Genomic DNA, 137929 nt, shown 5'->3' on the forward strand with positions numbered 1-137929 from the left:
TTAAAAAAATTAGATGTGTGCTTTCGGGTCGGAAAACTTTGTATAATAGCAAAAACAGATGCATAGTAGCAACTGGCAGTAAAGCAGGATTCCATTATGTATATAACAAAGATTTAATGCATTTATAATGGGTTGTGTAGTTCATTTGCTCTTCCTTCTCCACACTATACTATGTGTTTTTAAGTGTCAGTGCCATCAGATTTCTATTTGATTCAATTTCAAATCAAAAAAGTGTAATTGATCCACAGGAAAAAATCATAATTTCTACAATATATATACAACCATACTATAACGAAAACTGGACAAAGAAATATCTAGGTCATATATGTATCATTGCAGGGCTTTAAGCATGCAAATAATAAGGATTCTAAATATTTTGTATTTTAAAACAAAGTTGAGTTGATAACCTTGTGTGTTTAAAAGTCTTATGTTCCCAATTTCAAGAAAAAAAACTATAACACTTGAGTGTTTCGGGGATGGTAAAACACAATGGACATCTTGTGAGAAGGAAATTAATTGCAAAGGCACAAAATGTGAATTCTGCAAGAAAGCTATACAGTCACTTTTCATTGTAGTTCTGGTGGACTAGATAAGGCCTCATTGATTATGCTATAATTTGCTCTCCTAAACACAAAGGCTTTTTAAACCATATTTATATAAGTGGATTTTTTTTTATAACAAAGCTGTCGCGCTTGTATAATAAGTACATAAGTGTATAGGAGACGTGTAAACAGTTAATGACTTTAACAGTGGGGCTGGAAAAAGAACCATTAAAATCTGTGTTCAGCAAATAGAGAAAAGTTATTAGTTGTACTACCATGGATTCCGTTTCGAGACGTATGTCACACTACTTCTGTACTTAGCATTTTGGGTCTTTACATTGGACATGTTTCACAAACTGTACTGTTTTCTTCTATGTGCAGTTTGCATGAGTAAATCATCAAAGAGAATAAAATCTATCTTTAAGTTATGTTCCTATTTTAATGAAATTATAATTGTTCTAAAAGGCAGCACTGTCTTCAGACTTCTTTGTTCATCATTGCAATTACCAGCATTTTTCTGGAAGTCATTACTATAATGTAAAAAATGACATGATGTGTGTAAAAACACGTATGATTCTTTAGAAATTGAGCCAAATTCCATTGCTCTGCAGTTGAGATCCAGCAGCTTCTGAGGAGTTAGCCGTGTATCTTCAGGTCCGGGAGCCTAAGGTAATCTACAGAAGGAGTTCACAAACAGCTTGGTGATCACAGGCTTTGCTCAGCCATTTCTGATTGCAATGAGTGCCACAGCAAAAGTGTTGTGTGTAATCAACTTTTCCAGCTAACTTTCAAAGTATCTTAACCTCGTATGAATGTAGATGAAACTAGGAAATTACAGATGCAGTCAGATGAACTGCTTGTATTTTTGTTGTGAAAGGTTGAGAAGAAATAGTTCCCTTGTGTTTGTTAGAATATTAAAAAGTAGTTTGGTCTTATTTGTGAATGTAGGAAGCATGATCTATGGGGCGCTGCATCCTGTTATCATTTGAAAAGCTCTAGACTGGACTCTGATGTGGAGGATTTGGGGTTAAAAAAAAAAAAAAAAAAAAAAAAAAGGTAAAGTTGTGTACTTGCAAATTATTGCATGTGTTGACCAAAGGAAATTAAATTTAAACTTCACACAACTTTAAGGCCAATACAAGAAGGTCCAAGCCCCTCTTCCTTCATTATTTTCTTTTCCTAACTATATTCCATTTTGAGGAAAAAAGCTTGAAGGCTATATAACAGGGCAGCAGGGGAAGAAAACAACCTACCATCTCCACTGTGTAAAAAACAAAACAAACAACAACAACAACAACAAACTCATTTTATATGTAAATATCCGATCCAAGTAAGCTTTTTCTCTTTAAAATGCTAATATAGGCTGGGCAAATAAAGATATGAAGATGGAACTGATGGAACTAGATGACAAGTGTTGGATGAGTGGTGATTTCAGCTACTGGAATTACAGAAGTAATTTGCTTAGAGACAGACACAAACATTTTAATTGGTCATCATAAATGATAATGAGGGGAAAACATAGTGAAATTAAGTGCATCCTAATAAAGTAAGGTATGTTAAATTATGCTGAAGGAAACTCCAGCAATGCTTCTTGACATGATTAATATACTCATGACAATGTGTCTAATGAAGGTTGTTTGCATTTATGTGCTGCCTGTTGCCTCCCTCAGTGGAGAAATAATTTGAACTGCACTCATTTACATTGCAGAGCAGTAAGCATAAGATACCTTGGAGTAGTATTTTCTTTACATTTATTTTTAACCACTGTGTCAACAGTGGTACGGGTATGATTTATTTAACCTGTCTTATATAACACTGTGTAGGGATAGGTCTAGATGATACCATCATGAAAAAAATTGGATTTACATTAATCATTGATTTTATTAGTTTTTAAATTAAATTAAAAAAAAAAAAAAAAGGTTCTTGTCCTTTCAACTCCAACTTTTAATGTGACTTTTTTTCTCCCAAAATTTAAGATCATGACCTTTCTTGTTCTTTGTTTGCTTCCTCTCCAAAATATTGTTCTGTTTGGTGAACTCAGGAAAGTGTGTGTGTATATATATGTATATATATACACACACACATACATACATATATATATATATATAAAATATATATTTAGTGTGGAATGTCATGGTTTTGCATGTTGCTTTCTTCCTGGTTATGTTTGCTTTCTATGGCAACCTTTATTTCCAGAAGTTAGTAGTCAGGAAAGCAGTTTCTGCATGCTGTGTATCACATCTTCAGCTAAAAAGATTATGAAATCTTGACATCTTCCTAGAATTAAGTATATTACAAAACCCGTATTTAGATTTGGAAGGACTTCCTGAATTTCCAGCAATGTGGAATGTTTGGTGTTGCCCAAGTCATCACTAGAGATGCTCTGCAGAAGTCAGGAGCGCTACTGGGGAGCACAGGGTGTATGCTGATGGTTTCATAATTGTGCAAAATGCAACTGCCTTCAGAGCTTCCCAGTTCCTAGGCAGGGGGTTAGTTACAATCTGATTGCAGGGCTGTCAGTAGAATAACAAGACAGGTAAACTTGATACAGTTTAAACCTTACTCAAAGTCTCTGTCTATCTACTGTTAATCATTTTTATAATGATGCATGTTTCTCCAAGCACTTTTTTTTCCTATTCATTTTTGGGGAAGAGGAGAGGGAAGGTTCTTAAGTTTTACAGTGAACTACATATAGCAGAATTTAATCTAGGAATTAATCATAAAAGTCTTGTGATTATGGAAGTATATTTGTTACTTTTTTTTTTTTTCCTGATGTGTGCACCTATCAGATAAGGGTGCACACACCCACAGAACAGAAATGGCTGTTAAAATATGCCAAGCACCAAGAGCTCAAGATACCAAGGATCTTGTCTGCCTAAGAAAGCGTCACTACTTTGACATGGTTAAACTGGCATAAACACACAGCTTTAGAGAACGTAAACTTTTGTTTTGATGTCTACTGGTTTATTTCAGTCCAGCTCATGTTTCCTGAGAATGACAGTATTAAGCTACATTTAAAAATAAACAAATAAATACATCATTATCTTACAATATTTAACTTAAACTAAAGCACCTTCTGTAATCAGGCTTTCCCAAATAAGAGAACAGAATCTGCTTTAGCTGGCTGCTAATCACCATCTATGCCTCTGTCTTGCTGGTAAACAATAATTTAGTCAAAGAAAATGTGAGTGTAAATGACTTTCTGTGTATCGTGACCTACTGATCATATGTATTTTTTTTGTTGTTGTTTTTTTTTTTTTGTTGTTGTTGTTTTGTTTTGTTTTGTTTTTCTTGTAACCCAATATTGCATCTTTCCAAGGCTGAAGTTGTTCCTCTGAAGTCATTGTCAAACCTAGCACCTTGCAGTAGCTTAGACTAACAGGGAAGCTTTTTCCTGAATATTTTCTCAATTTAGATCTTCAGCTGCTCAAAAATCTATGCTGTTAGTGTTCGTGGGTTCTCTGAATGCTGCCATAAGGCTCCGCCCTGAAATGTATGGAGAACTTGCCTAATTTAGCTACAGCCATTCAGACCCTTCCTTGTCTGTGGCAAGCAGCGATTACCGTGGCTGTTGCCAGTGGAGCTTAATAGCTGTTAACAGCAAGACACTTTGGTGTGAGATGTATACTTGAGATACATTGAGCATATATCAAAAAAACACCTGAGACTTAAGTGTTCCTGAAGCATGTTGGTATGCAATTTTACATTACACAGGAACCTCACTTGTTTTACACACACAATGTGTGGAATATCTTTCGGGTTTTGTCTGGGGATTTTTGGGGCTGGCTTTTCTTTCAGAATGCCAATGGAAAATGGCATTAACTACAGAAATAGGACTAGGAACTGTGCTGACCAGGAGGCAATTCTATGGGGCTGATGCACAGCCTTGGGGAGGGACAATGGGCATAAGAAGGATGTAAAACGTGCCTAGGCAGGTCTTTACGGTGTGGAGAACCTGGGCTTTGGTCTTCACCATGCTTATGTAGTAGATAGTTTGGCTTGGGGATTGCTTTATGCTCAAAATGCTTTGTATCCAGAAAATGATTTTTTAATTTTTTTTTCTCCTAATTTTGCCTGGTAACTTATTGCAGCCTAGCTAGTTCTGGGCTTCCAGCGGCAGCCCTCCTGTTCCTGTCCTGTGCTGCATTTCTTTCCTTTGCGGGTTCTGCATCATCAAATGGCTCTCCTCCAGCAGTGCTTGTGCTACACTGCAGAGGTAGGGGCAAAGACTTCCTGAGAATCTTTTCCAAAGTTTCTCTGACCTTCCTAAAGCTCTGTCAGTGTGCTGGCCTTCATACTGAATCCTCTTGTTTGGTTTCACAACGATCAGAATCCAGGTGCTTGGGAAAACACTAGCTTGAAAATAACTTCTTAAAAAATAAACAAACAAACAAACAAAAAAAATACCTACAATTTCAGTTGTCCATCTCACAACATGTATCAAGAAAAATCTTGTAGTTCAATCTAAGTACTGTGCACTGATCACTGCACAAGTATTTCACGGAAGTGTAAAAAGCTGGCACATGGCAGTAAACCATAAACAAAGAAGCTTAAATAGGATGCAAATACATTTTCTAGTCTTGTCATCTCTGTAATTGTGCAAGAGCACATTTCAAAACAGCTTCTCTAGACATGCAAGTCTCCAGTCTCTTCAGCATTTAGCTGCAAGTTGCACAGGCTGTGCCTCTTGTATGCAAACATGCTAATGCAGATCACCCTGTCAGTGTGCAATCCCATTTTTGACCCTGCAGTACTCCTTAGAAAATTGAAATAATGATGTTTTTTATTGTTCTTACATGGATGGTTTTCACACATTTTCTCATAGAAGTGCTGGGTGTTACGTTGCTATTCAGATTGTGAATTTTGCTCTGATGAACTGTTGAACAGGTTCCTATGTACTCAGAGCAGTGGTACTTAAGATCATCTAATGAGAAAAAAAACATCCACATATATAGATTTGTATAAATGCAAAATTAAGTAAGTATGTTTATTGGAGCTGTTTTGACTCCATGAGTAAAAATTAACTGTGCTCTAGTCTCTTACTCCTTAGAAGTTAATGGTTCACCTCTCAGCCTTCCGTTTTGCTGCACAGTAAGGGAAATCCTCCTGCTTGTTTTGTTCTCATCCAGCACCAAGCAGCTTGCGGATGCTAAACAAGACACCTCTGTACAACTCCAGGGTGTGCACAGTAGAACTCGATTGCACCTTGGAGTATGGTGTGACAAAGAATGGAAATGTCATCGTGTACATCACGGCTTGCCTGTACATGTTGAAATTAAAATGTCCCAGCACAAAGTATAATATCCATAACTGGGGCTTCTAACAGCTAGTCCTGATTGGGAATTATTTTTTTCTACTGCAGCCTGTATTGAGGGTTTATCCAAAAATAGCACAGGAAATACAGTGCACAGTTACTGGAGCAAAGCATTTGTGGCAGTTGTCCATGGCACGCTCCAAGTCTGTGAACTGCCTCACATTTGTCTTTCATTTAAAAATGTGAAGACGACTTTGGTAAGTGCTGACTGCAGCTCAGCTCCCTGCCTACCAAGCAGGGGGCTGGAGAGAGGAGTTGCAATCTATAGTTAAACAAGGAGGATTTATAAATTGGCAAGTAAAATTATCCTGTGTTAGTGATGTCTTGCTTATACAAGACAATGGATAATAAATTATTAACGGAGTGAGGTAATTCCATTTTATGCTATTTCCTGCTGTCTGTAACGAATAATTCAAAATCTGGGGGTTTCCAGTTTCTCAGGAACGAAATGCCATCTAGTGGTAACTGCTAAATGTTTTGAGCAAGTACATTCTTTACATTATCATAAAACGTGTAGGTATTTGTGCTGATATCCTGCATTTTACAGCACATTGAGCTGTAAAAGCGCTTGAGAGAGGAAGATCGAGAGGCTGGGGAAAGGCGCAGCTCCCATGAGTCTGCTCCTCCATCCCCCGTTGTGCAGCGCTGCTGAAAACTCCCTTCTTTCCTCTGCTCCTGGTGCAGGCAGCCGGGCTTTCCCCTGCTAGGGGCTGGACAAACTTTCAGACGAGCTGGCAGGCGGCTGCGTCTCGCCGTTAGCTAGTAGTAGCAGACAAAAACATTAATTTGGCTGATGTTGTATGAAGGGAAGCTGAAAGCTGCCTTCGCCGACTCCATGCTCACCTGTCCCTCTCCTGGTAGGGGGCTTTTCCCTCTGGTTCTTCATTCCCAAAGGAGGTAAGGGGAAACTGTTCCCTCTTAGTTGCACAAGCCCCTTCATAGCACAATTTGTTTATATTCTCCTTAGAGAATATACATGTAAGCTTTAAAACACATCAAAATTGAATTTGGCCTCTCAAATACACTCCTGGAAGAAGTTGCTGCCATGAACTAGCTGCTGTGCTTTGCTTCCACAGCAAAAAAAAAAAAAAAAAAAAAAAAAAAAATTCCCCTGAAATTATATTTAAATGTGAATGTGAGCTGGGGGTTGGGCCCAGCAGTCACACCCTGCTTGTGATTTGAGCCCCCTGGTGGGCTCTGCTTCTGTTAGAAGCAGAGCTGACTGAAGGCAGAGCTGCACTCTCATCTGCCTGTGGTTTTGTGCTTCATTGTGATTGGGGCAAGTTCTGCTTTTGTTGATGCATCTGCTTTTTTCCACAGTTTGAATAGCTCTATCTACTGCTTCATGCTACCCTGTCTCAACACAAGATGATCACAGCATCTGCCTCACCAACCGTACTTTGCCCAAACTTTCTGTTAGCGGTGCGTCCTGGATGTAGCCACAGGCCTGAGGTTGGTGCAGCGATTTGCAGATCGCAAGACCAGCTGTGCAAGCTGATCGCTGACTTGGCTTCAATTAAAACTGCCACATGCACAGCTGTAAAGAGGATCCAGCTGCATCTCATCCTGTCCACCCGCAGTGTGAGGAGCTCTGTCCTGCATGGAGTTAACTCAGCTGCACTTTAGGAATTCCCTGACAAAGGAGCAAAACTTGGTGACTTTGGTGGCAGGGCTGCCTTTGCAAGGAGCCTGCAGACACACGGTGACCTCTTGCTGTCAGCATCCCAGCCCAGCAGTATGCCAAACGGCTGCCAAATTCAGGGAAAACCTCAGACTTCACCTCATGAGCCACGTGAACGGCAAAGTGGGTTCAGAACAAAAAACAGCCCCAACAGTGCTGAAGGCACAGAGTAAGGTGGGAGATGAGCTTCTTTAGGCCTGCCACCAGAAGAGCTAGTGCCTGCTCTGTGTTTTAGTTCTCCCTGCCAATCAACACGACCATCACCCAGGTATGGGGTCCAATTTCCTGGCATGCCAGAGGGGAGTTCAGGTCAGAGGAGCAGTGCCTGGTGATGACAGAGCTGGAGAGAGCTGAGGGCTCAGGATCTCTGTGTGGGAGATGGAAGGTCATTTATAGGCAACGGGGTTTCAGGCAACCAGGATTTCAGCTTAAGGGGTGGGGGGAATTCTACCTTTCCCTCCCTATTTTCTGCTTGTATGGACTCATTTCTTACCTCTGTTTCCTCCTTCTCTGGTGATTTTTCAGGTAGAAAGCAAGCTGTGTTAGAAAAAGCAGGCACATGGCATTTTCTTGGCTCCTGGCAGTAATGGCTGATGAGAGTCAAAGTACTCAGCTCTAAGGGGTCTGTCCCAGCCCCATACCACACCTTCTCTTCCACCCACACGAGCTTTGTAATCACAGTGCAAAGGTCCAGTGAGCTTCAGCTGCAGAGCTGAACTTGATTCAGCTGCCACCTGCAGTGCTGGGGTGGGCATTACTTGGTTGCATGGGTCCCCACGTGTCGTACCTTGGATAAAAGGACCAGGCTTCTAGCACAACTCCACCTCTTTTGAAAGAGCAAGGTTGATCAGTTTATAGGGACGGATGCTAGTTACAAGGCTTGCTTGTAGCATAGCACATTGCTTTGACACCTTGGAACAGAAACCCACAGGTTCTTTAGCAATTCTGGTGACTCACAGACCGTCACAGCAATAGCCAGCTGTTCTTGCACCTTACAACAAGCTTGCTTTCCTTACTGTGTATAGAGCTGTCCAAGTAACTGATACATTTTATAGTCCTATAAAGAGAATCAATAACACACCAAGTCTTAGTAATTGTCTCTGGCACTGCCAATTTAGGACCTGGATATCTGTTAATTTAGTTCTGCTTTGCGAGGAGCTTTTCACATGTCTTAGTTGACAATAAGCAAAACATTCACAGTCAAGGGATGCAAGTGTTTTATTGTTAAAGGAAGGGGAAATAACACTCTTTTCTCCCCTTTCTCTGCCCTCCTCTCCCCAGCAAAATGGTGGCATCAGTTACAGCAAAATTTCTCTCTATGGAAAGCACATAATAAGTCATGCCTTTTGGCACAGATAAAAGGGCTTAGAAGGGATCAGGTAATTCTGTCCTTTCATAAGGAATCATTGCTGTAAACTCACCTTCACTAGAACTATTTTGAGACTGGCAGATCAATTAATGAATAGTGAAAATCTCAAATCCTAATTAAATCCCACTATTACTTCCAAGGGTGGTTTGTCTCCTCTCCAGGAATACTTGATTTAAACAGCTTGTTTGTTTAACAGGAAAAGCTATTGATCCCTTCAATAACACTTTAAAATCATTAAGAGAAAAACTTTAATCTATTTCAGCTCTTTGAAGTTGCTTTGGTTAATGTCATCTCCCTGTGATCCTGAAGAGCTAATGCTGGTCTTGAAAGCTATTTCCAGTGTTACTCCGTGCTTCTCTTTGTGCTCTGCTGCTGTTACCTGAGTGCTTGCAGAGCTGGCTGTGATAAGTGCAGTAAAGCTGAATGGTACCAGCAGTGCGTATGTTTGCTCGCTCAGTTTGAAAGGTTTTATGTTCTCCTTCGGAAGTCTTCCTGGCAGAAGGCATGGGAAACATGGCTGAGCTGCAAAGCAGTTACCTAAGGCTTTTGTTATCTAAACACTCTGAGATTTGAACTTGGGAGCATCTTCAGCCCATCAAAGTTCATTCTACAAGGGCAGTTGCACGTTTCCACTTGACAACTAGGTTGCATATGTCAATAGAGTAGGAAATTCTCAGAACATTACTAAAGTTCAATTCTTACTCATATAGCCTACTTCCTAAATTTTTGCAAAAACTGCATTAGATCAGGAGCTGAATTTTGCCTTACCGGTGCCTATCCACCCTTATTCATACAAAGCAAGTTACTGAGCTTTAAAATACCCTTACAAATTTCATGTGCTTTTAAGCTTGAACATTTTTCAAAGAACCCTAAGTAGCCTAGACGATGCAGCTCTGAGAAGCAAGATGCGTGAGAACTGCCAGATAACTAACTCCCTGATTAAAAACATTCTGTTTTTATTTTTGAATGGCTTCGGTAATATTGGATTATCTAAGAATGTAGAAATAATTTAGAGGGCTCTGGTATTAGAAAATCAAATAATTGCACTAAGAGAGAAGTATTTTAAAGAATGTGGTCTTAAAGTAGTTAGAGAGTAAACAGAATTTTTCATTATTTATTGGGAATAAAAGCTGCAAGTTGAAGATCTGGTACATAATAATTCTCACTTGTGGATGTTCTACGCAGCAGCTCTTTAGAACTGCAGGTCTGGGTTGCTTATGAGAAAGTTTAATATCTTTAGCAATTCTTCAAAGCCATGCAGTGGATCTAGAAGCCTTGATTTACTGCACTGAGACCACCGCTGATTCTGTGGCATAGTTTATGGCGTCGAGTAGGAGCTCATCTGCTTGGGGTTAAAGATGTTCTGAAAATCAAGACTAGAAATATCTCGAAGATTTTTTGATGGCTTGCTTGTTCTTGGTTTCCAGTGTTTATGGATAAAATTATATTCATAACAGTTTATTCCCAAGACTGTTTGGCAAATGGCTTGCCTTATGCTTTTTCAATTGTAATTACCAGATTTTTTCAAATACATACAAGCTCTATTTCAACTAATGCCTTAATATGTATTTTTAAACATGGTGTAAAAAGGAAATATTATGAAAGTTAAATAGAAGCTACAAGCTGCATTTTAGAGGCAATATAAACACACTTGGGTGTTTTACAGCCAACAGTATTATCTCCTTTGACACTTGAGGCTTGTCCCTAGGAGACAGAAAGCAGAAACTTCCTGGAATTTCTTTAATTACCCTGTTCATTTCACTTAATAAAACAAGCAATCAAAAACATATTGTGGGTTTTGTATGCAGAACTCTTAAAAACGTAACTTGGAGTGCATGCCAGTGTACATACAACTGAGCAAAAGTGCAAGCAATTTTGAAATTTCCTAATATTTTATTAACTTCATGAATAATTGATCATGCATTAGAGGTAGCTGATGATAGAACACGCTAGTAAGAGTACACACAAGCAATAAGAAAGCTTGCTGCAAGTCTAGCATTAAAGAACATTTAGACCACAAATAAAAATACTATTTAGCAGTTCTAAGTGGTTTGGTCACTTGCCTGTTCACATACCGCTTGCTCTCAGTGTCACCTGGAAACTGGTGTGGGAGGGAAGCTCCGAGTGCCACCGTCGGTCCTTCAGGGCTCCAAGGACCAACACGCTGCGTGACCGTAATCCCCAGTGGGAGCTCTGGCACCTCGTTTGTGTGCTCACACCCGCAGGAACATCACACCCTACTGGGAGGTAAGTCTCACTTAGTTTTGGTCACATCTAGCACTCTATGCAATAGCAACTATAAAAGAAATTTGGGTAGCTCGGGGTAGCTCATATAGCACACTTTGTTTTCCAATGCTTTTCCAGCTCCTGCTCTTAGAAAGAGCCATCTTTCCTTTGCAGGGCTGTAGTATTGGAAGTACTTTTACATTCACGTTTGAAAGTATTTGAGGAGTTTGGGTGAGGTTTATTGAATAAAGAGACCAAAAACGCTTAGACCATTTTAGGATTCTGCCTCATTAATTCATTTGCATGACAATCACCTTTAATTTCACCCCTACAGCACTCTTAAAATCAAATGGACTAAAGGTGTGAAATCTTGGGGAAAAAATGGGAATGAGGCTGTTCTTGATATGAAAACGACCTTTGAACTGGACAACAGGGAAGAATTACCTATCTGAGAAGCTTCAGGTAGCCACATAATTCAGAGCAAAAAAAAGGAATACTTCGGATGTAGCCAGCCCAGCATCTTCAGTGCTCCAGTGTCAGCGGTGTTAGAGCAAAGAGGGGGCAAAGGTGGTTATTCTTGTAAGGTGTTGCATGGGAAAAGCTGGCTATGAAGAGTAATTTGGGTGCAGCTTTTCTTTTTAAAGGAAATTACATCAAAGATTAAGATCATAGGATTTTCTCAAGATCCATAGATCATATCTACTATCAGTATTATCTGTTCATGTTGTATTTCTCATCACATTTGTGTAGATGCCTTGGAAATCCCATTTAGTGGGAGCCGTAATGTGAAAGTCTTTAAGAATTATTTTGAAAAGGGTTTTGCTCCAGCAGCATAGAGAAGAGTGAGCTTTTTTCTTTTGATGCTGTCAAAGTCAGTCAAAAACGGCATGATGTCTCATAGCAGCAATCTAAACACAGCAAATAGTTTTGATGTTAAGCAAACAGCTTTCGTTGAGTCTTGAAATTAGGATCATGTTCCTGTGCTGCTTCCCCTTAGATCTTGGGACATTCACTTCTAGGGTAACCAGAAAAAAAAACTCGTTCTAAAGGTTGCTGGTGTCACTTTGTCTGTTAAACATTTCTCATGACCCAGAGAGCCAAAAGCAGTCCTGTTAAGCTCATTTTTCACTTCCCTGATGTACATCACCCACTGTAAAGTTGTTAGGAGATACAGTGCAATGCCTACTGATCAGGACAGGACGCCAAATGTGATCTTATAATGTTGTGGTTGTGATTTAAAACAGAAAGAATGGTGGATATGGTGCACGTATCTTGCTTTCCTTGGCAATGATCATCAAAATCAACGAGCAGGTTTCTCCCTGTAGCTGCTACTTTGCTCATCTGCACCCTGCAGATAAAAGAAAAAATATCTTGACAGCTTAAAAAGGAAAAAAGATTTTATTGCCGCAGAAATCTACAGACTGGTGCAAATCTGAGCAGGGTGCTGAATACGTCTGGTTTGCAAAGGTTGCTCGTGGCTACTGTGCTTGGCGCAGGGATTCTGGCTCCCTCTGTGCCTGTACAGCGTTGGACAATGCTAGGTTTAAATGACTTCGCCATTAGTAATGAACACCAGTGGCATCAAAAGGCTGGTGACATGCAATGCCAGTTCTCTACTTGGTGATGGGCTTGATGTTACATCGAAGTAGCTGCCGCTTACAGAAACATTAATTTCAACCAGAAAGCTTAAAAAAGCTTGGTAGTCAGTCTTCCAACTTTTTATTGATGACTTCTAAATTAGATAGAACAATTGAATTTATCTTACTGAGCAAGTGGTAGAAATCTGCCTCACCGTTTTCCAGGGAGTAAATGTTGCGTTGCAAATAAGAGGAACTGGGAGGGTGCTCAGTAGCACAGCCGCTGGCTGCTCCCCGCCCGCTCCAGGCACTCCCAGCAATTACACATTAGAAACTAAATTAAATTCTGCACATGACAAGGCTTCTACGGAGCTGTTTTCCTGCTGTCAAGGGGGTCTGTTGCATGAAGACAGTAACTGTGATGAGATGCTACCCCTATTCAGGTAACATTTCACCATGTCTTCATTTTTACTATTTCCCATTAATGCTGGACAGCTTTAATTTATGTGCTTTCTTTTTTTTTTTCCTTCGCACAATATTATATTTACAAACTGGAAACCTTTCTTTACAGTTGTGTATAAATCTTTATAAATGTCAGTAATTAATTTTAAAATCTCATTTATCAACATATGATTAGTGAATTAGTTAAGGTTTGAAGAATAAATGTCTGGTAATTAGAAGCAATTTTGTACCAGACCCTCAGACAAGGTGATGGATCAAAGGAAGACCACAGTGGGTAGCGGGCCACTGCGCTCTGCGCTCAGCAGCAAAAGTGAGGGGGCACAAGGACAGGGGCCAAAATGAAGACCTAAACACTGGAAAGCAGCCCTAAATCCCAGGAAGGAAATTTAACACAGGGAGTGAAGCAGTAGAAACTGCCTGTGGGATTTAAAGAGCCATGAGGCTTAGGGGACAAGGCAAGAAACCAACTGAAAGACAACGAGCAGACCAGAGAATAGCATCTTACATCTCTATTACTCTTCTGCAGACCTTCTTCTTAGGTACAATCTCAGTAAATGCACCCCCAGAACATTCCTACCAGGTGGCAAGTGTAATGCTTTTCCCAGAGGATGTGATGCTTACAAACCGATTTTTAAAAGGAGGGCTCTTCAAGGGCTACAGATCGAGGGGAACAGAACACCAACGTTGTCCTTGCTTCTATTTAAATCAGTGGCAAACTACTCGGTAGTGCCAACCTGGATCCTCTTCTGCATGAGGGAGCAGCAGGCGGGGGCCTTGTGCTGGTCGCTCCAGCGTTTCCTCCCTCCTCACCCCAGCAGCAGACGGCAAGTGAGTTGAGCTCCAGCTCTCTAATGAAATTCCCAGGCTTGTTGAAACGTTATTACGGGTGCACTATGATGTGCTGGCCTGGAGAGGCACAATGTAGTTTTAGGACAGTGTTATGTGCATGCTGCCTGTGCCACCACCTACCAGGGCAGGTGGGGAGCTCTGGGTACGAGGCTGACCACAAAGTCCCTTCCAAAGCCGCTGCTGTTCTTCACACGCCAAAGCACACTCCTGAGCCATGCAAATAATTTAATAAGAAATAATGATCCAGCTCAGTTTGTTTTGAAAACTCAGATCAGCTGCAGAACTCTTCCTGGCAGAGTAAAATATGATGATAGCAACTAAGTGTGGAATGACCAACACACTTCCTTAAATCTTAGCCATAACTGCATTAATACCAAAGACTTGATTAGACAATTGAAATGACTGTTAAGGTCAGCCTGAGTAATTTGATCAACTGCAGTATTGATAATGCTTATTATGAAAAACAGTATTACTTTCTCTGGAAAAGAAAACATTTCTAATGTAAACAAGTAGTTTGCGAGATAGTGATAAAGATTTTGGAGTAGTAGAAGAATAAGAGCTGGTTATCTAATTCAGGGACATTAAAGGGAAAGGTTGCTATTTAATTCCAGGAAATGGGGGGGGGGGGGGGGGGGGGGAGTATGAAAGTTTAATCCCTTTCAAAAATAAGGGAAGCAAAACACTCTGTGCATGCAAAGATTAAATTGTGGAGGCAGAATGGCAAAGATTATTTGTGTTGCTTCTTCCAAACCATTTTCCATCTATTTTAATCTCCTTATTTCTCAGTAGCCCAGCTGCTCAGCAAACTTTCACACGTTATACTTGCAAAATTAAAAAGTTTTGTGAAAGCTACTATTCATTTGGGAGGAAATGACTGTGTTGAGACGAAGTGTTCCTTTAAAAAAAAAAAAAAAAAAAAAAAAAAAAAAAGCTTTGCACACCCCCTTGAAAGAAAACGCGTTGCAGGTACTGGCTGAGCCTGAGCACAGGTCCCGCTGCTCCTCAGTGCCCTCACCGATGCCTCTACCCTTCCCCTGGAGGCTGCGGGGTCTGCAGGGCTGTAATTAACTGGATTTGAGTGAACTTTTCGTGCTGCCCGTGCTGGAGTTGCACTCTGCCTGCGTGGCGGGGCGATGCTGCCGGGCTGGGAGCCATCGCGGCTCGCGCGGATGCTGGGGGAGGTGGCCGAGTGCTGTCTAACTGCTGGGGTTGGGGGTTTGGTTTGGGGTTAAAGTCGCAAACTGCGGCACAGAGGCACACCGGGCGCGATGCTCGTTTCGCTCAGATGGTTCCGCTCCTAGGATGCACGGTGCCGGGCAGCTGATGGCAGCCGGGCTGGTCGGAACTTCTCGCGCCCCAACAGCTCTGAGAGGGGCTGCACAGCGCCCTGCGGGACGTGCCCGCTGTCCTTCCGCCCTGCCCCAAAAAGTTGTTTGGTTTTTCACAGGGAAGGGGTGTTTGTTGACAAGACCGCTCTTTCTTTTGTACCAGCTGCGCGCAGCTCCGAGGCGGTGCCTCAGGAGGGCTGCGGGGACGCGGGCAGACCGTCGCCCTCCGGCCGGCAGCTCCCCTCGCCTCGGGGGCACGGGGGTCGCTCCCCCGCCCCACAGCCGCCCGGGGGGGGGCCGCGGGCTCCGCTCCCGGCTCCTTCCCTTTGTGCCCCGGCGGCGGCCGCGTTGTCACGGCAACCGTCCCGCGGGCGGCGGCGGCGCAGGCCGGGCGGGCGGCAGGAGGCGGGCCGAGCGGCGGCGCAAGATGGCTCCCCGAGGCGGCGGGCCGCACTGAGCGCGGGCAGGCAGCGAGCAGCGACACCGGGGCCGCGCCCGGCCCCGCCGCGGCCCCCTCGGCTCCGCGCGTCCCCCCCCGCCCCAGCCCCGGGGCGGCCCCAGCGGCGTCAGCCCCAACGGCCTCGCCTCGCCTCGCCCCGCGGGCGCGTCCCGCCGCCGTGCCGTGAGCGCCGCCGCGCCAATGCCAGCCCCGCGCCGCCCGGCCAGCCCCCGCCGGTGCCATGGCTCTGACCTTGTTCGGTGAGTAGCGGCCGCGACGCCCTTTGTCTGCCGCGGGGCGCGGTCCGCGGGCGGCGGCCGGGGGGGGCCGGCGGGAGCTGCCCCGGGGCGGCCGGGCAGCGGCGGAGGGCTCGGGGCGGTCCCCGCCCGGCAGCGGCAGCGGCTCGCGGGGGCCGGGCGGGGGCTGGCGGGGCCCCTGCGCCCATCGCGGTGCCCCAGTGGAAGCGGTGCGGCTCCGTCCTGCTCCCCGTAGAAGTTGCCACCTGTTCTGCCGGGGCTGGGCTGGGCGCCGCTCCTCAGCCCGGGCAGCGCCGCGCCGCGGGGTCGGGGTCCCGCAGCCCCGGGTGCCGGGCGGGGGCGGAGAGCGCTCAGCCCACAGGTGTGGGTGTCCCGCAGCCTGCCCTGCCTATCGTGCCGTGTCACGACAGCGGGAGCGTGTTCGGGAAACCACGGCTCGTTACACGGGGCAAGCGTTGTAGTTTTGTTAACAAAAACCCCAATCCTGGACTGTTGGACATACACACTTCTGTTGTGCGTAGCTAACGTGTCACTGCGACCTTTGGCTGCAAAACCGAGGCTATTCTAACGTCAGCTTCTGAATAACGCAGCGTTTGTAAGTCAGGTGCCTGTTTTCTAAGCTTACCTGATTAGTTTTTAACTCATGCGCATTTTATCTACTTAATGACGTTTTTCTATTAATATAAATTTGCATTACAAAGGAAATTGAATCAGATGCTTGTGTGCTATTGCATCTGCTGTTAGAGTAAATGACATTGATGCATGTAAAAGCTAATGAGCAAACAGAAGATGGAGTGGGGTGCCCTGCTGTGCCTGGTTTCTAAATAAAGTCTTGCCAAGGGTAAAAAACTCAGGACTTCATCCTTAAAAAAAAAAAAAAAAAAAAAAAAAAAAAAAAAGTTACAGTAAAATGGTGTAGCAAATAAGATTACCGTGTGCTGATAAATTAATATGAAACCCTTCATAAATGTAAGAGCTTTGGAGTACACCTTAACACCATCAGTGCAAGAGCCTGAGCAGGATTTGCATGAAGGCAGAAAGCACGCAGGGTGTTTGCAGATGAAGTTGTGATTAACTTACCATTTAGTTATCGTGGCTTCCTGTGTTGCTCTGTGTCCGCTGAGCTGATTTAGCTTGCCACACTTGGTCTCTTAGCGCACAACTAAGACAGACCAAACATGCTTTAGACTTAAAGAACAGCCTTCAGCTTTTATCCTGAATTTTGGCTGGCTGCGGGTGGGCACATTTCCAGTCACCAAGCCACAGCTGACCTGTAGTAACTCATTGCACATGGAAGCCATGGAAGAATATTTTTGATTAGTGTTAACATGAGCCTCTTTCCTCCAAACCAACATCAGCAAATGTGGGAAAAGGTGGGGGGGGAAAAAAGTACCTGAATGAATGTATCTGTTTGAGGGATTAAACAGCTGTAATTGTGCTCTTTTAAGGTCACACCTCTCTGATACCAGTAGAACTGTCCTGGGCAGACACCTCCCTCAGGACCTGTTCGCTTTGGTTCTATGCATTCACACAAATTCTAGGCTCGATATGGCACCTTTTTTTTTCTCTAACCCATAATGGTGTATTTGAAACTTCAGATGTTCTATGTCTGCTTGTAATAGGATGTGCTACAAAGCGTTAAGACTTGAGATAAATGACATTGTCAGCTTGGGGAGGAAAATCCACCAACTTTGCAGGGATCCTCTCAATTAATGTGTGAGCACAGCAAGAGGAAGAGGAGAGGGATGGGAAATGTCTTAACGTGCTTTCATCCATGCTCCCGATGCCTTATGGCTGTTTCAGTGCATAATCAAAGCCTGTGCCGAGAGGGGACAGGGCGAGAGCAGGGTGATGTTGTCGGGGCTCCAGATTAAGACAGAAGCCTGGTTATCCAACAGCTGGGAGGCCAGGTATGCCACATTGTTTCTCCTCGGCAGAGAGGTTGGGAGCTCTCTGTTTGCAGGAGATCGCCCTTTACCACTGGCTACTGGCCATGGTTCACACCTTCAAGGTGTCACCGTGTGGCTTTCGGAAAGCTGGTTGGTGAGAGAGGAGCTCCTGGTGTGTCAGCAGTGCTTTTCCTCCCCAGGAAGAGGCTGTTTCCCTTGTCCTGACTGCTTCTTCCTTTGCAGTCACAGCTAATTGTCACATTTTCTTCCTATGTTGCATAATAATCTGGACAACTCGTCACTTTCTCAGCCTTAGTTACTTTAAAGTTCTCTGCATCCTGTCCTGTCTACCTGGTCGTGACCTTCCAGGGTGTCCTGCGCTCGCTGCTGCTTGTGTGGGTGTTGGTGGGGTGCTGCCCACGGTCCCTTGACACGGGGTACAGCAGCCTCAGCCCTCAGCACCTTGTAAGGGAGAGGAGAAAGAGCAGCCCCTGCTGGAAGCAGTCGGAGAGGGGAAGGCATGGAAGCTCCTGGTGGAGCAGGTGTGCAGGTGTAGCGCTGTTTTTCGTCCTGCAGCAGGTTCACCACACGCTCAGGTTGTGGTCACTGAACGTGTAGCCCCTTTTCTCTCCTGTAGCCACTTCTTCCTGCCTGCTGCAGCAGGTGGAACAGAGTTCAAGCTGTGTCCATCCCTGTCCCCTTGCAGCCCACCATCAGTGGCTTTGTGTCCTGTCTGCTGTCGTTCCACTGGGATAACTCGAGTGCGGGAAGGATGACAATGTCAAGGAAAAAGGGGGAAGTTGTCCCATTGCTACAGCTGTTTGCTAAGGGTGGTTTTGTTTCTGGCTGTCCTGAGAAGTGTTTAAAGCAAGTCAACATCGAACTTTGAAAGGAAAATGTTTTTTCATTGTGTTTCAGTGCTTATCAGTTCACTTTCTGTTCGTTTGTTTGCTCATCAACTGTCTTGTGTGAACAAAGGAAGACATTTCAAGATGGCCAGGAGAGCTCTTCGTGACCATATGTATCATTAGTTATTCATGCTACTGCCTCCTTGCTCAGAGCACACCCGTGGCTGAAAACTCCCCTCCTGCATACTGGTGGGAAGAAACGAGAAGTGAAATGATTCCCATTGAATATGCGGAAAGCCTGATCCCTGATGAGTGGCTGCAGGTGAATGGGATTAGAGACAGAGCTGTAGTCAGAGTGACAGATACGGTTAGTTAAGGAGATGGTGAATAAGGACAGTTTAAAGAGAAGTTTATAGGCAAAAAAGCAGAAGAAAAGAAAAAAAGCAATGCGGTCAGGAAGGGTAGGGACAATGCAGCTGATTATGCCTTCATTTCGGGTGTGCATAGGTTGTTGAAAAGGCACCCAAGTATTAATTTGCCTGCTTAACAGAATTCTTTTCCACAACTATGAGCTCTGGTGTATTGCTGCACAGAAGTAATTTTCTATTAATCTGGCTATTGCCGTGGGTATGAGGCAATCCTCTGAAATAGGCTCTGCCATACTTGAAATGCTAATTAACAACTGGCTGTGTTCAGCTCTGTGCATTGTGGTTACTGTTCTCCACCGAACTGCACTGTCTCACTGCCGCTTCGAAAAGCAGGCTGTGCTCAGGCTGCCACAAGCACATAGATGTATTTCCTGATGGGACAGCCTTGAAGTAAAGGTGTCATATAGAAGTGAAATCAGCCCTTGTTCTCTACATGCTTGTTTTGCCTGTGTGGGGAAGACCTGTAAATTTTTCTGTGCTTGGTTGGCTTAGTCAAAGGAACGTGGCCAAAGTTCCTCTAAAAGCAGCTCACCAACGTGTCATCCAATGTATGGAGTCGCTGAAGTAGGAAATACGCAGGACTGGATCTGCTTACTTCTTGCTGTCTGTACAGAACAGGAGGTAAACAGATGGCATGCAATTCAAGTTGTTCACCTCTGTGTTCTTAGATGTAGCCCTGAACTTCTCTTAAAACTTGTGGCTAGCTGTGATGGCAAAAGTTTACCAACAGAGCAACTTAACCAAAGGGACAGTTTGTCCCAGAAGAGTGGGTTTTGAACCTGTTCCTTCATGGGAATAGGAGAGGTAAGTTTTTCACAGCATTGGTGCATTTATGACGGGGCTTTTGGCACTATAAGAAATGTAAGTGTGGTGTGCTATAGGAATGGTAGACATAGACTAATTTTAAGGAAGATTTTGGCAAGTTAGCATTTAGTTGTGATAGGAACTTGAAATTCTTTAATTAGACAAAACAATAGGCAAGGGCAGTGGTTTTTGTCTTTTTTTTTTTTTTTTTTTTTTTTTTTTTAAGCAAGATTTAAAGATTTAAAAGTGAAGGTGGTTTAAGCACGGGTGGAAACCATGTTAGAGGTGAACTTGATCTTCCAACTCCCATTCATGTATCTGGGATGGAAAGTTGCCAAGTGCTGAGAATCATAAGATTATTTTCTCCTAGTTGCTGTCCTAACCTTACCTAATTTGCAGAACCTAATGAAGCAAATAAGGAGAGCAACCTTGAAAAGCTTTTGCTGGCAATGCAGTCTCAAGAAAAAATCGAAAGGGAAACCTGCTTAGGAACTAGGAAAAGAAGATGGATCTATTAACTGGCAAATTGGTATCAATTGATCAAAATATCACAGAAGTGACACTAACACTTATAAATGAGGTTGAAAAATGTCAGTCATGGCTTCTCAGCTCAGTGCTTGAGGCAATGGCTAGAATAAAATTGTATTTTCCATGAATTGTGAATATTGTACAATAATCTTGAGAAAGCAGAGGTGTGGGGATTATTTCTGAAGCTGGAAAGCTTGTGGGCATGAGTAATTAATATGGGGTTTGGGAATTTCCTCCAAAGAGAGAGATTTCTAGTAACCAGTAGAAGATATTATTGGTTTGCCTTGGGCTCTCCAGGAATCTATCTGTTCTTACTGGAATATGTCAAAACACCTGCCCAGGAACTGTAGGCTAGAATTAAGTCAAGAATTGTGTGTAATAAACAATTTCCCTTCTCTTAACTAAAGGGAAGTAAACAAGGAAGAGAGGAAAATGTACACGGGTAACTAAAACGGAGCACGGAAAGGTTTAAAATCCTGCCAGCATCAGCACGAGCCCTCTGAACTTGTCCCCTCCTAACGATTGTCTGCAGCCAGCCTTTCATCTGATAGAAACCCTCTCGTGATGCAGCCAGCTCAGGCACAGCACAGGACAAATTCACCCCTTCCTCCTTGCCGTCAGATGATGACCTGCTCGGACCTGGAGACATTTGCGTAGCACAGGATCTCACCAAGCAGGGTCAGCGTAAAATGTCCTTGGGATCAGAGGATCAAGGAGGAGCTCCCAGGCTTCACTGATGTGGAGTCCAGCTCAGCTGAGGACTGATGTACCTGTAGGTTTTCTTCTGTTTGTTTTGGACTCCCTTTATCTTTCTGCCTTGTTGGGTGTGGGGACTTTATTTTCTCACTGCTTCTCTCCAGGAGATCTTAGCTGCTTCTTTGAGATGTATTAAAAGATTTCCATATAATGGAAAGCATGTCTCAGTGTCAAGAATGTGTTTACATAATAATGGCAGTACCCTAGTTAAATACTGTGTTAATCAGCAAACTCAAGGCATAAATGCAGTACAAACCTTTTGGCAGACCCTATTATTTGTGCAAAATACAAGCACATTAACCGGAATCCTTCCAGAGTACAGGCACAGGTAATTAAAAAAAAGCGCCATTCCTTGTCAGATGATTTTCTTTCTTGTGAATTTGGGGCGTAGCGTGTGCATCTCGAGCTGTTTAGCTGCTCCACCTTGTGGGCAGATCGCGCAGCTCTGCAGGAGCGTGTTTGTGGATGAAGCAGAACAAGACAAACCCAAGAACTGGCCAAAGGGCTGTTTTGTAATTATTTAACAAATATAATCATAAACTGGCTTGATGTCACATGAAAAATCGAAGGTCTCCATGTGAGACTTTTGCAGATATTCAGAATCTGTCATTTCAGTCTGATAGATTCTGCATTGCACATCTTCGTAAATGATGGCAGAAAATTAGCCCTCTAGATTTTGCCTTTTAATTCTGTCATGAAACTAAGAAAAGCATAATATAAAATCACAAAAATGTTTGTTAAAGCATTTAACAGTCCTAGTGGGACCTTGTAGTTGTCTGACATCTGGGACTGGAGCATTTGCTCTGGCCAGATGCAGGAAGGTGCTGGGAGGAGTTCCCGTCCTGTGCTGGTCCCAAGGATTTAAATGGAAGGTGGAGCCGTGGTCAGTGTCTCAGTGTGAGGAGAGCTGGGGACACCCAGCTGGCCAGCCTGCAGTGCTTACTGGATGTGTGACAGCCTCTGCGGCTGTGAAAGAGCTGACTGATGTTTGACATTTCCAGCACTCAAAATATTTGTCCATCCTATATCTGAATTTAAAAAAAAAAAAAAAAAAAAAAAAGCAAAAGCAAAATTTCTGAAGTGACTGCAGCATTTCTGGAAAACGTGCTCACAAAATCCTACTTATTCCTATGGGAATCTGTTTTCCATGATTTATTTTGATTCCTTGGTCCCCCAATCTATTTTTGTGTCTTGGCTAGCAGCTCTGTGACAAGCATTGCAGGGAGATCTGAGGCTGCTGTGACAGGCAGGGCTGGTCAGAGCTTTTGGTTGCAATTGTGTTTAATGCTGATAGGATGTGGTGCTGTGGTCTGTTTTTTTGCATGCCCCTGCATTCTCTTGGTCCCCTGGGAGAATGTGTTAGGAGAACTGCAGCCTCTGCTCATGCCCCCCTGGCTGGGCTGCAGGCGAGACCTTGCTGCTGATGGTGAGCAGGCACTTGGAGTCCCTGGTGTCACTGTGGGGAGCCCACGGTCACGTTCATCTGTGGTGCAGGTGGCAGGAGTGGGCTCTGCCCAAGGCATCGCATGATTGGGGCTGGCTGCAAAAGTAAAGGTAAAAGACTGCTTCCTAAATACAGGAGGTGGTTGGCTGCATACTGCTTAGTGTGTGCTGCAGTGGCCAGCAGAGTTACAATTGCAGCAATTTAAGTTGGATGGCAAATGCAATAAGGCATCATGTAGCAAAGTCTTAGAGAACTTCTGCAGCCGTGGAAAAAGTTATCAAGTTATTCTGAGAGCAGAGCAGTTGGGGGACTGTGAAAAATGGAGTAATGGTAGAGGTCTGAAAAGCAAACCCAGTTTTAGCGCAGTACCTGACAGCTCCTAGCTCTCACATTGGCAAGGTCCAACTCGGTCTCCTCAACACTGAGTTAGTATCTGATAAGTATACAGTCCAGAGCAGCCTATAAAAGTTGCTGATAATTATTTGGTAGGGGCAATCTTCCATACGTTTTCATCTGCACTTTATGGCTTCCATATGAATCTGGACGCAATACTTCAGTGCAATGTTGGATCATTTTTCATTGGGGGGAAAAAAACACAACAGGATGTAGCTCTTCCTTGCCTCTGCCTTATGAACTGAACATGCACACAATAAAGGAAGCATGATTTTGACACAGCAATTAATTTTGCCGATTTCCTTTTCGGGTTTTCCAAAGAGTATGTTCAGAAACGTGACTTGAAGGTGTTGAAACAACCTTCAGCATTTTAACAGAAGCAGGGAAATATTTCAAAATAAAGCAGAGATTTTTCTTTCTGTTGAGAAAATACTTGGAAATTTTGTGCTAAGTATTACTTCAATGCCAAAATCTACATGGTAGAGGAATTACATCAGGTACTGGTTATCTGAGAAATAACATTTGTACCATAAGAACGGCTGCAAGTATGTAAGGAAGAATTACTGGCCTGAAAAACAGAGGAAGGAGAGGGAATTAATGAGGGCTTTTCCCGTTGTGTGATCCTGTGCTGGTGGCACCACCTATCTGCCCACTGCTGGTGTTGTCGGTGCCGGCTGTGGTCACAGCCCCGTCCCTCCCCAGTGGCAGAGCAGCAAGCTGTCCATAACCCGGTGCAGCATCTCTTGTTCCTTGGCTTTTGCTGAAACTGCCCTGTACAAGAGGACACCTCTTCCACAGGCCACCTCCAACCCAGCAGCAGCCCAGGATGGTCGCCTTGCCCTAACTCACTCCTCTGCAGCTTCAGACGTGGGTCCATGTTTGGGTATCCCTGGATTGTTTTGGGTGTCCCTGCCCCGCTGTGGCATGGCAGGCACTGGGACAGGGGCAGGGGACACAGCAATGCTGTGATGTGGCACGGGTGGATCTGCCAGAGCAGGCTTTGGGGTGGTGGGTTGCAAGCTGCTTGAATGGAGAGCGCACACATGAGGAGCTGCTGAGCTTGATGGCATCTCTTCCACCTCCTGCAAAGGACCATGAGGAGCAGGAAGGGCTTTTCTCTGTTTGTTTGTTTGTTTATTTATTTATTTTTAACATTTTTTTTTTTTTTGCTGGGTTAGCCCTGCTATTATTTGTCATTCTGAAACATAAAAATGTAAACATTTTTTTTTGGAAGGTTTCCTCCTTCTGCTGTGCAAAAGCAAGCATGGAAGATCCAGGCAGGACTTGCCGTGTCGCAGAGCTGTGTTGCATCTGCACTTGTCCCTGTACGGAAATCCTGTAGATCCCAATCTCTGACAATTGCACGAACACTCTGCCTCGCAGCTGTCCCCATCTAGTCACGTAGGTAGGCCAAAATCATTTTTTAAACTATAAACTGGAGTCTTGATCAGTCCTACAGCTTTCCAAGTGTCTGGTTTTTGAGTTTTCCCAGGTCGCAAGTGGCCACAATAGAGCTCTCTCTATAAAGTCAAAGTAGAGCTAGATACACCAAAAGAGCTGTTACCCAGAGAGGCAGTGCTGCCTAGGGGATTGTTGGGTTGGCAAGATCGGAGAACAGAGATACCGATCTACAGGGTGACTTCGTCTCTGTGGGCCTCTGCTGCTGTTGCCAGCAGCTGTTCGTATCTTTTGTAGGACACAGTCTGCTTTTTGCTTGTGGACACTGCCATGGGCTCTCATTTCCACTGAGGATGGGCCAATATAACAGAAATGCATCTGGTAATTGCTGAAGACCTTCTGCTTAACGTGGTGCTGGGGTAAATGAGAGGTAATAAACCCAAGCTCCCATTCTTTGGTGACCCATTTCTTGTTCTTGTAGTTTAGTGGAAAAAGGGAGAAAGAGGGTCAAAACAGAGTTAAGAAAGCCCTGGAAATTAAGTACTTGGAGAGGAAAAAAATACAGAGTTACCCAGGAAATGACTTGAGGGTCAGCTTCAAGCATTGCTCATACAGAGCTTTCCCGACAGCTCTCCTGTTCCCAGTGGGCAGTGGCAGAGCTCTGTGCCGAGCTCCTCTGCCCACAGCCTACTCCCTGCTCACAGAGCTCAGCCTTCATCCTTGGGAGCGCAGCCAGAGCCAAGGACAAATGGAGAGTCCACGCAGGCTCATGCTTCGCAGGCTTGCAGAGCAGCGGGTATATCTACGGAGGAGGGAAAGATTTATGAGAAATAAGTATTTAGTGCTATAAACAGGGAGAGGCTGATGGGTAAATGTTTTTTGCCTTAGTTCTTTGACTATAGTTATATTGGTGAGACATGGAATCGCCCAAAAGGAATGTGAGATTTTTATCTGTTCTACCTGGAACATCCTATTTGGCGTCACTGGAGGCCTCTTGAAGTTTTTATATGAGAACAGAGGTAAGGAGTGACACCTCCAGCTTTTGGATTGGGGAATAGCTTGCAGCAACCGGATAATGAAATTTGGAATAAAAACCTAATTCCAATTCAAGAAAAGGCATCCCACCACACTGCGTCCATTTCCCTTCCTCCAACCCTGCCAATAATGTGTTTTAGGAGTTTCCTTCATAATACTGTAAAACAATGCTGGTTCCAGGCAAGGGTACTTTACTTGGTAGTCTGTCCTCCTCCTTCCAGCTGTGAGTGTTGATGTATTGCATCTGTTCTGGAAATAAGGACGTAAATGCAAGCCATATTTTTGCATGAGCAATGGCTCATATTATTGACGACTGTTTTAGAAAATGAAAAATCTGTTTGTAATAAGAATCATAATTGGTTTGTTATAACTCTGATGGTCTAAGAATGTAAATGGGTCAAGTTTGGGAAAGGAGAGGCAACAGCGTCTATTAGACCATGACAAAGAGAGAGAGAGAGAGATGCTTTGGAGCACTGAGTCCGTCTTGAGACTGCTTGTAATAGCAGTCAGAAATCAGATCTGCTCTTAATTTTCTCTGGGGTGATTCTGGTTTTGCCTGGGCTGCTAATGGGTGGTTTTGTTTTGTTTGTTTTTTCCCACAGGAGGCTAATGAATTCACAGCAGCTATCTTGGTCTGAAATGCAAGGGAGGACAAGTTCTCAGCAGATTTTTACCAATGCATGGGGAGACAGGGTCAGCATTGTGCTCTTTTGTTGTGGTTCAGCTTTTAGTAAAACCACAAGACTGTATTTAAAAATGCTTTTTAGAGCAGGAAAGTGAATGTATGTTCATTATCTCAGTGCTGGATGTGAAAAACATTCAAAGCATCCAAGCGAATAGTGATAAAACATGCCTCCCCATTCAGTAAATTAGGGCATTATGCAATGGATGGAGGGGTTGTATTTCAGAAGTGCCTGAAAGCTCTTCCTTTATTTAGGGTCTCCTCTGCTCAACCTTGACTGGACAGATTTCTTATTCAGGGGAAGGGATTAATTTACGGCTAGAAGACACTTTTATAACATATCATATTGTTCTTTTTCATTATTAGGGTGACCGGTCAGAATATTTGTGTAATCGAGCTCCACTCAAAATTCCCTCTTGGAGGATATGTTAGAGAAATGGAGACAAAAAGGTATTTTTGTGAATGCCTCTAGGCTGCGATTACAGAAGTTGTCACTGGCTGGAAGTTAGGGTAAAACTGATGTGCCATTGCTGGTGCCATTAATGCTTGGAAGAGCTAAAACAAGTGATGGGAAATGAGCTTGGTCTCTGTGCAGGAACGTTTTTAAAATGGGACAAAGAAGGATTTGTGGAAACAAAGAATAGGAAAGGAAATGTAGAAGGGCAAATATTTTCTCCTACATTATGACTCGCTCTGGTGGGAATGAAAACTGAGTAAGAGTGATAGCTTTGACAGGTATTGGTGCTCACTTCCATGCAAACTTACCTGACCATGATCAAAACAGTGTCTCTAATAAAAGCCAGCCTGGATTTACAGTAGGGAAGCTTGACTACAGCGTTTAAGTTTGTGTTACCAGGCATTAATCTGAACTGCTCTGAGACTTTACTGTCCTAACACAGAAGTTATTTGAACAAAGCATCTGTCAAATCTAAAGAGGTGATTTATCCAATAAAGGCTATTTTGTCAATTTCAAACGTGCAAAATTTTTTTGCAGATGACCTTTCCTGTACCCCTCGGGAATGACAGGGAACTGCCCAACTCATTTTCCCAGTGCCTTGGGGCTGCAGACACTGCATTCAGCTTTACTGCAGTGGGTTAAATAAATAATTGACAACTGTTTTTTTCTCTGAAATGGAGAAATTAAAGAGGCAAATTTGATTTTGATAACATTACCAATTGGGAGCTGTCTACCATGTAAACCAGGCATTTCAGGATACCTATGGGTCTGTAGAGCTATCATCAACCTTATGGTGATACACATCAGAGGGTCAGAGACAACTGGTGGTCAGGCTCCCCTGTCAGCACCCACAGCCACGTTAAGTAGTTATTCCCACTATATGGCTTTTTTTTTTTTTAATTACTATTATTGAGAAGAGAAGATGGTGTTTCCAGAAATGCTGGAAATTCCCTTCAGCCTGTTGTCTGAAGGCAGAGAGACTGCTGTAAACTGAAAGCAGAATTAAATTCTGTGTTTGTTAAATGTCCACAAGGTGGCACTTGGCATCTTTTTACTTCTCTGAAATCTATTTTTTTTTTTAATGCTCACAGCAACGCTAAGAAATAATTTTAGAGGTTATGGAACTTTTCTTAAACAGTCAGCTAACCGTGCTTTCATGGGAAGTGTATTTTTTCCCTTATCAAACTGCAGTCAAGAAAAGGAAAGCAGCAACTGCATACTTTGCTCGTTATTGCAGACATGAAAATTTCAGCTGTTAAAAACATCTAAGTAATTTTTTTTGTTATTTTTCTTTTTTTTTTGATTGTCGTATTTCATTCTTCTAGTCAGATGTGACTGTTTGTCTGGCAAAAAGGAAGAAAAACAAGTTCTTGCTTCCCTGGCTTCAGTTCAGTGAAGATCTAGAAACAGATCAGCTGCAGCCTGTTCTAATCACACAGCAGATGAATTCATTTAACAGCAGCAGTGCCTGTGATAGGCAAAATATTACTCATTAAAGTTTTCCCATTATTCATAAAGAGGCAGTAATAGGAGACCTGATAATAAAATGCGCTGAACTCTAGCTGTGTTCAGTGGATGCCTCGTTCAACCCCATTAGAAGCATTTCCACTGGATTTATCATCTTCAGAAAAGGCACCAGGATGGCAGTGTGATTCCCTGCCCACTCACCCACCATCAAGAATGATGCCATTTTCAGAGCATGGCCTTCTTTTAGCTCCTTCATTTTCATTGAGAGTGCTTAATTAGTTATGCTTGTTTGGAGTGGTGTAAGCACAAACACGTGAAGACAGAAGGGCAGAGGAAAATAACTCTGTTTTGTTGCATTAAAACATTCCCAAGGCACAGCCTGTGCAACTTGTGCCATGCTGCAGCCAAAGGGAGGCTTTATTCTGAGTTCCCATTTTCACTTGTTTGTAACTTTCCCACAAATTGTTTTGTACTGTTACATTCCTCCCAGATGGGAATGCCTTTGGGAAATATGAAGAAAATGCGTTCAGCTGTTTCCGTTCTCTTGCTTATGTAACTCAAGCACAGCTTAGAAGTCTGGATCTGCCCACGTGTGTGGGGTTTGATGGGCTGGAGATCAAGGCAAAGGCTTTGAAGATGGAGGATTGTTGCTGGTGCCCCTGCCCGCTGCCCCATGGCCTGGGGCACATGCAGGCCTGGGACCGCTTCGCTGTGGCTGGGCCTTTGTCCCACGGGAGGAGAGCTGTGTGAGACGCAAGCAGCTCCTCCTCAGACCGGGCGTGCAGGCTGAAGCCCAGCTTCCCGCTGTGGGGTGTTGTGCTGCCTGGCCTCCAAAATGTGTTGGAAGGGAGAAAAACGACGGTGGTTTATGTGGGAGCTTTTGTGCTGCAGCTGCTTTCAGCACGTCACGGTGCCTTGCCTGAGGAAGAGCAAGACGCGTCTGCAAGTTTTCTAAGCTTTTCTTTTTTTCTTAATTCAAAAGAATTAGTCTGCCAAGAATAACATTAAAATAGCTTCAAAGAGTTGGTAACAGTCTAGAAGCGTCAGTCATCGCGGCTGAGTGTCAAACAGTGTATTGGATATTCTGGAGAGATGAGAAGATGCCAGGAATAGCCTCAGCCCTGCAGGGATCTTCCTGTCCCCTTGGCAGATCCTGTAATGCCCTGCTGCAGCAGTCATGAAACCCATTGTTTGCCAGATGGGTACGGGTTATCTGTACCCCAAGGTACTTGTTCTTGTCTCTGCTTTTAGGAACGAATAGAGCAGCATTTTTTTTAGATTAACATTTTTGTTGTTGTTTTATTGAGTCACTTTTAAGCCCCAAATAAAATGAGAGCATTTCTTGTAACATGGTAATACAGTAGTTTTGAAGAGAAAGGGAACATACCAAAAGTTGCTTGAGGTCTCTTAAAAAACAGGAGGAGCCGCATGCTAAAGAAGTCCCTGTCTGTAGGAAAAGACTTGGCATGAGGCACAAGGCCTGACCACGAGGCACAGCAACCACCCCCAAAGCCTTTGGCCACGGCTGGCTCCTAGCACCATTGCTCTGCCCCTGGTTACACTGATCGGCTGTGGGCAGCAGGGGGATAGTGGAGGGATGGCGTCCTTGGAGAAAAAGCTGTGGGACCCCAGGTCTCATCTGGCAGTGGCAAAAGACCCATGATGTGTTCCCTCCTTACCACAGCACGTGTGTGAGGACTTGTACAAAACGCTGTCTGTGCCAGAGACCTGCGTCTCCTATCTACCCTGAAACCGTGGTGTAGTAGTCCATCTGTTTTACTGCTGCTGCCTCGGGCGGTGGCTGCATTCATCCTTTAATTACCTTGATGCTATTTGAGTTTTATTTTAGTTGGAACGCATAAAAGCCCTAACTGCTGGGGCCTGTTTGGCTGCCGCTTGAAACGTTTCGTGATGGCTTGAGTTTAGTTTCTGAAATGTTGTTGGCACTTGCTCTCTGAAAACAGAGATGAAATGACATTTTGTGTTCAACTTTGATGTTTTTGTGGCTCGAGAATCTCACCAGCTATATAAATTATAGCTTTGTTTCTGTAAGTCAAGTGCTCTTATGTGAGCCCTTTGGGCATATAGAAGGTGCTAATAAGCAACATTTTGAGCCTGGGGAGGGATTTTCCAGAAGTTGTTTTTTGGGCACAAGAAGGAGTCTGTTGTATGGGTCAGCAAATGGCCATGGCTGCTTGTCATCCGTCTCTCCGGGAGTTCAAATTTGATGCATGCTGCTGCCAAATAAAGCAAGATACATCATCTAAAAACACATGCTAATACTTATTAGGCCGTAGCATACAGAAGAAGGTTTTATACTTGCATCTTTTCCTATTTATCACTTACACCATTCTTTGGTCCTATAGCTGTTCAGAAAACGTGAAATTAGATTTACTTCTCCTGATCGTGCTGAGGTTTGGTCCCCATAGCTAAGGATCGCCCTCTTCCACAAGGTTTGCCATTTGAGGGAGGCCTCACCAGTGTCTGACAGGGATATTGCTGAATACAACCCGCGTTTGGGTCAAGAGCTGCTGTGCCAGCAGAGAGCTGGTTATTTCCTTCCAGACAGCATTAAACTAATTTCCAGCATGATGTTACGGATCACCATGCTGCAGGGAATGACATGCGGTAAAAGAAAAACAAAACCAAGTTCCCTATAGCAAACCTCACGGTAAGCCCTCAGCTGCTTCATGGGGTTACCATGCATGGTTACGCTGCTGCTGCTCTGCCCTAGAGCTGGCTGCTCTGCAGTGGGGAGGCAGCAAGAACCATTTCAAGCAGAGGTAAACACTTTTATTCTGTCTATAAAAGGAATACACAGAGACAAGCAGTCTAAACAGTTTGAGGCAATAGTAACAGTTTTCATTTCTACAGTTAAAACGTGCACTTGGAAAGTACTAAAGTTGTCCAGATTATATAAATGGATAAAATGGCAGTGGGTAGGAAAGAGCAAAATAATGAAGCGAAATGCTACGTAGTAGTGTTGCAATTAGTCATATCTGTGTTTATGGAAAAATCAAGAGAAGCTTACAGGGCATTGGTGTCTGTATATGAACTTCTCCTAAGTTGCTGCATGTTATTCTGTTGGCAGAAACACTTTTCTAGTGCAAGCACAGATTTCTGACAGTCATCTTGTGCTTTTCACTTCTGAATTGCAGGTGTGCCATGCATGAGTTTGGGTAGTTCCCTTTTTCTGTCATTAGTGGGTGTGCTTCAGGGAGGGTAAGCCGGGCCCACACAGCAATGCTTCTGTCCCACTGAGACATTTCTGCCTGTGAAGGGTCTGCTGCCTGGGCTGCTCTGGCTTCTTCTGCCTCCCTTCTCTTTGCCTGACTTTAGGCAAATTTCAGGGAAGCCTTCAGTAGAGGTGAGACAAGATGCTGAGCAGGCAGAGTGGGCTGGCTAGGTGAGTCGTAACAGGGCAGCAGAAATAGGCAGTGATCTCTGCTGTCCTTCTCCACTGGAGAGAGGGTGGGGGGCCAGCAACCCATGCACAGAAGCGGAGACAGCATGACACAGTTGCACAGGGGTGTAGGTCCTTGCCCAAACCAGAGGCACTGCAGTGAGCTTCTGCTGTCCGGACTCGCCAGCTGTTACAGGTCTGCGATGAGGTGCTCGCTTTGCAGAGTAGTGTGATTTTGCTGTTGACTCAAGAGTAAAAATCAATCTACAGGGTAAAGGACTGTGCATTTACTTTCACATGTCCTGCAGCATTATTTCCCTGTACCCTTTTACCTTGCCTATTGCTTTAGGATTTAAACTGCTTTATCAATTTAACATATTCTTACTCTATTCTGTACATATACATATACATTTATTCTCTGATGGTCCTCTGAGGAACTTAAAAGTACAGGTTTGGAGCAGGCAGCTGTTTCTTTTCTGATCTATTCTAGGCTGGAAAATTATTAAAGATCAGTATGGATTCAGGGTAGAGAACTTGAAGAAGTCCTATTATATAAAACTAAAATCTTGCACCCTTCTAAAAGAAGCAAAGTTCTGAAGAATCCAAGAGCTGTCATTGCTTGGGATGGCAGGAAATTATCAAACATTTTCATTTTTAAAGCTTGGGAAGACTGTTCAGCTCCGGCACCTGCCACCTTAAGTTTGAAACTGCCATTTCTGTACACAGACAATGTGCCTGATCTGAAAATGTCCTCGCTGGTGAGAGCGGCCCTCGTGCTGGCAGAATTCTCACCAATACTGGTAGGATCACATCTGGGCAGAGCTGGTAGCATCGGTTTATGCATTTATGTCTTCTGCAGTGCTCCAGACTGCTGGAGAAGAGCAGCTTTAAGTTGAATCGCATCTCATTTAAGGCAGAAAGCATGGTTAAGATAAAATGCTATGCACATTTCAAAGAAAATTATTCAATTTTATCATGGAAATATTAGCAGAGCTGAGATACTGTGCTGATGGGAGCTGTATAAAAATTTGAGAAATGTCAGTGTGGGGTTTATTGTGTTAATTAGGAGGTGGTGCAGTATTAGTGAGAAAACGTATTTTGGGTTCAGTGTCTTTTTTTTTTTTTTAATCATGCCTTAAAGTGCTTTTCGGGTACTTCGGACGCCTAATTGGAGATACTGTACACAGAAGCCTGTACTGTCTGAAAATCATAATAATGCATTTCCAAATGCTGATGACTTGGCAGACGGGACCATATCAATTAGTCTTTAAAAACAGGTAGTTAACAGACCAATCCAGTGCATATACTCGTTTTATTTTATCGTCGTGTAGCAGAGCGATTCGGGTGCTAGAAACATCCTTGCTCAGAAAGGAGCACTGCAAACCCTTCCTTTGCCGTTGTTGCTGCACCCTGTACTTGCTGCTACAGTGTTTGTATCAGATAACATTTTTTTAAAATCACAATAGAAATGACCTTTTGTATTTTCATTAGCTCATGTGGGATGGCCTGGGGGTATTCTAACACTGGTAAAGCAGTAAAGCTTACAGACAGATTTTCTAACAAAATACTGGTGCACAGCTGCATAACATAAATCATTCCTTCCCATTTCTGAATGTTACATGTTAGTTATGTGGAAGTTACTGCTGTTCTTGTCTGACTTTAACAAGGTTTGGGTTTTGTTTTTTGATTTTTGTTTTTGTTTGGCACAAATATTGTTGCTTCTCAGTTTTATAATCATGCTGCCTTTAGCCGTAACAGTTATATGGCTTGAGTGCAAGCAAATACGGGTTAGACTGCCAATATATTTGTATTTTCATAGCAGTCAGCTCATACTTTGCAAATATGGTGCATGTTGTCCTTCACTTAAGTTATTTATTTGTAAATCCAATCAGTGCCTACGTTGCCAAAAATAAGCCATAGCAAAAGGGAATTCAGCTGGTGGGGTAAGAATCCTCTTCTGGGACTAAACCCATTACTTTTACTTTCAAGTTTTGCCATTTTTCCATGTGACACTACAGTGCAAAGGGATTACATTGTAATGCTTCTGAAATGAATCCACTTGCTCTGCTTTAATTAAAAATATCCAAGTAGGAGTGAGTAACCACTGCTGCATCTGTTGCTGCTGATTTTCTGCCACTGACCTAGCATAGTGTGGGCAGCTGAAGATCTCTGTGTGTGGCAGGTCCCCAGGACACGGCGGCACATCTGCAGGGCCTTCCAAAGGTCAAAAAATAATGTTCTGGGCAATGGCAGTTTGACCAAGTGCTGCCTTAATGCTAAAGTAATAGTGAATTGTATTTATAAACCCTGCTAACACCAAGACAGTCCGCAAGGACTGCACCTTCTCCATTCACCACTGAAATAACAGGGTAAAAAGTCAAGCAAAATGCTAGCTCAGACAGGTTAGCGAGCATGCTGGGGTGGGCCTGGGGAGGGTCTGTGCCAATTAAACTGGAAAATATCTCCTTCCTCTGAGCTCTGATTTAGAGAGATTTGGGCATGACTGTAGGTGGGAGAGATGGGCTAAGGCAAGAACTTGAGGGCAGATTGCTTTACCCCGAGGGGTGGCAGAGTAAAAGCCTTTCCCAGCTTCAGGCTTGGTTTTGGAGGCATTAGGGATGCTGGAATGGAGATGTCACAGAGGCTGAAATTAAAGAACAGGTCCCCAGATTGCTAGATATTTATATAACCTCACAGCAAAAAGTACAAATCGGTGTTGTTTGGAGGCAGCAGGCGGTTGCAGGGAGAGCTCAGAACTGAAGACCTCGGTGAGAAGAGATTTCCTATAGCCAGGCTGGTGCCTGGCTGCCAGGCCGCTGCAGCTCTGGGCTTTTTCTTACAGGGAGAGCTGAGTAACTCTGTCTGCTTCAGGGCAGGTAACAGATAAGCTCAGCACCCTGCAGAAAGCCTCAGTACCTTGCAGAATCAGACCTGAAGCTGATCGAAGTCAAATAGCGGATCAGAGATTGAGTTTGTGACAGAGCCCTGAGCAAATATGTCAGATCACTTGTCAGCAATTCATAAGGGAGACAGAAAACACTGTTGGCTCTTTATTATTTATTTTTTGAGTAGTAAAACTATGGATTAGAAATATACTGTTACTTTTAATACCCACTGACCACTTCCAGGCAGAGTGTATATTCAGTGTGAAAAGCTCTCTCCTTTTTTGCAAAACATTGCATAGTATTTCCATGCTTGGGTTTTGTTTTTAGGGGTTGTTAATTGCTATCCAGAATAGGAAAAAGCTAATGGCGGGAGTTGGATGAAGACTGATTTATTAGAGTGTAAACTGAGATTTAAAAATCTTTCTAGTGTAACTTAAAAAGAATCTGAAAATATGTACGTAATAAAATAATACGCATTACCTGCCTCCTCCAATCATTTGGCTTCTCATCTGCATGCTTGTCATTTTGCAAATGGTTTTCTAAGAAAATATGTTTTCATGTATTCTGTTTAAGTAAGGAAGGGGAACTTTTAATAGGTTGCTCTGTACTTCATTAGTAAAAATGGTTATACAATTTAGGGGCAATATTTATCATAATAAATCTGCAAGGGCTTCTGGAGGGTTGTGTCTATGTTAAAATGTTTCTAATGCAACACTGAAAATTGACATTGTCCTTTCAGATACTGATGAATACAGACCACCGGTTTGGAAATCTTACTGTAAGTATCTCAAGCAAATTTTTGTTTGTTTGTTTTTTTCTTCTCTAAGTCAGAGCTAAAAAAAGTTTCAGTGGGATGCTTTAAAAAAAAAAAAAAAAAGAAAAAAAAAAAGACATTTTTATTTTCTTTAAAATGTGGTTTTACAAGCATCAAAAGTGAAAGCATTCATTGCTATTAGAGAGAGATGCAGCTGTTTATCCTCAAGGCTAACAAATGCAGGTTATTCAATGGGGGCAGGTTCCCTGCACCTCACTGACACAACAGATCATGCTCCTGTTTGGGGCTGGCCAGTGTTGGTGGGGCTGCCTAGGCTGGGGCTTGAATAACCTCTGTTCCTGCCTTAAGGTTACACTGGTAAACTTTTAGGGCTCCTCTACGTTAGTAACTTGCATCGCTAGAGTTGAGACTGGAACTGGTTAGGAGAACTCAGAAATGATTTTTCCTCAGAACTTGCTGATGCAGTAAAATGAGAGCATTTGCATGGCCCAGAGTGACCGTGAAACCAAAATTAGGTTTTCTGAAGGCCTGACGAGAAGGACCTGGTTTCCTACCAACTGTCATGTAACAGAGATAGCTGGGGCCTGAATCCATGAAATCTAGTGGCAAGGCCTGTCTGTGCCTTTTGAATCACCATGTGTAGCGCCAGCAGCTTGTCATGTGCCACATCAGCCGCTTAGCAGTAAAGAATTTGACTTGAGCAAGTTCTTTTCTTGCAGTGGATGGCTAAAAGATAAAATTGAGACACTTTGCTCCCTGGCATTAAACGTCATCACTCATGACTGCAACACGTTTTTCTGCTTGTTACCGAGTTCTGTGTGTTTCGCTTTTGGATATGAGTCACAGTTCTGTACCTTGCCTGAGCTCAGGGAATGCTGCCTGCTTGGGCAGTTTGTTCCGTGCCATGATCAGGAGTAGGAGAGCCCAGATTTGTTAATACCAGAACTTCACTGGTAGCTTGCAAAGAGCTGAAGGCTTGGGTGCATGCAACATGTGTGTACCAACTCTCCTCCACAGTCATGGTTCACCACGGTGAGCCTTTCCTCAGCTCAGAATGAAGCGTGTGGTCATGGGGTTTGCTCGTATTTCTGTCTCCTGACTGCTCAAGAGGAATGGCTTGTCTGACTTCCCTGGTAATAAGTGCAGCAAAGGAACTGGTGTTGAACAGATTGAAGTGCACACACCAATTAGAGGAGGAGGAATAGGCATCCTGTTTTGTCACTTAACGGGTCTACCTGCTGTGCTTCTGACTGGAAGAGGACAAAAGGTACTGTCTTCTGAAAAGAGGAATTTCCTTCCAGAAAAATCTTTTCAACCTTGCTTGAAGTAAGGTGGGAAACAATTCTCAATTTCTAGCCAATTTCTACAGAGCATGCTGATTGAGTTTCACAGAAGAGCACTGGAGAATCACAGAGAGATCCATGTACGCTTTGTGAATTTCTTTTTTCATTTGAACTTGACTCTCCAGTTCTCAGAATTGGACATGGACAAGGGCCAGCGCCATCAAATAGGGCTTTTACAATGGAAGCTAAAGGATCTGTGCGCTAGGCAAATAAATGGTCATGCTATGCTTGAAATGAAGATTGCTATTTTATATGTGTATGCTGTTTTTCATCACTTGCAAAAATCATTTTTGTAATACCAATAGAGAATGGTCAGGATTGATTTTAGTAACATCAGGAAAAAACATTGTCTTTTTTATTTGGAACAAAGGGAGTAAATTTTTCCAGTCGATCTTGTGATTGCCATATCATTGGGCATTTTGCCATTTTTTCCATTCTCATGTAATTTAGCACATAAATAATGTATTTCTCCATGGAGAAGACTCATCGTCAAATGAGAAGTGTAACGAAGTCAAATCTTACTGGGTAAGTTAATGTGTGGTTTTATTACCTGAAGAAGGTGACAGCACACGTTGTTAGACCTTGGTGTTAGTACTAATGTTTGAAAGACAATTGAATTTTAAAAGATTACAGTTCCAAATGTCTGTTTTATTTGTTCTAGAGTACTATTCAATTACTAATTTGGTGTTGATAACCTTGTTTTATAGGTGACTTGTCAAACTCTTGTTTGCTCTTTTTGTTTTGGGAGTCAGAAGTCACTCCATCTGCTTACTAAACAAGAAAGTCCATACATTAATACCATTAAATTTACAGCTAGCTCCTATGAATTATACTGGTTTAATAAGGCTTATATTAAAGGAAAAAAGAAAGTTTGGAAGATAGTGATAAGTTTAGGTCATAATTTGGACCTTAACTGCTGCTGGACTCCTGATGTTGTTAGATCTGTAAATGCAAAGGTCTTTTTGTTGTTGTTGTTGTTTTTCAGCAAGGTCATCACTGAGTAGTGAGAAAAGCAGAGGGTTTGTGCAAAGTTCTGAATGACTCCTGTAAGCTCTCATATTTTGGGTCACCAAAAGTGTGCCCAGCATAGTAAGATGGGACTCCATCCGCTTACTGAAAAAAATCTGCTATCTGCCTGATTTGACATATAGTAAATTTTAATTTGCATTTATCCTAATTCCTTTTCTGATCTGCTTGATGGAAGGTTGGACAGAGACTCCCTAGTGCTTGAGCAGTTAATCGTAAAAATAATCAATAATCCTGATTTGGCTGGGAACATTCTCTTTTCTGACATCTTGTAAGTAATTTTTGAGACCTTGATATATGTACATTCGCATTTAAATCTTGCAGCAAGTCTTCCTTTTCTTAACCAGAAAAATGTAATGTTAAAATGCCTAATTGATGTAGTGATTCTGTATTAATCAAAATTTAACTTTTTTCTTTTCTTAGTGTATCAGTTGCAACAGGAAGCTCCCCATCCTAGAAGGATTACCTGCACTTGCGAGGTAGGTATTATAAAACATTTTGTTTTATAGAGCCCAGTAATTCCAAATCTCTTCTCAGTGTTGTGCAACCCAAACAGTGCTTCCATGGCGCTGTATGGCGCTGTGATTGGAGTAAGTAGCCTTGGGGTCAGTGGTGCATGGAAAGCCACTTGATCTAAAAATAGAATTAAAATACATTTTGAGTTTGCTGTATATACCTGAGAATCATTTGCCAGTTTTTAACTTATTCCTACATAAATGGAAACATGCCTTTCCTCTTCCTTTTGGGGACAGAAATTCCCAGAAGAAAGAACAGAGCTGTAGAGGGGGAACACGCACCTGTTGTTACACACATTGCTGCAAGATGCCTGCAATAAATCAGCAGACAGAAGACTGAAACCTCCTCTCACTCTTATTTGAGTCTTAGTACTAAGAACTCATTAATTCTAGTAGCTAAACTATGCCCAGCCACAGCTTTTAAGGATCCACACAGAAACAATGGAACCCTGTTGAGATGCAGCGATACAAATCACTGTGATTTGTAAAAATGAGATGCTCACAGGGCCAGGTGCTGAGGCAGACCCTGAATGGCCAGCGTGCCATGCACGGTGTTGCAGCAGACCCACACCTTTTTGGGGTTGTCGTGCTGGTAGGTGCCATCGGTATCAAATACCCCTGCCAGCAAATATTTGCTCAGAACTGCATCTCTCATGCAGCTTCAGTTACGAACCTGGAGAATATTAATTTCAGTTACAAAAATGCCAAAACATTAGGTTCAACATGTCAAACAGCATTACGAACCACATCTTCATAACCACTGGAAGTTATTACATCGCTGCAATAAAACTTGAGCATTTTTATCATGTGCCAAGAGAAGGGGAATTAATCCTTGAAATATGTTAGTCATTTTGACATAGTATTAAATACAGAGGGACATAGCACTGTCAGGAACACTAATAGCTTACAGTTTAGATCAAAAAAAGAATTACTATACACAATTAAATAGGTGTTTTGCTGTCATCTTTCTAAATGCCCAATTGTGATTCTATGAAGTAGTCTGTCAATTTTTAAGATAAGAGGTAGAGATTTAACAGAAATTAAATTTTTCATTTAGAGGAAGCACTCCTGTCTTCTCTTAATTTGATGGATTTGTATTTTTATAAAAGTTGTAATAACAGCTGGTTGCACTTAAGCAAGGCATAGCTGTAGGAAAGAACAATACATTAATTTTACAAGAAGCATTGTAGCAAAAAGTTTCCCTTTAACCTATGTTTCCATTGCTAATGAGTGTCCAAACAGGGAAAATCCTGCTAAGGTTGTTGAGCAGATATCTTTTGTACATCAAATAAGGTGGGAGGGAGGTTTGAAGAAGAGATCTGTAGAAGACTTGAGCTGTGAAAGAAGTTTTGTTTACTCTCATTGCGATGTTATTAGGAAGGTTCTTTTCTATTTTGTGTGTTCTTTCTGTTAGGGTTTTCCATTACATTACTATACAAAATACTTGAAGTCTTGTAATAACAGGCTTGTAATTCTAAGGGGGCTGAATGTCCACTTTTAGCAGCAGGACTATTTCCAGTTTGAGAGTAATAACTTGGCACGAATGGAGATTTTCCCATTGACTTCAGTGGGACTATTCATGGCCAATCTGTTCGCAAGCTTTGTTGTATCTTATCGTGTCCAGGCCAACCGCTGGGCAAAATAGACGTGGACCCCATGCCAGCTGGAACCTCACACACTGTTGAGGGGGGCATCATTTTCTGTTTCTCTCTTTTTTTCTTCTTTTCCTGTACTATGACCCATGTTGTCATTCTTCACCCACTTTTCCCTCTTGCACTTTTTCTCAAAAAGCAGAAGGATGTTTCAGAGGACAATTACAAAAATGTTGACAGAAAATAGAGTGCTGAGAGCCCTACCAGCCTGTTGTGGCTCAATTGGATGACAACCTACCTTTGTATTCCATCGTGCCTGTGCTCACCTGGCTAGGATGAAGTTCTTAACTCCCTGCCTCCCATGTGTTTAGTGTTGTTAAGTGTTGTCGAATAGCTGCTTTTTCTTTCCTCTCTCCGAAAGTATTTCACTGGTGGAAGACATGCTAGTATGTGTGTAGGCACATGTATGTATGCACATACATACAATGTGTGAAGGATTTTTGGTAGTCTTCTCATGCTGTTCCTTGTGAGGTGCTGATGCTATGCCTTTGCAATCACTGCAGTCTTTTGTTTGCTGAGTCTTATCTCAAAGCTCTGCTGTTATTTACTCATGTAACAACAGCCTTATAATGTATGCTCATAAAGTTGCCTGGGCCCTCTGCTGGGCCCTCTGCCCAGCAGCTATTCTTCAGTTTCTTCAGTTAGATGCTTTGAGAGCTGCAGGTGTGATGGTTTTAATGCTTACAGAATTAGAATCTTCATATTTTCTATATTCTTTTTGGCTTCTTAAAAAAAATAACAGAAAGAAATATAAGGGGTGGGAAAATATCAGTAGTTTTGTACTAAGGAAATCTCAGCAGATAACATCATGATTGTAATTATTGCCTAGCACAATGCATATGTCCCTGACATTCAGGGAGAAACTGTAAAATGATAGAAGCATCCAGCATATCTAATAAGATCTCTTGCCATTTTATCCCAGACTAGTTTAACTGCAGAGAGTTGTTCTGAGGTCTTTTTGCCCTGGGCAATACGAAATCACAAGCAGATTTTATACTGAGTTCTCCATCATAGTATTCTTAGAATACTATTAGCCTATCCAGGCAAATAAGCAGAGATATAAATGTGTATATATAGTATTGGCATATTAAAAATGTTTCCTCCCTCTGGACTGATGGAGATCCTTCAGCTGTTCATCAGATCCAGGTTGCCCTCCTTTTAGAATCAAACAAGAGACCCATTCATGTCAGGCAAATACAAAAACATCTGTATAAAGCTGCTTCACATACAAGTTACACTGACCGCTGTAATTCTCTCATCTTAATTTCAATATTGATAATTATAAAAAATAAAATTTGTTAGGTATGATAGAGGTGGTTTACAGGATTTAGAAATTAGTAAGAATTGGACTAAGTAAAAGAGCTGTGGAAAAAATCAGTCAGTTGCAGATAGCTACAGAACATTTTGCTGCAGAACAAAACATATTAAGTACATGTTTTCTCATTAAAGTATCCCTTTATATAAAAAGCCTTTGAAGCTTATTTTTACCTAATAAAGGTAAAATTGAAATAATACATTACAATGCAGATAAGTGTTTTTCGTTATAAATACTGAACAATTAATGCAGCTGCTTCAGATTTGATGTGAAAATATATTCAGTGAGCAGTAACATGTTTAACCTTTCTCTGTGGTCTCAGCCTCTCCTGCTAGTGCTGAGCTTTGTGACCTGCTCTTTCTCAGCTGGGTTTCTATTAGCAGCCATGCATGAGTCAGTGGGGAGCAGAGTCTTTTCCTAAGTGGTTGAATTATCCAGCTGTATAAACAAATTCATAAATATTAGGACGAGAATTTTGGCCCAGAGAACATCAAAGAGGTCAGTGGGAGGGAGCAACATGTAATTTGGTAAGATATTAGCACCTAAATTGCTCCCCTTGCGTTATTGTATTCTAGTTATTGAAATAAGCAAGAGTGAGAGTGATGATTAGAGGAAAAAGCACTTGTTAAAGAATAGTTGGAAGTTACAATGTAAAAAACAACAGCAAAAAAGAAAAAACACACAGTCTTTTATTTTAGGTGCAAAGGCACGTGGTGTATGAGTGCTGATACTGGGAGGTGTATTCAGCAGAATGACCTACTTAACATGAAATGCTCAAATACAGAGGATTTGAGTTTCTGCTCTGCTACACCAGTTTTGTATCAGAGCAACATGCAGTTCAGAGGAGGTACACTGAGCTAGGAAGAACAGTGCATCCACTGGGAATTTTTTATTGTGAACACACAGTGGAGCCAAGGCTTTTAACACTACATAATGCTCATTTGTAAACTTAAAATATTATGGAATCATCAACTTTGAAGAGCATTGGATTTCTGTGTGAGACTTGCATCAATATTGTGATGCCATTTGTCCAGTTAATCTTGTATTGCCTCCCTGGGATTTCTGTTTGTTGTACATACAATCTTTTATATACACACACCTGTGCACATGCAGGCACATTGAGGGTATCCTTGCCCGTCTTCTGAAGGCATTCCATGATAAATTTTAAATAATTATGCGTGGAAAAAATATCAAACAGTCCAATGATGGAGGCAATCACTGCCCTTTCCTGCCCTGTAACGAGGCTTCATCATGATCCAGTGCAAGCAGTTAACAAGCTGTTAAACGGCATCTCTGCGTAGCCTCATGAAAATGGCCTCTGTGAACGGTCAAGAAGCATGGCAGAGCTTGGGCATATATAATGCACATCGTTGTTAGAGCTGTTTGCAGAGATGGCTTAATCTATGTCACATTCATCCAGAACAGCGTCCCAGCCTTCATGGTAAGGAGACCCTTTTCCAAAGGAATGGTTACTGTAAGGTGCTTGCCAAGTCTCACCCATTTGTCTGTTTATTCACTTGGTTTTCTTGGCTTTACCTCAGTTGGCAAGGGAAAAAAAAATCAGAAATAAAGCAATGGTGGATAACTTCATTCACCTTTGTGTTTCTTGCAGGTATCACAGTGAGGTCTGAAACTTCTCTGTGGCCTCAGTGCATGTACAACACAAATAACAAATTGAAAGCCAGTATCTCACAATTAATGCAGCTACTTCCCATCCGACTTGCAGATGAAATTTCCAATAACTCTGTGAGGCCCTGTGAATAAGGGCTTTTTTTTTTCTTCTAAGTAAGAAGCAATATTAAAACTGTGCCAAACATAGGGTAAGCAAACAGCAATAGGACTGTTTTCCCATAAATAAAGATTTCTGAGAAGTCCAAGGACATAGCATTCAGCCAGTCTTTGCTGCACACAAAGCAAATGAAGTAGCTAAGGCTGCTTTTACTCATACTCAACAACACTTTGGTCCAAACGCACTGCCAAATCAGACAAACTGCAGAGGACATTGGGCTGTATTTTCAGCTAACAGCTTTAATTAAAATGACCACTTTCTTGCTACTTCTTTGTGTTTTTGTTTGTTTGTTTGTTTGTTTTGTTTTGCTTTGTTTTTTTGTCAGAACATATTTCCTTCCTAAGGTGGGTTTTAGTTCCAGTCCAGCTGGCTGTTTTGGTTTTTGAATCCTGAGCTTGAGGCTGACCCAGTGTGAAAGTCAGGAGCTAACAAAGCTTCAGCGCTGGCTTCTTTTGGTTTTTGGTGTTCATGTGTAACTGGAAGATATGCAGGTACCTGCAGCTGTAATTTACAGAAATACGATGTGGCAGGAAGTCCAAACAGACATGAAAAATCAGGAACGTTGCATAGTGTTAACTTAGAGCAAATGGCACGCTTTCTTTCATGCCTAAGTTGGTATGAGTAAAGCTGGTGTAATGATACTCATAGGAACTGTTGTAGAAAGCTGAAGCACAGTGTTTACTGTCTTACATGATAAATCTGGCCTACAGGATCTCTGTTTTTGTAAGGTCATGTGGACAGCACTAAATGTGTAGCCCAGCTAGTGCTGAGTGAATGAGAAGGCCCCTGCTGAGTTCAGATGGAGTTGCCTTCGAATCTAAATGCATACATTCAATCTAGGTGACAAAAAGCTAATATTATGAAAAGTAAAAAAAAGTTATGGAAAAATAAAATACAGAAAACCAGGCTATAAAACTAAGTGAATTCTGTTTAGCCACAGTCTGAAATGGGTTCCTGTTGCGCTGGGGTTTATACAAACTAACCATGTTGCACATCAACATTTATACAGACATTTTTGCACAGTTTGTAGAACTGATCAGGAGAGAGTCGATGTTAACAAAAGCAGTTATTTTGCTCTTTAACTCATCATCCACCAAGATGGACTGCAAACCATGCTAAAATCACCTCTGAGCCCATTGGAGTTTTGCTCTGCTGCTTTGCCCCAGTCTTCTGCCAATTCACATTTTCAAGTCTTTTGCACAGAGGGCAGTGCTACAACTTGTCGTGTGATTTGCAGGTATTCTGAGGGGGACTTGTCACATTACTAATCCACTGCTGAAATGTAATGATTTTGCCTATTTTCTGGTTCTATCATATACATTCACTGTATTGCTGAGATGAATATAAAATCACAACAGACAGACAACAAAATCTTATTCATAACACAAGTCTCAGGGAGTTTTTAAAAAATAATGTCTTTTCTTGAGAGTTTTAAAGGTATCTGTGCAAAGATAGGAACTGTTGCAAGCTTATATCATAATAATAATAAAATACTTTCACTTTTTCTGTTTTCATATTGTTTTCTTGCTGTTAATTAACTAGTCTGATTTTAACAGAAATATGTAAGAGGTTTTTTTTTTTTCTTTCTTTTTTTGAAATGATCTAGTCTCCTTAGGACCTTTAAAAATAGTTCACGTTGGTTAACCCTTGTTTGTTTTCATGTGGGAAAGGGAAATATTTTAGAATATGATTAATCTTTCCAGTGATTGAATGTTTTTTTCAAAAATGATGAACCATCAAAACAACTTTTTGTTTGCTGGGAGTATGGAAGAGTTGTCATTAGACCGTAGATCGGGTAATATTTTTTGACGTTTTGGACATCTGAAATCTTTATTTATACTCTACTGAGATAACTGGAGGGAAGTGCTGATTTTAATAGGCATCTTTTGAAAAGATGGAAAAAGGGAACTGAAGTGGCAGTTTACTGGAAGTATTTTGTATTTTATTATAGCTGGGTCATTTTAGACTCTTGTAGTTCAGGTTGTGTAATTGTCAAATTTTATTCCCCCCAATTTTTCAGCCTATAAATTTAGCAAAGAAGGATAATCTGGTGGTTTAGATCATTGTGCTGATTTGTGGGAGCTCTGTCTGTAATTCCACAAGTGTCAGAAATCTTCCTGGACAATTTCAAATAAATTACTTCATCTGAAATACATAGCAGGCACATTGTCTCCTGACACCTTGACACTGTATGATCTCTGGAGCATGGACTGTCTTCTGTTACATAGCGTGACATATGCATACATGCTGCGGAGGTCTTTTAGGTGATACTGCAGATCACACATTTCAGTGAAGTCTAGTACTACATAATTAGGTACTTGCTAATGATCCCTTAATCTGCCTCATGCCCTCACTCTGATGGGATATGATAGTGGTTGAATTTCTCGCAGCAGAGACAGCAACAGCTTTATGATGGGCGATACCCTGTACATTTAAGAGTTTTGTAGATGTTTCACTGTGTAAATGCACTTAATACAGTACATTTATGTGAAATGAATCTTTCATTTAATTTCTTGACAGCTTGCACAAACAATGCTCACTACCCAAGTAACCCAAGCTGTTCGTTCTTTCTCACCTCTTTTTAACCCGCTTAGAAGTGCAGTGTTCTCCCGAAGCTCAGCCTTAGCTCTCCTTCTGTTCCACTCCCATGGAAAATGCTATGGTGGAAAATGATTTTGATCCGTACTTCTCTTCCTAGTTCTAATTCTGTGTTACAGTGTGCTTTCTGTGTCAATGTGAAACATTACAATTTCCGTTTGTTTTTTCTAGGTAGAGAACAGACCCAAATATTATGGAAGAGAGTAAGTAACATACATCTCAACGTGGTTTATCCCCAGATGTTGGTTGATAATATTTACAGAAAAGGTTGAAAGTGTTTGCTGTGAGCACGTTGCTCCTTAAGCCTGTTTTGCAAAGAGGGACATGGGCCTGACACGCCAGTGCTCCCTTTCACAGGCAGCTTTCCCTTGCAGCAGGTGGCTTCGCAGTATTTTGCTCTGGTAGCTGCTCAGCTGTCTCTGTGTGGGATCGTGGCAAGGTCAGGAGTTGCCTTTTGGTGGGCAAACCATGAAAAGTCAGTCCTGCAATGCAGAACTGCATTTGCACCTCAGCCCTGTTGTTTCTGCCAGGCTGCTCCTTATGCATTTGCAACAAGGGACTTGGCTCCATTTCCTTGCACTGTGTCTTGTGTGAGCATCAGGTTATTATTACAGCATTTTTGTCTACCTAAAATTGCAGGGGCATTTTCTGATGGCTATAGATATTATTGAGTGATACCTTAAGTGAGAAAACGATGTGTTTCTGTTTTATAGGGGGTTGTCTCCAATTGACTTTTGCAAAAGATGTATGTGTATAGAAAAAAAAAACACAATATTTGAAACACAGATGTAATGCATATATAACATTTACGTGTATATTTGTCTTCAGAATGCTGCAGCAAATATGGTTAGGTTTAGTGTGGGGAAAAAAACAGATCTGATGTGTATATTCTGGTAGAAGATAATGTGGCATTGCTAGGTTCTTACAGCAGTAATTGCTAATATTCTGTGCAATCCCTAACATTTTAGCAAGTTGCCATAATATCCCTGAACGCTGCAAAGTGTTGGATTGCATGCCTCTGGCACAAAGCATGTGAAGCCAAGAGGAGAAAATGGACTTCTTTCTACATACGAATTTCATGGTTGCAGATCGTAAAAGCAATGTACTTGTTTCATAGATGAAGAGAAGCCTTCCTAAACAATTTAAAGTGACTTCAAATATGGGGGGAAGGGAGGTTGATTTAAGGTATAGGTTCCTGCAAAACAATCATTTTACATTTATTTTTCTTTTTTAAATACCATAGTTGGTCTTTTTTCAGAAGAAGAGGAAAAGGTGATTTGAAAGTGAAAAGGTGTGTGTTTCAAAATGTCTTTGTTCCTCAGATTCCATGGCATGATCTCAAGGGAGGAAGCTGACCAGTTGTTAAGTGTTGCAGAGGGAAGCTATCTCATTCGTGAAAGCCAACGGCAACCTGGAACCTACACTTTGGCGTTAAGGTTGGTAATTAATATTTCATTTTGAAATTTATAAAATATTAAAAAGATTATACTGTTGTGTTGACCTTAATGCTTAAACTTCCTTATGTTTTTTTAATATGTTTTTTTAATCATGGTAAGCATTTAATGAACTTGAACCTTTTTTAACCCTTATTAAAGATTTGGTATCTTTAGCCTTTAGCCTTCTGAAGTGCTTTAGCCATTTCTGAAGTGCTAACATTCCTTATTGTTTGCACTGCCAAGATAATAGCAGTTGTGCTTTTGCTGGTTGTCCTTCATTTGGCTTTTTTCCATGATGAGACCCCATGTGTAGACACTGAGGGAGCAGGCAGTTGAGAAATAGAAGGAATCCTATGAGATCCCATGAGTGGTCGGCTCTGTGGGTTACTTGCTAGCTAGCTGTTGCTGAAGAGCAATTAGTTCTTTCTAGTTCCTCTACAGAGTGGCCAATAAATCAGTTGATTTTTTGTCTGAACCCCTCCTAACTAGCAGTGTTTGCAGATCTGTTTCCTCGTTCTGTAAAACTCTAGCAAGTAGATCAGATAGTATCAGATAATAAATATTCACATATTTAAAACATGTAAATTTTAAATAGTTTAATTACTTTTAAAGTAATTGAGATTATTTTGGTCTGAGCTGTCAAATGGGAAATGGTGTTTTTTTTCTGTTTTGAGTTGTAGTAGTACAGGAAAACAATGAAAGAGAAATATACAGTTACTGAAAGTTTTATGTAGGTAAAATAAGATTATGATTAAAATAAAAATATCCTGGAACACTAAGTTAACGTAAGTTAGTTTTCTTTCTCAGAAAAAAGAAAATGTATGCTGTACACAGATAATTGTTTCTGTAGTATTAAGATTCCAAATAGAAACATTATTAACATTCATACTGATTTGCATTAGCAATGTGAATGAATTGGTATTGCTTATTAGGGTCTAATACTACCTCTACTTCTGCTCTTACAACATTCATTCACAACTTAAAAGAGAACAGTTGTCTTAACTCTGATCTTGGAGACAAAGAACTCCTGCTGTTTGCTCCTGATGATGCAGAATGCACAGGGCCTGGGCCTGTGACTGATGAAGCTGCTGAGCATCTTGCAGGATGCACTAGTGTAGTTTGTTTTACAAATGCTCCTCAAGTCCTGCAAGACAAAAGACGGGTCTTTTCTAGGTTTGATGGTATCTTTTCCAAACTGGAAAACCCTTTTGAAAGCCATAAAAACTCTTTTTACAGCCAATATAATAGAGAATGTATAGCTGTTGGTGATCAGTTTGGGAAACAGTTTGAAATGATAGCAAAGGTGTTGTTATTTACTTACTCTGAAGAAGTGCAGCATTTGGCAAAACACCTCAACCTGAACCTGCAACACACTGTAGCCATTTCATTACATTGGAGCACAGGCATGATTACCTGAGCTTGATTACACGTTTATTAAGGGTTGTGTCCTAGAATGCTGCTTTCCTTTTCCCGGCAAGTAATGCTCTGTTGTCTTGCTGTTGGCCTTTAACATCTATGAGTGAGGGTCTTTGTTTGCTTTCATACTTCAGGTGGAAGATCTCTGTGAACTGCAGTAGAGAGATTTCTTTTTTCTCTGCTGGGAAGTATGGCATGAGTCTGCATTCCCTTTGGTTGAAGGCAGAGTTTTTGCTGAGGTTCCGTTCTTCCTCTCCCTGGAATTAGATACTCAGAATATACCAATATTCCCAATGAATGTGGTTTTGATTCTGTCAAAAATATCTTGGTGTTTGTTGTTTGATTGATTTACTTATTTTGTAACACATCATATCTAACCTACTTCAACGTCAGGTATCGGCTATATAAAGTTACTGAAATAGTTTAATTGGAAGTTAGAAAAAAACACCAAATAAAATCTTGGCGATAAAGAAAGCTACACCAAGAGATAGAGGCAGAATTCCTTATTATGACTATCCGAACATATTTTTGAGCGCATCATTCTCTATGCTGCAAACTGATAAGAGATTAATGAATCGTAACTCATTTTTGAAAAGTGGTTGTTGATCTTGTTCTGAAATTAATATACAAGATCATCTCATAGAGGGCTATATTTTAGGGGAAAAACACCCACTTTCTCTCGTTTTGTCGCTATCCTAATTGCTTGCTCCCTTCTAGACTGTACTTACAGTGGGCATCTTCCAGAAGTACTTGGATTGTCTTTGTTCTGCACTGAAGTTTTCCACTTGTTAAACAGCTTTATTCTTTCTAGAAGATAGGGAATAAACTGTTAACACCACGAATCATAACTCCTTTGTAGGCAGACAGAATTCACAGACATGAAAACATGTTTTTGTGAAATCTGGAACAGATTGGACAATCACATGAAGCTGCAGCGCTCAGCTACAGCCAAAGAGCACAGAATCCAACTGCAGTTGGTGCATGAAGCTCTCTGAGGTGCCATCCCGCTCCTAGTGCAGCTCTTCTGCATTTCACTTTTTTAGCTCATTCTAAGGGATACCTTAAGTCATCATAAATGGAGCAGATCTGAGAAGAGATCTGGTTAATTGTTTGCAAAGAGTTTATACCCAGTTATACACCTTTGTACCTGTATCAGCAAGTTCTGTGACTATGAATACATGGGGCTGGATACAGTACATAGTCCAGTCCAGTATCTGCTCTCCAATACCTTTTAAGAGCAGATGTTGAAAGAAAAGCATGCAAACAAGATGAATATATAGTAGTAGTTATCTGGTGTGCTGTGCCCTCTCAATCTCTGAAGATTTGCTGTTCAGAGACTTCTGAGCAGAACTGTTATAGATGCTGCTCTTTCAGGGTCTCGATGGAAAGAATTTTTTTTCATATAGTAGCATTCTGAATGCATTTTTGAACTCTCATAGATTTTGCTGTGTGCATCTGTAGCCTTAACTATGCCTTAACTATGCTTGATGGGGAAAAGCATCCTTTTTTGTGGATTCCATCTCATAATTTCATTTGACACTTCCTAGTTTTTGTATTACGAGAAACAGTGAACAATTGATCCCCATTTACTTTTTCCATGCCAGTCACGTCCCCATTATTCTTCTCTTGATAGGTCAGTGAGCCCTAGGCTATACATTCAGGTTTTGTAGTGAGGCTGTTCCATACCTCTCATCATCTCTCTCATCTTTCTGTGTGCCTTTCCCTTACTCTGTGATGATCTTTTGGAGGTGAGGGGACCAGAACTGCACATCCTGTTCAGGATGAAGTGGACTATGAAGATTTCTTTCTTTGTCCTCTAAGCCTTTCCAAATGATTTTTTGGACCACTATGGAGCATTAGGCTCTGATGCTTTTATAGAACTAACTTTAGTAAATCTAAAGGACTTGTTCCTGAGCTGCAATAGCTACATACATAGCCTAGCACAGATTAAATGATCTCATGTAGGACAGGACAAATAATAGGTTTTACAGGCTTAACAAAGTCAGTCGGATGTTCTTAGTGCAATGCTGTGGAATGGTTAACTGAATTCAAAATTCGGATATTGAATATTTATTTTTCTTTAATAAGGTAGAGCAAGTGATTCTTACCCCAAAAAAACTTCTCAGTTATGTTGCCTGTGAGTTACTATAAAATCTGCTTGCCTTTTACATAAGAAGCTGCATTTTGATCATCTGATGAGCTATTTTTGTCCACTTTTGACCATTATTGTGCAGTTAGTTTGCTTCATGATTTTAAGGTAGAGTACTTTTTAAATTGAAATTTGAAACAAAAGAGGTTTTGTTTTCAGAAAACAAAATTTTCAAAATTTGTAATGGAGGTAGAAATATGTTGTTATGGAAAAAGAAAATGATAATTTAATTTTTTTTTTTTTTCTAAATGTATGAGTTTGGTTAAATATTCAAAGCTGTCCTTCAGATAAAATGGATGCTCAGAGCCTAAGAAGGTCAGTGAAATTGTATCAGTTAAGACACCATGTGAAACAGAATGAAACGTAAATACAAATGAGAGCATCAGATTAGCACCCTATTTTTAATGCATATACTTAATCATGAATGCATTTTTTTGCAGCTTATTAAAAAAAATAAAGCACAACAGAAATCACCAATGTTTACTATTTAATTAGAGAATGCTAATGAAAAAAATTTGCATCCCTGAGGTTTAAAAAAAAAGACTATCATAAAATTATTTTAGATATACACGTGTGTCCATATATATCAGGACATCTCTGTGACTATAAAACATACAAAATACATTTTATTGTTAATTAGACGTTCCAAATGAATGAAAACTGAAAATTCCTAATTAACTCCTGGAGGTATTAGATCTGCTTTTAAATGTGGCAAAACAGTAGTACAGTGCTTAATGCTAGGACGTATAGCAAATGACAGTAACAATACGACATGGTTTGCAATGTAGCCTTTTGTGGTTGAGAGCTTGTTTAATAATTAGGATGAGGATAAAGAGGAAATGGGTAGAGATTGTGCTAGCGGTAGGCGTTGAAGTGTGATGGTACTGCATGTTCTTTTGAGCAGATATCTGCTGTAGCACGTTTAGTTGGTTACCATGGTTTCCCTTCCTGCAAATTCTATTGTTGTGATACTGAGAATGAATTGAAATAAGGTTCTGCAGCAGGATTAAAAAAGGTAATAATGTTAGCTGTGATTATGAGTCATGTTTTTTTTTTTGTTGTTTTTTTTTTTTTATGTTTGGGGGCTAGGGCACATTAAAGATTATATGGCACCAGGAGAGAATTCTTAAGGCAAAATAAATGTCAGAAATTAGTAATCCCTATTTTAGTCAACCAACTGCATGTATTGTGCAAGAAATTGATACATTTTCCCTCTCTTCCTAAATTATGAAATTGCATTAAGAAACTAGCCACTAATATTTTAAAAGGAGTCATAATTGGTGGGCTCTTAGAGTATAATGCTGCAAATGAACCTTTTTAATTTCAGAGGACAGTCGCTTTGATAGCTGAATGCTGTCCATTTTCAGTGGGCTCTTCTGGGACACGTATGCAGTTCTCTTCCAGAATATGCACTGATTGCCCTGGGATTACTTACCCATCTAAAATTCAACATCTGCAAAAGGCTTCTTGACTTCAGAGGTCAAAACTGCGTGCCTGCATTCTGTTAGGAAGCCTAGTTGTACACACTGGGACACAGGAGAGAAATGGGAGAAAGAGAAATGTTTGAAACCACTTTCATTGGCAGTAGTTGAATTACATTATTTATTTTTTTTTAATTATCAATGAAGCAAAATTTGGTCATACCTTATCCTGAATCCAGAGATGATCTCTAAGTAGTCTGAGAGAGGGAAGCCAGCAAAGCAGTACCTGACTGCATCCCTTCACCCTTAGTAACAGTATTCTGACATCATGTCACTTGGTAGGAAAAAAAATACAAAGACCTTTTTCAACACTAAACTTTGTACATCCTTCTATCGCTGTATGTTTTTTACCCAATTTGCAGCTCTGCACCAGGCATTGATTGGCAGTAGCAAGGGCTAAATTCAGTTTCTAGGAACCTTTCTAGGATATTTACACAACATTTCTTGGTCCCCAGCTGAGAAACGTGGGAATCTATGTCCACATAACTGTCTGTGTGTATATACACACACATGCATACGCACAACCTTAAAGCTTAGCTGGGCTAAGTAGTGTTGCTCTAAAACCTGACCAAACATATCTGTGGGGTATGCTTGTTTCAGTCTGGCCCATTTTAATCAGTTTTCTCTATTCTGTGTGAAATGATGAAAGAGTGCTTCTTCCTCTGTGGCAGGCTGAAGGTCTCGGGGAAGGACTCTCCTTTCTCCCAGAGGCTTAGGCCGTCACACTTCCATAGGCACAGAATTCAGGTGAGTGTTTCAAAAATTGGCCACTAAGGTATCTAAAGCTTCTTTTAGATGGAGGAAACGGTTCATGCTTAAAGCTATTTTAATAGGCTAACATAGCAGGTATGCCAGCTGATATGCTGGGCTTTTTTTTCTTCCTTGTGAAGAGCCAAATATTTCTTTTATGAAGGCTTAAATTCTACTGAAACTAAAGCTGTCATCCTGTTGGCTGGAAACATTGTATGAGCGAGAGCTTGCCCCAGGGAAAGGAGCATGCTGATAAATTTTGGAGCTTGCTTTTATGCTCTGAAATAAAACAATTGGACCTCTATTTAAATGACATTCCATGTAAAAGAAGTTTATTTTTCTATATAAAATTTTGTACTGAATAATATACTCTATTACTTTGTCAGTAAAGTGGAATGTTCAACTACCAGTAAATAACAGAGCTGTCCAGCGTGCTGTCTTAGGTAAGTGCAGCTGGGCACTACCGAGATGTCTTCGCTTAAGTATTTAGAATAATAATAAATAGCTACTAACCTTAATGAGTAATTAACTGGTTACCTAGGCCTTCCCACAGACTAGAATGCTTTTTTCCTTATGGTTCATGTCTTCTTGCTGTGTTCCTGTTCTCCTTCCCTCCTCTTCCCATCTGTTGTTGTTGTCAGCTCTGTTTTCTTTTGGCTAGAGTGTCTAATTTATCTTTGGCAATTCAGCTTGCTGCAGACTTTCTCCCGCTCGTGTAAGTTCAGTACTTCTCAGAGGAATATTCTCTGCTTTGGTAGCGGCGTGAACTTTTTGGTAGCTTGTCCAAGAGCTGCCTGCATTGAGTGCATGTAACTCAGGTTCATTTTATGCCATGTCCTTCACCTCTGACTGTAGCTTCTGCTGAGCCACAAAGATCTATTGTAACCTGGTGTACAGCGAAGGCACTTGGGTTTGTGGTGAGGCACCATCGTGGAGCTCAGGTCTGGGTTCACTTCTTGGCTTCACATATGACGTAGCTCAAAGCTTTTCTGTTCTCCATGCTTTACTTGCTTCTCCGTTAGGGAGAGTATTTTCTTTCCTGTGTTGTCTCACAGGTTTGTTCAGTACATCAGCCTAGGATCTCTTAAAAATAGCCTAGACAAAGAACTGGAAAGTTGTGCCCCATCTCTCAGACCACCCTCAGTCAGAGCTCCTGAGCAACAACCTGTATTGTACTGTGCTGTTCTTAGGGCCTGCCCAGGCTGAAGCTTCTGGGTGCTATCAGACTTGAAGCAAAAATGTCAAATTATAATGCAATTGGTTGAAAATTAAATTATGTATTTGTGTACATAGCATATACTGCTTGATCCTCCTTTCCCCCATTCCTTCCCTTTCAAAAGGATGCATTTCTTTTCTGTCATCCACAGGTTCTACTGGAGTGTCTTTTTGCTCTACTGCTCTTAGAAAGTGATAGAAGCCTATCTTCAAGTTAGTCCTTTGGTTGGCCTCTGCTTTTGTGTGCTTTTGAAATACATATTTATAAACCTTTGTGCTTTGAGAAACAACTTTTTTCCTGTGCCTCATCAGTAAACATAAAAAGTCCTCCAGCTGTAGATACTATGGATGCTTTAGAAATAGGTTTTCAAAATAACACACAATAGCCTCATATTGTCATTTAATCTCATAATTGTTTTCATCAAAACGTTTATGAATTATTCAAACACCAAAAGAACTGACAGCAATAAACATTCTGTCCCACTTTTCCTCTTCCTTTTCCCTCTTTTATGCTTTGCTGAGTTTAGTGTAGTTCGTCCTGTTTTCATAGGTGCTAGGAAGAGCATCAAGCTTTTTTTTTTTTCTTTTATAACTTGAGCAAATGGAGTCTAACAGTTTCAGTAATAAATCACAGTCTGCCCCGCTTACTGCTGCAGTTGTGCCAAGGATGAAATTATATTCTAGAAAACCAGAATGTAATAATAGAAAAGTTGTTGGTCTGATCTACTAGTGGCCCAGAAATTTCTGTTATTTCAGGCAATACCTAAACACACAAACTAGGTATGCACATGTATTTGTTTGTATGTATTACATACATTTTAAAACAGTTAGGGTACCAGCTGGATGGAATCTTTAAAGTTATTCTGTTTCACTGAGTCCTATTAAAATGAAAAATCCATGGTATGCTACATAATTTTAGTGGGAATATTATTTTACAATGAGTTTTTATCATCTGTTCTCTCCCACTGTTAATTCACAAAGCATTTTAATGGCAGATCAGGCATCACCCTAAGAGAACTAAATCCTTATAGATGGGGAAATGCTGCAATATAGTAATTAAACTATTCTTCTATCATTTATTTATGTAGTCATGGTTAAGAGACATTAAGGGGAGTTGCCTATGTAGAGCAGTTAATTTTTTTTCATTAGCAACACAACGCTGTTTTGAAAATAACACAACATTGAACACATTCCCATAAAAAGTTTACAGATTTTAGTCTGGTGTATTAAAATGAAACTTTATTTGAAAAGATTTCCCACTATAAAGCATTTTATTTTTTAACAGCTACTGTGCAAGACAATTTATACTCCTTTGAACAACTGTCAAGCACGTAATGTCCTAAATTCTTTGCAGTATGTGCAGTGCACTGTATGCAGATGTCACATTACAAATACAGTATGCAGTCAGTGCCCCATATGCTGACTCCCTCTGTGCGCTGTCGTGCCCTTACAAATCAGAGAACTGGTTCCTGGCTCTGACCAAGTTCTCTTTGCTGCCTGGTTGTACCAGTGGTTGCATGTGTGCACCATGGCTTGGGCACGTCTAACAGCACGTTACTGCACGTGTGAGAACCAGGGAGGCTGTGCTGTGATGTTGGTGACCACCTGTCACTGTGGTCCATTCATTTAACCACTCCATTTCTTTGTGGGAAAATGGAGGCAGCAGGTGCTGAAATCTGTAGATGAAAAAATTCTATTTTAGGACTTAAACGCCTTTTATTTTCTGTACAGTCCAGTCTTCACAAGTCTTCTCCACAAAGGATTTTTGTCTTGTGAGCCATCAGACGTTGCAATAGGTGTCAGAAGAGCTTCAATGGAGATTTTTAGCCTAGGAGTAATTGTACTTGTTGCTGCCAGTGAGTCACCTATGGCTTTTTTAGTTGTGTTCAAGTGACTGTACAGTTAATAGTTTGTTGGATTGGTGAATCTTTTATTATCATACATATAAACATTGTTTCATAGGTTTCATTGTTACACATGACAATAAGAAAGCTTCACCTTTTTTGCCTTTTAGAAATGTTTGTGAACTTTTCATTTTGTATATTTATGCCTGTTCTTCGTTAAGGAATGTAGCTTAGAAGAAAAAACGGTTTAGAAAGCAGTTGGTGAATCTCACTGTTGTATTAAAAAAAAAAAAAAAAAAAGAAGTGAGTGATTACCAGATCAGAGGTAGAACACACTGAGAAAACAGCTTTTAAGTAAGTTACAAATAGTGTAATAGCTTTAAGTAAGTTGAGTAAGCCTGCTCTGAAGGTTAGGATCAACAGTGGTTAAAGACAAATCAGATTTGACAAAATCTCTCTGGAAAATAAATCTTCCTGTAGTTATTTTTAATCTAAAGGAAACTTAAAAATAATCCCCTCCTCCCTTTTTTTTTTTTATATTTAAACTTCAAGTTCTTGAATAATATCCTATGAAGTTTATATTTAGAGACAAAAACAATGTAGGAACAATAAAAAAGCAATGTTTCTCCACTCCCCTCTCCAGAAAAGTGTAGTCTTTTTTTCATCCTAGCAGATAATGGAGGGTAACAGAATGGCATAAGTATTGGTAAGTTAATTGCACTTGAAAAGCTATTTAATGATAATGACATTTCTTTGGGTTTTCACTTGATATCTTGCACTCATGTTTTCTTGATATATTGAATAAAAATATTAATATTGTCTTATCAAGATCAATTAAAAGCAAGTTACTTTTAGTATGAGAGCGTCAGTACCAGCAAAAAGAATTAAGGTGCTCATGAGTAACTTAAGCCTCATAGGAAAAAGCATTGTAAATCAAACCAAAATGATTGTGTTTGAGCATTATGTTGTGGCAGTTCTCTCTCAGTTGTAATGATTACAGTGAAATTTCCATTCTAGACCTAATGTTGTTCTACTTCTAAATTTACCAGAAAAAAAAAAAAAACATTGGGTATAACCTACAGTAAGAATGTTATACTCAGGATGCATAAAATTTGCATGCACATTTAGAATTTACTGAGCAGACAGTGATGAGAGTTGATAGCTTAGCTTAGAAAAATTAAAGCCCAGTTCTGCTTTAAAGGAATACAAAAGATCTCAGTAGCATGGAGTCATGCTGTAGAATTAATTCACAACAAAAATTTTGAAAAATGTTCTCTAAAGGAACAAAACTATCTGCTTAATGTGAAGCTGTGAAAGTTGCTAACGTTTCCACTAGTAACATTTCCAGAAGGTGTTTATTCCATGCATGTCAACAGGTTTCTAAAGTAATACTTCCTTTTAAAGAGAATATATTAGGCTCTTGCTGCTTTCCCATGTATGTATATATAGAAAGAGGCTTAAGTGTCTTAATCATTAACCACAATGATTCTTTTCCCAGGAAACTCCAAGGTTTTGTCAGGTACAGAAAGCAGTAGACATTACCCAAAATATTGGTATTGATTCTGATCCAATCATCACAGCAATCCCAGGGACTTCTTATTGAGTTTAAGTGGAATAGGGCATGCAAGCACAGTACTAAGAATGTATCATACAGGAGCTTCATTTCAAAACCAAATGTTATTTTCAAATGATCTATCACTCATCAGAAACATTGTGTGATCCAAAGTGCTAAGTGGTCTTACTGCATATTTATTGATCAGCTGACTTTTGTTCACAATTTGAGATGGTTAAAATCAGCTGTTAAAGATAAGACATTGAGACAAAACATTTTTTTTTTCTCTTAATTTTATTAGATTTATTTACAAAGCACACCACTACATTGCCAAGGGTTGATAATCTTTCCAGCCTTCATTGTTCTCAGCAGCTGTTTCCCTACAGCAGTTGCCTCTCCCTTGTGTTGTCCCTGACACTGCTCATCATCTACACAAAGGTGCCATTGCTCTGGTTCTCCCTGCCTGCTGTTTGCAGCATTCTCCTTGCACGATATTGTTTCCCTTTTGGACGAGGAAGTCTGGGGAATGATGCAGTGAAACATCCTTTGGTCTCAGTTGAGAGAGGCTGCTGGGAGGCTACTGTCAATGATGCAGCACCAGCTCAGATTTTTTTATTTTATTTTTTACCTGATCAAGTGAGTTGGAGGTTGTTTCTATATTGGCGTGGGGTTGCCACATTTCAGTTCCAACTCTGAGATTTTTTTATTTTTTTTTTCTGAAGGATGCCACTTTTTTTTTTTTTTCCCCAGGTTAAACTTAATTATCATACATTCACCCAGCCCATGGGTCTGGTGAGGTTTTAGGGATAACTTTACACCTAATTAATATTCATCAAGCTATACTTAAGTCAGTCAGTAAATACTGCACTTCCAAATGGCACAGGAAAATTCTCTCTGGCCACAGTACTCTGCCACTTTTCCCAATTTTATCAGAGAATGGGGATTTTTTGTATCCACTTTTTATAAAATGCACCTTTACTTTTAAGAATTAACGTATTTCATTTACACATCTTGTGTTCTTGCAAGCTACTGCTGACTTTCAGGTTTCGGAGGAGGTGCCGTTTCTCAGGCAGGTACCCTGGGAAGATGGCAAGTCCCAGCGTCCTCTGGTCGTCCTCAGAAATATTGCCAATTCATAAGAAATCATTAACAAATAAAACCAAAAATAAGCTTCTCTCAGGAGTCAGAGAACTTCTGGGGTAACTGTAGATTTTGGCAGCATGCAAAACTTGTACTTCTTTGATGAGGAAAATGGCCAAAAGAGGATCTGTGGGATCATTTGTTTTCTTTTGCGTGGACACGGCATGATCAGGAGACATTCCTGGTTGCAACGTTGCTTACATTTCTGTAGCTTTTTATGGAGTGTCAAGACTCTAGTCTTACGTATTGGGTGAGAGTTTTCAGAAGTTATAGCTGAAATTCTGACACCTAATTTTAAGCGAGACTTCTACCTTCTGGCCTCAAAGTGTGTTAAGACACTTTCTCCAAGGGAAGATGGAGCCCAAGTGACCTTCAGGCACATGTACAGATCTTAATATTTCCCGGCTCCAAGTACGAAGATGCTCACAACTTAGGAGGATATGAGTAGCCCTGTGGGGTGTTAACTTAGTGGTCTCACAGCAGCTTTGCGTTTTATATAATGCCTTTGTCTTTAGGTTGTGGCTAGATACTCTCCTGATCATAAAATAGCCTGTGAAAGAGGTGAATAGCTACTGTACAAGTCTTTATTTGGACTGTAAAATCCATCTTCTTAAATGGTAAGAAAGTGTGGATGGGCTCTCAGTCCTTCACTTCTTCCTTTTGTTTGATCAATGAATGCTGCATACAGAGTAGGTGGCAGAGTCTGAAGCCCGTCTTTCTCATGCTATGATACCTAATTCAGCTCCCCAGTCCTTTATTACTACCCACATTTGCTCTACCATTTAATCCGTTTTCCCACGTTGTTATCCACTCTGCCCCACTGGCAACCGAGGGGACTAGACAGAGTGATTGCTTTTCAGACAACTTGCAATAAGAAAAGTCTTTTATCTGTAGCCCTGCTGCTTGCAAACAAATGGACAATAGACACAATGAGACTGTTTGACGGGTCAGAGGTCTATCTCTTTTTCTTGGAAAAACATCTAATGTTCCCCTTTTTAAACCAAAAGAGAACATACATTATCTGTGCCCTGTTTTCTATTTCTTAAACAAAAAATGGCTGGTACTAATGCTTGCCTCTAGGAAGAGACTATCAGGAAGTTGAAATATCAAATATTGGCTCTACTTAGTTTCCACGGTGATGTATAATTAGCTAGGCTGCAGTAATGTTATAGAAGGTAAACATAAGGAAGTATTCCTGCTAATGGAAAAGTTTAAACCATAATATTAAATAAGACTGAAGGGACTGAAGATTAAATTTGAATCGATTATTTGCAAATGGATGTGTAGGTTTGCATTTATATTGTAATTTGATCAAAATAGTATCATTGTGTGGCCAGAAATTTAAATGAGTTTGAAAGAAATAAAATGGAGGATTATTAGACATGGTATTGATGGTACAATCTCTGTAAGAGGTTGTTGGTGCATTGATTTGTGTGAGGTTTTTTTCTTGCTTGTTGCTAATACCACTCAATTTGAAAAACAATAAGTTTCCCCGGAACATATCCAATAAGGAATGAATAGAGAGAAAGTGGTTCGATCTGGAACAAATGGAAAAACAGATAAAGGCAAACCATTCAATTTTCACCCCTTGCAGCACCTTTTCCATGTGATTATGGCACTGATCTAGAATAACTTGTTTGTCTAAATACTTTCCTTTAAACACTAATTGTTAAATTATCTTAATGTATTTTAAACTGAGAACATTGAATGTGGCCTTCAGAAGGCCACATGTACAGAAAGAAATTGATGTTCAGTTCCCCAGATCCGTGTAGGAAGAAGTTTCAGTCTGAGGTTACAGGATGAGTTTAGGCATGGGGTGCTGTTAAAGAATTAAAACTGTGGGATGTTTTCTATGAGATACATTTGTTGAAATGTGGGGTCAGGAGTGGTGGGATAAAGATGATGTTCTTTTGGGAATCCTATTCCTTGTAATAACTATCCTGCTTTATGGGCAGCAATCTGAATGGATGTACAATGTAAAACCTACTGGGGTAGGACCACCTTCTGACCCTGATGGGAAGAGGGTAAACTTTTGGTGTTTCTCTGCATTTGGCCATCTTGTTCTTCAGAGCTTTGTTTTAGACTCTGGAAGGATGTTATTGAAATCAAGACAACGTGTGTAGTGATACGCCCTGAGGAGCTTTTCTGTGCCTTATCTTCCCTTGATAAGATTAGTGTAATACTTTCTCTTAGAGAAAGCTAAGAATAATAAGTGACTTTCTGCTTCTATAAAACTGCTGTAAGTACTGTCAGAGCATATGTTACCGATAAGAACAGCAATTCACCTGATGCACCTCCTAATAAAAATCACTGTATTGCATGTTATCATTTAGATATATTATTTTTCACCTTCAGACTCACTCTGTTTTTCTTGTCAAATTTTAACGTTGTATGTTCTCTGTGTGCATGTTCCCACTGACTTTGGCAGGATGCAGTGAAGGTTGCTCACTTTAGCACTGTGAGGTACTGAGCGCTCTTAGCTCATATTGACTTTACTGACAGTGGAGGATGTGCAAGGAATATGGCTCATGGTGAAAACTTGTTTGCCACATACTAAGTTGACTAGTTTTTGCCACTTTGTACAGTGAAGTATTTACATTGCTGTATTAATTATGTTGCCATACCACTTGTGAAATCTAGTATAGCCTAGTTCCTCACTTATTTGTCCTAACTTAGAGCAGGAGGGGTAGGTAGGAGTTCCTACCACTTAGGCTGTAAGTTAGGACACTACCTTTCTACTCCCTTAATGACTTGTGTTCACTCTGGATTACAACTTGTGATCAAATTAGCATTGGGTAAAAGTGCTTTTTCCCGTTTTTTGTTTTTTTCAGTTTGATTCAGTGAACTTCTAATTTGTGTGGCTTAAAAATGTGAATACAAGTACCAATTCATTTAAAAAAAAATGCCCCTTCAGTTTCTACACATCGTGTCCTCTTTCGTTAGTGAGCCAGATGTGGATTCCTGAGAGCCCCCCAGGAGTGTGTTGCTTCACATTTCAGTTTTCTTTAAAAATAGCAGCTCCCAAAATTACAGTGGCTGTCAGGTTATTGGTAGGGGGGATGGTTTGCTTTGGCATTTCTGAAAAACAGAGGAAAAATATACATCCCAAGACAAATGATTTTGCCCATATTTGCAGGAAGAATGCATGTATTTCACCTGAGGCAAGGTATAATAATATGCTTTCTGCTATTGGGCAGTGCCCCATGGAAAAGAAATCACTTTAGCAAAGCACCGTATTATTTTATTCCTTCACATCTCCTATGAAGTTTTTGATTGTGAAATAAAAATAATCCATCCTTTCAAATTCAGTTTTTAACATACATTTGGCTGATCTGACCTCACAAAGCGTCCTGATGCCTTGAGCCAGCCTTGCTGCTCTCTGACCATGGAGTGACCCAGAAGCGAGCTGTGAAGGCAGCTCCTTGCCTCCGTCTTCTCTGCAGGAAATGCACTGGTTATTGCCAAGTGAGCGCAAGCACTGGTGTGTTCTCACAAGTTGAGATTGCTTTCAGGCAGCAAATTGTTACAGGTTCAAAGTAGGGTTTGAAAAGGTGCTAATGTTCAGGTAGCATTGGTGTTCTTGCTTACGGTTGCCTAAAGACTATCAAAATTCTGTTCCACCTAGGCTGCAGAGTTGCTAGCATCAGATAGCTTATGCATTACATGTCCTGTATGTTACAAAGATTTGCTTGAAGCTCAAGACTTAACAACCATAACACAGAAGGACTTTTGTACAAAGCTTGAAGAGTTAGTCCTTGGCCTTCAGCCAGGAATAAAGAATGCTTGCCCTTGTGCCATTTTGTCCTGTGCTGCTCCACTGCTGGCAGCAGTTCTGCTTCACTGTAATTGTTGGCACCAAAGCTGAGCTGAGCGCTGAATGGCCTCTTCCTGCAAGAAAGCAGGGGTGCAGAGGTCTGAGACTGCATCAAAACTCCGTATTGATCAGCTGTAATAGAGGACTCTGTTATGAGAACTCTTCATATCAGAGCCAGGCAAATTAACTACAGCGATGCAGTAGTAAAGTACTAAAAAAAGCCATGAAGAGTGTGAAGTAATTTTCAGTTTTTCCACAGAATAATAGAGAGGCTAAAAGAATGTGAGAACAAATAGCTCCTTCTGGGACAGTCACTGATTTGGCTATCTGTCTGTGGCTGTTAATCTCTCCTTCCTATCTGTGCTAAGTGGTAGTTGAGTTTTTCAGTCGCGTCTGGACTGAACACAGGGCATAGTCGCAGCTTTAAGTGATAAAGTTGTGGGGTTTTTTTTATTTGTTTGCAAAGGCTTGATTACTCTTTCTTATTCTTGCTTACTGTTCTTTAAAAAAAAATACTTTCCCATTTCATTGAGGCAGATTTGGAAGTCAAACCAGAAACTTCAGACTCTACTACGATGGAAAGCACTTTGTTGGGGAGAAACGTTTTGAGTCCATCCATGACCTGGTGACAGATGGATTGATTACTCTTTATATTGAAACCAAGGCAGCAGAATACATTGCCAAGATGACAATAAATCCAATTTATGAACACATAGGATATACAACTTTAAACAGAGAGCCAGCACACAAAAAACATATGCCAACCCTGAGAGATGCACATGATGGCAAAGAGTCTACAGGAGAGGATGAGGTAGCAGAAAAGAGGGTAAGCAATTGTTAACCCACACTCTTTTTTCTGATAGACTTTTTATTTTGTAATTTTATTCCCTCCCCCCAAGTCCTAAAAGTATCTGTAGATACTTAGTCTACATAATTATTTCCGGTATTGCATTAATAGTAATATTTTAGTGTTGTAGTTGTGTGTGTTTTTTTTTTTAATCGTACTTGTGCATATTGCAAATTTCTCATTCAGAGATCTGTTATTTATCATTGTAAGGTTCCTTTCTTCATTTTTTTTTCATAATTATAGATGTTGCCATTAAGTCACTCCTTTATGTCAAATAGGCTATTTTGTCTTAAAATTGTTTACAGTGTCTAAAACAAGTGCCTGTTGGTCAAAAAAAATAATATTAATATATTCTCTATTCCCCAAACAAAATGCATTCCATAATCTCTTCAGAAGTCTGCATACAATGACAGTAAAGTTGTCTACATTATAAATAAGCCTGTTCATTAAGATGATAAAATGTTAAAACATTTCACTTGGCTAAGTTCAGCCTGTCAGAAGCTGACAGAGCTATTTTTGGCCTCAGCCAGACTTATGAAGAAGGATTGCTCTCTTCAGAGAGTTGCGTTATCAGCTGAGAACTGACTGCGTCCTGGATTAAAAGAGAAAAACGAACAACAAAGAAATCTTAGAAGCAGTGACAACAGGAATATTGAAGGAGGTTGGGAAAATATCAGGCAGACCAAACAGCTGCCCGAACATTTATTCATGTGATAGAGACTAAGCTTAAAGAAAACAATATAAATTCTGTCATGTTAAACTAATTACTTTGTTTGTTGAAAAGCCAGCATGGGAAAGTCTTTTTAAAGTGTATTCTTACATAAGCTTACATGTGAATGCATGTATAGTACTCTGAGATGCTCCCCTACCTCACTAATGTCACAGTGATGATAGGAGTTATCTAATATGCTTATATGGCTTGCAAGGAATACTAACCTCAGTTTGGGTCATTTGTTTGTTTTTCCAGTCAGAAATATGTCTGTGATCTCAGTTTGTCTTGAGAGGGAAGGAAGGGTCTCACTAATGATTCCCAACATACGTGACCATCCTAAAGAAACTAAACTCCCTGTGGAGTCCACAGGGAGGGGAAGGTCATAGCTTTGGTCCTTCAAATCCTTCTCCAGCAGATTCTGGAGCACCAGACCCAACTGAATTTGCTGAGAGATGAAGCACCCAACTAGTTTAAAGTACGAATCTTCATTGTTTGTCCTCCTGCGATCAGACCATGCAACAAAAGACATTTAACAAAGCCATTTAACAAGGCAGGCATACTGGTGCTAGCTGACCACATGAAATATTCAATTTGTTGCCTGCTAAGTACTGGTGGTAGAGGTGTGACAGTTTCTGGCAGCTGCTGACTTGCAGCATGCTGTTTCGGAAGGATTTCTTTGCTTGTTATCAGGGAGGGTTCACTGTAATGCAAAGCCTGGGTATAAATCTATAAGAGTTCTGTAAGTCAGCACTTCAGGTGTGTTTGGTAGAATTAACTCTCGCTGCGTTTGGTAGCTTTCAAGTGATGACACGACTGTTCTGTCACATTTTTTAGGCTAATGGATAAGTTTGTAGTAAAGGGATTTTGATGATTATTATTGAAGGATATTGTTGTGTGTTTTTTTTTTCTGTAGAATAGTTATGTCAGACTCAAAGCATGAAATGTCAACGAAGTATACAAAGAGTTTTGAACCATGTTTCATTAATAGCTCAAGAACTATTAAGTATCTCTAACAGGCTGAAATTGTAGATGAAAACCCTTTACAGAGATTAGCTGTGTAATTGCAACATCCCACACTGTTTGGAAGTTAAAAGCAATTCAAGTTGCCTCATCTGCAACGTAGTTAAATTGCAGTGGTGTTTACTGGCCTGAAGCCCAGCTTTTGAATCTTTTCACTTTATTTGTCTTGGAGCCTTATGATGTGGACACAGTGGGGCACGCAGACATCACAGTGCAGTTAAATTTGGAGATTTCAATTTAATTTAAAGTCATTACCAGCTGAGATTACTGCCCTTGGCTACAAAGAGAAGGCACTGTGTGGCCCTTTTGCTGTGGGGTGGTGCAGAGGTCACATCTTTGCAGCCTTTACACCTCTCAGCACCCCTTCTGGATGATGACATGGAGAGTCCTGAGTATCACCCTCACCCAGCAAATCCTGTGACCAGAACCTGGTGTTGGCAGCAACCTCAGCACTTTGAATGAACCCCAGGGTCCAGCTAAGGCTCGCCAAATCCTTCCTCTCTCCTTTGTAAGGCGTAGGAAGTGGGGAGGAGGGAAAATGTGATGGCTTTGCCAGATAGCTCATGGAGGGTGCACCATAGGAGTGGTGGGGAGAGACCTCGGAGGGCTCTCCCAAGCGCTTCTGTCACTCTCCACAGGGCTTGGCTACTTGCACACCCAACAAATCTGCCCCCTCAACAAGCTGGGAGGGCTGCTTCGGGTTCAGAGGGGTGAATGTGAGTGTGGCAAGCTGGTGGGCTGCGAGCCCTGTGGCTGAATCACAGCTGGTGCGACTTTCCCAGTCTCAGTTAATTTTATACAAAACACTGAAATCAGGAGGTGGATATTTGCATGACATAATTTGCATTTAAAGCAAGAGTCCAATACTGTATGGCAGGAAATAGTTGTCTTGACTTTCTTAGAAGCCTCCCTACTATAAAAAGGTAACAGGATAACAGCAAGGATGTAGTTAAATAGAATACCGGATTTCTCTGCTAAATTATAAACTTTTTGTTGATAAAATTATAGGTAACATAAAAAGAAGGTGTATATCCTATGCTAAGTTGCTTGGAAGGTCATTCTACCCTTCTTGTGTAGGTTGCTGCTTCTTATTGATATTTACATGAAAACTTCAATTTATAATCACGCACTACTTACCTTATTATGAACAGTCATTTGAGTAATATTACCAAGGTATAAGAAAGGTTTCTTGTAGGACATTGATAAATAGATCAAGTATTTTTTCTTTGTCTCTGGTTAGAGGGATGGAAGAGTAATTCCTGTTGTCCAATATGAAGTGAATATCACTGAATCGATGTTGACAAGTCTAACAAAGAATACAAAGAAAATTGTCCAAAATCCAACAAGGAAAAAAACACCCTTGTCCTATCATCCAAATAGAAAAACCTGTGTGCTACAACGTTAGCTCAGGGATGATGAGAACATTTCTGCAAGGAACCATATTTGTCAATGCATCTTTCCCTGACTACGGTATAAAACTGATAGATTTTCTCTAATTTTTCACTGTACATTCTTCTGTAAACAGAGGAAAAAGTCTGGGGTCTTGGGCATTGGTCACCCTGTGCCAGGATACATTCCCAGATTTGCAGGAATGGATGTTCAAATTCAAATCCAAGCTTTATGACTGTTCCCCAGTCCTGTGTGAGTGGTGTATAAAAAATAAATCTTTCAGAAGAAGGAAAGGAGAGAGACACAGGCACTGACTGGGGAACAGCTGGTGGGAATATAATTTCACTTCCTGACATAAAATCAAGTAGAGGAAATTGGGCAGCCAGAGAACACACCTCCGGCTTGAGGATGAAATATTAAAGAGCACTTCTCCTAGCCTTGAATTTGGTATGGGGCTGTGGCAGGGAATGCCACTAATGTATGTTGGATGCCTCCTGGCATGCACTAATACTACTTTTCAGCTATTAATTCATAGTAGAAGAATTTATTGTATGTTGAGTGACTTGTCATACGCAATACATTAAAAAAGAGCCTTAGTAAAGGGGAAGGATTATAGACTGCAAAAGATGATAAGACGAAAATTACATGATTTTGAAATGAGGGCTGTAGGACACAAGTCACAATACTCCTAAGTACTTAGTCCTGCAAAAGACCATATTGTGGTGTGATTTAAGATGCAGTTTTTAACAAGAAAAACATGAGAATATAATCCACTACCCAGCATGAGCTTCACTGGTTATGAGAAGGATTTTGACTGCTTACCTTGTACAAGTATATATTAAAAATAAAATAAAAATCACTGCTTGATGATTTATGATTCCCATAAGCTGTGAAAGAATTAAATGGTCAGAGATAACTGGAGGAGTAAAGATTGAAAACAGGAGAGAGCTTGTCATGCTTCAATGCCCTGAATAGATATTTTAGCTGCTGTGCTAAAAAGGTAATGCTGGTTCCCAAAACAGTCTGCAGATTGTTCAGAACTCAATTGTGCAGCCATCGTGGTCTGTGTGTTAAGAGAGAGGCCTGAGATTTGTTTGAAAGGGAACTTCCCATGTGGATTCAGTCTGTATGGCCTAATGTGGAGGTGGAAATAATACCCGCTATCACAAGATTTACTATTCCGCCCGTGCCTTGAATACTGATGCATCTCTGAACGTTTTTCTCTCTCAAAGGTAATTATGGCCTTGGAGGAGATGACTTGATTCAATTAAATACCTTATAAAAATGGTAGCTCTCGAAAATTAATAAATATCTATATATATATGTCAAAGCCCTTCATGAAAGCCCTGCAAAACATGAAATTATTTTTTTTTTTCATTTTGACATGCTTTTGAGATAATAATGTAAGAAGGTGTATGAGTGATTTATCCAAGATTTAGCATCTATTATAAGAAAACAAAATGATCAGTTATGAGCTGTCCTGTCTTTCAGAATGAAAAGCTGAGGTTAATGTTAGGATAGCAACTGAATCACATTTATTCTTGTTTACATTTGTGACGAGTGCTATTTCTTCAAGAAACTGCAGTAACAGCAAATCAATTAAAACCCCCTTCCAGACTATACTACATTCAGTTCAGTTCCCAAAGATGGAAAGAACTGAGAAGAGGTTTGTGCAGCAGTCGTCCAACAAAAGCACCCTTTTGTTCTATTTTTAATGGTCTGAGTGGTGATACCATTTTTCCTCCGAGGTAATGAAGGCTGATTGTCTGCAACTCTGTTCAAGGAGATTTGGAAATGTAAATCTGTGTCATTTTAGTAGGAAACATGCTTTTAAGCCTGCCTCCAAAGATAATCCAGAGTACAAAGTTAATTGCAATTTCTGTGTACATTTCTAATGGATTTGTACCAGCTTCCACACAGAAAATCAAGGATTGTTCCTTAACAGTTAGGGTTGTTCCCATAGGGACCAGTCTCACTTCCCAAGCTTGAGCTGATACTGATACTTTCATTAGGGACACTAATACTTTTCTATTCTTGTTCTCAGTGAAATATGTTAGTGAGATCTGCTCAAAATCTTCTTTCACCAAGACTCATTTGTCTTCAGGGAAAGGATATCAGAAAATGTAGCCAAGAAAGTTAGAGTAGCCTGTTGTAAAATCGTAATCCTCCTTAGCAAGGTCTGTGATGGAGGAAGACAGCTTTGAATGTGATTTGGCACCCAGTAATGCCAACATGGGGAGCAGTAAGGACTGGAAAGAAGGCATGGTCAGAGAGGAAAGTGTGCTTTGGGGGTGAATAAACCTTGATCTGGAGGCTCTTTGAAATATTTCCACTTAATCAAATTAACTTTTTTTTTTTTTTTTTTTTTCCAGAAAAGATGGGTGTATAAGATGTAAGTCTCTAGACAAGCCATATCTAGAACAAGGATAGTGACAAAGCAATAATGTTATTAAATGTATTGCTTATCAATGTTTACCTTGAATTACATTTAAAGACACACAAGGCTGAGCACTGAAGACTCCCAGGGGTTAACTTGAGGAGATTGTCAACTCTTTTCTCACAAATGTTCCTTCCCAGTCCCTGCGCGGGTGTCCATGACAATCACTCTGTAAGTTTAATGTAATTTATAAATAAAACATAACTCTGTGGAAGGCAAAAACTTCTATTTATTTCTTCTGGGCTTAGCCCATCTTTCAGCAGGCACTTCAAAGCACAGACAATTTTGTCAATACCAAGGAAGTTAGCCGAATGAAGGACGAGTCTGCTTTTTAGGTGGCTGCTGCAGCATGTCGGCAACATTGTACTCCGCAGAGGTTGCCTCAGTCTTCCTCGTCTTCTCTTCAGTGCATAGGCATTTCTGGCAGTACGGACCTACTGCTGTGTTACATACGCCACTATACATGGCACATGCAGCTCAAAATTAAACTGCAAGTGCTTATGGTATATTTTCATAAGCACATTCGTTTTTAGCTTAACTATTTGTTTATTGAGACCTGAGAAATGCAAGCTAATTGTATGTGCTGTCCAGTATGCAAACATCAGCACAAAGAGGATTACTTTCTACAAACTGCAGATTGCTTTTTCCTCTCACAGTTGCTGAGAGTAACCTAAGGCCTTATTTATGTTCAGTGTGGCAGTAAAATTGATATACTAAAAAGATTATATAAACTGATCTTGTTTTAAGATTCAGAGCTTCCAAATGAAGCATAAACTTTGCTAATTGAATCCCCAGGTCACACAATATCTAGCTTTTCTCTTTTCAGTGCCTCATGATTGCAGAGGGTAAACTAGAAAGCCAGACTTTTCAAGGGTCTCTGGCTGGACCTGTGGCTCAGCTTCAGTGCTAAACATGGTTCCCTGGCTCTCCTGGTTTTCCAGAGCAAACCCTTTCTTCTTCTCTCCTTGCCACAACAGTCAGTGTTCAGCTGTGCCCTATTAGTCCCTGTGCTTTACAAAAGGCATCCCAGCTGATTCCAGGTAACCTCACAGGACCTCACCTGCCTGGCTGGCTCTGTGTGGGCCCGTGCCTCCAAAGAACATTAATTTAATGCCCACACAATAATGCAGGGGATTACTGTGGAGTGAAAGTCATATGCCTGTGCTGGTAGCCTGACTGCATACTGCTGGTCTAGTATTATGAAGTTAAAAATAAATAAGGCTGCACAAATTTCAGAAAGTGAAGAGTGGTTTGGGTCAGGTTGTGTTTCGAATGCACGCAGCACGTCTCCTGTGGTGTTACTGTGCTGCAGTAATGGTTTGCTACCATTTTGTGGGTACCCACAGCTGAGGATCAGCATCCCACCTCAGCCTTGTTTCATAGGTGCAAGTCACTTGCCTGCCTGCTGAGAAGACGTTCCACGTTACCTTCTACTTTGTCACTTAAGTGTGGTTTTTTGTGGTCTGGCACATATGAGATTTGTACGCAGAGGTGGAGTCTTTGTAAAGTCCAGTGCTTAATTACAGCAAGGAGGCCATCTGTCCTGTGAAATCAGGGGGCCAGTCCCTCAGGCTCACAGACCAGGCCTTCAGCAAAGGTGTGGGGAGTAATGGCACTCGGTGCGTGTCCTGTGCCTGTTCAAGCCTTTGTAAAATTAATACTGAACAAAATTGTTAAAAAGGCTGTAAAGCAGTATGATTGCTGTGCAATTAAGCCTGAAGAATACTGGCTGTGTTGTTACTGATAAAGTGAAGCCATTAGCAAAGAATAAGGTGCTGGTTTTTTTCTGCGTTTCTGAGCATTCAGAGGTAAGTCCATGTGAAGCCCTCACTGGTAAAGTGCGGTTCTTTCCAGGGTCAATGATGTTTGATGGTTTGGATCTGGTTACATTTTTAATGCCTTCTAAAAAGTAGCATCTAGCCTTAGCTTCTCTTTTGTTTACTGACAGAAATTTCCTTCCTTTTCCATTGGCGTAGCCCAGCAGAGGGAGGGAGGAACCTCCCTCAGCTCGTGAAGAGCCAGAGCGGGTGGCTTTGTCTGGGCTTTCTTCAGCAGGAGAGAGGTTTTCTGGTGGACCAGGGTATGGAAATAGAGAGGTCCAGCTCAACTCCTGATGAGCAAGGTAGAGCTCATGGCTTTAGCCCTAACAGGAGTGGGGCTGCTTCCCATCACTCTGGGCCTTATACTTGTGGTTTCCAGAAAGACTGATTAGATGTATAGCAGGGAAACCCCACATAAATTAAGGCCTTTTTTTAATTGGAAAAAAAATAAAATGTTCCCCTTGACTTTTTATGTGTTCTCACAACTTTTTTTTCTAGTGGTCACAGAAAGGAGCTGGTGGATCTTTCTCAGAGCAGGCACATGATTGCTATTTATTGCTTATGCCACAAGCCTCCCGGGTGGTGAGGGACTGCAGTGGGTTGTTAGCTGGCAGCTCTGCCGTTTGTTGTTCTGTTTCCATAGCTGTGTGAGTTTTGGATCTTTTTTTTAAACTCCTCCTCCCATCTGGCATCTCCTAATTATTTTCTATTACTAATCACTTCTACAGGAAACAGACTGGACTGTTGAATTAAGAGACCTATAAAAGGATAATTTTATTATTTACAAGTTTCTTACCTCACTGAGACTTTATAACGTGACACTGTATAGCTGGTGATAATCACCTTGGGCTACAATTGTACCTAATCTTATAAACTAGGCAAGGTCAGGTCTGGTCACTTATTGAATATGAGACTCCCAAGGCAGTGCCGGGGCTGCAGGAAGTGGTGTTAGTAGCACCTTTTGCTGTGAATTAATATCCAAGATGTCGTGTGTTTTATACCCTCTGCAGTTCTGCGTACCCTGCATGACTCTGTGCTGAGGGTCTGATTACCAGGAATTTTCTCCTCTTACCTCCATCTCTATTCAATTAGGGTTGCTATTTGGGAATGTGGTTTATTCGTTGTTTTTTTTTTTATTATGATTATTTAGATGGCAGGGAGAAAACATTTTGCATTGGTCAGTGTTTATGTGTTCACAAGTACACATACATGTACATATCAGATGACTAATGTACAAAGATTGAAAGCACGACAAGCTGTGGAGGTCTGGTGTCATTCCCTGTTCAGTTGGATAGTCAGTCCCGTGATAGGCAGCCACATCTGCTCCAGTAATTGCCCATTCATAAGTGGTTACCAAATCCATAAGACCTCTGAAGAGTGAAGTGCATGTTTTAGAGGTGGTAGCAGAAAGAGAAGTAGTTAGAAGTATTTGGAAGCATTGGACTATGAAAAAAAAAAAAAAGAGCAATCCTTTGTCTTGTGGTTAATGCTGCAGAAGTTGATCTGTTCCAACCCTTCTTTCTTTACTTCCAGTTTTTCACAAAAAAAAAAAAAAAAAAAAAAAAAAAGATGTTTTCAGATAAAATTCCTAATGCTTAGTTTTAGCCTCTAGCTGAATGTTTTTCTTCTCTGCTCTTCTTACTTTGTTCAAATTCAGTTTTGTTGCTAGGCTCAAAAAACTGCTTGCTCTTATTGCTTCAAACCTGTCACACTAGTCATCAGTGAAGACATCAACTCTTGACAGTCTTGCAAAGTCTTCCTTAGATCATTAACTTTTAGAGCATTAAACTTTTCCATATTTAACATTTTTTTGTGCATGGCATCAGCAGCAGTTAGGAACAGTGTTGCTTCTGGCATTCACCATTATTACAGTCCTAATGTTTATGCAACAGGAGAACCATGAAGTTGGAAAATCTGACTCTTGTTGTTGCTCTGTCCTTTGTCATCTTAGCACTAGTATTCCTCACATCCATACAACTTCAAAGATAACTACAGGATGGAGTGTTCCTAACAGACCATATTATAATGTACTTAGACTATCTTGTTTTATGTGGGGATTTTTATTGCATTTGTGTAGAGCTAAAGCAGTTGGAATAGTTTGCCTAAGGAATATTAGAGCTAGTATCGCAAAGTATAATGTCCTGTATTAAACCTTATTAAACTATCTGAATTAGTACATTTTCTTATGGCTTCCAATTTGTGAATTAGATTAGTAGCACTGCTTAAAGGCAAGCAGTTTTTCCCCCTTCCTAAATGAGAGAAGATAAATACTGTGAAAATATGGAAGGCTATTCCCAATTTCCATTCTGCATGTAATAGTAAAACATTTGAAAAGCTCTAGGCCTTATTTCGTGTACCAAATAGCTTATTGCTTGAAGATTTCTGGTGATTTTGCATTGCTGGAAAAGTCTTGAAGCATTTACCAAAGTTAATATGATAGTGAATTACATCTGCATTCAGGCATTTCTGTGAATTGGATGATGATTAGACTAACAATGTGCTTAATACAAATGCACAAAAATTGTGAAAAGTATCATGTGTTTTTCTCTTTCACAGAGTTTGAAGCGTTCAGTCTCTTCAGTGATGGCTTCTCATTCACTCTAGCCTCTGAATCATTGCTAGCATTTGTCGCAGAGCTGCAGCCTGGTGCTTGGAAACTGCCAGTCACTTTCATCATATGCTGGTGTGCAAGGCAGGCTCTGCTCAGCAGGCTGGCAATGCTGGGAGCTTACAGGCTAACTTTTTGTGGCCCTTCTCTTGGGCTGTTCTTATCACTGAAAATACAAACAACTTCAGAAATCTTCTGAGCAGTGCCACTTAAAGTGGTAGTTTGAGGGTGGCAGTATAAAGAAAAAATTGCCCCTTAAGATGAGATGAAAAATGTGACTAAGAAGTAAGCAGTTATACTGGATAACTATTTCATTGCCATTGTAAATAATTTAATTTCCTTGTCTATTGTCAATAACTGAATTTAAGAAATTGAAATATACCCCGAACTTAGTGGTTTTTTAAAGTTTAACATGCCCTATACTCAGAAGAGCTTCTGTCCAAAGATCATAAATCTCTGAAATCCCAACTGGCAGATCTTTGACTTACTGAGTGGGGCCTGGGAGCAGCGTATTTCAACTGAAAATAGAGATCAGCTGAAAAGTATGTTGCAGAAAACTGCTGGACTTACTGAATGAAAAATAAAATAAAGCAAAGTCTGTCCTCTGTAACAGAAGTTGTATAACCTGTATCATGCTGATTCCTGCTTCTTCCCAAAAAGATCTCCCTTAACTAATCCATGTAGCCCAAATTTATGATGGGGAATTGCATAGCCAACCCCGCTGTGAATCATTCAAAATGATTTGAATCACTTGCCAAGGCAATCGGCTCCAGGGCAGATGCGTTCTGCAGTGGAACTGGGGATCGGACAGGCAGGGCTAATTTTTCCGGCACCGAGCCCACTCGAGGGAGCTGACAGGACCCGGCAGCCCTCGTGAGGGAGGTGAACGAGGCGAGAAGGAGGCGTAGGCGGAGCCAGCAGCGCCCCCTCCCCGGCCGTTCAAAAGCCGCCCCTAGGGAGCGCGAGTGAGCAGGAGCGCAGTGACCAGGGCTGGTGGGTAGGGCAGGGCGCGGCAGTTAGGGTGTGGCACAGCCGTTAGGGCGTGGCACGGCAGGGCGGGGCACAGCAGTTAGGGCGTGGCACGGCAGTTAGGGTGAGCAGAGAGGGCAGAGCGTTCCCCCCCGCCCATACGAACACCTCCTCTAATGGCGGTCTACCGTGTGTGTTGATCTGCTCGAGGGTAGGAAGGCTCTGCAGGAGGATCTGGATAGGCTGCACCGATGGGCTGAGGTCAACTGCATGAAGTTCAACAAGGCCAAGTGCCGGGTCCTGCACCTGGGGCGCAATAACCCCAAGCAGAGCTACAGGCTGGGAGATGAGTGGTTGGAAAGCTGCCAGGCGGAGAAGGACCTGGGAGTGATGGTGGATAGTCAGCTGAATATGAGCCAGCAGTGTGCTCAGGTGGCCAAGAAGGCCAACGGCATCCTGGCTTGTATCAGAAACAGTGTGACCAGCAGGGCTAGGGAGGTGATTGTCCCCCTGTACTCGGCTCTGGTGAGGCCGCACCTTGAGTACTGTGTTCAGTTTTGGGCCCCTCGCTACAAGAAGGACATCGAGGTGCTTGAGTGAGCCCAGAGAAGGGCGACGAAGCTGGTGAGGGGCCTGGAGAACAAGTCCTACGAGGAGTGGCTGAGGGAGCTGGGATTGTTCAGCCTGGAGAAGAGGAGGCTCAGGGGCGACCTTATCGCTCTCTATAGGTACCTCAAGGGAGGCTGTAGTGAGGTGGGGGTTGGCCTGTTCTCCCACATGCCGGGTGACAGGACGAGGGGGAACGGGCTAAAGTTGTGCCAGGGGTGTTTTAGGTTGGATATTAGGAAGAACTTCTTTACTGAAAGGGTTGTTAGACACTGGAACAGGCTGCCCAGGGAGGTGGTGGAGTCACCATCCCTGGAGGTCTTTAAAAGACGTTTAGATGTTGAACTTAGCGATATGGTTTAGTGGAGGACTTGTTAGTGTTAGGTCAGAGATTGGTCTCAATGATATTGAGGTCTCTTCCAACCTAGAAAATTCTGTGATTCTGTGATTTTGACCATTTGAGACAATGTTTTTTTGAATGCATCTCTCAAGGAAGAAATTTTAACAGCTATAACTTTCTATAGGAAATGTGATTCTTCCTGCCCTTGCATGAAGATTTTCACGACAGAGGCATTGAAAAATGTTAATTAGGAAACTTAGAGAGAATAAATAGGAAAGATGAACTGTATGTAGAAAAGGAGTAATGGGAAAATTGGAACACTGGTCAGCAGGATGTAAACAAATTATTTTCTGAGAATCTAACCAGGGATTTGAAGATTCTGCGAGTGGCAATAAACTGATCATTTGACTTTGGGACTTTTCAGAATGCAATTCTACTACCAATTTCTCTCTGGTTTCATTCATTGCAAGTTTCAAATCAGTCCTGATTTAAATAGTTATTTATGCAAAGAAACTGGGAGCCAACATGAGGGATTCATGTGAAGGATGATCAGCCTTCCTCATTTTCTCCTTCTGTCTAATTACATCGCATAAAATGAAAGCAGACCCTGACCCACTGCAGTGGTGCAGCTCTGCCCATGGACACACATCCACCTAGAACATTGTTGATAGGGTCTGCCAGAAGTGCTAATTGGCATTTAGGATTACCACGTTTTGTAATTTTTCTACAGTGAGCTGGTCCATAAGTAGGTTTTTAGCATTGTAAATTTTGCGTGAATGTTTCCTTTCAATGTCACAACTCTTCTATTCTTTCAGAGTAAAAGATGTTTTCACCTTGATTCGTGGAGCTGAATAAAGTGTTAATTAAAGAAAGATTAGGACACTTTGCACTTTCAGTCTTATTTCTGCTAAATAAGTATGATTATGTTCTGGAAGTATGTTGAAGAAAGAAAGTGTGATAGCACATGTATCATAGCAACATAGCTTATTCAGGAAGAAGTGGATGAATTGAAAATAGAGGATGTGCCAGAGGATGAGGTGTGGTCTGAAATACAAAGAGTGTTTAGAAATTAATGAGCTGCAGTTTTTAATTACAACATATATTGAATTATTCCAAACTGAATTACTGTAGAATTTAAAAAAAAATAAAATACTAATATTAGAGGCATTAGACTGCCAGAGGAGACTAATGTGAAATGAATATTACACATCAGGTAAGAAAATATTACAGACAAAAAGAAATTTCCATCTTGCTTGCCTATGTCATACCATTATCCAAGACTCCTATTCCATAAGAAATAAATTTTAAAACCCTATAAATATAATAATAGAAAGACCTTGTGGATTTCATGGTTATCCCTAAAGGTATGAATTTTCAGATTCAAAAATATATAAAGATTTATTTTGAAGCCTAGTTTTAACAATACGATTCTTACATGGGTACGATAAAGGAAGTGAAGTAAATTTATTTCATAAAGTTTAGCCACCATCAACATTCCCTTGCTAAGAGGCAGGTAAGGTCCCACATCAAAGGGTTTGATTAAGCCTCTTATGTGCTTTCTCTCTCTCTCAGTTTGAGGAAAACCTTATAACAGTCTGTGTCAGATAAGAAATAAACTAACTGTAGCTTCAGAAGATTAGTCTAACTGCCTGTTTCTCCTCATGATACTTAACTGTAGTATATTAGTAACAAAAAGCATTTGCCATAAGAGTAACATTTATGCAGCTGCCAATTTGCATTACATTTTGACTATGATCACTCCTCTAGAGCACATTGTCTTGGAGCATTTGTAAATGACTTTGAAGTTCTTTTTGCAATAAAAAGTGCCACAAGTCAAGAGATTTTTGCTAGAATTAAGCCTTGCTGCAGTAAACATTTTGGTCACAAAGGCACAGGTCCCTCTAGGCCAGCAAGGAGCCACAAGCCGACCTCTGCTCCATCAAGTCCTCTCCCCACAGGTCTCATAGCTACAGGAAAAGCTGCAGCAGTTGATGACTTTAGCAGATGCAGTTGGGGCAGTGGGGATCGTATTTGCAGGGAAGAGCTCTAGGGCTTTGGCTAGTTCACGGCAAAGCTGGAGGACTGGTCAGTCCATCTCACCCACAGCACAACCCGTCAGGAATTGTATTACTATTTCTACAATATACCTAAAGTTGTGGCTAGTGCTTGCAAAACCCAGCTTAGCATTGTTATTCATTGCAGCACCTGCATCCCTGCCTGTGCACATTTGCACGTGTCCATGTGCACCCCTGTAGCGCTGAGTGACATTAATTTTGAACATATTCAACATAGTGCCCTGGGGATATGTATACCTACTGAGGATGAAGAAAATCCCTGGTCTTAACCCTCCTGCTTCAGTGGACACTGGGTCTGGTTACTGACCTTGCTAAATGTGAAGTTTGGGGATGTTAACAGTGTCGCCAAGAACCAGAACAAAAGCTGAGCTTGTTCCTGGAGGTACTCTGAGTTTTCTTTTTTTTTAATTATTATTTTTTCCATTGATAGATCATGATTATGTACCAAAATAGGTATATAATTTTCCCTAGGAAAAGTATGTTGTGTTTGCCACTGAAAAGTGTCTTGCTTGTTTCGCTATCCAGAACAACAATGTTGTTTTGTCTTTGTCAGTTACCAAGAGAGAAAATGGTCACAGCGGCACTTCTTGTCAGTGCATAGCATCTACTTGCTGTTTCCAGAAGGCCCACATCAGTAACTGTGGGAAGCAGATCCACAGCCAGCTGGGACACCAGCAAGGAGTAACCAGGCCAACCCAGGTCCGAATTGAGTGCAGTGGCTAGTCGGGTGTAGGACCAAGGCTATGGCAAAAGAGCGGCTCTGTTGGCTCAGAGGTCTCTCCGCTTGTTTAAGAGTTTGCTCACTTGTTACGAAGACAAGGTCTTCAGGGTGTGTCTGGAAAGACACCAGTACAAACATAAAATCTTTGCAAATGGTGCTGATGCACTCCGTGCTGCACAATACAGTACCAAGATAATTCACTTTTTATGCGATAATTTCCATCAGCTTGTCCATTTGGCAACTTGTTCCCTTAATTTAAACTTTAGATTTTTTTTTTAACTATCATACTTTAAACCAAGCCAAAGATTTGTATGAATTAAAAAGGTGATCGGCTCTGGGGCAGACGCGTACTTCAGCGGAGCGGGGGATCAGACAGGCAGGGCTAATTTTTCCGGCACCGAGCCCACTCGAGGGAGCCGCCAGGACCTCGTGAGGGAGGTGAACGAGGCGAGAACGAGGTGTAGGCGGAGCCAGCAGCGCCCCCTCCCCGGCCGTTCAAAAGCTGCCCCTAGGGAGCGCGAGTGAGCAGGACTGGCAGTTAGGGCGTGGCACGGCAGTTAGGCCAGCAGTTCGTGCAGTTAGGGCGAGCAGAGAGGGCAGAGCGTTCCCCCCCGCCCATACGAACACCTCCTCTAACGGCGGTCTAGCGCTAGCTCAGCTGCAATGGTGTACACCAGGCACAGCGCTCTCCAGGAAGTCTGTGCGCACCCAGACCGACTGCCCGCTCAAAACTGCGGCAGTTCAGGTGTCCGGGTGCAGGGAGTGCCTGAGCCTGTTGCTACCACCCGCGGGGGGCAGAGAGACTGTGTGCGTGAGGTGCGAGCAGGTGGATGACCTGGTCCGCCTGGTGGCAGAACTCAAGGAGGAGGGAGCTGAGCTTGTTCAGCCTGGAGAAAAGGAGGCTCAGGGGCGACCTTATTGCTCTCTACAGATACCTTAAAGGAGGCTGTAGTGAGGTGGGGGTTGGCCTGTTCTCCCACGTGCCTGGTGACAGGACGAGGGGGAACGGGCTAAAGTTGTACCAGGGAAGTTTTAGGTTGGATATTAGGAAGAACTTCTTTACTGAGAGGGTTGTGAGGCATTGGAATGGGCTGCCCAGGGAAGTGGTGGAGTCACCATCCCTGGAGGTCTTTAAAAGACGTTTAGATGTTGAACTTAGCGATATGGTTTAGTGGAGGACTTGTTAGTGTTAGGTCAGAGGTTGGTCTCGATGATCTTGAGGTCTCTTCCAACCTAGACAATTCTGTGATTTATTTATTTAAGGTTTTAATTTTTTTTTTTTTTTAACTTTTAAAATAATTCTTGATATAACATGCTTCTTAACATTCCCTACTGTGGAAATAGTGTTTGCTTTTATCTTTCAACATAATTTAAAAAATCATTACAATCTAAAAAATAGCCATTTCTTTAGCTTTGCAGTATATATATTGGGGGATGGGGGGAAAGTCTGATTTAATTAGAAGCAAGTCCATTTGGAAAATTTTGTTATGAAAAATAGATTTTTTTCAGCAGTAGTTTCCCATCATTCAAGTTTGTCTTAAACCCAAACTCACCTGTGGGTAACTGAAAAGGGGGATGCATGGTGAACAAGGATTTCCATAGGGCTGAGTGCTGTGTTGCAATTTTAAATGTCTCCAATTTTACATAAAAAGGGAAATTTCGGGGCTTTCCTTCTCCCCCCAGTAATAATTTTGTAAAAGATATGATAGGGAACAATCTATGCAGTGTGGAATGGGCCTCCCCCAAGGAGGACTGAGTTGAGGAAATTGGACTCACTTTCACAATCTGACTGATTAGCTTTTGTAGACTGTATATTGAGCCCATAAAATATGCTCATAAAGGGCTCAGGCAAGGAAGGATTTTCTGTGCGTATACATTTGGCTAGGTTAACTATGCACTGAAACAGCACGACAAAATACACAGTGGCTAACTGCATAGAAAACCAGGCTCAGTTTTCAAGTATGTTGCTCCTTGAGATGTGTACAATAGGCTGTCGTCTTTGATTTTTAAAAAATGCATGCAATATGACTGCTGGTTAATACGGTTATTAAGATGCATTCCTTAGAGGGAAGAGATTGTATTACATATGAAGCCTGAAACAGTGAGGGCATGTTTAGTCACTGCAGCATGACAATGCCATATGAGAATGAAAAACCTGCGGTGTACTGCACGTGCATTTACGAGACCGAAGGAAACATGAAACTGTGTTTGAGGGAGGAGCCAGGTGCTCATGAAACAAAACACTGTATTAAGCTGGAAATGCACATGGGGTTCAGGATGTCTGAGCAAGCCTAACATGAGCGTTTTAGGACTTGTGAGATTAACCCAGTGCTTTAATCTTCAGCAGGTTTTGTTGTTTGTTTTTGTTTTGTTTTGTTTTCCCTAGAGTAATTTTAGTTTATTACTCAACAAATGGGAAAGGCATTGATTTGCCTTTTTAGAAAGATAATTTGTCTGATGTTGACTGAATTATATGACTGGATTAAACTTGCATAATGTGACTTTCAGAGAGTGACTAATTGGAATTTACTGCAAGCCATGGATGACTTTAAAATCAATTCTTTAGAGTCTTCATAATAAGACTTACTGATTGTGAGGTTAGTACCATAAAATATGCATATATTATCCAAATAACACCGAGAACAAATAGTGCTCAAGAAAATAGCTGCTTCTACTGCATGTGAAGGAGTGCTCCAAGGGGAAGAAAGGAAAGCGGTGTCACAGTAGGACCCCAGACTGAACCACCGTTATGGCTGAGGTTTTAGGACAAATGAGAACATTTGAAATAGCAGGTTATAATCTTCGGGGGTTTTGGTTTGGTTTGTTTTTTTCTTCCTTCCCTGTAGTCCATATGTACAATGTACAACCTCTAAACAGATGTCTCGGTTTAAAGGTTGACGTTTTGCTGGGCTTGGGTTTGTTTGTTTGATTTTTAAGTCACTGAAATATACAGGACTGAGAGGCTGTTTGCAGTTGTGTGCTTTGCTGAGAGTTTGCTTGGCCATTAATTTCAGTCATTCTGGTTTTGGTTTACCTCAACCCTATGAAATCATGTTCTTAAATTAAATTTTTAAAAGTTCTCCAGTCCCCCTCCTCCCGTGGTCTGCCCTGTATACTGCTTCCTAAACATGCAATGATTGCTTATCTGTCACAAACCAGTTAAAAAGTAACATAAAATCAAGACTTTACTTTGAAAAGGGGAAGGGAGAAGACTTTCCTCCTTACATTTCTACCTCTTTTTCACCCCATGTGTAATGGACAGTCTCTAATAATTGTCCCCATTAAGGCAGACTTCCGACACAGCAAGCTCTGAAGACAGCTGCTGGAGAATGGAAGTGCTGGAGGAGGCTGGTGGGTGGGCATGCAGGAGCCACCAACAGAACAGGCGTTGGATCAGAAGCCAGCCATGGATGTAAGAAGAGCAGGGCTTGCAGGCTGGGAATGAGAACAGCATAGGGTGATCAGAGCCAATGAGAGCCTCAGAAGAGAATTGCATCCTGCAGGATTTGAGCTGAATCCATAGATCCATTATTTCTCGTGCACTCCCAATGGTTTTAAATCACCCAGGGCACCTGGAGGATGGGAACTTGCTCCCTGCTACTTTAGTAACTGATGAACAGATAATCTAAAGATCTGAACCTGCCTGGTGGCCATCTAGGTGTGTACAACAAATATTGTTTTCCAATTCGGATTTCAAACTGAAGGAAGAGGGCTTTGTTAAGAGCACTAGCTTGCAACAGCAAACCTGTAAAGTTAGGAAATGGCAGAAGAATGATGTATGCGTTCCATGATTATGTCATCTGAAAGCAGTTTTAGGATGGTGAATTTTAACTATAACACTAATTTATGTTGGGAAAGTATATGTTAGAAATACATAACATTCTATTTTTCATATTTTTTCATTAAAAAAAAAAAAGTTTTCTTAAAAACGTTTTGGTTTTAACTGTCTTTCAGTCCAGGTTTTTGGTGTGCACAAATATAGTGCATATAGCACATGAAAAAGGCTGTATGTGTAGGTGTATGCAGTAGTCCTTTATTTGTGTACAGCAGAAAGTGCTTTCTACTGAACAGTGGCAAACTGATTTATGTAAAACCAATAAGCAGTCCTTGTTAGATCACTGTAACATGAAGCGATGTTAGAATTAAAATTCATAATCTTATAACTACTTTTCAGATTATAACATGTTTTCGTAATTACAGCCATGAGATATGACCTTTCCCTGTTGGGTAATTTTGCTTTCCCTTTTATTGTCAATCTTAAGATTTAATTTTCCAGGATCTAGAGATCGGTTTCTGCTAATATGACTCTAAAGTGCAATTGAAAATAAATCAGTTCTTCAGAATTAGGAAAAAGAAAGCTGACAATTAAGGAGTAAGCATACAAAAAAAAAAAAAAAGAAAAAGAAAAAAAGAAAGAAAAGGAAAAAAGGCTCTCTACCAATGACTGAAAATTCAGAATGCTTTATCTTGCTTCTTAAGTGAAATTGTACAGAAACTAATAAGAGTTGATTCTGATAGTAAATGTACTCTTGGAAATGGCTGGGTTATTTATTTCCAACAAATTAAATTTTCAAAGGGTTTATTTCCAAGTACCAAGTTTTGGTGATATATTTTTTCCCTTTAAAATAAGAGGAATTTGGAGTTCCAAGGAAGCATGTAACAAAAGTGATTTTCCAAAACTCCAGTTTGCCTCCTGTGCCTGTTGTCACCTGAAGCAGTTTGGAGAGGGCAATTCCTCTGTGTCAGGTTTAGGTCTACCTTGTTCCACAAGGACTTTTGCCTGCTGTAGTCTCCAGGAATGAAACCATAAAGTGACTTCAAGCTCATGCAGTCCTTTCTTCCTAGCTAAAGGCCTTCTTCTTCCTCCCCTGTGTCACTACTATTCTTACATATCCACATAGACAAGATGGTTAGTTTTGGGGATCTCTTCCCGCTCAGCTCTTTTTTCTTCATTTCCTGTTGCCACGTTACACTTACCAGTAGGACATGCAGGAAAACATGAGGGATGCGTAGGTACTGACCTGCCACAGAAATTAGTGGTTAAAAGCAGGACAGGCAGATTGAGGTAACCATTGGAAAATGGTTTCTCTACAGGGTGGATCAAGCACCTCCTGTTTGTGATGAGGCTGTGAAGTGAGCTGGGTACTCCTAAGGCCTGTGTAAGCCACTAACGCTTGAGAGCTTCACCCAGTATCCTATCTAGCCAGGGTTTCGGTTATTAGCTATTGACTTGCAATGCAAATTAGTGGTTGGTGAAGCCCATATGTTGGACCTTAATCTCTGCAATTTGCCCCTGTGTGGAAAGGCAGCAGGTTGCTAAAACCTGGAGGGAGGGTAGCGGTGGCTGTGCAAGGGATCCAGGGAGGCTCGTGGTGAGCATTTCTCTTGCTGTATTTGCACAACTGAGCTAAACGGTGACACTGCAATCCAGCTGCAAAACACACCAATTCCACCCAGAAGCCTGCGACAAACTGTGCTCGTCTTGGCTTGTCACTGAGTCATGAGAGATAAAAATACCTTTGCTGCAGAAGGGAGAGCGGTTGCGGTGCCGCAGCCTGTGCAAAGGGGTGGGAGGGCTGGACCCTTCTGCAGGCAGGTTGTGCCCATGGAGTGATCCTCAGGGGACCTGTATGCCTAGGGGGGACAGTGGCCAGCCCCAGGGCGTGGGTCACAGGTGTAGGTAGACCAAAAGTCTGGGTTTGCTGTTTCTGAACTGTTTGCAGATGTGTGGGGAGCACTAGGAGGAGGAAGGCAGGAGCAGGGTGGCCGTGGTGCCCCGTGGGGGTCCTGTTATGCTGGGGCTGTACTGGGTGCTTGTGTGAGACCCTGCGTCCTCGCTTTGGGCGAGGGGCAGCAGGGACCAGGTCGCCCTAAAGGAGGGCACCGCAGCTTCTGGGCCTTGGGGTCTTTGGCAGGAGGGGGCCTGCGGTGGGCTTCTGGTGCCTTGGATCCTGACGGGCATCCCCGGCGTGAAAACCAGGGGCAGGTGTACCTAAGGGAACAGGGGCGAGCTGATGATCCCAGATCCCAAATAATGTGAAGGGGGTGGGGGGGGGCGAAGCGTCGCGGCGAGGCCCGGCTCCCCTTCCCCCGGCCTCCCCCCGGGGGGCGCCTCAGCCGCCGCCGGGGCTCCATTGGCTGCGGGCGCGGGGCCGCCCCCGCCCGGCGCAGCGCCCGCCCCGCGCAGGCCGGCGGGAGGCGCGCGGCCCCGCTCCGCAGCCGCCGCGGCCGGGCGCCGCTGGAGGGCGAGGCTGCGGGCCCGGCCTCCCCGCCCGCCTCCCCGCCCGCCGCTCGCCCCATGCCGGCGCCCAGCCGCCTCTCGGCCGCGCCGGCCCGCGGAGCGCTCCCGGTGGCCGCCATGGCGCTGGCCGCGGGGCGAGTGTGAGCCGGCAGCCCGCAGCCTCCCGTCCCAAAATGCCGTCCCGAGAGTCCTGGCCGGGGCCGAAGGCTCCCCGCGCGGCCGTGCCCGGCGCCAAGCAGGAGCGGCGGCAGCAGGACTTGCTGCTGGCGGCCCTGGGGGTGAAGCTGGGGGCGCAGAAGCCGGCCGCGACCATCTGGCAACCTCTTAAACTCTTTGCTTATTCGCAGCTGACGTCGCTTGTCAGACGGGCAACGCTGAAAGAAAACGAGCATGTTCCGAAATACGAGAAGGTCCATAACTTCAAGGTAAGGGACTGCGCGGCTTCGCACGGCGCCGGGCTGGTGCGTTCGTTTTACGAGGGGTCCTGGGCAGTCTGTGACCGCCCCGAAACTTACACGCTTCGGTTAAACCCCGTGGCCGGCTAAACCCGTTAGGCATCCCTGGGTCATAGCAGCAGAGGAACGAGGACCTCGCGGGTTGCTTGCACACATGTGTTTGCTTTGCTCCTATGTGTCGCACCTGGGTTATCCTTGCTGTTTAAACTTGTTCCACAGCGAGGGATGCTAGCCAGGAGAGAAGCTGTCAAAGTTTTCTTTCAGCTCCGGTGATCGTAATTCAGTTTTACTTATGACAACGTGATGCTGAAAAATCGTTTAGGTCTGTGATGAGAGGATTAAAGCGATCTTATCTGGGTTTGTGACTGGTAAATAGCTTTGGAGGTAAGAAGCATGTTCTGCTGCATCTGGATCAAGCAGATGGTCGGCATTTCCCTCCGTTTCTGGCTTTTCTCCTGTGTTAATGAATTGAGTGTGACGAAAGGAGCATGGCTTACTGTGGGGCTGCTGGAACTGCTGACATTAGCCACCTTGTGCTGTAATAAAAATTTACTTGGTCTTCTCTGTAGCTTCTAATTATTGTTCTAATTTTTAAAAATAAATTATGTTCTTTATTAGGACACGTCAGTGCAGCATATGCATGTTTTGTGTCTACATCTGTAATAAGTGTCCAGTAAAGATTCAGTAATTCAACCTTTTGGCAGTCAAATGCATTGCATAATACACAGCCTGTATCTCTCAGATACCAAGCGAATTGATGTCATGCTGAACTGTACATGACAGCACAAACTTCATGTACAGTACTTGAAGCCCAGATTTTCTTTTTAATGTGTGTTTTTTTTTCCCTTATAGCTTTTGCTTTTATTTATCTTATCAGAAGGGAAAATAATCAATGTCATATAGGTCATATAGGATGTCACATCATGTTTTGTTGGACTTGAGTTCTCTAATAAAGCACACATTTGAAAATCACGTATGAAATGTTACATGGAAGTAGCATTTAATAGGAACTCTTGGCATGATCTAATCCTGCTGTCTGTCAGTTAAATGCAGAGGTTGATTTTTTTCCCCACAGGATCCTGAGGCATCCTAGAGGTCTGAAATATCTTGCAACTTTCATTCGTTCCTTAGAATGTAAAGATAATTCTTGTAGCTGCCAGTAGATAATGATTTTCCATATGCTACAGCCTGTGCAGGATAGTATGTATTTAATTTTACATACATCTATACCCGTTAGTTGCTTTCCTTCAGCTGTCTGAAACAAATCTGTTTTGAAAATCATCCAATAACTTGATTTTCATTCATTTGGTTTTGTTTTTGTGTTTTATTTTGTTTTTCCCCAAAACTGTCTCTGGAAAGTTTTAAAGCCTTGAGTTTTCCATCTCCTTTTTTGAAATCAAACATGTCTGATCCAAGGTCATAGATACAGCACAAACTTTGCATACAGATTGTTTTCTTTATAATGGTTGTACTGTAGTCCCTTTTTATGTAAAGCTGGTAGAAGAATATACCTTTAAAAGTAACTGTTTTCTCCAGTCAGTGCCAAGCAGTCAGCCTGCACAGATAATTTTTGCTATGAAAAAGAACAGGACCTTGCACCTTAAGCGGTGTGCAGCAGCCAGCCTGCCTGCCAAAGGAATGCTGCTGCCTTAACAAGCCCTGCCCATGGACCTGTCCCTTTTTTAAGAAATAATCATATGCCCTTCTGGGTTATCGCTTCTGGGTTACAGACCTGAAATGAGCACGGCTCGTTGATTCTCAGTTTTATTGCTCCTTGCCTCTGTCAAATTTTTCTTCTCAAATGTATAGGCGTCATCATTTTAAATGTCTAAATAAGTATCCTAGGTCACCTGCCAAGCAGCAAATGTGCCACCCTTGTGGGAGAGGAGGAAATGTCAGTTCCAGAATCCTTTCCAGGCCTTTCCTTGGAGCTAGGCTTCTGGAAAAAATAACTTATAGGGTTCGGCTACCCAACAGTGACTGCTGTCCCCAGGGGCTCCACCAGCAAAAAGGAGGACATACACTGCTTCGTGTCTCTGCAGCTGATGTCCTCTTCGTTGCACGGGTACAAGGCAGCAGATAGGGACCTCACACCTCTTCCCAACTGCTTCTGTAGTCAGTCACATCACTGTTAATGCAAATAAAGGGCTTTTAGAAATCCTTTTATGCTGGAAATGCTGTAGCATCCTGGTAGAAGGAGGAGAAATGGAAAATTGTTAATGCACAACAACTAGCACTGGGTCTTGAGAAGAAGGCAGGAGCAGCCGCTCTGCAGAAGGTCCAGGTTAGCTAGTGCCAGGGGGGCTTGGGCACAGATGGGGAGACCCAAATTCATCCTCTGCTTCTGCACCGTGTGTACTGTGGGCAGTGGCAGCCAGGGAAAGAGCAAGCACAGGGACGTGGGGGGGCTTTAAACCCTCTGGCTGTTGCCTCCAGCAAACCTTACATGTTGCAGAGGATCACCTAGGGAAGGGGTGAGCATGAAAGCTGGTTTTAACTCTGAAGCCATCAAGCTCTCCTGAACAAATCTGCTCAGCTACGTTCTACTCAGAGTGCTGTTGGAAAGAACGTAAGGGCAGTCCTGCGAGGAGTGCTGACACAGGGTTGGTGGTTTTTGAGAGGTTTTGATCTCACTTAAATCTGCTGGCACGTGAGGTGCCTTTTGCCTGGCGTGGGCAGCCTGCCCGGCTGGGGTGGGCAGACACGTGCAGCAGGGCTGGCCAGCAGCGAGCTCCTCGGCCCTGTAATGCTCTCCTGGCGGGCAGCACTCGGCTGCTGGGAGCACGTCTTGAGCACGGACATGCAGTGGCTGGGTTCTCTTAAATTCATCTCCTTAAGTAAGGAAAGGGACAATGGTTTGCAGATGGCAGGTCTGACCACTTTTTTAATGCATATGCCTCAGGATAAGAGCTAGATGTTAAAAATAAATAAATAAATACTTTTTATGTATATTTGTTTTTTTTTCTAATTTATAAAAAGCTTCTATTAGTGTTTTAAGTACTAACAAAACCTCCTCTATGAATGTAATATAAAAAATTAATTTTCTGTTAATTCAAACATATCAGCTAAGAGAAATTTTAGTCGTCATTGTTTGATGCAACATTTTATTTAGCTCTAACTGAATAATTGGATCTGAAGGTGAGCTAGGTCTGGGAGTGGGACTTGATTGGGTCTGTCTGTCTGAATATTTCATTTCTTTTGCTCTCCCTCTTTATGCTATGCTTTTCTGCAATCCAGCACGCCAAATGAGAAAAGGGAAGAAAACTGAGATTAACAGCAGGAAATCTTCCTGGCAGTGAATTTGTTAGTCAGTGCAGTAATCTCTCCATCACTTGGCAAATGTAAAATACATCCAGACAAAGCACCTTGAAGGTCTTTACCCCACTCCAGCCCATGTGGCTCACGGCCCCAGGACTATTTCGCTGCAGTGGCTGGCTGCTGGTGTGCCTTCAGCTGCCGCCGACCCTGGGGGCTTGAGCCCGCAGAGCTCTGCAGGAGTTCGTAACCACTGACAGTCCCAGGCACAAAGCCACTCTGCTGCCTGGATTAGCACCACGGTGCTTCGCTGAAGCAGGGAGGTGTCTGCAACTGTCAGAGCTGGGCTGAAGTTTGTGCTTCCTCACACCGCATTCCCTAGAATGTTGTCTTGCTTCTCTTTTGCACCTCATATAATTTGTATGTCCCCAGAAAAAAAAACAAAGACTCATCAAGGAGCAGTCTCTGCTAGATGGGCTTTGCTGGTGTAGATGGACTCGAGCATCGCTTTTGTGGAGACACTGCTGATACTGAGGGTTATTCCTTGGGAATAACAAATAAGCTAACCTGGCCCTGGCTCAGATTTTGCTGGTGTAATTGCATCTTCACTAGGTGTTTTGCCAGTGTAAAAAGTCATAACAAATTAATTCCATGCAAAATTGTGTTATTCTAACAAGAGCTGCTCGTGAGAGCTGTGCCTAAACCCTGAGAGCCAGAAGATGGGCAGTGCAGAAGAAACGCTGCAAAAAGACCCAAAGCTGTAACAAACTCGTAATGTTGAGCAGAGCCATTTTTCTGGGACTTCTGAGATGAACCAATTTCTATTTCTGATCTTCTGAAAAGTGGGGCAAGTGCCGATTTGGGGCAAATCGGTCTAGCTCCACTGAAAAGAGTGTGCCGCTTTTCATTAAGTCCAGCCCTGGCAACAAACGTATTTTCAAAACATCTTTAAATGAGTCACTGCACTCGAATGAATATTCAGGAGAACAGGGTGCCTCTAGCACAGTCCCCCGAGAGAGCCTCTGCATGTATTCAGAGATAAGAAAACCTCAGAAAATTTTAGGTTTCTTTAGACTCCTAATACTTGGGGAAAATGTTCAAAGGCATGGAAAATATCTGGAGAACAAAAGTGAAGGAAAAGTCTCCACAAAACTGCTCAGAAGATCTCAGCAGTTCTGCACAGCTGCTCCGAAAACTCATAGTGTAGTATAAGGCAGTTCAAGCCAGAAAAGCTTTTAGGGATTGATGGATATTTTTTTCTCCTAAGGTATTTAATGTTACTTTTACTTTTAAAATTTTTGTGGAAAAGCCTTGGCTTTTCCAAAGCAGCTTCCAAATAGTCCATTATTATTTAACCCTCTCTGGTTTCTGAGTGGTAGTCGCTGAATTCAAGATTTCCTCAGTTTAAAAAAAAAAATGTTTTTTTCTAATTCTTTATTTAATCTGTAATTCCTTCACACCTTACCAGTGGTTTTAAAAGTCCTTAGATGTGAATCTCGTGTCTTCCATGTGCCCAGCCCCAAGGGTGAACCAGCTCATGACTGTGGTAGAAACGCACTGCTGGGGCAGACTGGGCATTTGCCTTCATGAGCCCGCAGTGCTTCTCATGCTCTCCCGTCATCAACACTATTTTTTTCCAAATTAGCTTGTAGCATCATTAGAAAAGCATTTCTCTTAGGAATCTAAAGTTTTGTATTATATGTATATCATATATTATATATTATATTTATATCATTACGTGTAGTATATATGGCATGTATATGGAATGAAACAGGCAATGTTCCAGTTTCTAGATATCAATTTAAAGAAAATCTGCTATTCCATCTTGAGGGAAAGGTGACTGCTTTCATTGAATTTACAAGGAAGAAAAGCCTACAACCTGCTGCTTCCTCTGCCGTTTTTTGCCGTGGCTCTTGTAGAGCACAACCTAACCCCAATTTCTAGTTGTTCTCATTTCTGCTGACATGCTCAGCTCAAACCAGAAAGTCTACAAGACGTGACAGTGCTTCTGGCTCCAAGCAGGCAAGGACCTGGAGGAAGGGTCGCCTGCTCAATGTTTGTGTCAGTGTATCCGCTGCTGGTAATGATGCTATTTATACATGATGCTCTGAATCAGAGTCTCCCCTCTGTAGAGCTGTTGGACAAAGTCATTACCACTGGCTCCCCACAGGTAACACTGCACCTAGTGTAGGCAAAGTCACCTCTGGTTTTGAAGATCTGTTCCAATGTTCTCAGTTACTTTCCTTTCTGTTACAGCCTCGCATGTAAGCAGATTATCTTACAGCTGCGGCGCTGCCGTGTGTGTTGTCATGGCACTCATCTTGCTTCTGAGATTACTCATCAGCAGCAGTATTTGTCTCACAGTAGGAAAGTCGTGTTCTGTAATATTTGGAGCCCTCAAGACTCTTGTTTTAGAGGACCTATCTAATCATCATAATATGTGCAAAGATTGAAATGAAGCGGTGGCTGAACTGATAGTTGAGTCCATTGATTTTCCTCACCAATCTCTGCTGTACCCTTCGCATCCAGGCAATCTGTGTCTGGACCAGGGATGGATAAAGAGGACATGCCTACTGGGTGCCAGCATGAGCACGCTCGCTGCCTGATAAAATCCGCTGTGACAGTGGAGACAGACATTAATAATACAGGCTGAGTTCATCGTTTTAATTGAGACTTACAGCGTCTCCCATATCCAATTAAAACCTTGGTAGAATCCCAGCAGGCAGAGTTCGGTTGATGGAACTGCAAATCAGTGAGGACCACTGAGCTGACAGGCTCCATCAGCAGTGTCCTGTGATCCTTAGGCATGAGTTTGAAAGGCGGCATAGCCAGCAGAACTGCAGCCCTGGAGCATCATGCGGTGTAAGTGCTGGGTGCATGCCATTTGTTCAGTCCCCAGCCAGCCTGGGCTCCTCCCGGAGCACCGACAAGGCTCCTACGCAGAGCACAGGACTCTGGAAGAAGGTAAAGCTGCAGCGTTTTTCCCATCCTTTTTCTAGTTGATATATTTCATCCCAGCGCAGGATTTCCAAAACCCATTGTTCTCACCAGCACTCAGCGTGGAGAGCCATGTAAGAGGCTATTCTGCTCTGTATGGACCATGGGTCCTGTTAGAGCTGCCATTCGGGGAGACCATGGCAGCAGCCTCTAAATAGGGAAAGTTTTTTTTATGGACTGTCAGAAGGCCTGTTTTTTGTGTTCAGTGTTTATTTTGCGTATACATAATTTGCCAGATCCAGCCTTGCTTTCTTCCCGGCAGTGGCTGTGTGGAAGCTCTGCAGATCCATCATGTTCTTTCACATCACGTTTCCAAAGCACTTTGCTGATATTCCTTCATTTTTCTCTTACCTGCCTTGACAAGTTACATAGTTTAGGTCTCCCAGTTACGAATGCTAATTATCTGCTGGCTCATTCTTGGCTTTCAGATAGCAGTCAAGGCTAGCTGAAGAACTGCCTAGTAAAAACAAAAAGCATTAATAATAAGTGGATTTACGAGATACACAGGTAACTTCAGCAGTGACCTTTACAGAGGCTGAGAAATATCTGAGAGAGATCTGCTTGATGAGTTCACAGCTTGTGGTATAATCTATTGTCAGTCATCAATTTAGTTCGGTTCCCTTAAAAGTTTGTCTGTTTTTGTAAGCAATATTTTATTAAATTCAGAACAAAAATAAATTCAGTTCTATAACACATTGTTACTAATCAAATAAGGTAAGATATTTTTCCTGTGCATAAGAAAATGTCTTTTATCCTTCCGACGTACAGGATAGCTTAGTAATTTTATCTAGATTTTGAAGTAGGTATTTTCCTTTAAATTTATCTAGAATTAGATTTTTCTTTTAAATTTCATATTTCCCCTGGAATTTTACAAATTAAGATTATCTTTCTCTCCTGCTCTCCCATTTTCCATGTTCTTAAAAAAATCACTCACACTTGAAGCCTTATGGAAAGAGAGAGAGAAAAAAGGTTTTAGGGCGGGAGTGAGAATGGAAGGGGTGGGAGATATAAAGCCCCAGTTGGCAATTGAGTGCTCTCACATTTTATAAGACAGTAAAATCTGCATGTGGCAGATGCTCTTTTTATAAGGAGAAAGACACCCCTTGTAATTTAAGTCAGGATCTCTGAAATTCTGCTGGGTGTGTTTTCAGAAATTTTTCTGGGAAAGCATCTTTTAGTTTTGAAAATCAGCAAGTCACTTGGCAGGTTTTTAGAATGGGGAATTGAATATAAAAGTTGGAGTGCTGTATGAAAGGGTCGTGTCATAAATGCAATATTGTTTGCAGGTGCTGGCCCTCTAACTAGCAAAGGGATGCAAACGTGTTCCTTTTTAGCATGCTGCCAGGCCTTGCTCTGCAGGATGAAACGGGATTAGAGGGCTGTTCTGACCTCCGAAGACCGCTTTTTTGCAGTTTTCTGGCATGGCTCACTTAACTGATTTCATTTCCAGAGGTGCTGTAGATTCAGAGCTGTCCAGTTCCGCTCCATGGCAGTGGGGAGATTAACGCTCTGGCACCACCACACTCTGTGTAAAGACAGCACCGCTTACAAACCCCAAAAGCAGCTTCAGAGCTGATCCTGCAGGGTTGCAGGTACTGGGGATGGAAGGACATCATAGGCCTTTGGGCGTCCTAATTAATACTGCCAGAGAACATCCCCAGAGCACGTCAGATAAAAGTCAAGGCAAGATAAAGCATTATGGAAAAAACTACCTGTAGATTTTAGGTTGTTTAAATTTTGCAACCAAAGTAGTGGATAAGAAAGTAATTTGGATGGAGCAGTGTAAAGCTAAGCCATCTCAGGACAAATGTTCTACCTGAGAATTAATTTCCTAAGAAAATTATGTGGCAAGGCATTTCTGTGTGTGGATGGAGCCTGGGACGCATGGGATGAGAGAATGAGGATCGTGAGACAATGACCCTGAAAGCCAAGTCAGTCTTGGTCTCGTGAAGAGTGACCAATGCATGCAGTACCAGTAGGGAAGAGAGGAGTCTGTTTTGCCCCTGCCCTTTTTAGTTGTTCTTTTTGAATCACATTTTTGTTTTCCTCAACACAAGTTTTGAGAAGTATTTTAAAGAAGTGTTTTTGGGGGAATGTTCTTTTGACCAAAAAAAAAATAAAGTGACTGAAAGGAAGCTTTTTTTTTTTTTTTTTTTTTTTTTTTTCTGCAGAAGTTGTGTTAGTCCTGCAGGCATTAAAGCATAGCATTTTGCTTGAGGATATTAGAATGTGCTCATTCTGGGAAGGGAAAGCTGCCAGAGACCTGGAGGGGGAAAAAAAAAAAAAAAGCACAGGACTGAGGAAGAAAGCCAAGAGGATGTGGGTAGTGCAGGTGGGTAATGGAGAAGAAGGTGTGAAAAATCTCTTTGTGCTAGGAAGAAGCAAGAAAATGGAGGTTGCAGCTGCTGACAGCCTTATCATCTGCTTCATAGAAGTCAGCTGGAGCTGGGAGGAGAAGGGAGCACATTGCACCTTCAGAGGAGTGGGAGGCAGTGAGGGTGGCAGCTGCTCGAGGATGGTGCCAGGCTGTGAGAAAGCTGCACCTGGCACCCCTCCGCTTCCTCCAGAGATGTCAGGGCGTAGAGCGAGAGGCAGCTGTAAGCCTGGCTTAGCACGGGCACCACCTGAACGACTAGGTGCATTCAAGAGCAGCTCTGCAGGCTAATGCAGCAATCTGCCTGCTGCGGCTGCCTCACGGGCAGCAAATGCTGCAGAGCTTCAGGGGAGGCTGCAGACCTTCCTGTAGCCCAAACTGGAACTCTGCCTGCATTGCTAGGTGCTGCTCCGTGCTGTTGCTTGTTGGAGGTGTCACCTGGGATCCAGCTGCTGCGTACAGCTGGCAGAGGGGATGCCAACCTCCTCTGCTAGTTATAATCGGAGCACTGTGGTTAAAACCAGAAACACGGACACGTTTCAGGCAGCCCTTCTCTTTTCTCTTCTGCGCTGGTGTGATCAGACACTGCATGCATGTGAGGGTACTGCCCGTGCTGGTACCACTGAGTGACTGGAGAACTGGCTGAGTTAAGCCTAAAGCTTTTTTATTACGTTTCACTGCAAATTTTGTTACTTTATGATCACCAGTTACCAATTTTTTAGCCAGTCTATTCTAAACAGACATTCGAAGTCTTGTACAGTGGCTTAAGCAAGCAATGATTTTCTCTACAAAGCACCCTGTGGTTTCCTACAGCATGCGCTTTATCAGAATAAAATCCCGAGCAGCTAATGGTGTCTGAAGGATTTGTAGCTCATGTGCGAGCCAGGACTGAAAGCAGCATTGGCTTTTTCTTCCCTAGCTTTGAACTTCTTCCTGGGTCCATGAATTCTTGTTGCCATTTGCTAGATTAATTTAGATTTTCAATATGTGGCATTAGTCTGGAGAGAATTAATTTCCTTTCAGAGTCATTCTGAACTGGAAAGCCCCCAGCTGCATTTCCAGGACTTCTGTGCAACACTGGTGCTTTTGCCTGGCAGGACAATCTCAGCCTGAGGCAGTCACGCAGTGCCCAGCAGAGAGACATACCTCACCTCATACACACCTCACAGAGGTGAACTCCTGAACCATTGCTGTCTTGGGGCTGGAATCCAGTCCAGGGAGAGGGGTGCCAGGAGCAGGGAGAGAGGCTGCAACCACAATTGCTCCCGTGTCCCACAGCAGTGCAGTGGGAGCAGACCCCAGTCCCAGTCCTGCTGCTCCAGATGATGCAGGATGGACAACTTGCTCTTCCACAGGACTGCATGCTTCACAGCAGTTAAATCTTTGTGTTGTTTTTTGTGTTTTGTTTTGTTTTTCCCTCTCCTGCAGTGGTAAAATTCCAGCAAATGTGCATGCAGTGCCTTCTAAGAAAAGGAGTTCTGGCTGTTTAGACACATTGCTATTGATGTCTGTGAAACAGTTGGGTCATTTTCTATAATTTTCCTTTCTGCTACTGTCTTCCAGGTGCATACGTTCAGGGGCCCGCACTGGTGTGAATACTGTGCCAACTTTATGTGGGGCCTCATTGCTCAGGGAGTAAAATGTGCAGGTAACGCTTGTTCTGTCTTATTTTTCTAAGTCACTCCCAATGTTTTAATGACTGAATTTGCTGCCTGCTCCACTGTAAACCCATGCAGCAAGGGTCTGATCTGTCCTTGTTGAAATCAAGGAAGGAGATGTGTTCCCTCTGCTGCTGGTGTCCCCATGTTCATAACATCACTGTGGTGATGCACAGCATGTCTCGAGTGCTCATGGGGGGAAATGACAGCAATCATTGATTCTTTTGTTTGTTTGTTTGTTTTCAGAATGGAGGGAGAAATAGGTAAATGTGTTATTACCTTTATTTCCTGTATAGCACTTGTATGTATTGGTCAGTGTGAGAGACTCGTCAAGGGTCTCTATGTGCAAGGTGGGCAATCAGCAAGTTTCACGTTGTGGCTCGGAAACAGACACTTGGGTTCATTTTCTTTCTAAGCCAGCAAACTCAGTGTGCCATACACCCTAAGTCATGTTCCAAGTTTGCAAACTTTAAATAATAGTAAGAAAGAGAAATGTTGCATAAACATGCAGGTGCTGATATAAATGTGTTACACGCATGGGTGTCACTGCAGGCATTTCTAGGATTAAGCCTCTCCAAAGTAAAACACTTTGGCAGTTTTATTGATGTGATTCTTCTGAAAAGAAAGGACAGTCTTCTCTTTTCAAAGGCGAAAAAGGATCAAAGTGATCAAAATAGTTTACTGTATTTAAAATGTATTTTATGACATTCTAGTAGCCACATTTATATAAACGGTGCAAAGAAATGTTGATGTATAAAGACCTGCATATGTTGCCCTGGAAACTGAATTTTCAAGCTAATTTAAGAAAATCTGCTCTGTCTAAAGCTTTTTGAAATCTTGTCTCAAGCAAAAAAGAGAACTCTTTATGTTATTTTGCAGTTCTGTGATAAAACTTTAAACTAATGTATAGCCAATTGTGATTGAAATATTTTAAAATCCTTCCACCAGAATTATTTGAAATGAAGTATTCTATTATCAATAGACTCTGCACTGTCCAGGACTGTGTATTAAATAGTGCTCTGTTTTAAGAGAAGTTTATGTAAAAATGGCATTTTCTTCCTCAGTATTTTTCCCTGTACTGAGTATTTAGGGTTGCAGCCATGTCCTCCACTGATGAGTTAAGACTCAGTAGTTACTGCATTTGATGTTGCACAGGGTATATGGACAGTGTTAGAAGAGAAAGAGGAAGCCTGATTTTCTTCTTGAATCGGTTTCTGAGTAAAGCACTTATTTTTTGTTGACACATAAGCTAATAAATGTGCCATCTTCCTTTCTCACCTGGTGTAGAGTTCCCAGTTTTGTTGTTTAGAAGAAGTACTAAATATTTTCAGATTTTTGATAACTAACATTCATCCAGAAGATCAATAAAACCAAACAGTATGAAGGCTCACAATGCTATGTGGCAATGTGGAATGAACAAATAATACTACTTTTATAATTAAATCTGAAGTGCTTATGATTTTGTGCTGCTTTTTTAGAATATAACTATAGCTTATTCTCTGGTTTTATGTAGATATTTCTAAAAGACTGGTTTTCTTTCCTGCCTATGGGAATAGTAATAAGTACTGCATGCCTTCTTTTTTCCTCCTTGACAGTATAGAGGAACATATGTGTATTAGATGACTTCATAGTTTCAGAAACTATAATTAGGGCTTTCTATCTTGTGTAAGGTTTCATATTGGTGTCGGTAGCTTCCAGCATCTTCGATGATCTTATTCATATTTTAAAATCCCACATCATACGACCACGCTCGCTTGCTGAAGCATCTGTGGGGGTTGAGGCGCCTGGTGGGAGAGGTGGCCTAGGTACTGCTCAGCCAGACCTACAGCCACTGAAAGACCCGTGTCCTTTGAGCAGAGGCCAAATCCTGTCCTCAGTGTGATGAGTGGTGACCAGGGAAGGCACACTCTGAGACGGGAGAGCTTTATGTGGAGGAAATGCAACAGAGCATTTAGCACACGTGTTAAGTGGAGAGGTTAAGGGTATGGAGAGGCCTTCAAACTCCATGAAAAAAATACTAATTAAGCATGGTTCTCTGAAGAGCAGATTTATGAAAGCCGCACTTCCCAGCCTGCAGATGTGGTTTGCTGTGTGTGGCCTGCGTGGCTTTTCTGGAATTGAGGGACCAGCTCTCCCAAGGACGTGATCCTCACTGCAGGGCTAGGTTCTAGCTGCCAGTCAACTTCAGTGATACCTGACAGAAAATTAGGGGCTTCCCAGATAATATTATTCTCATACGTTTCATAAAGCTCAGCAGCTGGGCAGAGGAGATTTTGGTCTGTTTTTTTGTTGTTTTGCAGATCAGCAGAGGAGGGCTGATTAATCAGCATGGCTTAGCCTAGATTGTAAGTTTTTGTATTTCATTTGATGGGATTTTGTTTGGCTGGATTTTTGAGTTTGTTTTAGTGCCGTTTTGTGTCACCCAGATGGTTGGGTTGCCGTGTTTCTTTCTGTGCCTGACCCGCAGCAGTGCATGCCTGGGCCCACCAACCCAGGCCACACAGACCGCCAGAGCAGCACTGAGATGGCGGCACGAGGGCAGAGGCACGCAGCACGGTGGGGCCTAGGTTGCCACCAGACCCAGAGCAGCGTGCAAGAGCCCAGCCTTGAGGGCTGTGGCTTTGGCTGTGAGATTGCATGTTTGGGGGAAAAAAAAAAAAAAAAAAAAAAAGTAGTAATCATTTTGCTGCTGAACTGAGCCATTTTGATGTGGAAACAGTGAGGCATAGTGCACAGGGAGCCACACGAGGCCATTGCTTTCCAGAGAAGATACGTACTTCAAAAAAATTACAGCTTTTAGCAGGAGGCAGCCCGCTTGTGTTCAAATGGGGTTCAATGTCACCCTGGGGAAATCCACAAGATCTGTTTGGTGGTCTGTGTAATCATGTTATTGGGAATACCTATGAGCAAAACTGCACTGATCATATGCAATTGTATACTTTTTAAAGTATTTGCTGTTATAGCAGACAGTTGCACATCTCAAGAGGAATCTGTTAGCTGTACAGAAGTGAGAAGAAACATAATGGATTACTGTTTGGGCTATACTCAGCCATCCCTCAATCCTCTTCTCAGCAAAAGCACAAAAATATGCAAGAATAGGCATGTGGGACAGCCCAAGACTGGTCAGCAGAGATAAATGTCATCCATTTCAGAACAGAGGAGGGGAAGCTGGAGGAAGAAGTGGAGCTTATTTGTAATGGCTGGTAGATTGGCTTTTGTTACACAAACAAGCCAGTTCTTTGCAAAATAATAAACCAGAAGCAAATGCTCAGAACCATACTCGCACCATAGCAACCAGCAAGGATGCCTTAGCAACTTGAACTGCCCTGACTCGGGCTTTGTCACAGGCCAGCATGACTGAACGTGTCCCCTCAGCCAAAATACAGCCTTGAGTGAGCTCTGTGCCTTGTTGGGCATTGTCCCATATAACTAGTCTCCGGAAGGTGGGCTGTCCATAGCACATGCTTGGCCAGGCTTTATGGCAGGCAGAGAAGGAAGAGTATGTCTCTTTGCTTGCAAGATTTGCTTGTATAAGAGTGAATCCTTATCACAGGCATCACCAGCCCTCCTGCCTCAGAGGGTCATGCTTCCAATTTTTGCATCCTAGCCACAGGCCCTTAAAGTTTCTTTGAGCTGAAAGCTCATCTATATGCAAGGAATCTGCCTTTTCTGATGTTGTGCTCCATCTTCAGCATGCTTTCCTTTGGGCTTTTGCCATAAGTAGAAATCACTGAAGAAGTGTTTGAAATTATAATGCCAGCAGCTTGTGTAAACACTGAAGCTCAGCAGAAGCTAATGAAGCTCAGTTCCAAATCCAGTGCATAAACTTAAAAAATAAAAAAATAAAGTATTCTTAATTACATTCTTAAGAAGGTAAGCCTCCTGTGGAAGGCTCCCTGTGCTTACAGTGCTCATCCCATTCCCCAGAATGTGTTCAGGAAAGAGACTAGAATAATATCCAAAGAAAAGTTGTAGAAAACACCGGGGAGTTCATTTAATGAATCATACAAAAATGAAAGATTCAGAAACGTTAATGGAGACTGGTGTGTTATCAGAGCCTAGAGCAGGGCATTCATGCTGTGTTGGTACACGGCCCAAGCAGACTCACAGAGCAGCAGGGTGGTCAGCTTGTCAAGGGCTACAGGTTTCCTGCCCCTCCTCAGCCCATCAGAACTATTCAGTGCTTTGTATACTCACCTCCTTCCTTTATACCCTTTTGCTTATTGTTCTTAAGTGATTTAATCAGGATGTTTTTTAGAACAGACCCACACCTGTTCATTAAAAACACATCCAAACTTCTTCTGAGGTGCATAGCCAGGTTCTGCTGGTTTCCTTGACTGTGTAGAGCGTGGACAGAGCCACAAACCAGAACAAGAGCAAAGCCACAGAGACAGGGTTCAGGGTCAGGGGCTGTGGGAAGGGGACTGTTAGGAGAACAGACTCTGCCCACCTCAGGCAGGTGGAGATGCTGTTGGAGGAGATGCACACCGCCTGACAGGCTGTTCAACCAGCTCGGGATCTGGTGGTGTTCCTGTGAGGAATTAGCTCCAAAATTTTGAAATGCTAATCAGGCAGTGGAGCCTTGCCTCAGAGCCGTTCCCATGGGGAAGCTGTTCCCATGGGGAAGCTGAAACTGTAAGTCCTAAAAATGTCTTTATCTCCAAGCCCACACAGACCTGGAAGCCTCAAGCAAGCCAGCGGCCCATCAAGGGAGCTGTTGAGGAGGTAGGCAGGTGTCATGGCAGGGAACCAGGGAAGTTTCTGACCAAACTTATCTCTGTGATCGTTCAAAACTACCATACAATCAAACCACCTCCACCAGATATCTTCTGTTGAAAGAACATTTCACTTATGTTTTTCAAGCAGTTTCTGGAGGCACGGAACTATATGTTCTTTTCATTTGGAATAAGGGGGAATTGGCTTGCTCCAGGAGGCTTCTTTTCTTTTTGTATTTCATAAGCCCAGGTTTTTCTGTAGCGTTAGGAATTTTGTTGCCAAGTAACTAGCTGCCCTGTAGAAATTCTTTCCTAAAGAGCAATGTACCCAATAGTGCATGACATAGTGGTATGGCTGCTAGCAGGTTTAGGGGAGCCTATATATGTGCTTAGAAGCAATTTTGCCATAACATTGCATAATGAAGTGCTCAGGACTGTGGCAGGGCTAAGGCTGCTCCCAGATGTGAGCTGCGGGTTACCAAAGGGCATGCCTGAGGCAGGGTGGCAGCCCAGCGTGGCTGCCTGTCATCTGCTTGGCACGGCCCTGCCGGAGAGGGCAGACCTTCACAGCACAGCCCTGCCACGTGCTTGGAAGCACACGGCGCAGCTTGTGGTGTCACTGGGATGGCTGCATTAGTGTGCCTGTTGACATGCACTGCGTCCGAGAGAATAGGAAACATTGCGTTCTCTGCTCCAGAGAAGAGCATTAAATTATTAAAGAGAAGTTACTAGCTCATGACTGATTTATGAGAGCAAACTCCTTTCTAACCTTTTCACCCTTGCAAAAGTAACGACACCAATAATGTGTGCTCGAGTAGAACCCATCATCTTCACATCTCAGGTGGCTTACCGAAGGCAGCGGCATTGTCCCGTCTGTCGGGTGCTGTGGTGGTCCTGCCCAGGGCATTGCACTGCTCCAGTGTCGGCGGCTCTGCGCTTCCCACCTCTCCCACGCTTGCCATAAATCTCTAAAGAATGCTTCATGCTTTTTGCAGATAACATACGTCTACCTTTTAGCTCTTAAAGCTGCTCATCGGAGTGACCAAATGCACAATTTTTCTTTGGGATAATTCACAAATACAATTAGAGTGATGTGTATATAATGTATGGGATTGTTCCAGCGAAGCATGGTCAGCAGCCATGTTAACCAGTAAATTGTAAACCAGAGGAGATCTAAAACTGACTAAAATCAAATCAGCAGGATAACAAAAAGTGACAGCTAAGTGTATTTTAGACTCTGCAAGTATTTATAATGTGTGCTCATGGGGCAGTATTAAAATACATGTATCTTTTGGTTCTGCTCATGCGTTGGTATGAGTGCCTTACTTGTCTTTCAGCTCAGTGGACGAATATCAGTATTAGCTGTTTCTAAAACATTGCAAAACCTTTTTCTGGGCATCATAAGAAAGTATTGTCACGCTGGTTTTAAATTTAATACCTCTCATAGGAGCAATGTCACAGCCCACCTGAGCTTCTAGGTCAATATGCTATTAAAGTAAGGGTAGCTTATCACAGACTTTTAAAGCTGTCATCTAAAATGACTTTTTTTTTGCTAAATTTCCAAACTTCCTATATGCTTTTGAATTTATGGCTGTATTTTTTTAGCCATACTTGGTGTATTTGAAAGGTGGCCACAGTTTGATAGCACTATAAAAAGGAATGGTATGCATGACTTACAGTTCTAGTCCTGAGAAATCACCTCTGTAAAGGTGGAATTCTGATTAACTGAAGTCAGCAGAAGTTTTTCTATTGACCTGCCAAAGGTCATGAGAGATCTTTTAAATCTGCCTTGTATTATTATAGGATTTATCGGCAGATATGGTGCTTTAGGGGAGACTTCTGTTTAGCCAGTCAGTGGATAGGTTCTGATGAACTTCTTTAAGAAATGGGTAAGGCTCTTCGTTACATTAGAGTAGATCAGGGGTAAAATTGCTAATGCCAATTTAGGTGTTCTGGATTTGTTTTGATATAACTGAAAGTAAGTAAATCTTAGATTTGAAATCAGTCTTTTGGTCTTACTCAGTGAACCCAACCAAATCATGAAGATCACATGTGAAGGAAGCAAACAGTCCTAAGGCTTCACTATGTGGAAGCACAAAGATTTGGGACTAGGCTTTCCTGTTCCTTCTTAGCCAATTCTCAGACAGTGGGTTTCAAAGCTTTCATGAAGCACCTGCAATGAGAACAGAGGGCATTTTTATTTAATAGTGTGCAATTTATAGTGTAATTCCTGTCTTTTAGTAACAAGTAAGCTGGGTATCATTAGAGTAGAAGGTTCCACACAGCTCTGTGGAGCAGAGGCTTGACCTCATGGCTGCGTGCTTTTTACCTTTGCATTAGCAAGACAGGTGATCATGCTTCATCTGCATGTGGCTCTGGTTGTTAGGTCGGTCAGGGACTAGTGACTGAGACATGACTGTTGTTAGCGCAGGAGAGGGACCCGCCTCATAGAAAACATAGCTTTGGGAATTTCAGCTTATTTATTGAAGCAAATATGATTTCTCTATTGCAAATTCACCAAAATCTCTTAGAACTGTATACTGATGTTGAATCGCTAAAGTAAGGTGATCTCCTACATAAGAGGTGAAGAGCCTTGTTTATTAGAAAGGTATCACGCAGCCCAATAATACCAAACATAGTGCTCATGTATTTTGTAAGCATTAACTATCTGAAATATTTCTAGGTTTTAAATGTTTCTCAGGAGTGTTTGTAAGCCCTTAAGCAGTGGGATGGTGCATAAAATCCAATCGAGTGTAAAGGAAGAACAACAGACAGCAGAGGAAAGTTGACTTTTTCTTTTGTAATTATTTTTCTGGCATTAATGAGGTCAGATCCAAAGCCAATCTGAATCTGTAGGATTAGCAATAACACAATTATTTTCTGAAGCAAGGTTCTCACATTGGAAACATCTCTGTAAGTTAGCTATTTTAATGAAATAAAACTTTCTTGTATATAAATATAATTAGGATGATCTCAGTGAATGTGGTAATTGCTTTAAGTCATGTATAAGATACTTGGAAGCATGTTTTTTCTATTTTTATATATTTTAGTCTTAATTAGCCCTGGATTCCCAGAGATGTAACTCTGAGCTACATTGCTATCTATGTGAAGTGGCTAATTTGTACTCACAAAATTACTAGTGAGTCCTTGTAAGACGCAGCCATTCCAGTCCTGTAGACAATAGTTTTGATAGACATGTTAGAGCATTTCTGATAAATATTTTTGTATTTTAAGCTTTTCATCCATGCTTTAGTAGGTGCTTCTTGCAGCAGTTTTAGGAATCAATGTACAATAATTAATTTGTATTCATAAATACTATTACTACTGCAAAGTTAGGGTTTCAAATTAAAGGAAATCAAGAATTAAGGTTTTCTCTGGGGTAAGAGTTTGCTTCCCTTCTGTGTGTGCATTGAGATATTGCCCCTAATTATTTGGCTACATGCTATTTTTACTCCACCACTTCATCCTTGTTCTGAAAGCAGAATGGATGGTACTTGCTTACTAGCACCTACCTAGTAATTTTTATTTCTCCTTGATGTTAAAAGTGTAGCCATTGGGCTTGCTGAGGGCACAGTATTGAAACTGTGCTCCAAAGATGAATAATTTCTCCTCTGCGTTCCCACAAACCTCTAAGGGATTTTGCAGCACCAGAGAAAGCCAGAACATCATCTCCTTCCCATTTTACAGCTGAGGCACTGAGATTCTGGAGGATTCAAGTCAGATGTTTCCAAAGAATTTTGGGACGTGATTTTCCAGAGTTCAGCCAAGGAGCACTGGTGGTATTTAAACGTGGGTAGAGGTGCGCTTGCCACCACTGACAGGCACACTCAGAGTTTATCCAGTAGTGTCGCTTGCTTGCAGGAGCAGGTTTCACCTCGATGGCTTTGCCTGAGGTGTGTTCACCACACAAACTGACAAACAGGAGTGAAATACAGAGCTGGCAGCTCCCCAGCTTGGGCATTAATCGCCCTCACAGGGCAGGGGGCGTTCCTGCACAGAAAGCTGAGGGGAGCTTTAATCAGGCTGGAGCTGGAGCCCAGGGCTGGTTGAGGTGATTGAGGTGACATGCCAAACTTGAACTGCAAGCGGAGAGGGGATGCTTTACAGAGGAGCCCGAGTGACAGTGCTGGTGGCTTTACAGGCCTGTTGAGTTAACACAGTGCTGTTAGCAGCAGGCTGCAGCTGACATGATGGAAATTAAACTTCTGGGCTTTACTGTTTTGTAAAGAACAAAGTCAAATAATCTGTGGAGCATTAAGGAAAAAGACAGGTATTGGCAAAAATCCAAAGGGAATCTCTGCATGCAGCTAGCTGTTCAGTACTGCAGTGGGAAGTTAAGGATTTCCATCGAGGAAATCATTGATCCTCCATTGATCCTTCCAGCGCCTACATCCCTTAATTCTGCTGCTGTGGAAATGCAGGGGGCTGTGTATGGCACCAGAGATGTGTGGGGCTGAAGTCTCAGTGAATACCAGGTACAGGTTAGACCATGGCAAATGCCTTGACCATGCTATGCCGTGCTGCTTGCCGGCTGGGGTTTTCTCACAAAAACCTGTGAGTCTTTGTTACAAAACAGGAGAAACTGCAGTGAAAATGGGGGCACTGCCCTTGGCTGTGGGTAGTGCAGGAGCTGGCTGGGCACACCAGAGCTGCTGCTGGTGGCAGCATGTGCTTAGCTTAAAAAGTACTGCACTGCTCTACCCATCTTCACTGCATGGTGTTGTTTTCCTATGCTTTTTTTTTTCTTTTTTTTCCTTTTTTTTTTTTTTTTCCCCCAAACCCTGATTAATATGTTTTGTGTGGTTTTGGAGCGACCAAACGTTTTTCCATAACCTGATTATCTGATTTCAATTAAGTTTCACTTAAGCTAAATTTCATTCTCAGTATGTGTGCAATGAAGGTGTGGAGTTGTTTGTTTATGTTTAAAAAAACAAAACCCACAAATATTCCCAAAGCTACTTTTAAAATAAATAGAACTGTTTTGGTGACTGCCAGCTTCACGGACAGCCTGTGAGCCTGTATCAGAGGAGCAGTCCTTGTGAAGTGCCACCGGCAGTGTGGGGACTCTGCAGCTGCATCTCTGCTCCCCCTGTGGGGAAAAGGGCCCTGTCACCAGTGATGCTGTGCTTGGGCTGTCGCACCTGGAAATCCACAATGACGTGGAAGGAAAGTTTAGGTCATGGTGGCGACACAAATACTGGCGGGGAACACAACTGGCTCTTACGCTTTGATTTAGTAAACCCTGGGGAAAGTTAATCAGTTCATGCTGGATCTTTGAGGCATGGAAGGAATGTATTGGGTAGAAAATATGTTGCTTTAAGTCTGTCCCAGCCTCGTGCGTTTGGTCGTTAGGAGGTCTCTGCAGAAGTAGTAGGTGCAGGATGAGGTCAGGATCCACACGCACTCGGCAGCAGTGACCTCGGGATACATCTTCACCAAGCACCAGCCTAATCGTCCTTTCATTTTTCTCTCAGATTGTGGTTTAAATGTGCACAAGCAGTGTTCCAAGATGGTCCCAAATGACTGCAAGCCAGACCTGAAGCATGTCAAAAAAGTGTACAGCTGTGACCTTACCACGCTAGTAAAAGCACACTTCACAAAGAGACCGATGGTAGTAGACATGTGCATTAGGGAAATTGAATCCCGAGGTAAGGCGTAGTTAATGGGCTCTCGTTGCTTTACTGATAATCCGTTTAGATTGATCTGGGTCATCTGGGTTTCTGCTGAGTGTATGATTGCTCAAAACAGGTTTGCACAAGACATTTTATGACTGCCAATTACCCCGCACTGTTAATATTATACTTCGTATTATTTCATGGTTCGTACCCATTTATAATTTTTATAGATTCTGCTAGAAATTGCTTAATGAACAATTACTGCTTTATAGCCATATCTTGGCACCTATCTTTCCAGTAATATTTTTATTAAAAAATCGAGGGAATGTGCTAAAGCAAAGCCAGTTAGTATTGATGTTTCCTCTTGCTAGTTCCCCTAGCACACAGAATATCCTTTTCTAGAGTTAGAATATTTGTTTTCATTCTGAAATGATGACTGAACATCTCACATGCTAATCTCAGTTATTTTTAAATCCGTTGTAATTGGCTTAATATGTTTCTTCAGCTCTGAAATCATTAGCATAAACGTAATTTAGTGCTGATTTAACAAGGCAGCTAATGCAGAGGTCAGGGTTAAAAGGCCAGGGTGAGATTTCATTCTGAAAGGAAAGCCTGATAAGGCTTTTAAAACTGGTCTGCTTTTTCTCCCTTAAATGAAGAACCTGGGGAAAAAAAAAAAAAAGAACTGGGTAGAAGGAAACTAAAATTAATACTGATTTTAATCTTGTTAAAATATTCATTGCAGGTCTTAATTCTGAAGGACTGTACAGAGTCTCAGGATTTAGTGATCTTATTGAAGATGTCAAAATGGCATTTGACAGAGGTACGTTCTTTCCCGCATGCTGTACCTTCATGCTGCTGTGTTAAATAGACACGTTTTTTCTGCACAGCCCCTGCCTGTCTCATGCTCCACCGCGCAGGCGGTCTGAAGGAGTCTGGGGGCTGTTCTGGCAGAAGAGTGGGGGAGTCTCCCCCATCAGAAAAGCACATCAGCTTTTCTTTGGCCTTTATTACCAAAATCTGCTCTTCTTCTTCCATCAGTGTCTGTGCTTCAGTGATGATGTACACAGGAAAGGGTAAAGCTTTCTGAACTACTGCCCTAGTTTGCAAGTAAAACTACGCTCAAGGGGGTGGGGGAAGGATAGGACAAGCAGTGAAGTGCCTTAAGAGGACTGTGCAATTTAAATTCATCTTTCTGGATGAAAGCTCCAAAATAATAAGATAAATACAGTCATGCAAAGTTTGAATTATTACAGTCTAAAGGAAGTCAGTGAGAACAGACTCTTCTCTCTGGCAAAAGGCAGTAGGAAAATTAAAGGCTTTCCAGCTGCAGTTTCCCTATGCCAGTAGAAATCAAGGCCAAAATCCATTCTGGAAACTTTCTCTCCTGCTTCAGCAGAGAACTGGACCTATTCACACAACATCTGCCTCCTCTGCAGCCTTAGTAGGGTGGGGATGTGCTGGAGAAGCCAAGGTTTGGATCCATGTCCACTGCGGTCAGGAGTAGGTAGTACACTGTAGCTAAATGGTGAACATATGTTTTTCTTATAAAACAGGGAGGCTGTGGACAAAATTGGTTTCCTTTGCCTTTTTTTTTTTTTTTTTTTTTTTCCCTCAGACCTTCCCTGATTTGTCATGCAGTGCTGACAAACGTGTTGTTTGGCAATGCAATGTGTACAGAAATAGCTAAACTTCCACACGTTTCTACAACATAGATAGAGCTAGAAGAGGCAAGCAGGTTTTTTTCCTAAAAAAAAATAAAAATAAATTTCTGTAGTCATTTGAAATGAAGAAAGGATAAGTATCTATGTAAAAGTCTTGAGGTTTTAACTGTGAAATGATGAACTTCACAGCCCAGTAATGCACTGTTTTGCTTATAAATCCAAAATGTATAGTTGTGTCCAATTTAATAATGTTTGCTTAAGCAAGTTATTATTTTTGTTTTGAATGGTATTTTACCTCTCTTTGCATTTCCAAGGCTTTAATGTCAATGCCTTCTTCATACAGATGGGGAGAAAGCTGATATTTCTGTGAATATGTATGAAGATATCAATATTATCACTGGTGCACTTAAACTGTACTTCAGGGATTTGCCAATTCCACTCATCACGTATGATGCCTACCCAAAGTTTATAGAGTCTGCAAGTATGTATAACACATCTTCCTCCTGTTCTTCATTCTCATTCTTTTCTTCTTTTTGTGCATGACTTGCCTATTGACATATTCTGTCCCAGCAACTCTTCTGCTGCATGTTCTATTTAGTAAGGATCAAGGAATAAATATGTGTTGCACGTTACAACACAATCACACAGTACCACACAATTGTAGGTACATTTTTCTTCCCCTTTGTCACCAGGAATGCTTCCTTTTCCTCACATTTACGTATTGCGTTGTTTTGCCTGTGTTGTGTGAATACCTAGTATTGGATAGTGACACTTAAAGTCTTTGCTTTTGTCTTGCTAGAAAGGTGATTTATGAAAATGTTTAGAAATAAGATAAGCCACTTGTTTCTAGAGATGTCCATTTTGAGTGTTTTTACAAGCTGATAAGTGCCCATCCTAAGGCCACTGTCAGGGCTGGCCTCTGCAGGCATGTAAGCCCAACTGGAACATCTCTGCCAAGCATCCTGGCTGCCTGGAGCAGCTCTGCGACTTGACAGGCACACCGTGCCCACCTGGAGAGGTCTGGGGTTGGCTGTGGGTAGAAGGGCCAGATGCTGGGCTTGCCGCTGCTCTGGAGAAAGCTCTTTTCAAACAGTGTGGACACCATCAAGGAAACTGATGGCAAAGTTCCCAGTACCTTCTGCTGTTCCAGGGCTGCACCTGTAGATTGTTTGTGCAAAACTAGTTCAGTCAGCAGGGGCTGCTTGGGGATTTTTTTTTAGTAGGCTGCAGGGAATCCTTTGGAGTATAATTTTTAGGCAGTTTTCTTTGTCTAAAACCAATCATGTCCTGACCGTGCTTGAAGCACCTTTGGATAGGCAAATCTTCCACAAAGAGGTTTGGATAGGTTCTGTAAATAAGTAATTCAACAGAGCTGTGAGGTCCTGCTCTCCTCTGCAGGCCACCGTTCTTGTCCTTCCATGCGTGACATCCGGCTGTACATGTGGTGACCATGAACATCTGTGTTTCAGAAACCACCGATCCGGATGAACAGCTGGAAATTCTCCATGAGGCGCTGAAACTGCTGCCGCCTGCACACTGTGAAACATTAAGGTATCTCATGGCACATTTGAAGAGGTAGGTGGACTGTCTGGAAAGAACTAAGCCAAACTCGTTTGTAGGAAAGTCCATGTTAGGACCTTGAAAAGAGTTTGGGCAAGGCCCACCAAATTCTGCAAAGCAAATTTAGAGTTGTTCCTGGAGTCCGGCTGTGGTGGTAAATGGTAGACTGCACAGTGGTAAATACCCAAACACTGTTTTTTACCCCACTCCAAGCATTCACAAAGTATCTGAAGGACATAAGTTAAAAAAAGCCCACAGTTTTGAAACACAAATGTCATTCGCCTAACAAATTTGCACTGTGTTTAACGTGAATGTTTATGGTAAAATAAAAAAACAGCCTGTAGTATTGCTGGGAGTAGTAAGTTACTCCCCGGGCAAGGAAATAATACAGTTTAATGCCTATGGATTGGTGGCTTTTTCTGCTGTTTCATCTAACCTGATCATCCCTGACACCCTAAAAAAGATGGTGGATAGTGTGCACAGAGTTAATTGGCCATCTAGCCCCAGGTGCAGTGGGGTTTGCCAGCATGGATCCCCCCATGCCAACTGCCACTAGGAGCATCAGTTCAGTGTGAGGTTTCTCCACCACCCTCAGATGTGATTGAAACTGGTCATTAGGTTTAAAAATTGCTAGACAGATTGACAGATGAATAACCAGTGCAACAGCACAGGTCCTATTTATTTCAGGAAAGTAGGGGGGAAAAATCAATATGACATGTAAGGGTATCAATTTCAGCTTCCAAATAACTCAAACTTATTGGCAATATATAAGAATTACTCTCTTTCTTTAGAAAAAGACTTGATTTTAAGCTCTTTTTTTTTCCTTTTATAGTTCTTCTACAAGTAGGAATATGTTGACTCTGCTGAGTACCTCAGGCAAAATTCATCTACAGGGTTTCTGCCTGATTTGTCCATTTATTTCAGTGACATTTTAAATGTATCTCTTAGAACAGACAGAGGGATGAAAGACTCGGAGAAATAAAAAAAAAAAAAAAAAAAAAAAAAAAAAAACTTACTGCTTGTCAAGTGTGAAGTTAATTTTTCCTTAGCCTGTTCAAGAGTTAAAATTGCTGCTCCAGTTAGCAAGTTGCTTTGGCACGTCGTATTTGTGGTATAGGTGAACAATAAGGTAGAAATTCACTCGTTTTTAAACTTCCCATTGGTATGTTTGTTAAAACGGGCTGTGGGGATGCAAAAGTTGTTGTCATGCTGCTGAATTCAGGTAATCAGACACAGCTCCTTTACCTGAGATAACTACTAGTTGAAGACACAGAAGTTTAGAAACATCAATCCCACTTGTTTTAAAATAAAAATTCAAACAGAAGACAAAAAAGGGAGAAAAGGCTTATCTTTATATATATATATATTTATTTATTTATTTATATAAATATATATATATATTTGTATAACAAATCTTTTTATATATATATATATATATATTTGTTAATGCAACAAGAGTTGCCAGAGCAGTGAAAAAAGAGAAATTACAAAAAAGCTTTCAACTACTGCCCCTGGATATATAGTTGTTTCTGGGAATCCATATGGAGATTCATTTGTATAAAACAATAGTGTATATTTTAAATTTTGCATTATACAAATTTATTTCCTCAAGTGAGGCAGTTCACCAGGATGAATCAAGGCAGGAGTGACCCGGCTGGCACTGGCTGAGCAGACATGTTTCTGCAGTAGCCCTGGCAGAGAATGCCTCTCCTGGGGGTATGGTTCTTGGCCAGGAGTTAGTTTCTGGAGGCAGCCTCCACATGTGCCCAGAAGCAGGGCCTCAGCCCACAGCTTTGATGAGGTCAGGTTCCTGTGGAGCAGCAAAACGCGGCCTCTCCTCATCCCTCCTCTTCTGCAGATGGAGACCAGGCAGCAGGAGCCCACCATGGGCTGGGGCTCAGCTGCTTGGCAGATGTTAGGGTCCACAAAAGAAGAGGCAGGGTGGGAGTAGGCCTGTCAGAGCACAGACTAAATAGCATGCTGCAGATGCTGTGAAAATGAGCTTCTAGTGAGATCCTCATGGTTTCAAAGCCACCCCAAAGTGATGATTTCATTTCTTTTTAGTACGAGCCACAGGACGTAATTTGTGCTGGAGGGGAATGAGGTGCATTCAGGCCAGCTTAGCGCACTTAGCGTGTAATGCGTAAAGGCAGTGACTTCACGTGTACCTTGCCTGCATTACAGTTGCATGCGTGAGGGAGCAGCAGTGTGACCACGTGGCATGGAGTCACATCATGCATCTCTGGTGAGCTCAGCTGCTCACGTAGCAGCTCCAAGAGGCTCTCCAGGAGCATGGCGTGCCTCCCAGGGGAACAGCCTCCAAGTGCTGCAGATTAAAGAGAAAAAGCAAAATTGTCCCAGTTTCACTGAAAGTGCTCATCAACCTGTGTTCCTGGTGGGAGGACAGACATCTGACTCAGGTCAGATCCAAGTCTGGGAGAAAGGCAGAAAGATGTTTCCAGCTTCTCCTCCCTATTTTTTTTTGTCAAGTCTGTGCAGGTACTGTGTGGCACAGAAGGCATCTTTCAGTCAGTGAAAAACACTTTTCTGTCCTTTCTTACAGAGTAACACTTCATGAAAAGGAAAATCTCATGAGTGCAGAGAACCTGGGCATAGTTTTCGGACCAACTCTTATGAGAGCGCCAGAACTGGATGCGATGGCTGCATTGAATGACATCCGTTATCAGAGACTTGTGGTGGAGATGCTTATAAAAAATGAAGACATTTTATTTTGAATATTTTGGGGGTTTTGTAATAAAAAGGAAGCAACAGTGTTCTATGGATGAAGGAATATTTTAAAGTAATTTAATGGCTCTCGTCGCTGCATTCCATATTTGCTAGAGCTTTCGATGTATTCAGGATAAAAATGAAGGAACTCTTTGTCATTTCTGTAGTGCCATTCAGCTGATGTTGAAAAAGGTTAACACATACTTTCCAGTACTAGTAATCCTGGGTGTTTATCATGTGAAAATAAAAAACAAGAAGCCTACAGCTATTGCATGATTTGCTCCCTGTTCTCCCTGCTCTGGTGAGAATCATTCCATGAAGAAAACAACTGATCTGGTGCAGCATCTTTGTTCTGGATAGTTTGTGGTTGTAATTCAGCATGTTTCTCAGTGTAAACCTGTTGTGAATTTGCTTTTATGTTCTATGTAATTGGTTTCTGATACTAAAAAGAAGGCCGACTTATGTGAAATTGAGCCTCTGGCAGTTTATTGACACTTCATATCATTCTCTGCCACTTTTTTGGCTGATTTGTTCTTGGTTTTCTTTCAGTTTTTTCATCATATAGTAATTTGTTTTTAACAGAAACAAAACATGTACTTTAAATGTTACTTTAAGTAATTCTCCATGATGTTTATGGTGGTTGCAGTGAAATCTGCAATGCTGAGCAGTGTTCCTTTATTATGATTGCTATTTCAATTGTAATTTTGTATTTTTATCTGGCATGCATATATTAATTTATTAAATTTTGCTTTTAGAACTCTAACACCAAGCTATTTATTTGTACTTAATGAACACGTTTCAAAAATGCTGTTTGTTTCACTTTTTACATTGATAACTTTCACACTGAACAGCCTCTGAATTAAAAGAAACAAGTTAGTGGGGATTGTTAGCGTTAGGTAGAGGTTGGACTTGATGATCTTGAGGTCTCTTCCAACCTAGAAATTCTGTGATTCTGTGGTTTCGGCCTTGACGCAGAAAACAAATTTCATCAAAGGTCTTTACAATTTCTGACAAGACCACTCTGATCTAAATACTTCAGGGCCTGATGCTTTGTTAAGGTTCCCAGGAAATTCTCCTTACATTTCGTTTGAAATTTTCTTTCTTCATTGTCCGGGGTGCTTCTACAGAATGCTTCAGAACTCTTACGTAAACCAAAAAAAGATACCATCAAGCTATCTACTCCATAAATGATGTATACTGCTGTAATTAACTATATACAAACTGGCGTTGCAGTTCACCATTACACAGCTATAGATGCCCTGAGTAGTTGGATACACCACCAAATTCCAGATGCAAATACCTTATAGAGTATTTGTTTTGCACTGAAGTTGGGGTGAGGATGAAACAGCAGCTTTGAGGAAAGTGGAAGTTAAAAGTGGAAGCCAAAGTCCCAGTTTGAAGGGTTGGCAATAATTGAAGAGAAAAAGGAGAAAGGAGTGAGTGAATTTTGGGCACGTAAGCAGGGTCCTGTGGGGAAGAAAGACACTATAAGGTACTAGGGGAGATGCTTTGGTTGGGCACCTTTCCCAACACCTGCTCCAGAGGAGAGCAACCAGGTGAGGCTGCTTGGAGGTTTCACCCATTCCCTCCCCTCAGGCACCAGGAGGAGGAGGAATCATTTTGCAGTTGCAACCAGCTGATCTCCCTTCCTGTGAGCAATAAGTAGCCTCTCTGCACCAGTAGCACCAGTAGCCTTTCTGCCAGGAAGGGGAGAACTCCCTGGAAAAGTGAGGAGCAAAGGCTTCCAGAAGGAAGAGGGCGAAGCTGGGGATGCCCATGGGTAAGTGCATGGCAAGCGTTGGTCTGGGCTGGGTGGCTGCTGTGGGGCTGATGGAAGGGACAGAGCAGGGAGAGGCTTTCAGAGGATGGAAGGCATCATCCCCCCACTTTTTTTTTTTTTTCCCTCCCACTGTCCCCACAATGTGGGATGTTTTCCCTCACCCCTGTGTTGCCTGATGGCCCTAAGTGTCCCCCATTCGCTGCTGCTTCAGCTAAAAAGAAATTACTCGCTTTTACTTAATCGTCATTTCATGTTAAGTGTCTAGTTAGAGCCCCCCATTTTAATCTTGTTATCATTTTAGTTACTATCCTAAGGAAATTTTTGTCTTTCCTGAGTGATAACCATTCAAGCAGGTAGTACGCAAATAAGTGTTGTCTTTGCAGTAGGCTTAGTACTTCTTTTTGCCAACCAAGAAAGTATCTTGCATGTGCATATAGGCAATCACGTTAGGTTATACTTATTCAACTTTTTATGGAAATACAGAAGCTAGTACTCCTGGTACTCATACTACTTAATTGAAGATAAAATAACCTAGGTCTGCTGGTAGCAAAGGTCATCATTGACTCTATTTGTTCCTTAAATGAATTGACTTCCACAATGAATAAACATTATCTGTAGTTTGTGAGTTGACCTTAGGGTTTCCAGTGCTGCAGGACCTGTATCTGATGGCATGGTGGGGGTGCTGGAGCTACCACACTGGCACCAAAAAGGGCACAGGGGGAAGTGGGGGGGGCGGGGGACCTGAGGAAACAATCCTGCCTTGGACTTCTAACGAAGAAATGAGAAGCATTGGAAACAAGTACAAGAGGGTGGTAGTGGTAAAGGGACTTGAGTGGGATCTGAAGGAAAGCAGATCTTTCACTGAGGACAAAGGAAGATAAAATTATTAAAAATGATTGAGGCAGGGAATGACTTTGTCTTATGAAAAATAAGCATTGGAACTGTTGGGGAAAAATATTTAGGGCTATGAATGGGGCAAACTGTGAGTCTTAGGGTGAGAAAGGAAACCTTTCGGTGGTGGTGGGTCGACGCTCCTAGCAGAGGAGAAAACTTGGAGGTCCCCACGCATCTGGTGTCTGAGGGTGCTGAGTTGTGTGGGGTTGCTGCTCGCCTGGATGAATGCACACTGCTGGGACCGGCCATGCCCTGCACCAGGGGGATGGGGAAGCAAGCTGCCTCTGGCACCCGGATGGGAACTTCTGCTTGTCCCAGATTAGCTGGCAGGATAGAAAATGTATCATAAGCAGTTTTGTACTATACCAAACTTTTCCTGCCCCAACGACTAAGTAGGAAGTAAAGGCTCCTAGAAGGCAGCTGTGATGTGCTCGCCCTGTTCTCAACCTTGTTTTTGCCTGCTGATGAAAGTTCTGCAATGTTTGTATTACAGCTATAATTATATTGCAACAGGGAGAAAAAAATAAAAATTGGTGAACTTAGCAATCATGGATTTCTTCTTTTGTAATGCAAAATTACTGCTTAGCAACTGCACACCAGACCTAGAAAGCTTATGTAATGCAAGAGAAGAGGGGTTAGGAAGCGTGTTGTGGATTAAAATGATTGCTGAGCAAGTCATGTAAGGAAGGAGCTCGCTGTGCCTTGGGCGCACACTAACAGCAGCACAACTGAACAGCCAAGATGTGCCAGAGAGCACGCTGTGGAAAGCTGGGGCTCGCTGCGGTGCCTGGGTCAGTGCACAGGGCTGGCCGTGCCAGTGTGCACCCCAGTCAGCCTCGAGCCTGGGTGTTGGGCTCCCTGGTGCCGCCAGCAAGGCCGCAGCCTGCCTCTGACTGGCTCTACAGAGCCCCTGCATGGGCTGAGGGCTTCCCTGTGCTGGCCTGATCTGCTCCCTGCACGGGCTGCTTCTTGGTGCCACCTTCTGCACGTCAGTTTGGACAGCACAAGTCGTGAGCTGCTCTGATTTCTATTCCTGGCCTTGTGGCCAGAGTGCTATTTGTTCTGGTTTGATCTCTACGAAGAGCGATGTCAATGAGCTGCTCGAGGGATTTGTTTAAGACCTCTTAGTTGGGCATCCTTTCCTGCCCCTCACGTAAGTGTTTTGTCTCAAGGACATGCGTAGCTCCTCACATTACTCAGGTCTTTATCACTACCCTGCCTCAGTGGATTGCAGCAAATGATTCTCAGGCCTCTGGGACACTTTGATTAATGTATTTCCTGAGGCAATTAGGCATTGTTTTGAAAAATACGTTTGGCAGCCAACCAGGCTTCATTTTCAAGAGCTATATTGCCTGCAGTTTGTTGTTCTCACTATGAATTTTAGAATTTGAAATTTGAGCTGCTTCTCTGCTTCTTTTTCCATGCTGCATCAGTAATGCAAATAGGACAGTCCAAATTATCAAAATTACCTTTTCCTTTCCTTTCCTTTCCTTTCCTTTCCTTTCCTTTCCTTTCCTTTCCTTTCCTTTCCTTTCCTTTCCTTTCCTTTCCTTTCCTTTCCTTTCCTTTCCTTTCCTTTCCTTTCCTTTCCTTTCCTTTCCTTTCCTTTCCTTTCCTTTCCTTTCCTTTCCTTTCCTTTCCTTTCCTTTCCTTTCCTTTCCTTTCCTTTCCTTTCCTTTCCTTTCCTTTCCTTTCCTTTCCTTTCCTTTCCTTTCCTTTTTTTTTTCATTGTTATTCGTATGGTGGTGTATTGTAGCTCTCACTGGGAAGATCACTCACTAAGCCCAGAAGAATTTAGCATGAAACTGTTCTGCTGTGACATCTACCCCCAAGTCTTCTATTACTGAGCAACTTCATCAGCGAGCCTCGGCCTAGCTGAACTGCTACTGCTTGCTGGGCTCTAGTCAGAGAAGCCACCTTTGTTTCTTTGTCTGCTTCTATTTACGTGAAGAAATACAATAAGAACCAGGACAGGTGCTGTCTTCTCTTGGACTCTCTGCACCGTGGCCTGAGTAATAATCAATGACTTTTTTCCTTTTTCCCCCTCATTACACTGACATGTGAGTGTGCTGAAAGCAGCCAGAAGAATGAGGCCCTCAGTGCTGTCATGGCCACATCCTTCCCAGTGTCTGTCACCGAGCGTCACTCATCTGTGCGTGGAGAGGGTGCAGGAGGAGGAGAAAGTAGAGAGAGACCACCAAGTCTTTACAGAAAGTGCCTTGGATGCAGCCATTGTCTCCTAGGTAGACAAACTTCCCAGTTAGGCTAATCTGAAAAATAGACATTATTCAGACCGGTAAAACCTCTTTGTTTCAATGCCAGTTTCTCTTGTGCTGCTTTAGCTCCTGCATTGTTTATGTTACACTTCCATTGCTCCCTGTGCTGTTTTGTGTGTACTATTTCCCCAACTGTCTTGAATGTGAGGTTTTGAACTTCTGTCAAATCCCAAATACTAACAAGCAGGGAAATCAGGAATTTGGCTTCACGTGCACTCCCAAACACAGAGTCAGCGTGGACTTCACAGAGTGGAAGTGACCTCCTGGCTTCTGCTTCACACATGGGGCTGCCGGGCCTTGCAGCCACCGCTCAGTGCAGCCTGTATTCCAGCACGGTGTTGTTATTTTTTTAATCCTTTGGCTACCTGTTTGAAAGCATTTCTTCAGTAGAGAGTATTTTTCCCCCTCTTCAGTTATAAACACAACCTGTAAGCTCACTGTTGGCCAATGCAGAGGACAAATGTGGCAAAGAGCTTGCAGCCTGCAAGGGGGCAAAATAAACCTGGAGCGTGGCAGGTGAGAGCTGCACAACAGGAACCACAGAAGCCAGTATTTTCCATTCATTACCAGCAAAAAGCTGTGCGAGTACTGGCAAAGATCCCAAGGTAAGCAATAAAAGTGCGTATTTTGGCACGGAGTCAGTGGCTGTCGAAGTACACCCCACAAAGGCAGGCCTGCCATGGGAAGGAGCAGGGCTTAGCCCCTGGGAACCGAACCTCCTGCCCCAAATGCTGCCATGAAGGGGGTGCTGCCTTCACCCGTAGCCGTAGGTGAGATGGATGCTTTGCAGATATCCCTCCTACGTGCTTTCTGGGACCAGCAAGGGCTTGGGGAGGGGGAGCCCGGTGCGAGAAGGGAGAGTGCTCTGCCAGGTAGTTTCAGAACTCAAAATAAAATAGACTCGCTTTGCACGGTGTTTACTCAGCTAACACTGGCCATGAAAGACTTGCTAGCACAAAACAAGGTGCCTTGGGGCTCCCACAGGCTCATGGAGGTGTTTTGCAAGGTCGTAAATTTTATCCTGTTGTGCTTTCCCCAGGAGCGATGGGAATGGCTCTGGCTGTGGTGTGCAAGCACTCTGTGGCGTGCAGACCTCCAGGGCACCTCCATGCTCCGAGATGGAGCTGGCCGTGTGGGGTACGTGCTGTGGGGTGCTCCGGTAGCCAGCTGCTTCTGTGCTTGATAGGGATGGCACTGGTAGGAATGGTTGTGGCCAATGCTGTCCTTGTGGGCCTGCACTCAGAAGAGCTTATGTCAGTGACGAGCTGGGATGATGTGACTTTCTGGTGGACTGGGTAAAAGAAGGAGCTAAGCAATGAAACGTGCTTCCCACACTGCCAGTTCTCCTTTCCACTGGCTGCTCAGGGGAGCTCCCCAAAAATGTCTCTAGGAAAACTCTGAAATACAGCATACAGGCCGAAATGTGTCAGGTCCCACAGGAGCTGAACAAGCAGCTTGCTTTTGTGTAGCGCTGTAAGTGAATGGTCTGCACTGCAGTTACTCCAACAGAGAATCAATCCTTATTTTAAAACAGATGTGTATTTAAACATGTAAATGTGAGGATCCAGAGAGCTCCTTCAGGCCAAATGCTGCCTTTCTTCTGAAAGCTTCTGTATGCAGTGGCATGCAGGTAAGATGGTAGATGCATTTCCAGAAGTCATGCAGTGCCAAGCTCTGCTTTCGACACTTGTAGTAACTCAGCTTTGTACTATAAAAGCAAATTTGCATCAGATATGTACCCACAACATAATATAATGATACAAGGCCATATCCTGAGGCAGATGCATCTCAGAGAGCCCTTGGGTGCCCAACGCTTGATTAACCCTTGCCCAGGTGACAGCCTGGTCAGCACATGACAGGGCTGGCAGTGCCCACTGGGCCCCCAGGTCAGCCCTGGGACACTCTCTGGCCAATTTTACTTTCATCTGTCACTTCTGTGCCTTGCAGGGTTTTCTATGCCTGCAGAGAGAGAACTTCTGCTTGGTGGCTAAGGGTGAAGCTCAGAACAAGCCCCAGGGATGGCTTTGGGGGTGCTGAGCTTGGCTTGGCACCGGTTTGTCACAGTGATCTGAATGTGTCTAAATCGAGTGAAGCCTGGGTGTTTTCTGCCTCACTGGCCTAGCCTGTACAGCTGCATGATGTTTGTCTGGGCACTGGAGGAACAGAGCTTCTGGGCAGAGGGGTGAGGGACTTCCTGCTTCAGTCATAGAGTAACAGTTCAGATCTGATTGCTTTTTTGCTCTGTATTTATCTCCCTAGAACAAGTCTCTTGCATGGGACCTTTCTGCAGTAACAGGCAGTAGTGGTGGTTTGTGTCAGGCCGAGTGCATTTTCCAGAGATGTAGGAGGCTTCCAGAGAGAGATTTGCCCTTCTGGGGAGGGGCAGGGACTTTAATAATTTTCATACAGGTGTGGCCCAACCCCATCCAAGCATAACTGAGATTTCCCTAAGCACACCAGCAGTGTCTGAGGAGCTCTGCAGTGCAGGAAGGTCATTGTGAGGGGACGTGTCAGCCCTTTGCTGTCCTCACAGCACTCTTTCCAGAAGCATGCTTCTTTCTGATGAGGTAAACGTGCTCTGTGTCTGTGCTACAACATGTCAGCTCTGTAACCACAGAGGTTACAACCATGCTTTTGACCCGAGTTCTTGGTATTTTAATTCTTTGGGCTTGGGCAGTAGAAAACAAAAGAAATGATGAAAACAAATTGCCACGAACATCACCGGGAATAAAATACATCTGCAGGATGGCTCAGTATGGAAAGCTACAACCTTATCTTTTTAAAATTGTAGATTAAATCCTACATGCCAATTCAAGATGATGTCTACAAATGCTTAGCATGTTCTTATGTGCACTGGGCTAAGCGGGAGAAGTACGGTCCGTTAGGAACTCTGGATTTGCTAATTCCTTGAATGTGCTGAAAATATCTATTCCTTTTGTGCTCTGCCAAGAGATGGCTCCCAACAGCGGCCTCTGAAATGCGGTGCTGTGCCCATCGCCCCTTGTTGCTCACCTGTTGTGACCTGGTGGTGACTGTGAGCAGTGGCTGGCTGTGGGAGGTGGCTCCCAGTGGGATGCGTGCCCTGCTGCGTGTAGCTGGAGGGGTAACTAGCACGTGGCCAGTCCACATGATGTCCAGACAGCTGCCTTCTCCTGTCCAGCGTGGCCATAAGCTGCTGTCACCAGCAATGCCGCTCTTAAGATGCCAAACTGTATTATAATCTGCATCTACTGCATTTGCAAGCTTAAAATTATATATATATATTATTTACTATATTATTGCTACTTCCGAGGCGATCAGCTCTGGGGCAGACGCGTTCTGCAGCAGAGCGGGGGATCGGACAGGCAGGGCTAATTTTTCTGGCACCGAGCCCACTCGAGGGAGCTGACAGGACCCGGCAGCCCTCGTGAGGGAGGTGAACGAGGCGAGAAGGAGGCGTAGGCGGAGCCAGCAGCGCCCCCTCCCCGGCCATTCAAAAGCTGCCCCTAGGGAGCGCGAGTGAGCAGGACTGGCAGTTAGGGTGTGGCGCAGCCGTTAGGGCGTGGCACGGCAGGGCGGGGCGCAGCCGTTAGGGCGTGGCACGGCAGTTAGGGCGAGCAGAGAGGGCAGAGCGTTCCCCCCCACCCATACGAACACCTCCTCTAACGGCGGTCTAGCGCTAGCTCAGCTGCAATGGTGTACACCAGGCACAGCGCTCTCCAGGAAGTCTGTGCACACCCAGACTGACTGCCTGCTCAAAACTGCTGAGAGAGACAGGTAGCTGAGGAAGAGGTAGTAAGTCTACCCAGGAGGATGCCTAGGGCGAGGAAGTCGACTCCACACCTCAGGACTGCCTCCACCAGGACTGAAAGAAGGGTGATGTGGGCAACTCCCTTCTCAGGGGAACAGAGGGCCCTATTTGTCGGCCTGACCCTTCCCATAGGGAAGTCTGCTGCCTCCCTGGGGCCAGGGTCAGGGACTTTGCCAGAAAGCTTCCCAACCTGGTTCACCCCTCTGACTATTGTCCTCTTTTAATAGTCCAGGCTGCAAGTGATGACATTGAAGAGAGAAGCCTGAAGACCATCAAACGGGACGTTAGGGGACTGGGACGGTCAGTGGATGGAGCGGGAGTACAGGTGGTGTTTTCGTCCCTCCCTACGGTGGCAAGGAGGGGTACAGAGAGGACATGGAAAGCCCACCTGAGAAACACATGGCTCAGAGGCTGGTACCAACATAGAAATTTTGTTTTTTTGACCATGGGGCGCTCTACTCTGCACCCAGCCTGATGGCCGCAGATGGGCCATCTCTAAGGGGAAAACGGATCCTGGACCAGGAGCTGGCGGGGCTCGTTGAGAGGGCTTTAAACTAGGTAAGAAGGGGAACGGCTGAAACAAGGCTTGTTAGAGCTGTGCTGGGGGAACAATGGCAAGGCTGGGAGAGAAGGCAATGGCCCAACTGAAGTGCATCTACACTAATGCACGCAGCATGGCTAACAAACAGGAGGAGCTGGAAGCCATCGTGCGGCAGGCAGGCTACGACTTGGTTGCCATCACAGAAACGTGGTGGGACCACTCTCATGACTGGAGTGCTGCAATGTCTGGCTATAGGCTCTTCAGAAGGGACAGGCAGCACAGAAGGGGTGGTGGTGTGGCTCTATATCAGAGAGAGTTTTGACGTTGTGGAACTTGAGGCTGGGAATGATAAGGTTGAGTCCCTATGGGTTAGGATCAGCGGGAAGGCCAACAAGGCAAGCATCCTGGTGGGGGTCTGTTATAGACCGCCGAACCAGGATGAGGAGACTGATGAGGAGTTCTACAGGTAGTTGACAAATGTTGCAAAATCATCAGCGCTTGTTCTTGTGGGGGACTTCAACTTCCCTGACATATCCTGGAAGCACAACACAGCCCAGAGAAAGCAGTCTAGGAGGTTTCTGGAGAGCTTGGAAGATAGCTTCCTGACACAGCTGGTCAGTGAGCCTACCAGGGGAGGTGCCCCGCTAGACCTTCTCTTCACAAACAGAGAAGGACTGGTGTGAGATGTGGTGGTTGGAAACTGTCTTAGGCAGAGTGACCATGAAATGGTAGAGTTCTCCATTCTTGGAGAAGCCAGGAAAAGGACCAGTAAAACCGCTGTATTGGACTTCCGGAGGGCTGACTTTGAACTGTTCAGGACACTGGTTGGTAGAGTCCCTTGGGAGATGGTTCTGAAGGGCGGAGGAGTCCAGGAAGGCTGGGTGCTCTTCAAGAGGGAAATCTTAATGGTGCAGGAGCGGTCTGTCCCCACATGCCCAAAGACAAGCCGGCAGGGAAGAAGACCGGCCTGGCTGAACAGAGAATTTTTTAGTGTGGGGGGGGATTTTTTACTGAGAGGGTTGTGAGGCATTGGAATGGGCTGCCCAGGGAAGTGGTGGAATCACCATCCCTGGAGGTCTTTAAAAGACATTTAGATGTTGAACTTAGCGATATGGTTTAGTGGAGGACTTGTTAGTGTTAGGTCAGAGGTTGGACTCAATGATCTTGAGGTCTCTTCCAACCTAGACAGTTCTGTGATTCTGTGAATACACACTGCTAATATTTTCAGCTGTTATGCCCTTACTCTCCCTGCTGTAACATCCACCAAGTGGAATTCGAAACAAATCTATCTTGATGAGCAGCTGAGCTCTCCACGTGGCAATACGCGTACCCCCAAGGGATGGCTGAGGTGCAGGTGGCTTTACCCTCTGCAAAGGGGCAAATGAACGAAGGCACCACAAAATGGGGTAGGCAGAGTGGGGAACAGGCGTGTAAGCACCCCGTTAGTGGCAGCATTGTTCAAGGTGATCTCTGTTCTCTTTGTTAGCTTCGGTCCCACTTCCCCTGCATGGCCTCTGCAGACATCAGAGCCCCCTGCACCTGCTCTTTCCCCCACTCTAGTCAGGAATTGCATTTGTGCTTGTAAATCATGACAAATATTTCAGTCAAAATCTTGTTCCTCGCTGTCAGAAGCACTTGGCATTGTGCTCACTTGTAATGGGGCTGTGTGGTGTCACCCTGCCAAAAAGACTTATCTGCAGTGGTGCTTGTTCATGGCTGGCTTCCTTCAGGCTAGTGTGGGCAGCATCCCTTTGCAGAGCTTGTTCCTGATGTGCGAATTATAGAAGCAATATCCTGAATTTGGATAGCAGGGAGTTGTGGGTTTTTTTGTTTGGTTTTTTTTGAGTTGTTTTTAACCTATGTAAGTGCAACCTGTTCTGCCCTAGCATTGTGCTTGCCTGGGATCTGGGGAGGTCTTCACAAACTGTGCCAGAAACCTTGGAGTTAAACATATGTGAAAAGGCTTTTCTCTGTGGGAATTATATATAAATAATCTGAAGATTTTAAATAAAGTCTTGCAGTTTCTCCATCCTGCTTGTTGTGGACAGCCAGACCTTTTCAAGGGACACGAGCCTGTGTCACCCAACAGCTACCATTTGCTGGAGGCAGTGGTTTTGCTCTCCTGCATCTGCTCTGGAGCCTGCGCTGTGTTGCACGCAGGGACTGCATTATGGAGCCCATGGGACCCAAGGGCGTTGTTGGCGTCACAGCCATGCCTGTGGCTGGCTGTGCAGCAGCTGCTGGCCCTGGGCAAGGCTGGGGAGCAGCCAGCCGCCCCTTTGAAATGAGAGCGCAGGGACAATGGGAGCTGCCGGCTGCAACATGAGCCCTGCCGAGCTATGTGGACGGAGGGATGTTGCTGGAGGATAAATGTAAACCTGGGGGCTGGGTGCCGGGTTAGCGGAGGAGAGTGGACGAGGGGGGTGATTTAAAAAGAAGTACAAATGCAAATAAAACAAGATAAAATTAAGGCATCCATCATGAAGCACTGAAGCAGCTGACAGGCAGCACAAAGGACATCGGTAAGACATACAAAGTGCAGCTGGTGTCACCCAGAGGCGAAGCGAGGAAAGCTCTTTGTGGGGAATGTTTTCCAGAAAAGGACATTCAGAGCGCTGCGTACAGGTGGCTGTGTTGGCCATCCAGACCAGCAGCCTGTCTCTGAACAGCAGGTGCCTAGGGAGAAGCGCTTTTTTGCATCCAGCAGCACTCCCCGGGATGCAGTGCCAGCCCCCTGTGCCTTGTGACAATGGGGCTTCTGTGACAGGAATCGCTTCTGTATTTAGTAGTGTGAAGCTAATTGATCTAGCTGTAGTTTTTGGTCTTCTCCAGACCGTTTTACAAACCCTGCCCAAAGCCCTTTCTCCCTCTGGTTTCTCTTCTAGCTGGGGGGCCGTACTCTTACCTATTTGTTCTTGGTACAGAAGCCATTCTCTACCTTGGATGTCTTTGCAGTTTTCTCCTGTGTCTTTTCCAAATCTCTCCTTGAAACCAGAGGACCAGAACTGCAAGCAGCACTCAGGGCACCATGGATTTATAGCAACATGGTCTGGCCTTGTTGCTTCCTCTCCTTTCCTAGGAACCAAGAGGCTGGCTTTTCTCAGTCAGCTGAGCACTGAGCTTTCACAGAACTGTCCGTCTTGTGGTTTTGATCCTATGTGACATCAGTGAGCTCAGAGGAAGTCACTGTTTATTTTATACATATATACTTGTTTATATAATTATTGAGAGATGGTCTTTGTCTTTACTTGCCTAAATATCCCACTGTAATTACCAAACACCTCACTCTTCACCACTTTTCCAGGTGATTTATGGTGCTAATAAGCAGGCATCAGCATGCCCTGGAGGAATCCACTGGATCTGCCCTGCTATGGAAACCAATCCTGTGGAGACTGGAGATATGGAAACATATCCCTACCATTTGCCTCTCCACAGTTCAGTAAGCCTTATCCATGGGAAGGCTTTCCCTTCTTTCTGCAGGTTATTTAGGTTAGCTGTCAGGGTAGGGACACTACCCAGTACCTTCTGAACATCCCAGTAGGTTCAAGGTGATGGATCTCTCTTGAATGTATTTTTTTTTCTATCTTCAAAGATCCACCTGTGAAGCAAAAGGAACAGCAGCCCAATTCCCAGAGTTCAGCCTGTATGCCAATGAGGGTACATCAGAAATAAGTGACCGAGCTGTTTTCCCTGGGAGAAATAAAATCCCTAATCTGGCAAGCCGCTCCAGTCAGAGGGTGGTGCACACATGGCCTGATCTCCAGTTTGGGAAGGTTCTGCAGTCTTGCTGTGATGCCCTGCTACATTACAGACAATCCTTTCTTATTTATTAAACACAAATCACAGTGCCACTTAGAAAATATGGCCTTCTGTAAACAGTAGAAGATACTTGACCGGTGAAACACATTGTGCTCCCATTCCCCAGCCGGTGCGGTGGCCCTCAGCTGTCATTCCCCAAAACAGGTGGTGTAAGGCAACACCTCGGTGGCTATATCGCTCCGGCCTCTTGGCAGGAGGCTGTCCAGCCCCCCCGGGGAGATGTTAAAGGCACTGCGTGTGCTCCAGGCTCTGTGGGGCTGCAGCAGGAGGGAGCTCAGGTGATGGAGGTCCGTCGTGTGCTCCTCCTGGTCTTCTCCGCAGGTAAACGAGCGTGGTTCAGTGATTGTCTTGGGCTTGGTCCTTTGGGAGGGTGTGGGAGCATGGCTTTGTGTGCGTATTGCTATAAAAGCGCGTGTTCTGGGAGCAGACTGCCCAGAGGGAGGTTTTATGACATGCCGTATCACTCAAATAAGAGCTTTGGCATGCTCTTATAGCAGCTAAAACATTTCTAATTTCAGCCCTCAGATAGTCTGAAGTGAAAAGTTTGTGTTTAGTTTTTTTCCTCTCTGTGTGCTTGCCATGCTCTTATTTATTCTAGTGCTAAATTTATTTCCAAATTAATGAGAGTGTCTAGCAAACATGGCTTGAAATGTAGAATTTCACCAGTTTCAGGACTACTGTCAAGGATACAGAACTGTTTTGCAGCTGGGTATATTGTACCAGGATAATTCTCCATAAATCATCCTTTGAAAGAATAAGGATTTTGTGATCCTAAACCTTTTTCACCAAAATCAGGAAGTATTCCAAATTCCTACCAAGCCCCCCAGAAGCTAATGGTGTGAAGGATTTTAGTTGGGTTAATAAAGCATGGCAAAATGCTTAACCTAGCTGTGACACTCGATGATCACAGCGTAGGAAGAGAAAGCAGCCGTCGGGAAGCGAGCAGTGCCCGGCTGCGCAGTCCACACATGGGGTTTTTGCAATGACACTCGGGTATTTTAATAAGGTCTGGTGACAGGACAAGGCTGAGACAGAATCCTTGGCATCTCAGCTCAGCTGCATGACAGGACCTGGTGAAAAGGCAGTTAGGAAATATGGGGAAATCCTGGCTTAGTCTGGAGTCAGCGGCAAAATTCTTGTTGAATTCAATGGCCCAGGATCCCAACTGAGAGGCAAAAAGGCAAGGAAGAGATCTTCCAAGTGTGCTTGTGGTGAAGCTCAGCTGTTCTCCACCGCCTCTTGCTGCTGTTAAGAGGAGTAGGTGGCTTGGCAGACAAGGGAGCACGGGACATAGAAATATAAGCACAATTTGTGAACTGCCTCCTTCTCTGCCCTCCTGGGTGCTGCCAGAGTGACTCCCGGCATCAGAAAGAGCTGGGTCTGTGTAGGCCTCAGGTGGACGAACCTGGACATTGCTTTCACCCAAATGACTGAGGTTGGTCCTGTTTAACACTACTATTACTGGCAGGACCATAGAATCGAAGGCAGACAGGGCAGCAACATAAGAAATCGCTGATGATGGGCATTTTCTGTGTTAAACTGCCCAGAAATACTGAGCTCTACCACAGCCATGGGTTGGGAGAGCCTGCAGGGGATTCCTAATGCTCAGTCTGACTTCCACAGTCACGGCCATTTGTTTTTGCTCATCTACGTGTTGGCAACTCTTTCTGCCTTCATCCTGATCTGACCTGCAGATCAGACAAGGAATTGTCCCTGCTGGTGGCATTTGCAGCACGCAGGTGAACTGAGAGAGGAGCCACAGGGCAGGCTCAGTGCTGGCCAGCCGCAGGGACCAGCTGCTGGTGGCACTTGCCCTGTGCCTGGCCCCTCAGCATGTCCCCATCCCACTGACACCTCCCTGCCCTTCGCAGCTGGGCTGGCCCTGTGCTATGAGCACGAGACGCGCCTCGTCGAGGACCTGTTCAGGGACTACAACAAGGTTGTGCGGCCTGTGGAGGACCACCGGGATGCTGTTGTCGTCACGGTTGGGCTGCAGCTCATTCAGCTTATTAATGTGGTATGGTGTGGGCATGCGTCAACACTGGTTGACAGGGTATTTCCAAATGGCATGGCTTCCCTTCCCCTCTAATCCTGATGTGTGCTGCTGGTGTCTCCTTTTCTTTCTTTCTATTTTTTAAGGATGAAGTAAATCAGATCGTAACAACCAATGTCCGCCTGAAGCAGGTAACTAAATATTGCTAACTATTCTGTCCTGTTCAAATAAATATGCTAGACACAGCCAGGGATGAACTACTTTTGGGGGCAGCTTGAACCAATGGATCAGCTGGTGGAGTATTTCTTCATTCTGGGGCCTCAAGAACAAAAAGCTTCAGATGCTAGTGGCCTTAAGAAAATAATACTGCACCTTTATGTTCCTTCTCTGATAGCAATTCAGACAGTAGGCTTTGGGTATATTTATTTTGGATTAAGTGTCTTAAACCAATATTGAAGTTAATGTTTAAAAAAAAAATGAATTAGCTAGGGGCATAGTAATATGTGTCAATGCTTTCATGCATAACCCGAAGCTAGGGAGATGGGTGTTTCTAGGAAGTATTGAGCAGTGCTGGGAGAGGTTCTCCCTGGCTGAACTCCTCCCTCCGCAGCAATGGACAGATGTCAACCTGAAGTGGAATCCAGAAGACTACGGTGGTGTGAAACAAATCCGCATCCCGTCAGATGACATCTGGCGCCCAGACCTTGTCCTTTACAACAAGTAAGCAGCTTAGGAAGGGACATCCCTGTCCAGTGTCACCTTTATGGAAACTGAGACAGGAGAGCGTGTCTGCTTTCTAATGCTGTCCCATAGCAACCCCATCCTGCTGCAGGGACCAGAGGCTGAGCACCAACTGCTTTACACAGCTAGGCTGCTCCCAGGCCACTGGGTAGCCGCTAACATCCTTCCTTTCACAGTGCAGATGGTGATTTTGCCATTGTTAAATACACCAAAGTCCTTCTGGAACACACGGGGAAGATCACCTGGACACCTCCTGCCATTTTTAAAAGTTACTGTGAAATTATAGTCACGCACTTCCCGTTCGACCAGCAGAACTGCAGCATGAAGCTGGGAACTTGGACATATGATGGTACGGTGGTGGTTATTAACCCGGTAAGCAACAGTTTGGTAACCGGGAAAAGCAATAAAGACCTGGGTACTTTCGTAGAGAAATCTCAGGTTTAGAATGGAAAATAACTGACTGAAAAACAAGCATACACTACCTGTATGATACAGAAGCCCCATTTGTAGATCGATCACAAAAATTGTCCAAGTTTGACTTATCAAATTCCGAGTGTGCTTATTTCCCATGTCCTCCCCAAATTTCCCTTCAGTGGACTGTCTCTGATTCCTTCTTTAAAACATTAAGTTGAACTCTGTGCAAAGGATGATGTTCTAAGGCAAAATCACATAAATTAAGAGTGGTTGCTTTGCTTACAAAGATGCATAAAGTGCCTGACTTATTAGAAATTCTGTTCCTGAGTGACTGCCAAGTTGGGTTTTGTTCAGAACATCTAATACTCTATTATTTATTTTCTGTCAGGAGAGTGATCGTCCTGACCTGAGTAACTTCATGGAGAGCGGTGAGTGGGTGATGAAGGACTACCGGGGCTGGAAGCACTGGGTTTACTACGCTTGCTGCCCCGACACGCCCTACCTGGACATCACATACCACTTCCTCATGCAGCGCCTGCCGCTCTACTTCATCGTCAATGTCATCATTCCCTGCCTGCTTTTCTCATTTTTAACTGGGTTGGTTTTTTATCTGCCCACAGATTCAGGTATGTGAATTTATTCATTCTACTGCCATAGAAATTGCTCTTCTAACAAGTTTTGGAGAAATTCTGAGCATCTGAAGCCACCACCCAACCCAAGGGGTAGTGCTTGCTAAACAGATGTTTTAGCTCAAAATAACAAGTCTAAACATTCTGCAAATAAATGGTAAGCTCTGAAAGCTGAAACTATTAATAAGGACAAATTAGGCTGATTTCCCATGGAAAACACTAATTAACTGTCCAGTTAATTAACTTCTGCAAAACAATGATTTGGATAGCCGATTTTCTTATTCTGTCACTCAGGCTTTTAGTATGGTTGTACATCGCACAGTGTGTGAGGAAGCAGGGGGCCTGAGGCCCCTCTGCACTGTGCTGGAGCAGCCACCTTGCCATCTGTGTGCACACGTTGGCTTGTTTGACACAGAGTAATTCTGGCCTCTTCTGGCCTGCTTTGTCTCTGCTGAGCAGCTCTGCTGAAGAAAGCTCTTTTTCCCTGCTACCATGTCTCATGCTTTGTTCGTTCTGCCTTGCCCAGCTTCTCATACCACTTAATTTCAGAGACCATCCTATGAAAGACTTCCAACACAAGTTCTTTGGGTGGACAACTTTACAGAAAGTTGAAATGGATAGAAAAAAGCTGTGTGAATCATGATTTGTGGTTCAGTTCTGACATCCTAAGTACTGAAATGTCCCCCATAGCAGCTGACCTCTGGTGCCAGATGTGATTTTTGTCTGCTCACTCGCTCTCTGGCAGGCTCATGCTGTGCTGAGGCAGGTGGACCCCAGGAGGCTCTGGAGCAGGCATTAATCAGGTGCATGCATTTCATCATTCAAATCCCACAGCTCATAAAGTGCTCTTGGCAAGCAGGCTTTCCATACCCACCACCTGTACCTCAGCCTAGTCATGTCTGGAGACTTCCATTGTACTGCTGGGCCTGGGGCTGTATGGGGCAGTCGGGTTTGGCCAGCAGCGTTACCACTTTGGGTGCTGGGAGTGCAGATAGCGTTCCAGGTGCATGAAAATGCATGTGTGTGGGTAGCCATCATTCACATCTGAACTTCTCAAATTGACAGTCTCAGTTCTGAATTATATGAACAGCAGTGGTATTGTTTTTTTATTATAATTAGTTTGGTTTTGTGTTTTGGCATGGCAGGTGAGAAAATGACTCTCAGCATCTCTGTCTTGCTGTCTCTGACTGTGTTCCTTCTGGTCATTGTGGAGCTGATTCCCTCCACCTCCAGCGCAGTGCCTCTGATAGGCAAATACATGCTGTTTACCATGGTGTTTGTCATCGCTTCAATCATCATTACAGTTATTGTCATCAACACCCACCACCGCTCCCCAAGTACTCACACCATGCCGCACTGGGTCAGGAAGGTGAGCTCGATGCTTTTGCATGTTTTGTGGTTTCCACAGAGCATTGTGTGTGTGTTGTGTTGGTTTTTTTTGGTTTGGTTTGGTTTTGGCGGATTTTCTCCTACAAGTCAGCATGAATCAGGGAAGTAGATGCATAGTGTTAGATCTCTCCAGGCACAAGAGCCAGCATTTCCTACTTAGTTGTGCGTAAAGGCAACGAGACTGCCAAGTTTCTCCTTTATGTAACAGAATTGCCCACTGGGTAAAGTCCTGAAGGGAATGGACGAGGCAAAGCATGGGCAGCTAGGGTACAGGGAGAAGAAAGCTGGCCAACTGGGCTCGAGGGACATTACTATAGTCTAATTATCTATTTCTGCCTGCCCGGGGCCAGGCCCATCAGATCATGTGAATTGGGAGCACAAAGGTTGCCAGGGATAGCTGTGCTCTGCCTTCTGTTCTGCAAAAGATGGTTTAGCAAGAGCCAAGGTCTCCTCTGTACTTTTCCAGTAGTTGGGAAGGAAGATGTTTTCACACTGGCCTATATGGTGACCATGAGCTGTAGAAATAATTGGGTGTCCATTACTGCAAGCTCTTTGCCAGGCAGACAGCACCAAAGGGGACCCAGCCAGTTATTCTTATCTTTTATAAGCCTGCCTAGGTTCATATTAAGCCATGACATGAACAGGAGGTTGCTCTGCTGATTTCCTTTTAAGGCTACAGCTTACATCAGATTTGTTCTGCAACACAAAAAATGCTGCAGAAGAGAGATTTCAAATGACAAACACTGCGTGTGCTTAAAATTGATCTGGAAGCAAGGCCCCCTTACACCAAAGGACATTACACGTGCCTATAAGGCTTGTAATAACAAACAGTTGGAATAGTCAGGCATAAGTAGCCAGGAGACCCTCTTCTGGCTACACAGCCATGCAAAATCACTTCCAGAAAGCGTGTGATGGGCCTGTGGATGACACAGATACAATATGAATGCAGCATGTGGTGTGACATACTCCAAAGCGGAATTTCTACTGAGCCCAGGACGGGAAGTTATCTGCGACCTGAGCAGTTCGTCTTTGTTTATTGCAGAGCTGCATCTGCTAAGCAGCCCCTCCAAACAGAAATGTTCCTCTTCTGCCTCTTTGTTTTCAGATCTTCATTGATACAATCCCAAACATCATGTTTTTCTCTACAATGAAACGGCCATCCAGGGATAAACCAGACAAAAGGATTTTTGCAGAAGATATTGATATTTCTGAAATTTCTGGGAAGCCAGGTCCTATGCCTGTCAACTTCTACTCCCCACTTACCAAAAATCCAGATGTGAAAAATGCTATAGAGGGAATCAAATACATTGCGGAAACGATGAAATCGGACCAAGAATCCAGTAATGTAAGGCATTCTTTGTGCATGATTCATTTCTTACTTTCATACTCCTACATCTCATTTTTTGGCAAAATATCCATGACTCAAAAAAAAAAAAAAAAAAAAAAAAAAAAAAACTCCAATCCCTGATTCCTGATTTGGCTTTATCAGGGGACAGTCTTCTGCCCTTGATTCACTCATTGAGGAGTGACAGATAATAGTCACAGATGGCAACTGAATCTCAGTTAAAACAAACAAAAAAAAGTAGCAGTGCTATGGTTTTCTTAATGTGGTATGTGAAGCTACAGAGCCGGAGTGTGAGTAGCAACACAGATTCCAGAACTGTAAGCAATTCCAAGAACCATTCCTCTTGTCCCTGGCTTGGGCATCTTCCCCCTGTGGTAGGCAATCTTAAAAAGCCAGGAAGCAAGCCCAACTGCAGAATTCAGATGTAGTTTTGAGAAGCCAATGTGACTTCAAAGTGATAATTCCCATTTTGATAATTTTTTTTTGTTGATCCATGAATGCTACAAGTAGTCCCTGCAAGAGAAACACATCATGAGCTACTCTGATTACTGTCTTTTTCCACGTTGCAAGCCAAAGGAAGGAAAACTGCGTGTAGAGTCACATATGGCAGCGTTCCCCAGGAAAACCTAACTCTGCCTCCTCCTAGCATGTCCAATGCAATTAACCCCCTCTTTCATTTCAATTTTTGCAGCTCACACAGCTTTTGAACAGGTAACTCAGTACCAATCCCTCACCTTACTAAATGATCAGCGGCTTCCTGCTGAGAAGTTCATGTCTAGTGGTGACAGCTAACCTGCAGATGGGGAGGGGCTTCTCGGGGACAATAATTTGGCCTCTCCTCCACTCGGGCAGAATTTACACCCCAGTGTTTGTTCCTGTGACCACATTCCAGGAGCGTGTGAGATGGCTCCGGTTGCAGTCTCGTGTTCCCAATGGCTCCTCGGCAGATAAAGTGCTACCTTCAGCAGGGCTGACATGGTTTCAGTGCCTCTGGGCTCTGCTTCCTCCTGTACTTACAAGGAGGGTCTCCAGTTACTGGCAAGTGCTCCCTTCGGAAGTGGAGCCCAGCTGTTTGTGTCATCTAGGCACCACTTCCAGAGGGTTTCAAAAGTCAAATTCCAAAAATAAACTGCAGGCTGTGGCTCCTGGAGGCTTGTCACATCATGGCGTTTGCTTATGAACCACCTCGAAGCAGTATTGATAAGTGTCCTCCTCTGGATGAGTTCCAGCAGCCCCTTCTACTTGTGGTGCACCAGAGGCAAAAGGAGAGTGTGCCTTAGGCCAGGGCACCTCGGTCATAGGGCAGAGTTTCAGGGTGGGAAGGCCAAGCCCCCAGTCCTGCTGTGCTCCATGCCTTGCCCTCTGCTCTTTGCTGGTTTGTGCCATGATCTGTGACTGGGAAAAAGACTAAGGGAGCTTCAGAGAAGGCTGTCCCAGGCCTTGGAGTGCATTGTAGGCATGGGAAGTGGGCTGGAGCTAAACTAATGAATAATTGCTTAGGCATCCCATTAGAATGACAAGGCAATAGGAAAACAAAAGCCAGTTCGGTAGAACTAATTGTTTAGCTTCCTACTTTTTAAGTATTCTTTCAAAAGCAACTATTTGACTAAAAATTAGGCTTTCCAGCATTTTTAAAATGAAATTGTTCACCAAATTGTTTTAATAATTTAGTCTTGAAACTTGCATTTCTAGATAGCTCAGGCTTTCTGAACCATTGAGCTGCTTTTGCAAAGAAAATGAGTATTTTTTGCATACTAGTGGATCTTACTGAAGAGTCTTTCCATTGTTCAAGACCGTAAATTACAAAAATGCCCACAGCAGATATGGTTCTGCAGATATTTTAATATCTCCTTTCTTTCTTCCTCAGGCTGCAGAAGAGTGGAAGTTTGTTGCAATGGTGATCGATCATCTTCTCCTTGGTATATTTATGCTAGTTTGTATTATTGGAACGTTAGCTGTATTTGCTGGTCGCCTGATTGAATTAAATCAGCAAGGATGAACATCAGATGGAAACTATTTGCTGCCCTGGTAAGCATCTGAAAGCATCTTAACCGTCAAAACCTGGCCAGCCCCTGGAAGTTTCACAGGCAGGACTCAGTTCCCCTGGGAATGAGCAGGGATAATAAAATGTAAGGCTCCATACTTAGCACTTCTGAGCTGCTGCTTGGTGCCGTTTCATTGCCAAAAAGACTTACTTGCGCTACTGCTGGACCGAATGGCTGTCAGCCAGGTTTTGGTCCATTTTACCATTTATTAGGAATGTTAAGGTATTAATAAGACTGTCTGACTTTGTAAGCCACAGACACAATTCAAGTGACATCAATAGCAGTACTAAGCTTTAGCTAAGCAATAAATCTTTATCCAGCTTTAGCTTCCAAGTTGGTTTCAATATCTGCTCTGTGGTTTTTGCATTGGCAGTGTCACAAATGACTCTCCTTGTAACGTGGACTGTAACCAGCAGAAATGTCTTGAAATCCTTGGTTAAGCACTTGATTTTCACATACAAACCTGAAACAACTGTTGTGTGTGACTCTACCTGCAGAAACTCTTGGTCCAGAAAAGAGGAGGGAATGTTCCTTGTTGTGGGAAGGATCCGCAGCCAGTTGGCTTTTGCAGGTATTTATTTGCTATCCAGGCCCACAATAAAGGACTTGCAGAGGAGGATTTTTCACCCTCTTCTATCAGTGAGTCCTGCTCTGTGGCCACCCAAATAAGCTACAGACAGAGACCAAGCACACCTTGGTGTCTGCTCTCCATTTTGAGTGATGAGTAATTGTGGGGGCAGCTTCAAATTATGAGAATGCTCAGTGTGACATCTTAAACACAACTCTCCGTCCTCTGCTCTGCTGAAATATGTCACGAGCATCAAAGTCAGACACAGCATCACAAAGAATATTCCTATGGAAAGCTTGAATACCGGTTCTACTCCATGTGGCAAAATGATAGGACCTCCACCCTCAAATGGCCTGAATTAACCAAGCTTTCTTCAAATGTTGAGCAGCAGCTCACTCTAGTGACAAAACTGAGTAGTGCTACTTTCGTCCAAAGACCTTTGATGTTGTAGGGTTGTTGGTTTTTTTCCAGTAAATATTCAACCCAGGCAACAAGCTTATGTTTGTTTCAATAACACAGTGTGGAAGTTCCAGCAGTGCTGTCTATTCTTCTCAAAAATAAATAAGCAGAGGTGGGGCAAAGAATACAAGTTACTCATCTTTCCGAGCTGGTTGCCCAAGCCAGTAAGACTGCTTTGCTAACATCTGTAAATAATTTGCTGTGAGTTTAATAAAATAACTTATGTTAAGGTTCTACAGGAATGTGTCATGTTTGCAGAGGATGGGCATTTGAAACACACTATGGGGAAAATTAGGCTCTTGTGTAATAGTTCAGTTACTGCAGTGGGGCGGTTTGGGCAATGTTTTGGTGAGGTGCAGTACTCGCCCTAAAGCCTAAAGCAAAGGGTTTCTTCAGGTCAGTCAATCACTTGTAATGCTCTGCTTGGCTCTTATGGTTTTGATGTTGGTAATCTTTGTCTCCCTGGATGATCATCAACCCCATAACTGGTGGCTGAAGACGTATGCTGGGCTAAGACTGCTGGCAGATGGAGAGCCTGCTGCAGCTCTGCCTATCTTCAGTAAGTTCTCAGCTCTTGGATGGAGCCAAGCAATTTCACAGCTTGCCAGGAGCTGAGCTGCCCTGTAATGGTGCCTGTGATGCTTAAACTGGGGGACCGTGACTGGCACTGAAGTGGCAGGACAATCCTCTTAGGGGAACCTGTGGCTGAATCTTCGCATTAAAAATAAACATCAAGTAATGAGATTTGTGGTGAGCAGCTGCAGTACGCTTGTTCAGTTTCTTCGAAACACCTCCAGGGTACTGGTCTCCAAATCCCATCTCTGTGTGTGCCTGTCACCTCTCCAGCTCTGGCTCTCTCTGTACACAACTAGCTGCCCTGTCAGTCATTTCCTTCCACAGAAGAAGCTTTGAAATTTCTTTTATTTTTATTTGTAATAGTTTGGTCTGTCTTACAGGCACAGTAAATCTTCTGCCTTCGTATTACTCTGAGCCTTGATGAACTGGGCATGTCTCAAAAGATGTGGTACTGGGGGTAAGGGGAGGAACAGCAAAGAACTTCCCTCCTTGGTTTGCAGAATCTGGGCACTGTATTCTGACTTCCCATGCAGACAGTCCTCCAAACTTCAACAGGACACTTCAGGAGGAAGTTCACCTACATCTCCTTTTTTTGTTTTGAATACTCAAACTGTCTGGGCTGCCATTAATGTATGTTCCTAGATCACCTTTGCAGTAATGTTTTCTTAGGTATCACTAAGGTACCACTGACAGCTCCTGCTACTGATATCCATCCATGAAAACAATACCTACAGCCAGGCTGTCTTCTCATTTGGTACTGTCCTTTTAAAAGTGTCAGCATGTTGGCATACCTGTTAAAATAGCAGCTTTAGCAGCTTCAGAGCTTGTAACCATGCTGTCTTGGTCACTGTCAAAGCTAATTTGCTGTCAGTGTATACGTATGAATTGTCTAATGATTTCTCATTGACAGACCTGGCTGACCCGCATGCACATCTCTGCTGCCCCGTTGCCTTCAGTAGGCAAATTTTGGCTCTGAACTTCGACTAGCAGTTCTGATACGCAAAATGAAAAACAGGCCTCGCTTACTCACTGTGAACTTTCTCTAATAAGTGCAAAAAATAATGACATCCAAGTGCTGTTGCTCTGCAGTACGCAGACCTAATTTAACTCAAGGCAGCCTGCTGGGTGAGGTGTCTTCTTGACAACAACAGCATTCCAAGCAGTTACCTTGTCCTTCTTTTGACTGCCATCTTCTTGCTAATAGAGGTGGTTTTGTTCACTTTGATCTTGTGGATAACACCCTATTTATGTCTTTAAAAGAATGACCCACTGGAACGTCTCCATCTTTTTAACTCTGATGCTCTTTCCAATTTTTAAACAATTTGGCAATTAACTTTCCCCTTCACATTCCTTTAGCTGACCTTCAGCTACTTTCTGCTGTGCCACAGACGTTTTACCCTCTGAGATGCAGTCAGCCCAAATCTCTTTCCCCTTTTGCACTCACACCATTCAGGAGTCCTTACCCTTCTGAGGGGATTATTTGAATTTTTAAAAGTCCATTACCTTGTACTGGTTCCAAGGGAGCAATTTCACCTCTGTGTGAGTCTGTAATCAGAACAGGCTGCTGTTCTCCGTCAGCACCAGGCAGATGAGCTAAATTTGATGGCCTTATTCTGTCTATTCAGCCAGCTGCATCTTAGCTTTTTAAAACATAATTGAATTGATCAACAGAACGAGCAGAAAAATGACATTCAGTAAACTCCAAACGCTTGATCATGAGCGTGCCTATCCCAGCTTTGAACATTCAACTAAAACTTAGTGTTTGTGTCCTGAAACCTCTTTTCAGTTTGAGTGTTCTTAAGAAAAAGGATTTTATTTTTCAGGCAACTCTAAGACAATTTAAGTGTGTGGCTTTTCCCCAGGATATAAGCTGCTGCCAGCCCCCTCACTGTAGCCATCTCCCCAGAGATGTGTGAAAGCAGTGTGAGTTTCATCGGCGTGCTGACTCTGCAGTTCCTGTTTCCACAGCTGAAGCAAACCGCAGTGGGCAGGGGGACAGCAGGGTGAAAAAGTGTAATGCAGTCCTGCAGAATGCATAGACGCTGTGCTGATCTTGGGGAAAGGAAGCATATTGCACCCCTAAAATGTTTGCTTTCTGGTGTGGTGGTATGTGAGATGTCACCTTTAAGTCACTGATAGTTTAGTGCATCAGAAATGTTTCTGACAGTGGCTGCTTTTAAAAGGTTGCTTTACATGGATCTGATCACAAGATCTCAAGTTTTTATATGCTAACAAAGTCTAGCACAATCTCCTGGCTCCTGGGGTGTAAATTCCCTCCCACCTTCCCTCTTTTTCTTCCTGAAAAATAGGAGCTCTGTGGGTTGTCATCATTGTGAAATGGGTACAAAGTCTCCCGGGCTTCTCTCAGATGAACAGGGCAGATACAGGCTTACAACAAAGCTGTGGTGTTTCTTCCCCCTTTCTGGAAATAAGTTCCCACTAGAGATAGGGAAATCACACCCTGCTTCACACAGGATTCTCTAAAACAATCACACTCAGTCCCTACTAAAGGACAAAGGACAAGCAGGGCTATGGAAAATAACCAACCTGCGAGCAGCCATTTCCAGGCTCGTTGGGGAGCCCTGCTGAGTCCAGCTGGCTGCAGGGAGTTACCTGCAGCACATGTGTGAGGGAAAGGAACAAGGGCAGGATGAGTCCGCTCGTTACCACACTGCATGCCAGAGTGACCAGCAACCACGAGTGCAAGGAGTTTGTAGGCTATGGCAATGCAGTGACGATGGGCCACTTGGTGGGTTCCCCATAAAGGGAGAACCCTTTCCTTGCAAGCATTTCTACCACTTCCATGGTCCCTGTACAGACCCCCCTGCCACAGCACGTCCTCCCAACCCCTTCAGCTGGCTTCTAAACCAAGCAGATCCTGATGAGTGTTTGTTACTTATCCCATATGGAGCTGGGAATAAACACATCATATGATATTTCTCCACTACCTAATCAAGAGGAAGCTGTTTGCCTGTATGTGATTTCGAATCTGCTTTCAGCTAACCAATGACCCAAATACAGTATGCAGTGTTTAGGAACCCCATGTGGATTTGTGAGCCTCTTTAGGAAGCTTTAGGTCTGTGATTCCATAAAGGCAGTAAGCAGAGAATACCTGCAGCTTTTCCATTTGCGAGCTCCCTAATTTTTGCTTACAAACTAATCTAGGTCATGCACATAGGGCAGAAGAGGGTAGAGGGAAGGAAGAAAAAAAAAAAAAAAAAAGAGCATTGTACCTATTTTTCTCTATTGCAATGCCCCAAGCATGCAACAACACAAAAAACGGAGAAATGACCTACATAAAAGGCTGGCAAGGTTTGAGACCTTACACTAGAGGCAAATCAGTAATGCCATTGCTCTCAGGACAGCATGTCTCACCTTAATGCTGTCGTTGTGATTGGTAATGTCTTAGTAAAAAGCACAAAAGTAAATTTTTAGAGGTTAACCCAGCACACAGATTACTCAGTCTTTGACCTCGCTGGGACATGTTGGTGCAAGGGAATCCAGAATGCACTGAAGTTTTTCGGGACACCTGTCCCTAACATTCATCTGGTTTAGACAGCAGCATTATGCAGCTGCTGAGCTGGACCACGTTCT

The 137929-nt window shown here is 42.8% G+C and overlaps 2 protein-coding genes across 2 annotated transcripts; both read left to right on the top strand.

The window, feature by feature from the left end:
• Positions 1–16013: 16013 nt before the first annotated feature.
• CHN1 (chimerin 1) lies at positions 16014–111884 on the top strand. The gene is made up of 13 exons (XM_032189835.1): positions 16014–16047; positions 35201–35239; positions 38029–38084; positions 45646–45677; positions 46797–46910; positions 62809–63097; positions 84404–84481; positions 94701–94785; positions 104985–105158; positions 105871–105948; positions 107133–107270; positions 108259–108364; positions 110913–111884. Exons 1-13 carry the CDS (start codon positions 16029–16031, stop codon positions 111082–111084), a joined length of 1380 nt encoding a protein of 459 aa, XP_032045726.1. The 5' UTR covers positions 16014–16028; the 3' UTR covers positions 111085–111884.
• A 12573-nt stretch (positions 111885–124457) lies between these two features.
• CHRNA1 (cholinergic receptor nicotinic alpha 1 subunit) lies at positions 124458–132686 on the top strand. Its single transcript, XM_032190376.1, has 9 exons — positions 124458–124497; positions 126048–126193; positions 126316–126360; positions 126780–126889; positions 127087–127282; positions 127713–127950; positions 129099–129322; positions 130448–130687; positions 132555–132686. Exons 1-9 carry the CDS (start codon positions 124458–124460, stop codon positions 132684–132686), a joined length of 1371 nt encoding a protein of 456 aa, XP_032046267.1.
• The last annotated feature ends 5243 nt before the right edge of the window (positions 132687–137929 follow it).

This window comes from Aythya fuligula, chromosome 6 (assembly GCF_009819795.1).
Source record: "Aythya fuligula isolate bAytFul2 chromosome 6, bAytFul2.pri, whole genome shotgun sequence".
Lineage (NCBI taxonomy): Eukaryota > Metazoa > Chordata > Aves > Anseriformes > Anatidae > Aythya > Aythya fuligula.

Bases quoted from the DNA above. Each gene is read 5' to 3' on its own strand.
- CHN1 (XM_032189835.1), top strand. The intron at 38,085-45,645 runs GTAGGTATTATA...TGTTTTTTCTAG, and splicing joins GGATTACCTGCACTTGCGAG to GTAGAGAACAGACCCAAATA. The intron at 105,159-105,870 runs GTAAGGCGTAGT...TATTCATTGCAG, and splicing joins TAGGGAAATTGAATCCCGAG to GTCTTAATTCTGAAGGACTG.
- CHRNA1 (XM_032190376.1), top strand. From the start codon at position 124,458: ATGGAGGTCCGTCGTGTGCTCCTCCTGGTCTTCTCCGCAG. The intron at 127,283-127,712 runs GTAAGCAACAGT...ATTTTCTGTCAG, and splicing joins CGGTGGTGGTTATTAACCCG to GAGAGTGATCGTCCTGACCT. The intron at 130,688-132,554 runs GTAAGGCATTCT...TTTCTTCCTCAG, and splicing joins CGGACCAAGAATCCAGTAAT to GCTGCAGAAGAGTGGAAGTT.